The sequence below is a fragment of the Amblyomma mixtum genome, chromosome 3, assembly GCF_055824585.1.
Source record: "Amblyomma mixtum isolate Tamu chromosome 3, ASM5582458v1, whole genome shotgun sequence".
Taxonomy (NCBI): Eukaryota; Metazoa; Arthropoda; class Arachnida; order Ixodida; family Ixodidae; genus Amblyomma; species Amblyomma mixtum.
Window position 1 is genome coordinate 78,514,795 of NC_143014.1, and position 142,715 is coordinate 78,657,509.

A 142,715-nucleotide genomic window follows, 5' to 3' on the forward strand; every position below is an offset into this window, starting at 1 on the left:
AGACGCGGGTTCGATCCCGGCCGCGGCGGCCGAAATTCGATGAAGGCGAAATTCTAGAGGTCCGTGTACTGTGCGATGTCAGTGCACGTTAAAGAACCCTAGGTGGTCAAAATTTCCAGAGCCCTTCACTGATGCACTACATCGATGATTGTAGTGCATCATCATAAAGCCAACGCGACGCCGACTCTGCCCTGCTTCGTGGCGTATTTTCGTACGAAATACAACCAAAACAATGAAAATGATACGAGGCTTTCTACGCGTATCCAGTGCGATATGTTGAGCACACTGTACGCAAAATGGTAGTTATGGTTCGTACGCTAGTCCACTGGCAGCCTTTACACGCTGTGACCAAAATACATCTATCGTCTGCTAAGCTGTGCAGGTTTCAACGCTTCGTAGCGCAGCGAAAAACGAAACAAATACATAATGACCGACGCGTTAAACTAGTTCAAACGCACGTGAAGCCGATTGCCGTGCATGCACAAAAATACATCCTTCGTTGGCATATTATAACTCCGACAAAACGCGCTTACCTTTCGTTATTGTCAACTTCTGAGCTCAGGACACGTTCATAGCAGCACGCGCTGATCGTATGGTGATGATGCTGCACAATGAGCGATGTCACTGTACAAATAATTGAGTGAATAAATGATGCACGCATGTAGTACAGCGATTGCATTGCAAAACCCAGTGTGTGGGAGAAAACTGGAACCGAAAGTAGCTGGCAGACAATTTTCCCATGATTCTTTGCGTCCACTTCGGAAACGAATTTCACCCATCAGATGCCAAACTTCCTTGCGGATGACAAGAATTTCGTTGTGCTAACTATTTGTCCGTTTAACGTTCGCAGTAGTTTGAGCGATATGAGCTTTCCGACTGTGAAGCAATATTCAAGCACTTGCTCTTGTCGGCCCCTTGCAAATCGTTGCCTTGACAAGGAGGTTGAAAACGACGCACGCGCGCTGTTTGGCACGAAGGCACCAGACAATGGTAAGCTTGTCTCTCAAATGTATCAAGCTTATATTCTCCTCAATTCACTTGCATTCGAAGTAGGGTTGGTGCGTAAGCCCGCAGCAGTTTTCTGAACATTCTGCACGCGTAATCACTGAAAAATAAATTCTACTTTAGCAATTTTGTGACTGGTGTGCGCGGGAAGGGCATCGCGGGCTCTGGCGAGGTGCTGTGTCGTCCAACGTTACTAGTAACGTTGGTGTCGTCTCCCTTAATTCCTCCATCCGCGGTCCTATGCGTTCGCCTCGCGACCTCCTGGTCTTCCCCATCCAGGATGTGGCGCCCCGTCGATGTCTTAGCAGGAGGGACGGAGAGGCGCATAGAGAAGTTGTTCAGGTGCAAAATATAACAGGCACGGGGCTGCGTGTAATAGAAGCAAGCGCCGCACGCTTCCCACTTGGTTCTTTTCTTTCCAGTGCTTGTGCGGCAAGCTGGACAGACTCCAGCTCTTTTCTGCATGCGTGTTGAGCGAGCGAGCTGTTTTCAGTCAGCAGCATCTGAGTGTCAATGCGTAATTGTTGATTTTTTTATTAATTTGCGTGTACGTCTCGTCTATACCTGTAAGCAAGTTGCGTATAGTTCAATTTACTATTCTCCCTCTGTCCATCCGTTGGCGTGTGCTTTTCGAAGGGTCAGTGCATCCTTCGTGCACCGGTCGGAAGATGATAGCAGCTGCGGCGCGCACCGCCAAATACGCATCTGGAGTAGGAGAGAAGAACCGAATTTTTAGTTTAGAGCAGCCACTTAGTCTAAATACTGCGTTCCTGGACGACTGTTTTTGTTCGCCTTTATTAGAACACTGAATTTAAAATCGTGCACAGTGCAAGTTGATATCAGTTTTTTTTTACTGCTTCATCAAAAGAGGCACACCGACTGGTTTGCCGCGTCTTGTCACTCGCCAGTCGTACAGGCAAATATATGAAACATTTGGCTATTTGGTTCTGTGTGCGTATGAACGGAAAGCGTATGGTGCAGAAAGCAGGCAGGGCGTTCTTCCTTGCCCCCTAACTCATTTCTCACCCACAGCACCAGAAAGAGCCACACGACTCTGATGGATCTGGTTACGCACTGCGGACGTTTCGCAAACACTCAACGCGTAGATGACTCCAGGACTCCAGTGTGTGATCCGGAACGAGGGGAGACTTCCCCCGTCCAAAGCTACTGCGTATTTTTTTGCCTCCCACCTTGAGCACTTCTCTATGGGGCGCGCTAAACAAAGAATAATTGCCACTCTCGGACCCGCCGTGGTGGCTCAGTGGTTACGGCGCTCGGCTGCTGGCCCGAAAGACGCGGGTTCGATCCCGGCCGCGGCGGCTGAATTTCGATGGAAGCGACATTCTAGAGGCCCGTGTACTGTGCGCTGTCAGTGCACGTTAAAGTATCCCAGGTGGTCGAAATCTCCGGAGCCCTTCACTACGGCGTCCCTCGTAGCCTGAGTCGCTTTGGGACGTTAAACCCCAGTAAAATCAAATCAAAATTGTCACTCTCGGAAATGTTGCAGGGCGTTACGGTCCTCCATGGGTTGCAAACTGGTGGGCAGTATATCTAAGCTTCTCAATGGGCTGCATATATTGCTGATTTTGCAGGCCGACGTCTGCGCGGTTTTATTGACATGGGAGGCAGTAATGGAAGTGTCTGAAAACAAAGCATAAATATTAGGCTATGCAAACATGTATTTAGCTGTAGACCTCGCCCCCAATCCCAAATTCATGGTCTGGTGCAAGGAGGGGGATATGTGTTTTAGTGGTGGTGAATAGGAGAAGCAATACTGCTGTGGTGCAGAAGTTCCCACATCGTGTCAGGAAACCGAATGCCTGCAGAATACTATTGATACGCCCTGCAGCTAGCCTCATCTTCAGAAGAGGGTTTTAGCATAGCATGTAGTGTTTTTAGCACAGCAGAGACGTACTAACGTAGACAATTACTGGATCTACACATACGCAGTTGTAGGTGCCCCACTCCGGCCGTTGCGTATGTGCAGCAGACACCTGGCCGGTCCAGCACATGTCTATGCTGGTGCATTTCCGCTATACTAAAAATCTCTAATATTGAACATCAGGAGCAGCATCACTCCTTTTTGCCTTAGGCGGTCACCTTAGCCGTAGCTATGGCCTTGCATAGATTATGTGAAAAGAGCGCAACGTGTCATTCGTTGATTGTATGCTGATAGTATGATTGTATGTGCGGTGCTAATAGAGCAAAAGCAGCTCCAAGAATGAAGAAGGGAAAGGAATTCCTTCATAACTCCTTTTTGATCTCATTTTGCAGGCGGAGAGTGGTAAGTCGAACCAAAGTTTGACAATACATGCGCGAAAGAAAGCTTGTCAGTTTTACTAGGTCACTGTGATGCTCGCAAAGTCGCAAACGTTCTTGCGCAGAACGCCAGGAAGACCAGATGATAGATTTTAGTCCTCACAACTTAAATTAGCATGTACTTAATTATCAGGAAGTCATTAAACAAGCAGCTAACGTATAAAAGTAACGCGCAGTGTGTAACATGGCTCCAGGTGCTGAGGGACGACGACCCGCTTGCCGTCTGCAGGTCGCCATTCGGCCTGGCCGCCAGGAACAGAGGGTAAGCAGGCGGCGCCGCGAGGGCTGCTGTGGTCGCATCCGAATTCAGCAGCCATAAACAGCCAACGCGTGCAACAATAATGGCGAAGCTAGCGATTTGTTTCAACATAGCCTAATTCATCACAATGGCATCAGACGAACTTCCTCGCTATACGCTTCTCGATTACTTGGGAAGGGAATGGCTCAGTAAGACTGTCTCACTTCTCGGTGAACGCCACAACCGCACCGTGAGGGGTGGTATGGGAGGTATCAAGGAGGGGGTGAAAGGAGGGAGAAAAAGAGGCGCCATATTAGTCCATTCATTTCTTAGTGGCAGCCATGGAGACATATGTATACCTTGCCTTTAACGTGGAATAACTGGTCCTTCGTGCACATACCTAGCAATTCTGGACAAAAGCATTTTTCAGCGGGAAACCGTTTATGAACGCATTTTTTTTATATAATGAAAGATTTAAATATAACAATCAATATATCCGCAGACCACCCGGCGGAAGTGTTGTATTTTTTTTTCTATGAACGTTTTTGCTATCGTTAAAAGCGTTGCCCATTGGTTTTCTATGGAAGTCTCCACTGCTCAATGCGACAGATGGAAACACTCTGAAAGAAAGATGAGAAGAATGGACCGTGACCTTCAATATTTCCATAACAGTACCGTACAATTTTTCACCTTTAAAATTTTTTTTTCGAGAATGTTGGACATGGGATACACGAGTTTCAGGAACCGCTGGGCGTCAATATAAAACTTGGGAACAGGGCTTTCACCATTTTTTTTTCGACTAAATGATCCAGAGTCCCCCCCCCCCCCCCCCCTTCCTTGCAAGTAATGTGCCTCCCTCAATCCTACAGAATAGATGGGGAGGGTGGTGCATTGATCACGTTATTAATACTCGCCGCTTTCTTTTTATTTTATTGCATTTATTGCAGTAAAAAGAAGACCAAAACTAATAAGGACACATGGCGGCAGTGTTTCGTTTTTGCGCAGAAACCGTTTGCACAGCAGATGCCCACTGAATAAGCCAACTTTGAATATTACCAACTACAGTAATTTCATAGCATCAAGGTCGAGGATGATATGGTTATGAGTGCAGCATCTAATGTCCCACTATACAATGCGGGCAGCTGAGCACAAAGTGTGGCGTTGTGTTGGGGAGTGATGAAAACAAAAAAACAAACTATGACAAATTCGAACTTAGCTCAGAATAACCCAATTATAAGTACGTTATTTTACGTGCAAGAAGCAGCTACTGAATTTACCGTCTTTATATCGAAACACTGGGCCCGCATGCATGAACGCTGCTTGCACACCACTGAAAAGTTGCGACGTGTGCCGTCGTGTGAATTCTAGAGAAAACCACTGAAGAATAAAGCGATTCCGACAGATAGCCTGCATGATGAAGTAAGGAAAGTCGACAGAATGTGTTCACTTTTCCTTATGTGAAGAAAAGTTTAGTGTGAATACGGACACTCAATTAGTTCACATTTCTTTCACAGGGCGCGGTGAGTGACTTAGAGGGTTTAAAATTGTAGCAGAAATTGAGCTCCGAAAACTGCTCGTAGAACTAGAAGGCGGACAAGTTGACTGCTGTAGGTTAATAAACTGCGTGAAGAGAACAAGGACAAAAATTGGCAAGGTAAGTTGCGAAAGCAGTTGTTTTATACTGCATATGCAGCGCCTCTTGTGCGGAGAGCGCGGCGCGCCGTGGCAAGCGGCCGCCGTTACCCGACGAGCCGAGTTGGTAGCCCGTCTCTCGCTCCTGGTATGACGTCATGCTGTGACGTCACTAGGCATGGTATGACGTCAGAGGTCATTCTAAAGGTCAAAAGTGACAAGTGGCCACCGCTGCGCGAAAGGCCATTCTTGGGAGTAGTATTGCTTTTGCAATAAAAAGAGAAGTGTACACGCCGTTGTGCGTGCGTACGTGCGTGCGTGTGCGTACGCCGACACTCGGCAGGAAATCATGTAGCGGCAGCGGCACCACTTGAGAAGACTTTGGCACATCCGTCCTTCTTGATGCTCTTCACAAAAGATGACGCCTAGGGAGAACAAGTGGTTTCGCTGCTGCGGGTAATGTTGCTTCTGCTTGCTCCGTGCACCCCACCTATAGCAATGGAAATGCTTGGAAAGGTGTGAAATTAAATATTTTTCGGGCATAGATTTTTTTTTTCTCAGAAGAATGTGGAGGCCTCAGAACCACTGACTGATATACGCAAGGCTACAGTTTTAAATGGGCTGTGAAAAAAGAGGCAGTACCAAGGCTAGTTTTGCGTTTTGGGTGCATAAAGCAGTGGTCACTCTTCCGACACAGCCCGCGGTAAACGCCACATCAAAGCATTGCCGCTTTTTATCTTCTTGTGATGCGTCGTCACAAGTGAAAAAAAAAGTGTGAACGTCGCGCTCAGCTTCGCTGGTTTTTCTATAGTCTGAAAACCAATTTGCCTTGTCCTAAAGACATTTTGCACAGCGCCTCTGGTTACAGTATGCTCTTCCACCTGGTACTCAGCCTTCTGCTTGAGCAGATGTCGCCAGATCACAATGTATTAGAACCTGCATCTGTTGGGTAGTCTTTACACGATAGAGATGACGGCCTGATTACGCTAAATGGGTGCTTGTCTTTTCACTTCAGCAGGATGTCAGCAAATATATTTGAAAGAGACAGTAGATATAATGCGAGGTAATAAGGGAGCTATCGATAGTACCCTTTGTCCAGCGACAAGCTCCTACTTATCTGGCATGCCGCTCCCTCTTCTATGAAAGAGCGAGAAAGGCGCTCAGGAACGGGACATGCCTACGCCATTAGGCACAAACCTCTCTCACGTGTCCTTGACATCTTCAGAGAGACAAGCCGAACACTTTCCTTCGTGAAATATTTTGTTGATCGCAAGGTTTTACAACTGGACTTGATGTGCTCCGTGCGAACACAGTCTTTTGACTACTGTATTGGAAAAGATATTGAAAACCAATGCCAACCTTTATTTTCTTTCAAAACAGGTCGCCACGACGGGCACAGTGGTGGTAGATCTGGTAAGTCATTTGTGCAAAGCAGCAGGTATTGCAATTTAAGCGTCCTTTCTACTCCTGATGCTTCCTGTCTACTCCAAAACCAACCATTACAGATTTAGGTGGAATGTGCGATAAAAAATAAACATAATAATCAAGGCATTACTGATTCTGTTTCTCCTCTGGTCAGGCACGTAAACGGAATTTTTTTTTCTTTTTTTTTTGTGTGTGTGTGGGGGGGGGGGGGGGAGGGTACAGTTTTTTGGGGTGCTTACTGCAGTAGAAGAGATAAGAGTGCGAGCCGTCAGCTTCCAGATCTGCAAGGTTGGCTTATTAACGCATGATAAGAGCACGATTCTGGAAACCGTCACCTCGCGCTTGTTGTTTCTCTTGCACTTTTTTTTTTTGAGTTAGACAAACATCTCTTTTAAGATGTTCAGTCAGGCGGTCGAATGAATTTATCTTTTTTTTTTTCTGCCACGGTTTACGCGTTTCGAACCACACTTGTTCGTCATTTCATTTTAGCATAGTCCTTCAATGTTTTTGATTTTAGTTAGGCGCGAACAGAGTAACGAGAGCATTTCTCACGCAGGTTTCCAAGACAGGATTCCCGGCAGCATCGATTGAGGTTCACGTCGGGCCTGGAAAAGACGGGCCCTCGCCCTCGTCCGCGGCAAATAAGCCGCGACCCCCACCAGCGGCTGCCGCCAGCAGCAGTGGACAGAGGCGAAGCGATGCTCATCCGCCACTCGAGCCAGCCAGCAACATCGGCGACTTGGAACGCGCTGGATTAATAGTTTCGAACATGGTAGTGGACGCCGTGCTGGCCGAGATGCGCGCACGGCGCGCTGTCCAAGCGCAGCTGGCCGATTGCTTGCGCCTGCCTGACTTCGACACGGCCAGCGTGCACGTGGAGCGCCCACGTTTTTGGTTTTTGAACTCTCTCTTCCGTGATGGAGCCACCTTCATGTGGCACAGAAGACCGCGGGCGCCGGGAGAGCTGCCGGACGAAGTACGCCTTCGATTTCGCGTGGCCGCTCACGACGTACAAATGGTGTGTGGATTTACATATACATTGTTCCGTGGCGGTGTGACGCTGACTTTCGGCCGCTTCACAGTGGACATTGCCCTGGTTATCAGGAGTGGCCTTCCCAGCGTAAGGTGTTTGGAGGTACGTCGGTCGTCGGCGCGTGTAAGGTGTCATCGTGCGCCGAGCACACGAGACGAAGCATGCTGGCTTCGCGGTAACGTTTCACCCTGAACGCAGTTCGTTTTCCGACCCTTAACAAACAGCAGCCAAATAATGACTCCGTTGAAGGGGCTGTCTAGCCATACGGCTAGTCGTTTTGTATAGGGAACATACTGCCGTTAGAGCAGGATTTATGTTCGTAGAACTCTCTGCTTTATTGGTTTAAAGCTATAAGCACAGAGAACTAGTTCTAGAATCGTGTAACAAGTTTTTTTTTTGTGTGTGTGCGGTCTGGACGAATTGATGGAAAACGTCGCAACACCACTCATTGAGGACGGTGCATATTTGCTAGTACAAGGCCATCCCATTGCACAACTGATCATTTTGGGATGTTGGTCCAGTGGAGGCACTGGAAGTTCAATTTTCTGTGGGAAAGATGGCAGCCGCATCTCGTACTTATATATATATATATATAGCACAAAAAGATAAACGTACTTGGTTGTCAGAGGTAAAATGCTAACTTGGACCAAGATTTATAAAAAAATATAGGCGTTCTTCAGAACTGAAATCGCGTGGATGTTGTTAGGGTTTATCTAAAGTTACAGTACCATTTTTTTCGCTCGACCTACTTGAATAATTAGTCGATATAAATAAATTAACTTCTTAAATATAGCTTGAAACGTTCAGGCGTCAATAGGAAAGTTGTGGAGCTCCAGAAATATTGTCCAACCCAGGCACTTCCAACGGGATAGACTTAGCATGGCCGTTTTTATTCGGGGAAAACGAAAGCCCGCGGAGTTAAAAAAAATACCACGTGACAACGCGCTCCGTGCGCCCGAATGCGCCGCGATTACAGCGTTCTCATCCGTGCTTTGTAAAAAACATCACTCGCTTCGCACCTTTCGTGCTGCCCACGACAGGGCTTCGCGTTGCGCTTGGTTCCGAGATAAGCGCCAGTGGGTTCGGGCGGCAACTGAAAGAAAGCGCAAGATGGCGCTGAAAGTTATTGATATTGCGTTTTATTGGCACCATGCGCTGATCTGTTTGATCAACAACTTGATGCAACGTCTTTGAGTGCAGCGCCACTAAACGCTGAGTATGCACCATTTTTTGCGTTAGCCATGTTCGGTAAATATTCTACTTCATGTGTTACTTCTTTGCGAGCTGAATTTTATAGCATGCAGTAACCCAGCAGTTAGTAAATGAGGGGGTACCAGCTGCAGAAGCAGCAGCCGTCATTACCGCTTTGGCTGACGCACGTCTTTTCACGACAGCTGTTTCTAGAACATGGGTACACTCAGGTGCACTTTAAGCAAGGACGTTTGTCGGAGGCCACGCAGTTTCCAGGGCCCCACCCAGCGCGCGGGGCTTCGTGCGAGTCACGTGGCTTGGCTCATTGTGCTTGCAGATGGCCCAGAAGTAAAGCGGAGCACGCGAGCGGAGGTAGCAGCGGATGCGCATGTTAAAGCGAGGGTGCTCGTCCGGCTGACCAGTTCTGTATCTAATTGCAATTTACAGTCTCCTTATCAGCGGCCTGTGCAGCAGCGCAATTTTTCCACAGGTCCATGCTCTCTTTTACTTTTGGGGCACTGGCACGTCAGTGCGGCGTGGTGAGCAGTGGTTGCGCCTTCTCAGATTCTGCATGCTTCCCGCGAAACAAACATCCTTGCTTGCCTCAGGCTTGCTTTTAAAAGTTCCAGCAAAACAGAAAAAGCGAAACCAACTTTGCCACCGGCCGTCGCTGGGTGCCACTCTCTTGCTTTGAGGCTGAATAAGTTATCATGTTCTCATCCCCGGATTCCGTCTGTGTTCGAACGGCGGTAAGAGGGGCGTTTGATTGGGACTTTGCACAACAGCGCTGTCGTCAGCCACGGCATAGTGCTCTGCGGCCAGTCTGTTCTCGACAACGCGCCATGTGCGCGTGCTGCTGCCGCCGCCGCCTTTTGGAGGGCACAGGATAGCACATGAAGGTGGATTCAGACTACGGACCATTGGCACGCGGGACCAGCCTCCTGTGACGTTTGTGCGAGGAAGACTGTGAGCACGCCTAATCCGCTTATCGCCGCCTGCATAGGTCAAGGTCGGAGTAGGTGGCGATAGGCTGACTAGGCATGTGCGCAGTCTTTCTCAGTGCGCAGGACAGGCACGGACCTCATCACGTGCCGCCTGGTCCAAGGTCAATTGAAATAGGTCGCGAAGCCGGAGCCTGAATGCGGTCCAGAACCAAGTGCTACCGACATCAATTTAAAGGTGGAACTAAAGCGCCAAAATGAAATGAGTGGACAAACACGACTAGAAGAGGAAAATAATTAGGACATATTTTGTGTTTCAAAAGCATTCGAAAACAATTGCAGTGATTCCTTTTTAAAATGTTTTAGTTGTGTACATTTTGTTAGAAAGTATAGCGCTTGCTTTGTAAAAATTTTTATGACAGCGTTCGCTCAGAGCAGCGGCAATGGCAGCGGGCCGATGCCAAGGTTGACGGTGCTCTGACGTCATACCCTTGTCATATCTTTTGACCATTCTGCTTGCTTTTGTTTGAAACTCGATTCTGCTAGCCCTACTTTTTCCTCGTTGCTTGTTGCTCGAGTTCTTGGTGTGCATCGTTCGTGTACAGTTTCCGCTTTTCCCTTTTGCCAGCGCTTCTGTGTAGTTTCGTTCGGTTGGGTGCGGTTCTGTCGCTTTTGCCCCAAAAGGGCATCGTCTGTGGCCATGGGGCCTCCGTACGCAAAAAAGAGGTGTGCGGTTGCACCATGTGCGAGCGATAACCTGTCTGGCGGCGTCACAATTCATCGCTTCAGCGCTACACCTGCGACATTCAGCGCGACACCTGAGGCGAGGACGAAGGAAAAAGGCACAACGAGAACTGACTACCTAAAAATAGCGTTGGTGGTCGGCACTCGTCGTGTCTTCTTTCTTCGTTCTCGTGTCGGGTGTCGCGCTGAAGCGTCGCGGCATTCAGCAGTTTATTTTTCCCGCCAAGCAACACGTACACTGACGTCACAAATATGACGTTACTAAAACACGTGACTTCGACGTCGCGTTTTTGTTTTAATTATGACGTCACTTTTTAGTTGTCCACGCATTTCGAAGACGGCGCTGGCTGCGCACCACGAGCCGCCATGTTTTGAACGTATGCAGCCTACGCTACCATAGTACATCTACCTTGCCTGGTCTGCGGACCAGTGGTCTTTGTTCATCTAAGAACCTTGCCAGCTTTTCAGCCCATTCACGAGACAAAATGCTGGCTCCAATTGGGGGAGGAAGCCGATTTTGGCAAGACATGGAATGGGGAGTGCAGATAACCGGTGTTTGGCTGGCTCGGCCTCCAGAATAGATGCCGAGTTGAAGGGGCTGCTGCTAAGGGTGGCAGAGCATCGGAAGCAGTGACGAGATTAGGAAATGTGTTAGGTTGTGAGCGGCTGGCGCTAGCCTGGGGGGCAACTGCAGACTACTCCAAGACGCCTTTGTTCTGCAGTGTAGTTACCTCGGTTTACTTTGGTGATTGTACGGCGAGTGCTCCCGTGAGAAAAGAAAGTACAGTGTCTCATAATCCTTCCCATAATAGTATCTGGTAGCGTGCTACACAAGTTTACTGAAGAGCGCGTAATCGCTATTGTGGAAGCGAAATCAGTGTTTCAAGAATACTGCAAGTTTTCTGAAAGAGAATAGAAACTGCGCAGATATAAAGAAACCGCGACACAATAGTTCAGTTCAAACCTATCTGTATTCACATTCATCAGGCACTTCAATATTGTCTTGTACTGTACATTATCAAATGCATGTATACCCCTGGTCAAAAGTCTGTGAGAGAAAAGATAAAAGTAGGCGTTGGACTTTTCGATTCAAACCGAAAAAAAAAGAAACGATAAAAATGCGTCGAATTTGTTTTCAAAACTGGGTTTAAGCCGAGAAAGAGCAGTATTCTTGGCATACGTACAAGGCATGTAGCTACCTGGCTGCTGAGTACGAGTTACACTGTGTCGGTTGAAAATTTACCTTGTACGGAAATAAGGGGCAGGATGTGATGGTGCTTTTGTTGGATAAGCAGCGCAGTTGTGCTATTCGATGTATTCCTCCGCTAGCTGACACGCTTCTGCACACCGGGAAGCCGCACATCCTCGCCGCCTGCTACCTAAGTACTTTTTGTTCACTATCATCACTCGCTTAGTGGGGTTACTTGGTGAAGTAGGTTGATCAACTTCATGTGGGACACTGACACAAAACCGTGGCATGAACGTCGCGAAAAAGTACTTTTGGCTACCGCGACTACTGAGTGGCAGTGTTCCATCGCTGCCACCAACACGCAGACCACGTGATGCACTGTCCCCTCCTTCAGCCCGCTGCGACAACCAAACGATGACATACCAACGTAGTTCTTCGAAGTTAACTTCCATTTGCGATTTTGTCTGCTTGCTAACTCATTTAACATGCGTTACTTTATTTATGGCAATTCCTTCTAAAAGCACATCAACTATTACCACGTGCGCGTTAATTACTGGTAAATAAACCGTCCATGCTGACAAAAACGTCCGAGACAGACTCTACGTGACGTCTGACCACACAGAATTGTCACTCTATGAATCACCGAAAAGAGCCAGTAATTCATTCGTCGAAAATAGCACGCCCCGAAGAAAACAGACGCGCTCTGAAATAAACACCGAAAAAGATATGCCAAATTTTCAAAATAAAAGCTGAAAACTCCAACTGCTAGGTTATATCGAATATTCTTGCACAAAAATTTTCAACATTAGAAAACAGTAAGGTACTGTTATAGAAATATTGAAGGTGATGGTCCATTCTTTTGATATGAAGCTTATATGTTCCCGCTCTCATCGGGCAGTTAAGACTGCCAAAGAAAACCAATAAGGAACGCTTTTGACGGTAGCAAAAACGTTAATAGCAACAAAAAAAAAAATCAAGCCCGCTGACGGGAGATTTGCGGATATATTGATTGTTATAGTGAAATATTACAATATATGAAAAAATTGGGGTCATAAGCTATTTCTCGTTCAAAAATGCTTTTGTCCAGGATTGTTGGGTATGATAAGAGAAGATGCAATCACGCTCGTCGTCTGTGCACGCAAGGAACCAATTATACGCAGCCCTATTATGAGTGTACTGATGATACAGGCCGCCATTAAATCTCAAGCAATATGCCCTGGATGCTAATGTATTAAATTTCCTAGCCAAAGTCGCGTTCCATTGACTTATGGGAGCGGGTGTACTTACTTGCGCGGAAAAAGGTGTACACAAACGAAACATACGCACAATGCTCACGTATGCGTTTCTTGTCTGCCCTCATAAGCGTGTACTACGTATTATGTGCATCGAAGAATGAACAAACTGGCCCAGACCAAAGAAATAATTGAACTTATCTTTTGTAACTGCGTGCGTGCGTGCGTGCGTGCGTGCGTGCGTGCGTGCGTGCGTGCGTGCGTGCGTGCGTGCGTGCGTGCGTGCGTGCGTGCGTGCGTGCGTGCGTGCGTGCGTGCGTGCGTCCGTCCGTCTGTCCGTCCGTCCGTCCAGCCGGATTACACGGACGGAGAGGCAACTACAGCTGCCGTTTGTTTTTTGCAGGTGAAAGAAGTTGCAGATCCCAACATCACTGAACTCTGTGGGGTTTCCAGCCCGTTCAGGAAGTTCGTCTCGGCGGGCGTCAAGAAAGCCATCCGCCAGAAGAAGGACCTGCTAGCCAGACTCATCACGGAGAGATATAAAGAAGTGCTCCAGAACGCCATCAGCGATGTCGACCTGACCGCTGTTCTTGTCGAGGCGATGCTGGGGCCTCGAGGTTAACGAGACAGCAGCAGCCGACAGCAGAACGCGATGAAAGGAGAAGCTGTAGTAATACTTCGAGCCTCGAGGACTGCCGGCATGCTTGGGCGCAAAATACTCTTGTCAAACCTGAGGTTAGGAGATTAGTAGTTAAATTTAAGTTAAGATTCAGAATTAGATTAGGCGTTGAATAGCGCTGAGTAAAAATTCAACCCTTTATTGCGATCTTTGCAGGTCTGTTAACGGGATATTACAAGGATTGACTAGTTCGAATGCATACTCGCGCGCGGAAAATATATTACAAAATAAAATAAAATAAAGTAAGCAACTATAGTTCTTGTAACTTGTTGTCGTGTTCATCTTGGTACAGAAATCCCGGGCATATGCTTAGATGTGCTACCGAGGAAGAACGGGGAGTACTGGCTTGTCTCTGCCTCTGTGCCTTCTCGGCGCTCCTCGCAGCAATCTCGGCTGCCGTTATCTTTGTTCCTGTAAATACCTGTGAATACATTTTTCCCGCAGCAATGTGTTTATGCGCCGGAGCTGTAGGTGGTTTATGGGGTGCGCTGTATATAAGGGCTCTTGATTAGTTTAAACCATCTGGGGCACTTATAACCAGCACCGAAATATCGGTACGTGGTAATTTTTTCCCTCTTTGCGCCCGTCGCAATGCGGCCTTCGCAGCTGATCCGTTTACGAAACCTTGATTTTTCTATTTCATTTTCATGTATGCCTGCGCCGACCGCGTGTGGCCTGGGGCGCGGTGGGTGAGCCCCGTACTTGCTGCAAGCGACGCGTACCGCGACGCTAGACTACCTATTTCTTGCCTGCGCCGCATTCGTCCAGCCCCGTCGCGAAATGGTCACGTGACGTCTCGTTGGAGTCATGTCCCGGCTGCTGTCATGCGTGTGCTGCGTGTGAGCCTTTAATTAAACAGCCCCCCCCCCCCCCCCCTCCGATTTCTGTGTAAACCAGTAAGCCACAACGTGTTCTTTGTGATCAGACACGACACAAGCGCGGTTTGTGTACAGGCTTATTCATTCAGAAGTATAAAGCACAGGGTTTTGCTTCTGGGCCATTCCTGCTCTCATGAATGTCAGAGGAAGTCCCTCCGCAAGTTAGAATTTCCATGCTCGCTACACAGCTAGGATTGAGCCTCACTGTATGTATACACGGCTTGGAAGCAAACCATTTGGGCTCTTTTCTTTTGACAAAAGCTGTAGATTTTATGTCTAACTACAGTGAACTTCCGCGCACCGATGAAGTGCGATAGAGCACCTGCACGTGAGCAGTTTTTATTTCTATTTTCTGTGTGTGCATGCGTTTGAGTGAATGCACACCTTGTACAGCCTCCAGAATACTTAAAAATATCACGCGACCGTCGATCATGTGGCATTTAAGCGCCTTAGAACGACGGCGAACTGGGGTATCGCCGAGCGTTCGCACAAGCGTAAAAAGTTCTCTCCAGTAAAACGTCGTCCCGTAAGACACTGACATAAGGCGCCGACATTGACAGTCGCGCTAGGCTGCATACATGGCTGCAAACAGTAATTCTCTCCGCTATTCTTTCTTACTATCAATCATATATCTTTGTTCCCACCTGTAACCCACTGCGGCGGTGGCCTACAGAGACGCCTGTCTCACGGAAACCGCGGGCTCCAAAGCAGCCAATTTCCTCTTCCCTTCCCTCTCCACAACCAGCACTCGCAGTACCGGCCCATACACCTCACCACCGTACACTCTCGTCCTAGAAATACACGGGATCGACGATGCCATCACACACTTTACCACCCTGTTCCCCGCACCAACATACGTATAGCCTATACAGACTCGCAGACAGCTCTGGCGTTTTTCACGAAAGTGTCCTCCCCTTCCCTACCCGATCGGCCTTAGATGCCGCACTCACATCATAGAGCCCACTACCAGTGGCTCTTTGGTGGATCCCATGGTCACATGGGCATTCCCGGCAATGGGCTGGCTCCCCAGCCTGCCTGCGATATTATACACTGGGCGCCGGGGATCCCACGGACAAGTCCACCGACGGTGCACGCAGTCAGGGCTTACAAACCCACTGTCCACGAACACTATACACGCAGCAAAAAATTGGACTTAGCTGATTTACCACCGCCACACCCATCCTTATCGATCCGTGAAGCTCGCATTCTTCGCCGAATACAATTTATTCTCCTTTATACACCGGCAAACTTTATTTGTACCGGTCCACTTCCACACCTCAGTGCCCAAACTGTCCACGCACGTATGCAGATACAGAACACTGCCTACACAGTGCCACTCAGCCTTCCTGTCCCCCGCCTATCCAATCCCGCCACCCCCACCGTGGACCCACTGGCTCTCCTCCCAGGTCCTGAACCTGCAATGCGCCCTCGTCACCATGACACGGGGCCTTTAAACGCCTAACATAAGGGCTATTTTAATAAACGTGCTATACCACCACCACCACCATCCCATTACGACAGGCAGCGTGGTTGCTGGAATTTTAAACAGCTGGTACCACATCCACTCTCATTATGTTGTTGTTGAACGAGCCACCGGGAAGCTCGTTCAAAACGGCGTTCACTGTAATTTTTAACAAACGCTCAAAAAATGTTCCTTAGAGACTAACAGCTGATTTGAACCCTCTATCTCCATTCCCCTCCATTCAATATTATCGACATCGTGCAGGCTCGGCGGTAGAACATAGCGCACAAAAACGAGAACGATGCAGAGGAAGACAGAATAGGGCTAACCAAAACTTTACCAGAGGAAGCAGGCTGAATAGAGGAGGTCTTTTTGGAAAGGAGAGCGACGAACCGTCTCATTGAATTTCTTTGAGGCCTGGTTCGCCTCTTGCGCCCTTCCAAACAGACTTCCTCTGTTTCGTCTGCTACCTCAGGCATTTTTGTACTTCGCCTCAATCGAAATTCGGCCGCCGCGGCCGGGATCGAACCAGCGACCTTGGAATCAGCAGCCGAACGCCAAAGTCATAGAGCCACTGCGGCGGGTGCTGCTGTCCTCAGGGATACGGTGCCATCACCGCATGGCTAATGCAAGTCCGGCGACAGACTGCACAGCGCTGTTTCTGAGAAACTGCCGCGCGTTTGAGTGCCGCACAAGGAAATTTACGAGGTCAGAGGTGAGACGTTTTTGAATACTCATGCGAAAGAACATGGGTTTGTTCTGAAGCCAGCGACCGGGACGCAACGTCGAGGGAAATATATTACACTGTACTTCTAGCTTCTGAAGAGCAGCTTGATGAATAGAGTTGTACCGCTACAGTGTTGGCGCGCAGTTTGTGTACGTTCCGTTGGCGACCACACTGGACCGGAACCAATGGACGTCCGGAGGCGCGAACGATCCATCTTATATCAGGGCATCGCTGCTATTGTCCAGAGTACCGGGTGGCAGCTATTCGCCTAATGCGTGCAGTTGTTTGTGGAGGACACTGGCGTGCGTAATGTCGTGCTCTGTGAGGCGTGGCGAGCAGCCGACCGTGTTCACTGCTGACACCGAGCAGGTCTGAGTGAGTGGTCATTCAGGTCGCGTCGTCCATGATATATACGTGAGTTGCGTTACGGTGCTTTAATTCCTTGGGAACGGCGCCGGCAACGATTTCCGCATACTGCCGAAAATACGCGTGTTAACGAGAGATGCTGACCAGTACCTTGGCTCCTCTGGACAAGCAAATTCTCAGCAAGGCAGTGCTCAAATGTATTCTCAAATCCGAGCCTTAATCGGCTTCTTGCGCAGCTTAGGAGTATAAGCCACCGGTTGATAATCGCCATACGTAATGACCCCATTTCCCCCGCTTCGCCCACACCCAGCGTAGAAGAGCTGACCAGAGCAGTGTTGATCAGGACGACCTCCCAGCCTTTGTTTTCGTAAATCATTCTCTTCCTCACTCTCTCTTTGGCAGATGCCTACATGCTGCCAGTTGTGTTTTATTTCATGGCCCAAATGTATCCGGATGCCAAGAAACGGTGCTTTGTGAGCAACAACACTTTGTTTGCTCACAAACTTTTTTCTTTTTCTTCAGCGAAATGACTCGGGCTGCGTGCAGCGCAAGAAAGAAAGGAAAGAACGAGAGGTATGCTGCCACGCAAGGTTTTACGGTGCATTGTTGTTCAGGGCGTGTCAGATTCTCACTACGTTTCGGAGTCGGGTCGGCTGTCGCGGGGTCAACGAAAGGCCTTTCCTGCAGAGTAGCACGGAGAGCCGACCACGGACTCTGTGTATCATGCATGGTCCTTTGGGTTCGCCCTTTGCAGTAGCGCAAAACTGTGAAAATTCTGTTTTGTTGTCTACGGGACATTGGACCCTGCGAAAAGCTACAGGTCCAATATCAGAATCAGAAAAGTTTTCATAGAGATTTCACGACCAAATTTAATTTTGCCGCCTCTCTGCTTCTATACTCGCGGACAAGCTTTTTCGGCAATGCAGCTGAGGTTAGGCAGAAAAGGGAAGGAGACTGGCCTTTGTTCCCGTGCAGTGGGGAGTGGGTGGTTCGGGCTATAGGGGTGCGGAAGGGTGAAGGGGGAAGTTGGAGAGGTGGTGTAATGTTGCTAGGGCTGAGGAGCCCACTCCCCACGGCCTAGTTTCGCTGCATTGCCAAAAAAGTTGTATCCCATGACCCACTCTTCTCAGCACAGTAACAAGGCGTCGGTTTGGAGTGCACCGGCTAAAATCGGCGCCCTTCAATGAAGATCTCTTTCTGTCACGCTGTGCGTCTTGTTCGGCTTGTTGCGGCTGCGAACCTGATCTTAGGGTCCAGCGTTGGCCACCATAGGTTTTCATTAGGCTGTTTGAGAACAATTTTTTCCAAGTGCATGTGCGCCTCGTCGGGTCGGAGCACATCGCAATGTCTTGAACCTTTGGTTGTTTTATTAGTATCGGCTGAACATGACAGCACAACGCAACGCTCTACTTATTTTCCTGAGCAGATTGATACATTTTTCTTTTCTTTTTTTATGCTCTTTAAGTGATGCTGATGGAGGTTGCCTTGTCCCTTCTGTTCCCTCCTTGGCGAGATATAGTTCTGCTTTTCCTTCCTTCTTTTCCGTCTCGTTTTCTTTGCGTCTCTTTCCTTTGCAAGCTCCCTCTTCCTTCCAGGTTGGCGTGAACTGTGCCCCTTCGTGTGGAAGTTTTTTCAGTCTCTTCTTACTTTCCTGAACTATATGGGTTTCGAAATGACGACAGCGGCACTAACGACACCCATGCGCCCGCTGAGCGGTCTCAATCAAGACATCGAAATTACGAGCGATTTCATCTATGACAAGGGTTAATTCTCAATATACGCAGCACGTGCGCTTTTTCGCTCTTTCTGGTCGTGCCAGTGAATGCTTTTACGATTTCCCCATTACAAATCAACCGCCGAAACGCTTAATCAGGTGAGGCTGTTGCCTGCCGCTTCGCACGTGGCAAGCTACCTTCGGCGGTTATCGCATCGGGCCCATCAGCGAAGTTCTTGCACCCGAGTCTTTTGTGGTCGGCCGCAGCCCAAGGGCGCGTTCTTGGCGCTGAATAGAAGGCCCGACAGCTGGCTGCACACCGCTGGTTTTGTCGCGTTCTGCGCGGCCTGGGACCACCGACGGCGACGGAATAGGCGGCCGCGGCGGCTGTGTTCACAATTTTAATTCGACACCACCGGCTCTCTTCTCGTTGTGCATATGGCCAAATAGGTGCCCCACTCGAGACTCGTCTAGCGGCTTGTCTCAACTTGTATGCCGGCGACGACAGTTGTCTAAGGGAGAACCGCCTCCATACAATTATGGTAAGTCTCGACTGAAACAACTTACTAGGCCTGAGCTGCCCGGAAGAATGCGTGTTGTCTTGCCGGGTATTGATTTGTGCTGCGTTATGTGGTACGAAGGTGCAGAGAAACTATATGCGAAGCTAATTATTGTGCCGGATTAAATGAGTTATAACTGCTTCCAACAAGGAAATATTTTGGTTACCTTTGGGGTGCCCGGATTTTTACTTTATCTGCGCTGAAAATGCGCAAAAGAAAGTTTATAATCCCTTTAGTACCTTTAATCATTATACGGTTCACTCTGCTCTTGTTAGATACGGTTATGTGCGTCGCGAGGATGAAGTTTCTTGCTTAGGATTCCAGAATGTCCTCTATTCTTCTGATGCTCTCGCCGAACGACCTGTGCCGAGATGAAAGCGAGATATCGCGAACTTGACTGGAAATAGATTTCAAATGGCTGAAGGATGAGAAATTAATTCCAGAATATTTAGTATCGAGGTACTACTCGGCGTACCGCCGCTTGCGTATTTGTGGCTAGAGGCATCGGAGCTGGCCAGAGTGCTACACGCTGGGTCACTCACATGTCTCTGCAGATGCTCTAGGCACACGCGAACAAAAAGAAAAACTTACGCCTTACAAACCTGATGCATAAGAGTGGAAAAATACAGCGCGAACGGACAAAAGAAAGCCCGACGGAGCAACCATGCTCTTCACCTGTCCGTCTTTTTTGGTGCCTGTACGTTGGCTCTCCTCGCACCAGTCCGCTGGGCACTTAACGCGTTTTCTCACAAAGACACCAAACGAATACTTCATCTGTCAAGCTTATTCGAAGCTTTCCACAAGAAGCTCGCGTAACTCTGCACTGAGGCACTGCCAGCTATGCACAGCGACTGGGTGTTTCCCACGGCATAATGCCCAACTCTGCGAAAGCCACGGAGCTCAGGCAGCTCGAAAATAACGATGACCAGGCCTATACCCACCTATAGGCCACCGTGACAACCACGAGTCCACAAGCCCGCACAGATGGCAAGGGAAACAACGTATTTCAAAGCGCATTCTACAAAGAATTCTCAATTATATTCGACGGTAGAGCGTATACGGATACGCAGACATCCCAGAGACACAATAGTACTCTGACTATCGCTGATTACCCTTTCTTTTCCACAAGTAGGCGAATTTTGTGACTTCATTGACAGGATCAAAGGTACAATGAGGCTTTCTGTCTAGATATCACCCCTTCATTCTTAGCAAAATATTCCTGTCATTTCAGCGTAGGTGCCAAGAAGTGGTTCTGCTCACCTCCTTACTGTTCCGGGCAGTTCTCGCTCAAGGTAAAAGTCATTTTTTTTGTTCCTTCAGCACTTAACGTTCTTTGGTACCGCTCTTGCAAGCTGTTGTTGCTGACCTAACAACAACAGAATGCATCTTAGAAGAACTCGCTTGAATAGGCTGCACTGTTACACACGAAGACGTGCAAGCCAGACAAGCACAACAACACCGCAGAGAAGTAACTGAGTCAGACTTCACAAAGACGAGGACACGACACTGTTTACTGCCCGCGTGAGCACTATAGTCCCGGCATCCGTCGAAAACTTAACAGGAAGGCGGGAAAAAAACGCGATGCGGCTACCACAGCTGCACTGGTCCCCGAGAGAGGCTTGGGCAGGTCGGAGGGGCTCCCTACATCATGTAGCCCCTGCGCAGCCGCTGCCTCTCCTGCTGCGCCTGCAGCTTCTTGATCATCGGCGACAGGATGGGCGGCTCGTACGCGATGATAGTGTCGGCGAAGAAAGTGAGGCTGTTGATGACGCACAGCGAGGCGGCCAGCAGGCCCGGCGTGTCCGCCACCCGCGTGTTGGCCTCGGTGATGTAGGTCAGGCTGGCCACGATGTAGGCCACACTGCCCAGCACGCCGTGCACGCGGTAGAAGATGGAGTAAGGCACGTCCGTGCTGCCCATCAGCACGGCGAACAGGATGATGGTGCAAGTCACGAAGAAGCAGAACGAGATGAGCGACAAGAACAGGGCGTGCGAGTCCATCAGCACGTGGTTGGACTCGGTGTCGAAGTGCGAGTACACCAGGAAGGTGAGCGCCATCAGTCCCGACACTACCTGGAACACTTTCATGGCTCCCGAGAAGGTGTTGAGGTAGTTCAGGTGCTTCGTCATGATTGCGCCGGGCGAGTCCCACACAAGAACGAGCCGTTAGTCAGCTGCGCCCACTACCGCCGGCGCCGCGCGCTCGTTGTCTTCTCCTCGTCTTCGTCCAGAACGCAGCACCCACCGCGAGAGGCGGTGAATCGCGATGCAACTATGCATTCTCCGAGTATGCAAAAGAACCGAGGTCGACAGGGGCGTTCTGCAGTGGTTTTGGCATCCGGTAAAAAGAGTACACGAGCGGGCAGATATGCTAGTTCGACCGGTTTTTCAGGCTGGAGTGCACGATATACTTTTTCGCACACTTAATTTACGTAGAACTGCATTTTAATGCGCTTGAACCAGCCACGAAATTAAGCGTCAGTTCAGATTAATTTTTAAGTCACAAGCGCTACTCAGCCCCTCATCATGTTTTTCATGTCGCTTCGTTATGCAGAAGAAGAAGAAGAGAGCCCCGTGTATATAGTATATAGCACATCCTAGTTTTACGTTACAAACTTGCCGGCAGTAACCAAACTGTTTTAGCCTTGCCAAAAATCGATGGGTAAAAGCTTCTCTCGCTATCGTTATATAGCGCTGTCGGGCACCTGTCGAGGGAGCTGCCAGGAGGCATTAAACAGAGAGGAAGAAGTGTCAGCATGGTAAGCTTGTCGCGGCCGCGCCCCAAAGTCCAGGCCTGGCCACCTCAAACGCAGTCTGACGCAGCAGTCCGCGGCCTGAGCAGCCATGACATGGCACGTGTACTACATCCGCACGTTCACGGGCTCGCTCAAGATCTTCCAGGTGGTCGCCGCGATGACCTCAATCGTCCTGCTGTCCGCGGCCCACTACGACGTGAGCACAAACTATCTGACGCTGCGCCCGCACGCGCTGCTCATGGCCATGGTGTGCTTCAGCTTCTTTCTGACCAGCCTGGTGATCTTCATGTCGGTCGTGATGGGCAGCACGGACGTGCCGTACTCCATCTTCTACCGGGTGCACGGCGTGCTGGCCACCGTCGGCTTCGTCGTGTCCGGACTGACGTACATCAGCCAGGAGAACCACGCGGCAGCCGCCAAGACCGGACTGTTCTCCGCAGCGCTCTGCGTGCTCAACAGCCTCACCTTCTTCGCCGACACCATCATCGCGTACGAGCCGCCCATCGACTCCCCGCTCGGCGTGGAGAGCAGCAAGTGACCAGTGGATACGACCTCGTGGAATCTCCTGCGTGACTGTAGCCCCTGTGCGTCGCGGCATGTTTGGTCTTGACGAGCGCGAACAAAAATGCAGCTGTACGGTCACAAGTGAGCCATTAAACTGGCAAGTCCTGCAGCTGTAAAGATTAAGCATTCAGACTTGTTGTTTTATCATGCTGAAAGCGAAACAGTGCCGCCGAATAAGAGATTTGAGCAAAATGAAGCACGAAGAAGCACGCGTTGAGGTCCTTTTTATGCAATCTTTCGCGATATTGCCTCGTTTTTAGCATACAAAAACAACAAGCACGACTTCTGTTGTTGTCCTATGTTGGAGTGGCACATACCCACAGTGGGGGATTGGCCAGGGTGTCTTGTACAATCAAACAGTTGTGAAACATCGACTCATTTAAGGTGGTCAGGGTTGAATTTTGTGCTAAAAAATTGTGAATTATAACTAACAAAAGGAGTCTCCCTGACGCAATGCTAAAATTATGCAGCTAATCGCACACTGGTTTAGGACATATCCCCTGGCGCTTGCCCCAAAGAGCAGAACTGGAATAGAAAAAGGAAGCCCTTATCTTGCGAGGGGAATCCGCAGGTAAAACTTTTCGCCGGGAAGCAAGCCGCCTACAGGAGAGGAGAAAGTGATGCTTCCAGTACATCCCGCCGGCCTTTCTTTTTTTCTCCGTGTATGTGTGTTTGCGCGCGTGTCCGGTTGCGTTCGCAGCGCAGTCCGTTCTGTGACAGCTTCAAGTACACACCAACATGTCGTTATGAACGTAGTACATGCGATAAACAATTTATCTGGCAGCCAGAAGCAACAACGAGGTGAATCGCTGCCACAGTGCAATGCAGAACTTGACTGAAAGAAACAGAACCATATTTATAGCCGCCGCGGTGGCTCAGCGGTTATGGTGCTCGGCTGCTGTCCCGAAAGACGCGGGTTCGATCCCGGCCGCGGCGGCTAGAATTTCTTTGGAGGAGAAATTCTAGAGGCCCGTGTACTGTGCGATGTCAGTGCACGTTAAAGAACCCCAGGTGGTCGAAATTTCCGGAGCCCTCCACTACGGCGTCTCTCATAGCCTTAGTCGCTTTGGGACGTTAAACCCCATAAACCAACCAAACCACATTTATAACATTGTCGATCAGGCAGACGCTTAGGGGTTACGAGGGGAAAAAGAAACTGCTACATGTTGCATGAATAGAGCTGAAGCAGTATTGCTTGCGGTTGTTTAAGGAAAGCAAAGACCTATTTTGATGCATTTATCATAGCACAATTAGGTGTAGCTACTCTAAACCACTGCCGATAGGTGGAAAGTTTCGACGAGAGAGTTGCGGAGGGCCTCAAAAAACCAAACGTGGCGTAATTTACGTAGCAGCAGCTTTACTGCGACCGATCAGAGAGTGCGCCGAATCCAAAATGTTTGCGACAGCGAACTTTTTGGATAATGCGCACGCTCGTGGTGGCACTCGCGTGCTGGTCGTTGTACGAAATGGGAGGGGCTTTGGGCAGTTGACATGGCGCCCCCATAGCTGCGCAGCCGCAGTGACTACAACGGCCCCGGTCTTTCTCGCCTACGTGATTTCCAGCGCTTCCTTTAGAGCGTGGAAAAAAAAGTCAAAAATTAAGAAAGCTGTGTTTTCAAAAGATGAGCCAGTAGGAGAGGTCGTGGCTATGCTGAGCCAACCAGTACAAAGCGTGTCCCATCCGTGTGAACCACGAGTTTAAAAGAGTAGTGCAGGCTGTTCCAATGAAACTGATACAGCGTTGTTGTACCGTATTGTGCGTTTTTATCGTAAAGACTTTCAAAATTTTTCTTACCTCAACCGCTGGCTCCTTTGCGGTGAAACTGCACACAGAGCTTGCGTATTATGGTAACTTTTGTATCGTAGCAAGTTTTACAACGGTACTTACTTAGTTGAGCCGTGCATGATGCAAAAGCGCAATCGTGTGCGTCGAGATCGGCGTACCGAAACCCAAAACACCGAGTTTTTGCTGAAGGGCGGCAGTAGCGCCATCTGTCTTCCACAACGAAATTAAACAAGGAGAACACAGCTCAGGACTTCGCGACGTCGTCCTCCGACGCTCACGGAAGCAGACGATATAAGCTGAATTGAATAAAACCATTGCACGAAAAGAAGACGTCAAACAATATTCCTTGAATGGCAAAGCCTCGTTAAAATAGTTGATTCTGGCATTTTTTCCGCTCAGTTGGCCGAAAATGTTCGAAGCGCTTCAGTTGAAGCAGACGAAAAGGCCCCCGCGCTCCTTGCAACGCTCGCCTTGTGACGCTTTTCACTGCAGACGACAGATGGCGCTACTGCCGCCCTTCAGCAAAAAAACGGTTTTTTGGGCTTCGGTACGCCGATCTCGACGCACACCATTGCGCTTTTGCATCATGCACGGCTCAACTAAGTAAGTACCGTTGTAAAACTAGCTACGATACAAAAGTTACCATAATACGCAAGCGTTGTGTGCAGTTTCAACGCGAACGAACCAGCGGTTGAGGTAAGAAAAATTTTGAAAGTCTTTACAATAAAAACGCACAATACGGTATAGTCACGTAAATCACATAGACGTACTTCTCTAAATAATTAGTTTGGTTTGATTTCGTTTATGGTGTTTAACGTCCTAAAGCGACTCACGATATATGAGAGACGCCATAGTGGAGGGCTACTGATAATTTCGGCCACCTGGGGTTCTTTACCGCGCGACGGTATCGCACAGTACACGGGCCTCTATAGCGTTTCGCCTCCATCGAAATGCGACCATCTCGGCCCGGATCGAACCCGCGTTTTTCGGGTCGGAAGCCGAGCACTGCGCCACCGCTGCGGCTAAATAATTAGTTGCAATCAAATAATTATTTCTGAACCGCTGCAGCAAGGCAATGAGTTTTAATCGCAAAGTTGTAGAACGAAACTAAAGAAGTCCAAAGAAAAAGAAGTCAAGCCTAGTAACCAGGTATAGCTTCAACCCTTAGCTTACGTAGCTGGGCTCAGCAAAGCTGAGCCAAGGGCTGTCCTTTATTGGCGCAGTTCCTGAAAGCATCGCGTTATTGTAAACATTCCTCCCACGCTCTAAAAGAAAGCGCGCGAAACCCTACACGAGATTTATGAACGACTATTAAAACAGCGGTGCTGAAAGGTGCGGGATATTCAAAGTGCCCGCGTTTGCTTCAGGCGCGAAACACACTTTATGAATTGTGGTACGTGGGGTTTGACGTGGCTACGAAGGACGCCGTAGTGGAGGGCTCCGGATTAATTTAGACCACCTGGGGTTCTTTAACGTGCGCTGACATCGCCCAGCTAACACACGGGCGTTTTTGTATTTCGCCTCTATCGAAGTACAGCCGCTGTGACCGGTATCGAGCCCGCGACCTTGGGATCGGCAGCCGAACTACAAAGCCGTTGAGTCACCGCGGCGGATCGGATAACTCTTTCTTAATAAAAGCTAATGCTACGAAAATTACAGCACTTGCAACTTGTTTTGACCTCTACAACTTAATATTTTTTGAAAAATTAATTGTCAAGAATTAAAAAAAAGCTCAGAATGATTAAGGTACTCTGTAATGCTTTATTACAGCGCAGTTCTTATGGGCCATTTCTGCGCTTGAATGGTAATGTGTTTTTTTTTTATTCTAAATGAAATAATAAAGACATTTTATTCAGATATATTTTCCCTTCTATTTATTCGAGATTTTTATTACCACCGATCACGAATTCTGGGGACCATTCAGAAGCGTCGGAGAAATTACGAGGGTGATGACGCCATAAGGTCGAGAAGCAATCAGAACCGTTGTATGTGTCACGTGACCTGCTATACCTAGCTCCACTCATCCGGCATTGCGAATAACAGCTGCGCTGTCAAAGTAATCCTGGTTGCCTTAGGCGCCGGCCACAATCTGCACTGAGGCTGCCGTGGTGGCTCAGCGGTTCTCTCGGCTGCTGACCAGAAAGAAGTGGGTTCGATTCCGGCCGCGGTGGTCGAATTTCGATGGAGGCGAAATTTTAGAGGCCCGTGTACTGTGCGATGTCAGTGCACGTTAAAGAACCCCAGGTGGTCGAAATTTCCGGAGCCGTTCACTACGGCATCCCTCATAGCCTTAGCCGCTTTGGGACGTTAAACCCCCATAAAACCAAACCAACAATCTGCACTGAATAAGCTATAAACCAAATAGTACTTTGGCCAGCCTTTTTTTTTTTAATCAAATCAAAGAAATATCTGGACAGTAGTAACCAGACAGCGAATGCATAAGGGTCTCCTTGGTAAATAGGAAGACCGCAAGAATTGCAGCCGCTCAGCGCAAGGCAGCAGTTGAGGTTATATTGGAGTCATGTTCCCGCTCACTGTTTGCTGTTTACTTTCCATAGGTAAAATCCACCGGCCAGTCTTGCAACAATTATTCGCCCTCTCGGTATTTGCCACATTAGTAACATCTAAGCAGAAGACACTAATTAAAGCTACGCTGGCCCCCACGCAACAAGTGGCCACAAACAACCAGGTCTGCCGCATCTGCATAATGCGCGTCAATATCCGATGCTCCGATGGAGCGAAATTAAGGTGCCGATCGCATGGCCGCGTCGTGTGTGCCCAGATGACGTGGCCCTCGCCAACGAGTACGCCGACCGCGTGCTGGCCTCGGTGCGCAACGACCGCGAGCTGGTGGCCGCCATAGACCCGCTGAAAGTGCCGGACTTTGGCGAGAATAGCTTCCAGATCACGGGCGGCCAGGTGCTCGGCCTGTCCGCCTTCTACCGCAGTGGCAACAGCAGCGTGCAGCTGTCGCAGGACACGGCCATCGTGACCACGCCGGCTGCCGTCAACGACGTCTTCTTTACGGGGCGCCACCGCGCGTCGCGCTTCGGCCTCACCATCACCGGGGACATTGAGGCCACGGTGAACCGAGTGCACACGCTCATCGTCTACCGGGCGCCCATCAAGGGGGGAGAGGCTCGCCTCGAGTACTTCCAGGCCAGTACATGCATATCCCTTGCAGAAATGTTTAGTCATTTGAGTCGCCCAATAGATGTTCGCTAGGAGATCGGCCCCCAAGATTGTGTTCAGCGATTCGTCCGTGCACAGCTGCTACGCGCGGCTGATAGCGATACTTTTCCACCAGATTTCGCGGAGCACCAGCGCTCCTTACCTGTAGTCGCAGCTGATTGTATACTCGCTCCCGCTAAATTTCTGCGTTCATGAATCTATAAAGACGCAAAGCCGAGTATTCCTTCGCGTGCATGCCTACAGCTGCATGTCTATACAACCTTAGAGCGCTTATTCCGTTTCTCGTTTTCAGGAATCAGTTTGAAATGGCAACTTTTCCGGGCCTTTTCGAAACAGGAAACGCAGTAAGACAAAAATGACTGAAGTGCGCCAGTGCATGATAGCCACATTTTCTAGAGCAATAAACGAGCGTGATTAGCATGCCGAGCTGTAGGTGCGATGCAACTGGATATTTTTGTTGTTATTTTCAGTATAATCAAGTTAAAGAACGTTCGCTACGCTGAATGTGTCTAAAGCGAACGAGGCACCAAGTAATGAATGACAAAAACTTCTCATTCCAGAAAACGACCCTTTAAACTTGTTGAAATGCGTACGTTAGTATATGGCTGAGTGCAAGAGGGCGACAGCTAGAACAAGGACCAAAGAGCTTAGATCTGTTATGCCGTCACCTCCTCTATCCACATGCAGGTGGACAGAATGGACGGTATGAAGGTTACGCGCATCACTGGCGTGTCGTCTGCCTTCAACTGGCTGCTCAGAATCGTGGCCAATCGCGTGGTGCGCCATTTCCAGGGCCGCATCGAGGCTGCCCTGCAGGACGAGGTCTCCAAGTTCATCTCAACGCAGGTATACTACCCGCCTCGTTTTCTGCTCCAGAAGCTGCTACATCACGAGACGTTGCAATCACATATTCAGTACTATTCTGCAGTCTATCTCGTAGTTGATAACACGCGTAACCATGAAATGTCATCGACTCGGTCTTGGCCAGGTCCCTTGATTGGGTTTCTACACTCTATCCATGGAGACTGTATAAGTGAAAACATGAGACCAGTGCATAAGCGCAGAGGTCGTTGCTCGCGACATGAAGAAAAGTAGGAGCCCTGACTCCAGCACTCGCCAGTGTATCGAAGGATTCACAGCAAGCAGCTGTACGTGCTCTATTCAGTTGGGGATAGCCTCCGATCCTTCCGGCAGCTGGCAATCATTGGTGGTGCCGTCTGTCATCTTATACTTGCCGTCCTAATGTTCGAGACGTCTAGTAAAGACGGCAGCGAACGCAGCGGCAGCTGAAGCAGGATTCAAGCTGGATGCGCTCAAACACGCTGTGAACGCCGAAAACACAGCGGCGATAAACACGAGGCTGCCACGCAGCGTCGTGTTTATCGCCGCTGTGTTTTCGGCGTTCACAGCGTGTTTGAGCGCATCCACCTTGAATCTGCACAACGAGTAGCGCAACTTGTGTCGCGGCGACAGCAGCATTACACTTAAGAGAGTTTTGCCGCCGCGGTGGCTCAGCGGTTATGGTGCTCGGCTGCTGACCCGAAAGACGCGGGTTCGATCCCGGCCGCGGCGGCTAGAATTTCTTTGGAGGAGAAATTCTAGAGGCCCGTGTACTGTGCGATGTCAGTGCACGTTAAAGAACCCCAGGTGGTCGAAATTTCCGGAGCCCTCCACTACGGCGTCTCTCATAGCCTTAGTCGCTTTGCGACGTTAAACCCCATAAACCAAACCAAACTTAAGAGAGTTTTAGCGAAGTGCATACCACCTACGCCACTGTTAGCGCGGCAGCCAGTGCGCATGCGCAGACGGCCCCGAGGCACCAGCTGCGCCTGGAGTTGGCTTGCACATGGCATGTAGGGGCCATCTGCGCATGGGCATTTGCGGCTGGCGACCATGGCAAGTGGTGACGGAAGACGGCATACATACGCCACGCTATAACTCTCTGCTGATAGAAAGTTTTATCATCGTGCAGACGTAATATCGTGGAGACAAAGCAGATTAACATATGCCTGCTGCGCACGCGCAGTGGCAAGAGCGCGGCTCCCCTGGCTCTACCTCCTGCAACTCTGCGCGATCAGCAGGCGTATGTTAATCCGGTACACATCTACGCTAATACGTCTACGCCGTGCTAAAACTCTTCATTAGCGGCTTAGTTGACGCTCCCGTCCGTCTTACAGTGTGCTGGCGATGGACGGCTTTCCCAATTTGAAGAGCGTCAAATTGAAGCAATTCGTTTCGTTCAAATTGAAATAACACACGAAAGGGCACAAAGTGCAAACTTCGCCTCCGCTGCCCGCGTTCAGGCAGTTGTTGTCTTGGCTATCAGCCATGTTTACTTATTTTGCCTGCACAACACTGCGTATAAAAGGGGTAGCTAGGGAGCTTTAAAATGAACGAATGTATGAATGAATTATATAAGCGTTTATTGGGAAAAAAAAGCTGGCTCGTTGACAGAGTGGTATAATGGAAATCAGTGGGGGTAAAGCGCGAAAAGAAAACACGTATCCCGTCTCCATGAAGGAAAGGCGTACTTACCAAGAAAAGATAAACTTCCTCGGCGCCTGGCAAACAGACATGTTGAATTAAGAAATGTAATGGTTATACAATATTTATTAACAATACAAAATTTTTTCTCATAAACCAAACAACAAACACTGGCTTACTTAACCAAACAACAGACACTGGCTTACGGGCAAGTTAAAAAAAAACTGGAGACAGCAACTTGACAAGTCCTAAAACCCGTTTCATGGCAGCAGCAGAGCAAATTAACACGGAAAACTATCACTAGTGCGGGCGGAAAAACTACAGAACATACTGCTGTGGAAATGAAAAGAGGGAGATGTTTAGCTCGAGGGGATTACTGGCAGGCACTGTGCATATACAGCTACCGAAACTGCGAAAGATTTATGAATGTCTGAAAAGAAAAATTAAGTTCTCAACGCAGGTGCTTGTGGAGGGGCAAGAGTTGTAGTGAGGGAAGTCAAAAAGTGGATGAAAGTATTGTAACGATAGCAAGTAAATTGGGCAGCATTCTTCTGAAATGGTTCTCCTTTATCACAACCAGACCTTTTGTGCGCCTTTATACGGTGAATAAAAACTATTATTTGGCGAACGATCGGTAAACGCTGCTGTTCCGGCTATTGTGGTCGTTTATCGAGATTTTTTTCACGGCGGCCGCTGCACAGCCGAACACCAGGAGCGTGCTCCGCACTAGGGAGCCAGCGCGAGCACGGAATTTTTAGCTAGACAGCGCGGAAAGCACTAACGACCGCCATGCGCTGCAGCAAGCCATGGGAGGACCGCTTATAGGCGCTCAAAGTGGGGCTCACCTGCAGGCGCATTTTGGACGGCTAGCTCTGACTGACAGCGCAATAAGCACCGTATACAGGCCGAGGAACCACATCGCGCTCGCAAACTCTTTTCACCAGACAACGAAGGGCCAGGAATTCGCCGCTTTGGATGCTTTTAGCCGAACATCGCCTACTCCCGTGGAACGAACCAACCATACAGTTCAAATGTTTGTCGACATTTGCGACTCCCGTATACCACGAAGAGGAAAGTACAGCAGGTACGTCGCATGAGGAGCCAGCAGTCGCGCAAGCCTTAGAGAAGTTGGAGAGATCACCCTGGACGCCCTTCTCAGGCGTATTGTGGCAGTGTACATGTCACGTGTGCTGGATTGTGTGTTAGTGGACATGAACATTACGTCTTGCACATTGCTTAAGCAGCTCGTTGATAATGACATCTCTCTCTCTTTTTCTGTCATTCCCTTTCCCCAGTGTGGAATAACACGCCAGACAAGCTCCTACGGCCGACATCTCCACCTTTCCTGCCATTGGAGCTTTCCCTCTATCTCTCTCTATCACCTTCTTGAAACTGCAGTCATTGAAAAAACGCTTTGTACTGCTGCAGATAATTCGACATCTTACGTGAAGACATGCAAACGCCTGTAAAAAAGCGGTCAGACTGCCGCTCTGGCTCAGTGGCCGGGGCTTTCTGTCGCTGGGCACAAGGTAGCGGCATCTTTATCTCCTTTCGCTCCCTCCTCCATCATTCCTCATGGATCGGTTGAGGTGTCCACTGAGGGTGAGACAGTTACTGCGCCTTTTCTTTCTTAATGAAACATTGCGCTTGCGTTTTTGCTGTCGTAAATGGCTATGGTACTAAGGTTTCCGAATGCAGCTGAAGGTGCGATGGCTAGATAGTAAATTGTGGTGCATAACGTCCCGAAGCGGTACATGTGCGATGAGGGACGCCCTAGTGGAGGGCTCCGGATAATTTATTTAGACCACCTAGCGTTCTTTAACGTGCACTGACATCGCACAGTACACGGACCTCTAGCATTTTGCCTCAATCGAAATGCGACCGCCTAGGCCGGGATCTAACCCGCACCTTTCGGGTCAGCAGCCGAGCACCATAACCACTGAGCCACCGCGGCAGGTTGGCAGGATAAGGAACCTTTTTATTGGTGCAGGTGGCGTTTAGATGGTATATAGGCACCAAAGATCCAGTTGCATGCCGGGGACAGATTACGACTGTGCCCGATAACGCGAGTTCCTGGCAGATTTCATTAACGAGACACATGCACCTTTCCGGTGAAACGCTGAAACCTTGCTTCTGGGGATATGAAGAAGTGATCGATGCTGCCCGCTGAAGTCTTGCACGCATCTGGAGACGCGTCACAGAGGAGGCCTAAATGCAGATGTCATCGGCGTACATAGATATCTGGACGGTGTTGGGGAGGTTCTCAGGGAGGGCGAAGAAAGTCAGATTAAACAATGTAGGGCTAAGAACACCGCCCTGGGGCACGCCACGGTAGGTGTAATGCGCAGGCGTCGGGCTATCTTCACACTGGATAAAAAATTATCTTTTGGACAGATAGCTCTGTATCCACGCAAACATCCGACCACCGATGCCCACAGTTTCCAGCGCATCAAGGATGGCCTCATGGGCCACGTTGTCGTAGGCACCTTTCACATCAAGAAAGAGTGCCACTGAAAAACGTTTTAATCGCTTCTGTTGTTGAACCATGGATACGAGACCAACGACGTTGTCAATAGAAGAGCGACCCCGCCTGAAGCCGGCCATAGCGTCGGGGCATATTTTGTAGTGTTCGAGATACCACTCAAGGCGCGACAAAATCATTCTCTCCATGGCCTTTCCCACGCAACTGGCCAAAGCTATTGGGCTATGCGATGAGAGCTCGAGTGGAGATTTCCCTGGTTTTAGTAGGGGCACCAGTCGACTCGATTTCCATTCAGAAGAGCGTGTTGTCGGGCTAGTTCGTGAGGAAAAGCACCGTCGAGCCAAGAGTCGTTGTAACGTTTGAGGAGCTCTTCTCGCGCGTCGTGGCCAAGGTGGGACAGCGCAGCATACGTGATTTCATCTCGCCCTAGTGAAGACGAACGCCGACATCCTGCAAGAGCAGCGTCGAGTTCCTCGCGAGAAAAAATGATATCCATAGCTGATTCCCGTGAGGCAGGAGGAACACGCCGGGAACTCGAAGCAGTCGTTACACCCGCAATTTTCCTCATGCTACCTCAGACTGCTGTCGATCTTGATAGACAGCCAACGCATAGAATGGTTGTCTTTGCTGTGGAAACATACGGAGGCCCCGCAAGTACGCCATATGAGGGACATGGGCTTGCGGGGATCCAAGTGCTGACAGAAGGACTTCCAGCGCAAAAAGTTCATAGCATGTATATATCTGTCGCCTAAGGCAGGCTAAGGGACCTAAAACACTGTTCATTGTTAGAGGCACTGGGGAGAGCTTTTCCATGCAATGTTCATAGAACGCACGCTTGCCAGGATACGCAGGGTATTCCACAGTTTCGACCGAGCCGCAGTTGTCGCAAAGCGGACTATTCATTTGTCCGAAATAGCATCCCAGGCCGTTTGTAAATGAGAGCGTTCAGGCGAAGTCGGTGGTAAAGTGTTTCCAGATGGCGAGGAGTTCTGGGTGGGAGTCTTGATCTGAGATGTGGGTCTAGTGAGCAAAGAAATTGGTAGTGATGTGTCTGCAAGCTCCAGAGCCGATACGTTTCTTCGGAAGCAAATCTTTTGACCATGTGGGACGCATCAGATTTCGTGAATAAAGTCCAAATGTATCTCCGATCTTGGCGGCCTTTACGGACCGCTTCATCTGCTTTTTCATTGGCCAGAATGCCACAGTGTACTGGTATCCACTGAAATGTTAGACGGAACAGACGCTCGTGCCGTCGTGTGTTCCTTCTTTGTTCCGTCTTGTTACGCGCTGTTTTACGATCATGACTGTTTCACGATCATATGGCATAGTTAATAACATGTGGGCTCTGCATACACAGCTTTAACTGCGCATAAAACATGTTTACAGTAATACACTTTCACCTATTAGTGCATGGTCAACTGTCAGCTTTTCTGCATTTCCACCACTTAAGCATGGAGCATAATTTGTCTCAGTAATTCTGTGGCAAAGGACACGTTGCAACAAAGTAGCAGGTTTTCGGGCAATAGGTGAAAGTGGTTGGTTGGTTTGGTTTACGGGGTTTACCGTACTAAAGCGACTCAGGCTATGAGGGACGTCGTAGTGAAGGGCTCCGGAAATTTCGGATACCTGCGGTTCTTTAACGTGCACTGACATCGCACATTACACGGGCCTCTAGAATTTCGTCTCCATCGAAATTTGACCACCGCGACCGGGATCGAACCCGCGTCTTTCGGGCCAGCAGCCGAGTGCCGTAACCACTGAGCCACCGCGACGGGGCAAAAAGACGATGAAATAGCTGAATATAACTATTACGCTCCAGTCACCTTTTAACATGTGAGTGAAAAAGTGAAAGAAGAGATGATGCCCTCAGGCTTAATTGTGTTCAGGACGAATCAGACACGTGCACCAAAAAGTAAGACAATGCCTAGCATCCACTCCATCGACAGAGGAATCCGCGCGTGCTGCAGCCTGGAGCCAGTACATTTTACAGACCGTGGGCAACTTGCCGTAGTCTTTCAGTCGTCCCAAGGTAATTCGATCCTTTTCGAAGGGAGAGATTAGCCTGCCTGATGAAATGCCCTTCTCTCCCGGCCATTGACAACCACCTACTATATCTATGGGAGGCCAGAAGAAGTCTCACACGGCGGTGGAAAAGGCAAAAACATAACCGCAAGCTCAAGATCGCGACATTAAGCTTGCAAGCAGAAGAGTATGCACGATCCCTGGCCAAAAACAACTGGTTGGCCAAATGCGACTCCATGAAAGGCAACCTTAGCACCAATGCGGCGTGGAGTCTTCTTAGATGTTTGATAGAGCCCTCCAAGTCTCGCGGGGATCAGCAACGTAATCTCAACTACTTTATCTCAACAGAGCCCTACACGGCTTCGCGGGCACGGACCAGCAGCTAGTTGCAGCCCTCGTGAGCAAGTACCTCTGTACAGTGAAAGACAACGAGCCAGTACGATATTATGAGGGTATGGACAATCCGGACCTGGACAGAGAGTTCGAAGTCGAGGAAATACAGGCGGCGCTTATGGCCATGAGGCGGGGCACGGCGCCAGAGAATGACAGGGTGACGGTGGGATTGCTTGTCAATCTCAATCAGCAAGCGCTTGAACATCTCACGCAGTACATCAACGAATGCTGGAAAAGTGGACAGTTACCCAGGACATGGAAGACGGCTGATGTCAGCTTTATTCCCAAGCCTGGAAAGGAGGTGAACATCAATAACCTCAGGCCCATCTCGCTTTCGTCGTGCGCCGGGAAACTGATGGAGAAGGCGGTACACATGCGACTTTCGACGTATATAGAAGACCACAATATTATACCTCACATAATGTTTGGGTTTAGGGCACACTTGTCAACCCAGGAAGTGTTACTGCAGCTGAAGATGGAGGTTATCGATCCCCCGCGCAAACAAAACAGTAGGGCCATACTGGCATTAGATCTGAAGGGGGCTTTCGACAACGTGAAGCATTCCAAGATTCTGGACAATCTACAGGGTACTCACTGCGGAAAGCGTACCTTTAATTACATCAAGGCTTTCTTGCAAGATAGGCAAGCGCACATCAGGATTGGCGACACGAGGTCCGAGGCGATACTCATGGGTACCAGGGGGACGCCTCAGGGAGCAGTCTTTTCTCCACTGCTCTTCAATGTTGCCCTCACGCACCTGCCGGAACAACTTAATGCCATAAGGGGAATCCGCCACACCCTATACGCGGATGACATAACCATATGGACAACTGAGGGAAACATGGGACAGATGGAGGAGGCCCTCCAGGAGGCTGCCAGTACGGTTCAAAAGTATGCAGAAGAATGCGGACTGCGCTGTTCCCCGGACAAGTCGGAGCTCCTCGTCCTGCGAGGGAAGGGGGATACTGCATCGCTGGAAATCTCGGTCCATGATACACCTATTCCTGAGGTGGAAACAATACGGATTTTGGGGCTGCTCATTAATAACAAGGGTGTGAACGCAGCAGCGATCACCAAGCTCCGAACGGTGTGCGAACAAGCCATCCGTATGATATCTCGGATCACAAGCAAGAAAAACGGCATGCAAGAACAGGATACCCTTAGACTAATACAGGCCTTTGTCATCTGCAGGATAGTGTACGTGGGCCCGTACCTTCGTTTGAGGAAGACTGATCTAAACCACCTGGACGTTATCATTCGAATGGCTTATAAGAAGGCACTCGGCCTACCCATGAAAGCATCTACGGAGCGTCTACTAAAACTAGGGGTACACAACACGGCTGATGAATTGATTAGCGCCCATCTTACAAGCCAGGTAATGCGACTGGCCACAACTACGACCGGCCGCAGGGTCTTAGAAGATTTAAACATCAGCTTTCCGCAGCAAGTGGCTGGGAGACAAGATATACCTAAAGAGTGGAAGAGCAAATTCCTTACGCTTCCGCTTCCCAAAAACATGCACCCGGAGCATCATCATGCTAGACGAGTGGCGAGGAGCAAGAAGATGAACGAGTGCTATTCAACAGAAGAAGGAGCCTTCGTGGACGCTGTGGGTCCTGTACAAGGAATATCAACAATCTCAGTGGTGCACCAAATGCAAGTAGTGGACGGGCTTTCAGTTCGTAACGGGGATACACAAGCTATGGAGGAAGTAGCGATAGCCCTAGCCGCAACGCACTCCGCATCTAAATACATAGTTACAGATTGCCAGGCGGCTTATAGAAACTATATGCGTGGCAGAATCACGCCGCTAGCCTGCAAAATTCTTAGTCAATGTAGGACTTCAGCTGAACGGAAGGAATTAATATGGGTACCAGGTCACCAGGGAGTTGAAGGAAACGAGCGCGCACACGCTTCGGCCCGAGCTTTTCTTCCCCGGCATCCTTCTACGTCCTCCCTTCCTGATTCAGGCTCCCCCTCTCCGCAAACGACATATTCAGAAATATTGAAACATTTGCGCCTTGAAAGGCAGACACTCCCGAGGCCCGCTAAGGGTCTCAGTAAATCAGAGGAATGTCACCTTCGCAGGCTACAAACTATGTCTTTCAATAACCTAGCTACGCTTCACGCCATTGAGCCCGAGTCCTTTTCGGCACAGTGCAAATTTTGTGGCCAGAAGGCAAACTTGTACCATATGGTATGGGCTTGTCAGAAAAATGATAGCATTGACATCATAAATCAGCCAACGCGGGAGGGCTGGGAGGCAGCCCTGTCCAGCTCGGACCTCGAGGAACAACGAGCCCTCGTCGCCAGAGCACGGGCAGCGACTTTCACCAACGGCGTCCCGGACTAGGGACCCGATCAGCCTTCCCTTCAACTAAGGCATTGTGGCTTTAATAAACGTTTTCATCAACATCGTCAGAAGCATGACCCGAATAATTAGTGATTTTATTCTAATGATCACATTCGCAGGTTGCGTTAATGATCACAAGGTGCGTTATGCCCTCGTTATACCCCGAGTTAGCCTGTTTGTGCAGAGGATGAAAAAAATAAAATATAATCGAATAAATAGAGCTGTTACACTATGCTCGCCCTTGTCACACATTTGAGACCACCAAGGTGATTTGTGCACAGTCGCGTACACATCCGTATAAAATTAGTAACAAGTTAAAAAACTCTTCTTTAGACCTCCAGAGACTATTTACGAGGAAAAGTTTTTGTTTTTTTCAAGGAAATGGCGAATGGTGCCTGAAAGGGTTAGAAGTCCCGCCATTTCCTTGGGACCTCAGAGCGCTTAGTTCCCTAATCCGAAGTTGTTTATTCACCCTTAGCGAAGGTGACCTTGACAGGGACAGTGACACGCGCTGTGCAACTTTCTTTTGCATTTTCCAACAAATAATCTCTCGTTCTTTCACAGTAAAAAATCTGGCTATTTCTACAAGAGTGTGCAGCGATCATGAGCTTGTTTTTCCAGTTTCTGCAGCCTGCTTATCGTTGGGTGTCTTTCCCATCCTCGTTTTATCCGCCTCAACAAGCTCCAAGTCTTAACAGCTAAACGAAAAGACTGGGTGCCAATGGGAGCGCTGTCTCTCAGAACCTTGCGTGCAAAGCGTCGTTGCAGCATGAAATGGCCATCGCAGATGCTTCGAGTCGTGGCGTCTCCATACATGAAGGAACAATTGTCCTCCAGCCTTTCACCTGTCATTTGGCTGTGACAACGTGTTGCGTCCCACCCTGATATATTACACACCGCAAACAACAGGGGCATTGCAATTTTATGCTTTCTTTGTGCATGTAGCGTTCGTCTGAAATGATGTACTACTGCTACGTCCGCCGCTTAAGAACGTGGGTGGCGCTGGTGAACACTCTCAAGGTTAACATGTGGTTGTTTTTTCTTCTGCTTTTCTAATCAATTAGCTTTAAGCGATAACATATTCAGTAATATTATAAACTGATCAACGCCACAAAATAAATAAATTAATTAAAAAATCCCCTGTGCCCCTTGGTTTCTGTGGCTGTTGGCTTCTCTCACTGCTATGAAGAGTTTTGCACGAAGTATACTTCGGTGAACACCGTAGCACTGCAGCTGTGCTGGTTACTGGCGCTCACGGCTACGTGCGTGTCTGAGAGGGGGGAAAACAACATCCATCATGAACTTCAATTCACGTGCCCAAGAACGATATGTGCGTGCACTTTTCGCAGATATCTCCTTCAGGCGACGCTGCATCACTCTAGGCAGCCGTTATTCCTGATAGCATCCTGATAGTAACAAGGCTTTAATTGTCGAATGGTACCTCCTCTCACGCCTTCTTCCCTCTCGTTCACAGGTGGACAAAAGCCGGTTTCCGGCGCTCTCCGGCAATGGCAGTAGGTTTTCTGGCGAAACCTTCGCCTATCCCGGTGCACCCTTCTGAAAGCGGAACTCGTCGAGACGTCTACGCCTGGACGCAACAAACGAATGCCGTTACAATGATAATAATAATAAAAAAAAAAAACAACGCCACCGTTTCAGTTCTTGAAGTGCACCCGGTCATTCCACTGATGCGGAATCATTCACGCAGGCTGAAGGTCTTCCTTGTTACGCCCTTTGGCCAAGGCGGTATGACGGGCCTGTGTGCATCATTTTATTTCCGTGCTTTTGGCGTGTGTGGAGTTTCAAGCACGCTGTACGTTTCCAGCGGAGGCTATGCCAGCCTCGAGCTTACTGCCGTCGGCCGAAGATTATACTTATGCAGTGACGCTCGTAGGTAAGAGATAATTTTTTATAGGTGGGCACCCGGAGGTGCACAGTTTTGCTGCAGTATAGTCCTCTTATCAGTATTGTCATATACTGCTGAAACTGAAACGGCGATTCAGCGTCTCCTTACCAGTACCACCCTAACGCTTGCCCCTCTGTGCTAGGATTTTACAAGACGACCAAAATGGCCGACTATGCACAACACGCCAAGTGCCTAGCTGCCACACATGAATACCCGATATGGAGCTACCCAAACTACGACGCAGCCAGAGACAGGGCACTCAGTACCTCTCCTGGGAACATTAGACAGTGCTCTAACACAGCCTATTTCCCCAAGTCACAACCAAGCCGCGGCGGTGGTTCAGCGTTATGGCACTCGGCTTTTGACCTGAAAGTCGCGGGTTCAACTTCGGCTGTGGGAGTCGTACTTCGATGGAGGCGAAATGCTAGAGTCGTGTGCTGTGCGACGTCAGAGCAAGTTAAGAACCACAGGCGGTCAAAATTACCCGGAGCCCCCCACTACGGCGCCCCTCATAGCCCGAGTCGCTTTGGGACCTAGAGTCCATAAAACCAAACGGTACCTTCACTGCCTGCGCAGATCCTTATTCCAGTTCTCCAGAGCAGATGATGGCCCAGAAGGCATGCCCTTTCTAGAGTACCTGCCTCGAGCCATGACAACTGCGGTACTTGCAACTTCATCCCCAATGCCCGTATGATGCAGATGTAGCCTTTTTTTTTCTTTCAGATGGGAAGGAGGAGAGAGGGATGGCAGGGAGAAAGGCATTTAACAACATTCTTCTGACAATCTGCCATGTCGACCTCAGTTTACACTTTTCTTGTAGAACAGCCCAATGTCATGAATATTGTAATCTATCTTGTTTCAGTTTACCCTTTGTGGAACCGACAGTGCTGAGTGATTCTTGTAGTCATGGAGACCTCAGTTATCCCAAAGACATATGTATATATAATCGTAATGAAGACGTTTTGGCGCCCCTCTAATGGTCTCTCTCTTCATGCCACATCTGACGTGGCACTACGTCCAGCTCAGCCGTATTTTTTTCTCTGTGGTTGTCTGTGGGTGCGGTAGGAGACGTATTGGAGAGAGCTCAGTTCAAATGGATTGATTGCTGATGTATGTTCCACAACTTGTTACACGAAGTTTCCTTGTCGGCGCATTTTGCACGATCAGTAGTGATAGTAAACTGCACTTCGGCAATTCTGTACAGTTAAAATTACTCAGTATTTAGCATTGCAAACTCGAAACAACGAGCTCTTCTCCCCACACAGAGGCATGGCTACCAGTAGGGACTTGTGAACCTGGTCGCAATAAAAAAAAAGACTAATGCTAATCAATTTCAAATGAACAGATGTTGACTGAATGAGCAAAGACCTAAGCAGCTATCTGAGCACCAGCTTCAAAAATGAATGCCTATTCTATTTCTCTTGTTCAGCCTATGGAGCAGTGTCCACTTTGCCTGACAAAGTTACAAACGAATCACGAGCATTACACAAGAAAAGCAAGTACTACCACTCACACTTAGGCAAAACAGTGTCCTTTGTCTGTGCATATCCAACTTCAACAATGCAATTAAAAAATTCAACATATTCATGCGCTGCTTCTTGCCTAAACAATTGTTTGGGATCTATAAATCTTTTCCAAGCATCCGACTTGTCCGCTCTACAAATCTATTCCAAAGCAGTGCCTCAGAGCATGCCTCTCACAAAGAAAGGAGCGAACGTTTTGAACAATCTTCTAGCTAGCATGATGCATCAACACTGAAATATGTTGAGTAGGTAGGATTCATTATGAAGCATGGTACTGCACCATGCAGGCCAAGTAAGTGATGCAATTGGTGAGCCAGACCTTAGCATAAGCAGACCATTTGTTTAGGAGCTTTAAATAACTATGATTATGCAGCTCAGAGTATGTCTGCAAAAGATCACAAAATAAGGGCAACATGCAAAGTTACTGTCAGAAAATTAAGAAAGCAAGCACTTAAATACAAGGTACTTGTTATAGCTCAGCCTCAGGAGCTGTCACCATATCCCAGGAAGACATGCTTTGTGCATGTGCTTTTTCAATCATTCAATGCAGCACTGGCACTAGGTATGAGTCTATTGTTGCCAATGGTTCGAAGTTATTTCCAATTGTCATTGCAAAAGTCTCCGTCTGTGATCCTTGTGGAAAATAAGTCTTGTCCACAAATAGCAGCGACTCCTCACATGACAGGAAAAAGGGTGGTCTGGTTCCTGGAAGGTGGTCTGTTGCCCCCAAAAGAAGCTTCTATGGACAATTGTACAAGGAGGCCTACAAACACACTTTTGCTGGCAGTGGACAGGATGTAACCACAAGAGTGTGTTTGCATACAGTCTTATGCACACATCGCGTTTTAGCATCTCTCCAGTATTTACATTTGGATGATAAGTTGATTGAGTTTTTGAGTTCTACACAAGTAGAAAAATGAGCCTTTGCAGTTTCTTCACTTACCACCTACTGTTGGTAAGGCTACTTGTATCTATCTTCTGAATCAAATTATTCAAGAAGCAGTGTATCCAACACACAAAAGTTCTTGACCTTTTCCCTTAAGTTTGCACACAATGCAATGCAAGAGCAAAAATTTTGGCTGGTCATAACAATACATTTGAACACAAGCCGTTGGCATCTGTTCTAGAAAAAGACGGTGTTGCTTTCAGGATACCATTTATTGTCACTAATATACTCGTTGTGTCTTTGCAGATTTTCTCGGGCATAAAGCAGCTCAAGAAATTGCATTTCAAAAGACTGAGCTACAGCTTTAGGTCCTCAGCAGATTACTTTAAAAGGCACATCAATCAACAAGGGTGCCATTTCAAGTGGCACAAGTAATTAGATTTTGCACTGTATGAAGCAATGCTATGCAAGAAAATTCAAAAGCTGTTAGTGAAAAATAACTGCACCGCCTAGATGTGGCTTCAATGCAAAAGGAAGATCAAGCTTCAGGCAAGCCATGATGCGCACCAAAGGCTGCAGCACATTTCAGTAGCACTCGCACAAGTAGCACTGCACTACAAAAGCACCATGCAGAGGAATGTTCACAGTAACAGCTTCATGACTTCACCCTACAAAGTGGGTACACAGCTAGACCTTGCTTGAACACTGTCACATCACCTATGTATGATACATCTTCTTTTCCAACCACTGACTCAAGAAACTGCAAGCTGTAAGCTAGATCTTCACTGCTTGTCTCTTCAGTGCTGTTCTGGTCATGGGAACGCTTAGGATGCCTCCATGGGTGGATGTTGTGCATGCGCTCAATGCATAGTTGGAAGGAAAGTGCTTTGCTTTCAGATGGTGTATTCTGGATGTCACCAGTGCTTGATGATGAAGAATGAGGCAGTTGACACCCAAAAGGCTTTGACTCTGCAATTGCTGCTTCTCCGTAACCCACAATCTGAATTGAGAGTTTTCGTCGATGAGGCTCTCCAGAGTGATTCAATGGGAGGAACAGTTTACACCAGTCTTTGAATTCCTCAAGGGTCAATGTTTTCAGAAAGTCAATTTCTCGCTGCAGACGATCAAAGAGGTAATCGAAAGCAACTATCTCTCCCCAGTGCCTGTCAGCTTCTTCCTGAAGATACAGGTCGGAACAGCTCTTCTGTTTTATTAGTGACGAAACTTGTGTGGCAAACTCCTCCTGGGTGAGCTCGGAAATTTTTTTAGCAAACATAGAAAGAAACAGCTCAATCTGTTCATCAACATATGAGCAGGTAAACTTTTCTGCAGAACAACACACTCCGACGGTAAACCCAACAATACCATTAGTGTTCCGATTTGAACAGCTGACATCATATCCTAGTTGTGACTTGGTTCTCAAGATGTCAAAGCATGGCTCCTCCATGAAGTCAATCATCAGCTCTGCAAGTGTATGCTGCTTAACACTTCCGGGACCGAGCTGATAATAGTTCACAATCATTGAGTTGTGGTCTTCAATGTTAAATGATGCAACTCTGCAATAATAATTTCCAAGTGGAATTTGCATCACTCTAGAATCTGGTATCATGCAAGGTGGAAGAGGTGTGCAACACAGCTTCCCAACAGCAAGCTCAGCCAAAGCGATAGCTTCAGATGCAGTAAGGTTTCCATGAACAAGGCCTTCAAGAAAGAGCCACTTCCTGAACTGCTCCACAAAACGCAGCAGAGTAGAGACAGTTGCGTCCTTGATAACCATTCGCTTCTCTATGTTTGACCAGTGACACTGCTGAAGAATAGAGAATCGAGTGTCTGTGCAAAGGTGTGCTGGCTTCATAAACAAATTGTAGTACCGTTTGTGCAGATGCTTTTTGATGTTATCAAACAGCTCTTGTTTCACTTCAAAATGAGCTAGATGGTGCAAAATAACATAGAAGAGTACTGGCAACTTCTCATTGAAGCCCAGAACCTTTATAATGAGCCCATTCTCATTAACTGATATAGTGAAGTCCAGGGCTGCGCACACAGCTGCGTTGGTTTCTTCACTCATGTTTTGGAGCAATATGTCGCACAGGAGGTCCATAAGGACAGCATTTTCAGCAGAGACATACATAACTGGAGATATGAGCTGAAAGTACACGCAGGCTTTCGGCACATTAAACTTAGTGTCCTTCTTGTACCACAGGCGATATCGCTGATCCTCATGCAGTTTGATCGGCAAATCTGATTGGTGCTCATTCTCCTCCTTGAGAGAGAAGTCAGAGGCAATATACTTGTTTCGCTGAGGTACCTCGAAGTATGGGTCAGGCACAATGTTGGACCAAGCTGAAAACCACTCCTGTGGAACCTCTTGTGTGCAGTATGGAGTCTCAAGGTATGGTTCTTTCAGAGAGCAGATGCCTTGCTTTTGGTAACGACAAGAGATGATCATGATGTTAGCTCTGCGGGGAATGAGTTCATCCAGGCACTTTTGAATCAACACAGGGTCATACTCAAAAAGGCATGTTTCACCAGATAGATAATGCTGTGGTGGATAAAGCTGCATGTTTGCACACAGGCGTTCAACATAGTCCAATGGACTTTCCTCTTCACACCAGCGAAAGTTGTTATCAGCCACTGTTTGTATTTCGTCAAAGATACTCTTAACAGGCCCTACTTGCCTAGCCATGGCTACAAAAGAAAAAACAGCAGTAAGCACTTCTTCAACATTTTTCAGGCCTTCTTCAGTCAGGGAGATTGTTATGTTAAATAAGGAGCAAGTCGTGTTGTGATGAAATCCAGATCCTTCATTTCCAGCAACAAGGCCAAGGGCCCACGATCTCTCCCGTAGGTAGGCCAATATGCTACCAACACCTTCATGTCCTACAACATAAGAAATATATTCTAACGGCTTTGTTTTGTACTCGTGAAGCAAGGATGGCAAAGCCCAAGTGATAGACACATTGTTGACTTTCTTCACTGGCTGCACTTTATACAGTTTGGTGAACTCTTCCATTGGAAATGGCTCGGAAATGGGAAAGCTTGTAAGTTCCACTGAAGGTGTCCGCGTTGGCATTGCAGAAAATATCTCCTTGACCATATGCTCGAGATCATCCAACGAATGCCTTGATTGGACAGCGAGGGTCATTTGTGAAGGGCGGTAGTATTTCTCAAAAAATGTACGTAGCGCCGCATGAACATCTGTGCCATCCTTTTCTGGTACGTTTTTCAGAGAATTTGTGTTGCCCCACATAAATTTTTTCATGGGGTGTCCTTCACAGGCAATGCTACCAAGTAACTGCTGGAGACGACAAGTATCGGAAGGAAGCACCAGCTGAAATTCATTGTCAATGGCTTCCAGCTCCCTTTCCATGCTTTCCTTTCTTAATAATGGGGACACAAAAAAATTGGCAAATATGTCCAATGCTCGATGCAGATGTTTCTGGTGCACTTCCATCTTGTAGACTGTCCTTTCACATTCTGTGTAAGCATTGTCACTGCCTCCATGTTTGTTAAGAAAGGCATCAAAGTAATTCTCTCGTGGGTACTTGGTGCTGCCCATAAAGACCATATGCTCAAGAAAGTGTGCCAGCCCTTGTAGCTGATCGGGTTCATGGAAGCTTCCCACACCAACACACAGAGCAGCAGCTGCCATTTTTTCTTTCCTCGCATTACTCTGCTGCTTATTATCAGCCCGAGAATGGTGTCCAGACTGAGCATCACTTTCGGCTTCACTTTCACTGCCCTGACAACTTACGTCGTCATCACTCATACTCTCGTCGGAAGTATCGTCTGAAAACGGGCACTCCGACGACTGCGGCCGGCTTGATGACCCAGAGCAAAGCTCAGCGTTCCTTTCTGGCGGTTGGTCATGGGCACTTTTGGCTTGCGGAGGGTCCTCGTGTTTGGTGGCATTCAGGTAGTTTGCTATCGAAGATGCAATGCTAATCTTAGGAAGGGCGGCCACTTGTGCGGCCTCAAAACAATTTTCTGGCAGCTCTTCTGCGACGGTCACGCAGTCATGGCTCATCTTCTTTGAGCTCGCTGGCGATGACGAGGTTGAAGAATGTCTAGACGAAGAGCAAGACATTGGAGAATGTGGACGCGTTTTGTGGTCTGAAACCAGCAGTGCGGTGAGGCCATTTTCCAGAGTAATCACCCGGTACTGTCTGATATCGTTAGGCGACTTGATAATGTCTTCCATTGTAACACCCCTTTCGATGGATTCCGCAAGGCTCTTCGATGAGCAGTTGCGTCTGCTTGAAATCTCTTTCAACAAAGAAAATTTACAATGTCCATGTCCGTGCTGAAGAACTAAAGCTATAGGGCTGGTAAGAGTCTTATGAAGCGTTCCTAAACGGCACAAAGCTGCCACGGTGCACTCGACAACGTAGAACCAGTTCCGCACCTGATCGTGAGGGCCAGCAGTCCATCAATCCGTCCTCATTCATGCGATCGCGACGATGAGCACAGTTCACGCACTCATAAAATGTGACTTTTCATATCGAACAGCTGTACTATTTTTTAGCAAACACACGCGGCATCGTAACAAGGACCGAACACCGGCTCTGGACTGACGTTGGCCATTGGCTTTAGCTGGCTCCTGCCCAAAGCTATTGTTGACTGTGGCTTTGATTGGTGCAGCAGCTTCGTCCTGCCACGTGACCTAGCAGCCTGCGCGCTGGATTTGAACATCGCTCTGAGAAGTCAGCGAGGCGCGCACTCGATCGAGACTTCTAGCGCTGCTTTTAGGTCGAAATGCGATTTCGTAGCAGTTCACACTGATTATTTCTAGTGACGTAAATGTAGATCCTCAAGTCTGTGACTCGTTCAAACTCAGTTGTCTGTGTTACGCCACACCAGCAGGAATATCCGCATTGCTGCCAACTAAACCAGCATTGCTTCTACATTCTTTTTTCGTGTTCGTCGTACGGATCCGATCACCGTGTTTTGAGACCATCCAGTCAGTGTTTTTGCTGAAGGTACGTCGGACGGAGCCGGTACATTTTTTTTTTTCTCGAGTACGCCGTGCGGATCTTACCGGCATGTTTTTCGAAGTATGGCCATTTGATAAGCGGATAAATATATACCCTGAAGAAGAGCGGTCTTCCGATCGAAACGTCGAGTCGAATAAACATGTTTCCTTTAACGAAGCGTATACTTCGCTATATACTCTTGTAAGCAGTCAAGTACTTCATGCTTTCGCAACACACACACACACACACACACACACACACACACACACACACACACACACACACACACACACACACACACACACACACACACACACACACACACACACACACACACACACACACACACACACACACACACGCACGCACGCACACGCACGCACGCACACACACACACACACACACACACACACACACACATATATAGATATACAGGGTGTTTTACCTAAGACTTTCTGCAATTTTTAAAAATAAGCTATTTGAATTAGATGCGCGCTTTTTCTGGCATAGCATTGTCAGTGGTGTAGTACATCATAATACAGCTAAGACGTGCTAACTAGCAGGCTTGTTAACCAATATTTAATAGTTAACTTTTAAACTATTACCGTTGGGCTCCTTAATTATTGAGAGGCATGCAGCCCACCGTAAGTAATGTCCATATCCGTTTTTAGAATTTCGAGAACGCCATTATCCTCGGCGCTGTGGCCCAACAAATTTCGCCTACATCGCGCCAAAATACATGCGGTTTGAGAAGCTTGCAGGCAAAGCAACCTCTCCAGTGAACCAAACTCGTCGAAATAGCCAAAATTTGTTGGCCCACTGCAGAGCCGAGGATAATCACGTTCTCGAAATTCTAAAAACGGATATGGACATTACTTACGGTGGGCTGCATGCCTCTCAATAATTAAGGAGCCCAACGGTAATAGTTAAAAAGTTAACTATTAAATATTGGTTAACAAGCTTGCTAGTTAGCGCGTCTTACCTGGATTATGATGTACTACACCACTGGCAATGCTATGCCAGAAAAAGCGCGCATCTAATTCAAATAGCTTATTTTTTAAAAATTGCAGAAAGTCTTAGGTGAAACACCCTGTATATATATATATATATATATAAACGTAATTCGGTTGACACACGGTCGAAAAAACAACAACTTTATTCTAACGTTTCGACCAGGGTCTGGCCTTCGTCAGAGTGATGGGGTACAGGCAAAAGACACAGTTTATAAGGGAATGTACGCGGGGAGGGAACATTTTGATTGGCGCATCGCAGCGGCAAACACCTCAGTATGAATCGCCAGTGAATGATAAATGTAGTAAAGAAAGCACAGTCAAAAATTACTAAATCATCGTGGAGTATAACTGCAATCACATTGTGAAAAAAATGTAAATAATACAAAAATGTTTTGGTCGTAGCTGAAATGCACAAGAAAAGGCGAACAGCAACAACAACAAAATAATAAAAGATCATCAGACACGAGGACACGGGTGAATACCACTTTTGATTAAACAACGCCTTTTGTGAAAGGGTATGGTACTAAGATGCGGTGCTATTTCAGAGATAAGCCATTTACTAAAAAAGAAAAAAGCGGCGCTAACAGTAAAAAGAGGACGAAAATGATCAGTGTAGATGAAACACGGCATGATACTATGAAGTGTTGCGGTTATGATGATAGACAAGTCAGCTTCCCAACATTTTCATTGAGACCGCAAGAAACAGTATTAAATTTGTGTATAAAAAATGATTCACGAACTTCGCGTTCATGATGGGTCTTGAAGCCTGATTCCAGTAAAGTTACTTGAATTTTTTCGAAAGGGTGCTTAGTGTTGTTCACATGTTTAGAGATAGGAAGGCTAGGCACTGTCTTGCAATGAGCTTTGTGATTATTGAAACGATATCGGAATGGTGTTTCTGTTTGGCCAATATACTGAATTTTGCAGACTGAGCATTCGAGCATGTAGATTACGTTGCTGGTATCACATGAGTAGTTTCCCCGAATTTTCACTTTGAAGTTCGATGCAGTGCTGGAAGCCGTTATTGATGTCATCATCTGTGAGCAGACTTTGCAACGTGATTTATTACATGGATGACAGCCGATCGACATACTTGTGCTTGTTTTAGACGAAGTGAGAATGTCACTGAGGTTTTTGCCACGGCGATAGACGACCCGGGGAGCTTGTTGAAAAATGTGTTTGAGTCGATCACTTTGCATGAGAATGACATGGTGTTTTTTCAAAATGCCCGCGACGTTTGGAACCGATGCTGAGTGGGTTAGTACCAGGTTGATATGCGAGTGATGGGATGGTTGGTGCTTTGCTTTGAGGAGTGCCTCACGGTCAAGAAGGCCTGCGCGTTCTACAGCGTCGTTTATTAATTGCGCAGGATATTTTCGTTTAGTCAGGGCGTTTCGGAGGTCAGTACAGTTTCTTTCGAAGTCGCGCTCGTCAGAACATATCCGTTTAAAGCGGACGGCTTGTCCATATGGAATGCTAGTCTTCCAGTGTTTAAGGTGGCTGCTTTCGAAATGTAAGTACTGTGGTCTGTCACTGGGTTTCCGGTATAAATCTGTGCTAAGTTTGCCATTCTTTATTGAAACTGTTACATCTAGAAAACTAATTGTGGTTGCCGAGTAAGAATGAGAGAAAGTAATGGCCTCATGCGCGTTATTAAAACTAGAGATGAATGATAGAAGTTCAGCTTCACCATGCTCCCAGATAAGAAAAATGTCGTCAATGAATCTTTTGTAGTAGAAGGGTTTAAATGGGTGCGTAGCAAGAAACTTGTCTTCTAATACACCCATAAATATGTTGGCGTAGTTGGGACCAATCCGTGTGCCCATCGATGTCCCGTTTATCTGGACATAATGTCTATTATCAAATTCGAAGTTGTTAAGTTCGAGTATTAATTTCAAAAGTATGGCTAGCGTGGGACCATCCACGTTAGAATCAAAGTCTTGCTTCTCAAAAGCCTCCACAGCTGACCGGATGCCGTCTAAATGGGGAATGTTAGTATAAAGCGACGCAACATCAAGGGTTACAAGCAAAGCACCATGGGGGATGCTGATGTCGGCTATCTCGGCTAAGAAGTGTGTTGTGTCCTTTATGAAGGACTGAAATGTTGCAGGAATTTTGTTGATAAGGGTGTCAACGTAGCTTGACAGTCTTTCAGTCACGGTTCCTATTCCGGAAATGATCGGTCGGCCTGGGTTGTTGGGTTTGTGAATTTGTTGGGTTTGTGAAAATTCACAAACCCAACAACCCAGGCCGACCGATCATTTCCGGAATAGGAACCGTGACTGAAAGACTGTCAAGCTACGTTGACACCCTTATCAACAAAATTCCTGCAACATTTCAGTCCTTCATAAAGGACAGAACACACTTCTTAGCCGAGATAGCCGACATCAGCATCCCCCATGGTGCTTTGCTTGTAACCCTTGATGTTGCGTCGCTTTATACTAACATTCCCCATTTAGACGGCATCCGGTCAGCTGTGGAGGCTTTTGAGAAGCAAGACTTTGATTCTAACGTGGATGGTCCCACGCTAGCCATACTTTTGAAATTAATACTCGAACTTAACAACTTCGAATTTGATAATAGACATTATGTCCAGATAAACGGGACATCGATGGGCACACGGATTGGTCCCAACTACGCCAACATATTTATGGGTGTATTAGAAGACAAGTTTCTTGCTACGCACCCATTTAAACCCTTCTACTACAAAAGATTCATTGACGACATTTTTCTTATCTGGGAGCATGGTGAAGCTGAACTTCTATCATTCATCTCTAGTTTTAATAACGCGCATGAGGCCATTACTTTCTCTCATTCTTACTCGGCAACCACAATTAGTTTTCTAGATGTAACAGTTTCAATAAAGAATGGCAAACTTAGCACAGATTTATACCGGAAACCCAGTGACAGACCACAGTACTTACATTTCGAAAGCAGCCACCTTAAACACTGGAAGACTAGCATTCCATATGGACAAGCCGTCCGCTTTAAACGGATATGTTCTGACGAGCGCGACTTCGAAAGAAACTGTACTGACCTCCGAAACGCCCTGACTAAACGAAAATATCCTGCGCAATTAATAAACGACGCTGTAGAACGCGCAGGCCTTCTTGACCGTGAGGCACTCCTCAAAGCAAAGCACCAACCATCCCATCACTCGCATATCAACCTGGTACTAACCCACTCAGCATCGGTTCCAAACGTCGCGGGCATTTTGAAAAAACACCATGTCATTCTCATGCAAAGTGATCGACTCAAACACATTTTTCAACAAGCTCCCCGGGTCGTCTATCGCCGTGGCAAAAACCTCAGTGACATTCTCACTTCGTCTAAAACAAGCACAAGTATGTCGATCGGCTGTCATCCATGTAATAAATCACGTTGCAAAGTCTGCTCACAGATGATGACATCAATAACGGCTTCCAGCACTGCATCGAACTTCAAAGTGAAAATTCGGGGAAACTACTCATGTGATACCAGCAACGTAATCTACATGCTCGAATGCTCAGTCTGCAAAATTCAGTATATTGGCCAAACAGAAACACCATTCCGATATCGTTTCAATAATCACAAAGCTCATTGCAAGACAGTGCCTAGCCTTCCTATCTCTAAACATGTGAACAACACTAAGCACCCTTTCGAAAAAATTCAAGTAACTTTACTGGAATCAGGCTTCAAGACCCATCATGAACGCGAAGTTCGTGAATCATTTTTTATACACAAATTTAATACTGTTTCTTGCGGTCTCAATGAAAATGTTGGGAAGCTGACTTGTCTATCATCATAACCGCAACACTTCATAGTATCATGCCGTGTTTCATCTACACTGATCATTTTCGTCCTCTTTTTACTGTTAGCGCCGCTTTTTTCTTTTTTAGTAAATGGCTTATCTCTGAAATAGCACCGCATCTTAGTACCATACCCTTTCACAAAAGGCGTTGTTTAATCAAAAGTGGTATTCACCCGTGTCCTCGTGTCTGATGATTTTTTATTATTTTGTTGTTGTTGCTGTTCGCCTTTTCTTGTGCATTTCAGCTACGACCAAAACATTTTTGTATTATTTACATTTTTTTCACAATGTGATTGCAGTTATACTCCACGATGATTTAGTAATTTTTGACTGTGCTTTCTTTACTACATTTATCATTCACTGGCGATTCATACTGAGGTGTTTGCCGCTGCGATGCGCCAATCAAAATGTTCCCTCCCCGCGTACATTCCCTTATAAACTGTGTCTTTTGCCTGTACCCCATCACTCTGACGAAGGCCAGACCCTGGTCGAAACGTTAGAATAAAGTTGTTGTTTTTTCGACCGTGTGTCAACCGAATTACGTTTATGTTCTACCGGATCCATCCGATCTTCACCCCCTTCTTATATATATATATATATATATATATATATATATATATATATATATATATATATCCGGTTACAATGTTTGTCACTTTTTTGGTTGCAGTGCGAACCGCAGAATTACTCCTGCTGTTTCCATGCCAAAATACGAGCTTTCCTGCCGTGTGCCGAAGTCCGCTTCATAAACGTTGAGCCTTTTTTGCGGCGAGCCGTGTTCTCCAGTGAACGCTAACTTAGGCGACAAGACAAAGCTGCGGGCTGGGCGCTTGCCTCGTCTTTCCCACACTACCCAAACAAATATATTTACCCGGAAGCGGATCGCTCGCGCCCCTGGTTTTCCAGCCGCTCTCCGTGCATGGCGATATGGAGCTAGCCTTCCTTTGCAGGCCCTTTCGTAGCCGCTGTACCAGCGTAGGCATCAAATAGATTCGACATGCCTTTTACCATGGTTGCGAGATATAATCTAAGAATTTAAGTGATGTGCCTGTTTGCTCTTCCTGCCGGTAAAGAGAAGCTAGCGTAATAATTAATTTCTGATGGACTGTTCTGCACGGTGAGATGCGTGTTGTGCCGGGCGCAGTAATTAAGCGTTCGCTGCCCGATCGAGCGAAGCGACAGTTTACGGGACTGTTTACTAAATGAGCGAATGCGCGTGTCTCTGCTAGGTCGTGTCGCCTGCCGCTGTCGCTTATATGTGACCTGGAGAGTGACAGCGGTGCTCGCTGCACGCAGCTGAGCATAAAAAAATGGCTGAGGCTTAGCTAAGGTTAAGCCTAGTCAGATGCGAAGCATATTGATGGCTAGGCTTGGTAAAGTTCCTCGCTTTGTTCTTCAGTTGTTGTAGAACGTTGTCGCCGAGCCGCATATTGAGCACGCCGCTTAGCCAGACGTTCATCCCGCTCTTCATCGGTCTCTGTGGCACGCTGAAGCTTTCGCTTCTCGTTCAAATCAGCCCTGCTTCTAGGCGGCATCCCAACACCTGGCCGCCTCGTAAGTGCCCGGAGAGCGAGGCAAGCTCAGCTTTATACCGCTGCTGTAGCGTCACGTGGTAAGCTGCAGCGCCACGCGGTCAGCTGCAGCGCCTCTGATGTGGAGCCTCCACCGCCGCGGCCGACCGCGCGAGCCGGCAGCCATCTCTCCTCTGCTGTGACGTCATGTTGTCACGTGGTCAGCCGCCGCGCCTCTGATGTGGAGCCTCCACCGCCGCGGCCGACTGCGCGAGCCGGCAGCCCATCTCTCCTCTGCTGTGACGTCATGTTGTCACGTGGTGTCACGTGGTCACGCTAAAGGTCAATGGTAGCTCCACCGCCGCGCTCGACGGGCTGTAGTGTAGCTCTAGTTATGATTCGCATAAAACACCGATCTGTGCCATTTGTGGAAGCGTGGAGATGTAAGAACGGGCGAATTTCTCTTTGGAGCCTCCTGGAAAGTCACGAAAACTGAGCTCTATGTACGCGTAGCAAGCAGCACGACGGGCATACGCGTTGGACGTGACTTTAGCCACGGGCCTACAGCGACGTCCCCCGTACCTTAATAAGAATCGACTGGGAACGTCGGACGTATCTTTGTCGACACTTCCCATAATAAAAGCTAATATGGTTCTATCCGGAACGATAGCAGCAGGTCAACTTCAGCATGGCATATTTTGAGTGGACACCGCGATTGTATGTGATGTCCACTGGGATCGGTTGGGATTTGCCAGATTAAACTGCCTACAATTTCAGTTCGTACCCAGTCAAAAGCCTGCAGGGTCTCCCAGACTACGATTGCAGGTGTAGGCTTCTGCTGTAATATTTCTGTGCGAGATTTGTCTTAGCTGGGATTAGTCTTGATTTTATAGGGATCTGCCAACGTGAAAATGACAAAAAAAAAACGTGGCTGAAAAATAAAATAAAGACCAGCTGTAGTTGCAACTACAGCTGAAAATAGAAAATTTAGTGCACAGAATTCACCTTGCAGGTGATTGATGTAGCTCTTGCTAATGATCACTTTATGAGACTGAAACACCCGCGTGAAACCCAGCGATGTACTATTTTCTTACTTTTTGTGTGTGAGCTACACAGCCAAACTGGTCTAAATTAATCCGAAGCCCAGACCTTCACGACGTGTCTACGAAGTTGAATGGCACAGTTCGTTTAAGAGAAGCAAAAAAGTGAGGAACACTTATCATACCTTTAAAATTGTTTTTCTCGCAGTAACATACCGAGTTTTAATTCCTATACAAATTTTAAATTCATTTAGGTATTTGAGATATGCATGCGCACTGCTTTTATCTACTGCAACCCACGCGCGCTTCAATTTGTATCTCAAGCACTACAAATAATTGAGAGTGTAGCAAGTTGGTGTGTCCGACATAACTTCACCAGCGAAAGTACGAGAAAACTAGAAGAAGAACACAGGACAACGCTGGACTAACAACTGAGATTTAATCGACAGACGGACCTAGGTCACCAAAACACGCATGAGTATCAGACGCGCTAAAAAAAACGACACAGATGCGGCGTGTTACCGAATAATGAATACATGTTCAAGTTCCGGCAAACAACAAAAGAAAACTCTTTTGCTTATCAACCTTACACGCGCACACTTCTGCTCGGGAAATTAAATTCCTTGTTCGTGAGTAACAGAGACCGTGCACTGACGCACGTGTCACTGCCTTGCAGCCTGGTAGGCCCCCTGAATTTTCCTCTCCGCCCTGTTTTTTTCCTTTTCCAATGACTGAGATGCTGTTAAAAGCCGGAACACAGTTTTCACAATTCCTGCAGTGACGTGGGAGATTACTTTGATCAGACACATATTTTCCAGGGAATTGTTATGTTCGCGTGCCCGACCATTTACACATCTGCCAGTTTGGCCCGTGTACACCATACCAATCAATCAATCAATCAATCAATCAATCAATCAATCAATCAATCAATCAATCAATCAATCAATCAATCAATCAATCAATCAATCAATCAATCAATCAATTTGCGCCAATCAAGGTGATGCTGGGTGCACAATCAAAAAGCCAACGAAGTTGTTGGCTTGACAGGGACCACGCTCCCGGTTACACTTTTGCCGGCAGAAGCAAAAGCGAAAAACCGGCAGTAGGAGCAAACGCAATTTCGCAAGCTTTGCAATGATTTTCTATATACGAAAAAAGAAAAAAAAAACACAAGAGCAGAGTCATATTTACAGATGCAAATTATGGGTGAAAATATATACACAATAGCATTATTCATCAACTAATACAGTGGCATACATTAGCATACAATAGCACAAAAGATACAGCAGCATGCATTAGTTTACAATAGTACAAAATATAGTAGCATACATTACTCTACAGTCGTACAAAACAAAAATTAGGAAAGAAAAAAAGTTTAAACAGCACTACTTGGGAGAGACGACTGCAGCACATTGGCGGAAGCATATCGGATAAACTGCAATTTCCAATATCAAGGGCTTAGTGTGTCAATGTGAATATTTGCAGCGCCTAGTTTATTAAGTAGCACAGGTAACTGGTGTCGTAATCTCTGATGTCCATAGTTTCACCTGCTGAAGGGGACCTTCCAGTATAGCATGTAACGGAACTGCTATGGTTTTATGTTTTGCGTTAGTTGTGCCATTTCCTCCAGAAGTCTAAAGTTGACGGACTGGGATGATGTTAAAGTAGCTCGAATAAACTTGCTGCGGGTGAGTCGTACGGGGCTGTTGGTTATGTATTGCGCACTGTCTTTTTGTGAAGGACCTGTAATTGATTTGAAAGAAGCCAACAGCCACAGAAACCAAGGGGCACAGGGAATTTTTTTTAATTGAATTATTTATTTTGTGGTGTTGATCTGTAATTGATTTGTGTTTTTAACGCTGTAGTTCCCCATACAAGCAGAACATAATTTAAATGACTAGAAAAGAAAGAGAGTTGTAAATTAAGAGCACTATTTTCTGAGGAAGCATGCTTCGGAATTTGCTTATTACACCACAAGCTTTAGAAAGTTTTTGCATCAGTGTGCGTACGTGCTCATTTCATGACATGTGTTCGTTAAGAGATGATCACGCTAGCGTTTTCATATGTGTTGTCGTCACTCTGTCTCCGTCCCTGTCCTCGTGGTGCCACAACAATATGTTTTAATTCATATCAGGCCTGGACACATGGAAGTCTGTCGACAACTGTAATTCTCGTTCGAAACACCACTGGCTTTTTTTTTTTTTGGTGTTGTAGCTAAAAAAAAACTGCCTTTACTCCATTCATATAGAAATGCGGTTCTGCCAATCCGGGCGAGTTCTTGTGCCCAGAACGCTACACTGCGGGCCTCGGGTAGTGATAGAAAGAAAATTCGGCAATGTTTTATTCTACGCGATATCCTAAATAGCTTATTCTAAGATGGTTACACGTCAGCCGCATCGTTCGAGTTTCGCAAGAAAAGTTGCGCGGTTTAGTCTGTCAAATGCTTTAGATAAAGTAAGTAACCTGCTTTCAAAATTATTTCATATTATTTATTTTAATTGAAGAAGTGCTTGAGTAGTGGACCTTCCAGATCGAAACCCGCGTTGTGCATTAGACAGAATTGAATATTTCTCACAAAACATGGTTATTCTAGAAAATATTACCTTTTCGGCTTATCTTGTAAGCAACAGGGGTATCTTGTAAACGACACGAGTTGAACAAGCAACGAACTTGTTGGCATGCTTCACAGGGCTGCCCTCGGACATCTTCCCCTCGCTGGCCTTCGCGATTCTTGAACATAAACCAGACATCTTGCAAGGTAAATTGGTAAACTGATTTTTGAGAAAAGGAAATGGCGCAGTATCTGTCTCACATATCTCGGTGGACACTTGAACCGCGCCGTAAGGAAAGGGAGGAAGGTGAGAATGAAAGAAGAAGAGAGAAAGAGGTGCCGTAGTGGAGGTCTCCGGAATAATAATTTCGACCACCTGGGGATCTTTCACGTGCACTGACATCGCACAGCACACGGGCGCCTTTTGCGTTTCGTCTCCATCGAAACGCGGCCGCCGCGGTCGGGTTCGAACCCGGGTACTCCGGCTCGGTAGACGAGCGCCCACTGAGCCACCGCGGCGGGTCTTGCAAGGTGCAGAAAAGATTGCCGTCATGCCGTGCCATTATGCCACTTCTTCAGGTTATGCGAGATACTGTGAAGATAGGGCACTACTTCAACCTTCTTCCTCTAACATTTCCCAAATCTCGCCAATTTTCTGCAGCATCGACTCGCCAACTGAGGAGCAGCGCTCCGCGCGACATCAGCGCGCTTTGGAGCCAGTTCCCAGCGGCGCTTTTCTAAGTTGACTAGCCCGAACCAACACTACGCAACACTGTAAGTACACTATCTAGAATTTAATTTACTTCATCGTGTCATCTTCGTTTTAAAATAAAAATTCACAAAGAAAAATTAGGTGTTATTAAAGTTTTGCATTACATAACTCTGGAACCGAAAGTCCTAAGCCAGCGTAAGGGACATGGAGATCATCGCTTCCCACGCTTCCGACGCGTGCACGCAACTTTTACGCAAGCAGCAGAAGCGCAAAAGTTTCAGTTTTCTGTTTTCAGTTGCGCGTTCCAGTGTCGTGTGGAGTCCTGCAGACGGTACAGTCAGTACAGTCTTATGGATAGATTGACCCGCGCTCGAAACCTTTCTGATTGTTAAGAGTCACGACGCTCTTACAGCGCACGCTGTCAAAGTCCGCCATCAGTGGCGTGTTTACTTTCGGAAATGTCGCAAGGAATGGACCAAATCATTGCTGCAGATAACGTTTCGTCTCAGGTAAGAGATTCTCACCTGCGCAAAATCAAGTGCTGTAACTGTCAGCTGTGCTTTGGAAACTGCGCGAAAGAACCGATGCGTAATAATGTCGGTTGAAATAAAGTTCTGATTTCTGTGATTTTCACGTGTACATGTTTCAGGCTGACGAAATAGAGGCACTGAGCGCAATATACCAAGATGATTGGAAGGTTGAAGATGCTGCGAAACGGGTCTACAAGATAGAATTGTGCAGCGAAGACAACGGTGACAAGCTGAGCTTCCAGGTATTTATATAATTATATAGTTTCCAGGTAGCCGAGTTTCCATAATATTTTTTCTTCATGGTTGTTTTAAATGCCAGGTTACGTTACCACCAGAGTATCCTTCAGAAGCACCACCGTTCTACGAAATAAGGTAAGCGCATGGAAGTTTACTGCAGTAAAATTACATGCGTGTTACGTTGATATAGCTGCATGGTAGTACATGCTGTTCAAAACTCAGCTGGCAACGCCGTTACGAACAGTTTAATGTAGGCGCCGTGTACTGTCGTGTCATTTTTACCTGTACTTGTGCTTTTTCAGCGCGCCGTGGATGAGCCAAGAGAGAAAGGCAAGGCTGTTGGCTGCCTTGGATGACCATTTTTAGTATGTTGCCATTTAGAGTACTGTTTTGCAATCGTATTAGTGTGCATGTGTACATAAGTGCTGCAACATGCAAAATTCGCTGTGCTGTTTACACTGGGGAGTGAGTGAGCGTCTCACAACTGCTGTGCTGGGGTAGTTGCATGCTTCAGGCTTCTCTTTTATGGAGTGTGGTGCCTTGAAAATATATTTGTACAGTTTGAATCTGGTGAAACTCATTTTGTGCTTTCTTCTCTTTCTGTGTGTGTCCTGTTTACCCCTGTATGTGTGCTTTGGTGGCATTCGGGAAGCCCCCGGTCACAATTTGAGCGTCTAGTGTTTCCTCATCTTCTTCACAGCAATCACATTGGTGAAAATATCATCTACGACTGGATCGAGATTGCTCGCCAAGAAGTGCGTGAAGGTCTTGTTGAGAGGAGATCATCGTATGCCAGTGATGATGAAACACCGGAAATGGTAGAATCATTAGATCTGCTGACGATGGAGCCAGACATTCCATCTCCTGGTACGGTTTAAACTTTTGTTTCTGTAGAGTAAACCAGCAGCACTGGGTTTAGCTCTCCAGCATAGGGAGAGCCCACTTTTATGAACTTGCAGTAATTACTAGCGCATTTTTAGTGGCGCCATTAGCATCCTCCTTTGTTGAAACATTCTGGTAATTTGCTGAAGTATGTGCTTGCTTTGAAGGTGGCTTGATTTTTCAAGTGCCAGTGCATTCCACTATGCAGTGCAGCCACCTCATAACTCGTTTAACAACTGCAGACAAAATAGAGGACACTACTTTAATGGCGCAAATTTACATGTGCATCTCGCCGTATTATGATGCAGCTAGGATTTGAAGCGAGTTGAATTTTTGGTGGCATCTTCCAAGCCCATGCATTAGTTGTATGTAGTAAGCCAGATATTAAAAAAAATTGATTTGAAAATGCAGTTGGTGATTTAGGACTTACAGATTCTTGGCAGTAACATTTTCAGTCATAAGATGCATTCAAATTTCCAAATTGTGAAGGGCATGGAACCAGCTGTGATTTGCAACCAAGGAGCATCTCTACAGTATACCAATGTTCACCCTTGTAGATGGGTCACTTTCTGGAATTGTCTGTTCGGAATGAGAGTTGTCGGTCGTGACATTACCAGCAACAAGAAGCCAGACATAAAACTACCTCCACATGACTTCTGAGATGCCAGTAATTGATTTAGCGGTTTTACAACTCTCGCCACAAGGCTGGAAAATTGAGCAGCATGTGACCATCCTGCGCCTGACACTTATAGACCAAAATGGTCACAAAACCTTCGTGGCTCGCAGGTGTGAATGTGCCAACGTACTTTGTCACATTGACTGTGTTACTGACAACAGCTTTAGAGTATTGGGGTCTTAAGGAAGCACTTCTGCTTGTGCTGTTCATTTGCTGCTTTGAGGCCATTCAAATTGCACTGTTTGAATTCAAACACTTAGATATGAAACTGCATTACCATTTACAGAAAGACCTTGCAATTCTTGTCAGCTACTTCACTGTCAGCCTCACTGCTATGTCTTGAAACTATGCTAGGCCTGAGGTAGACTGGCATAGAACTCAAAACTGTGAATCTATGCTCATGAAAGAAGCAAGGAAACTCAGTAGTGGTAATATGGCAAGTCTGGCAGTTGTCGGAACCAGTATGGCAATGGCTGTCTGCTGTGCTATGTTTATATGAGACTAAGAAATTTTCAGGTTATGTGCTTGCATCGTCATAAGTAGCGACTAGTGGCATATGTCAGATAACTTTTCTTGGGTCTTGAATCAAAAACGACATGCTATGCTTAAAGCTAAAGCATGAAGCTAGAAAAGAAAGCACTTTGTGTCCGTACTTTGTTAATAAATTCCTTGTACTGCTGGAAGGGACATTCTCATTGAGGTGTGAGAGATCTTGTTACAGAGACACTTCATTAGGTAACAAACTTTCTGCAACAGGCATCTCGAGTTCTACTGTTTACACATATCGGGTAATGCATTTAAGCGACTAAAACCTTTTATCATGAACCATGTGCTAATACATAACCGCAGATAGATAAATTTCTCAAGGTTTGCTTTCATTGCTTTATTTCAGCCATAGATTTCAGAGGGAGCTTGAATATCTTTCACGGTGACATACTGGAGGATCGTAGAAGTGTATTTCAGGCTCACCTTGCTGAGGTCCATGCAGTGAGAGAGGTGCGTAATATGCTAGTGCATAATATTTGGTAATTTTGCATGCTACTCTAAAAGTGAGCTTGGCATTACTGCAAATTAAGTGAGTGGTCTTTCATGCATTACATTTTCTGTAGGGACACTATGCCCTTGTTTTTGCAGTAAACTCAACATGCAGCTTGGCATGCAAACTGCACATGATTATTGTAGATTTGGCTGCATTTTCAGACATGGCGCAGTGCATTTGTGCGACTGAGCCTCCTGCTAGCAAAATTGTAAGTTGAAAAGACAAGAAGAGCTAGCTTGCATGCAAGTTGGTCTAAGCATGGGCTGACTTCTGTTTTACTTCTCTTCTGTAATTAGTGTGGGGATCAAGCTTGATCTGCACTTATGTGGTCATGGTAGATTCAAGGCCTGTCTATTTTTCTACCGGCTCCAGTGTTTTAGTTACTGAGTAAGCTTTTTGTAGGCTTTCTGTTATTTCTGTGCGAAGTGGAATATTTTATGTATAGCATATACTGCAGCCATTTGAAGTTGTTTTGACCTGTTGTTCTTGGTAATTGACCCGAAAGATGTGGGTTCAATCCTGGCCGGGGCGGTCATGTTTCAATGGAGGCAAAATGCTAGAGGCCTGTCTACTGTGTGATGTCAGTGCATGTTAAAGAACCCCAGGTGGTGTAAATTTCTGGAGCCCTTCACTACGACGTCCCTCATAGCCCGAGTTGCTCTGGGACGTTAAACCCCCCATAAACCAAACCGATCTGATTGCACAGGTATATTCAGTTGGGCTTCTTCAACCGTGTTTCTAATAAATCTAAATTAAGCACATGTTGTAGCTTGAAAGTGAGGCTGGGTCATTGCTGGCCCGATTTTTGCTATGTAATTCCATCCGAAAGTGATCCAGAAATAGCTGTCATATGACAGTTTTTCCCATCAATAAGTTAGAAAGACAATTGCTCGGTTGCTATTTCTTACAAGTAGGTAGATTGACCTGGTGGCTTAACTTAATTTTATTTCAAATATTGCCATGTAAAAAGCAAATCTTTCACTTAAGGGGGAAGCCTGGTCTTGAAAAAAAAAATTTTTATTAATGATGCCACAGTTAAGAAATCTTCAGAGAATATGTATTTTTGTGTGCTGATTCTAAATATGTCATTTAATTTCATGTAAAACACTTCCTTGGGCACTTATGTAATTTTTATGCATGTATTTTGTGAAGAGCTTTGAAAAAAATTCTTGCAGGAAACTTGCTGAAATGTATGCCGCGTTGGGTTCTCTTGACACCGAGGAATGCAATAAGGGTAGAATTGTCTTCCTGGCTATCGTAGAACTTGAATAATATGGTACTGAAGGTGCCACTTCAGAAACAGGAATACACAATTTTCTTCTCATTTCTGAGGCGACAACTTCAAAACCCTATAACTTAAGTTCTATGATAGGCAGGAAGACAATTTTACCCTTATTGCATTCGTTGGCATCAAGAGAACCCAATAGCATACATTTCAGCGAGTTTCCCACAAGAAATTTTCTTCAAAGCTCTTTGCAAAATAGTTGCATAAAACTTGCATAAGTGCTCAAGCAATTGTTTTGCATGAAATTAAATGACATGTCTAGAATTGGTGCACAAAAATACATGTTCCCTGAAAATTTTATAACTATGACCAGATTAACAAAATTTTCTTTTGAAGGACAGGCGCCCGCCTTAAGGTTCACAAATTTGTATATCTTTTTCAGAAAAATACATTCTCTGTAGTGTCAGTGTGAAAACTTTCATTACTGTTTTCTTAATGTGTCAGGTTTTTGTCAGGTTTTCTGACCACCAAGAATGCCCTTGGTGGTCAGAAAAATCCAAAGTAAATGGCACAGAGAACGTTAACAATTCACCTAATCATAAGGCAAAATTCAAAGGGATATTATAAAGGAATTTTTTCATCTAGTCTAGAGGAAGTTCTAGTCCGTGGTCTTTGTGCGCAAATATCAAGAAGCCAACATGTGTAAGAGTCGGTAATTGTAGGTGGATCAAAAGTGGTGACCCTTTGCTTCTAACAACAAAAAACACACTAAGCAAGTAATTCAAGTGAAGGTGGCTCAAAGCCACACCAAGTTCTGGTGTTCTGAGCATTGCATGCAGTGACATTGAACTTCAAAGGAGACTGTTGTATGTTGCACAGAGCTTTCCAGAAAGGTAGTGCTAATCTGAGAAAGACTGACACATGCCTGGGTAAAACTACAATGTGGTCAGTACTCATGGAGTAAAACTCACTTGTAAGATTGCATTTGAAGCAAAGCAAGTGCATGCCTTAGGCACTCTTCCTGGTGTAAAATGCACTGTGCGAAAAGCCATGTTTGTATTAGAGCCCTTCAAATAGGGAAGAATATGGATATAGTTCTGCACTAACTTTTAAGTAAGGAAATCCAGAAATGCTGATGACAGAGTAGACAGTACTGTTTTCTTTTACACCAAGTTTGTGTTGATGTAAATCCAGAAAGCAATTTCTTTCATTTAAAAATACCTTTTTCAAACTTAGCGCATGGTTAGCTGTGGTGGCAAGCACATGACAGCGATTTAGGTTCTTGCTCAGACAACCAAGGGCAGTTTTTGGTCCTCAAAAACCAGATTTTTGGGGAAAATGGATATTTATATTTTACATCAACTCTACTGGGTATATTAAAACAATTTCAAAACATAGCTGTCTTGTGTGCCTGTCGGGCAGTATAATTTGTGTGCTTGAAGTTTTCGACACTGTATGGAAAAAAAAAATTAAAATTTTTAATATTTAGTCCTGATCGTTATGTAACACGACTGCTTTTCATATGGCAGCATTTGAAATAAAATGTAGTTGAACAGCTGAATCAGCCTATTTTCTTGCAAGAAATGCCATTAGAATGATTCTATCATGCATTTTTTGGGGGGAAAAACAGCGCATGACAGGCCTTGTACTGGCTGTCATGAAAAGTGAAAAGCCTTCGAAATAACCAGTAAGTTTTGAATGGCAAAAACAAACCAGGAAACTCCATTTTGCAGCACTGCCAAAAACAATTTTTTCATGTTAAATACTTCATGTTCTAGAAAAAAACACTGGATTACTTGGCGTGAAATGACCCTGCTGCTTTTCATATCGCATTACTGGTCTGCAAACCTCCTTTTTTGTGACAATGCGCCTGTTAAACTTTTCATAGGTTGAACAAGTCCTGAATCAATTGAAGACAAACAAAAAAATAGCAGAAGCCACCCACAACATTTGGGCTTATCGGTATGTAGACCTGTCTTTTCCTGCATTCTTGAAGACTTCTGTTGATGCTAATCATTTGCCCAATCTCCTTTCCTAGAATTATGCAAACAGAGCCCCGCACTGTTTTGTGCAAAGACAGTGAAGATGATGGAGAGACGTATGCAGGAAATCGCCTCCTTCATTTGTTGGACGTAAGTTCTGTTCTTGTGCTTTGCATCTGAAACAAGTATTCTGGTGTACAGCAAGTGGATTGTGGTTATGCAGATGCATGGCCTTCGGTACACGTTGCATTGTGGTAAAGGTATTGTGGTAAAGGTATTGTGGTAAAGGTAAAGGTATTGTGGTATATGTGCTTAATTTAACTATTGTCAAAAACACACACACGCACCTTATGCTGACGGTGCAGTAGTTTTCCAGCTGTCCGTCACACAGTACCACATGCACTTAAAGTCATAGACTTACATTACCTCACTCAATACTATCATTTGAGAGCAATTTCTGCTATGTCAAACGTTGATGGCAGCATATTCTTTATTTTGGTTCAGCTACACACTTTTAAGAATCTGCTTAAGTATGCTCTACTGCAAGGGTTTCTCTGACCGTTCACAAACGCAACCCTTGAGTTTCTTGAAATGGTTTTCAGTTCCCCAAGCATTAAACCGTTACACTCACGCATACTCACTTTATTTTGGGACTAACCATAGTGTAGTTGCTTATAACAAGTTGTTTCGCTCCAAAGCCAGTCATTATTAATTTAATTCGGCCATTTCTTGTGGGGGCTGTGCATATGCGTGTTTTTTCTTTTTTTTTTTGCATGCGTGTTGGGTGGGAAGGAGTGGAAGCTGAGACATGCAGGTTTCCTCAGAATTTGGCAGCCGTCGAGATTCTTCGCAGCTGAAGAGATTGAGGGCCTTTGCTCTAGTGCCACGCTTGAGTGGTTGCATCCCAGCGGCTCTTGGTGTGCTCCAGGCCTCACTTACAGCATTTTGCGTGTACAAACATTATTTTGGAATGGGATGCATGCTTATGGTAGCAGATGTGACATATCAAACATTGAATTCTGTTCTGTTTGGCGGGCCTGTGACATAGACCCGTCATTGCATCCCTGTCTGTTAAGACTCCCTTAGTGCCCCCCCCCCCCCCCCCCTTCTAAAACTGTTGCTTGTGCTCCACACCAACAGATTCTCGACGTGAAAAATGTTCTCATAATTGTCACTCGTTGGTATGGAGGCATTCATCTGGGCCCAGATCGCTTCAAGCACATCAACAAAGTGGCCAGAGATCTCCTTGAACAGCGTGGTTACATCAAAAAGGAAGTGCTGACGCCAGATTCCAAATCCAAGGCAAAGCAGAAGAAACCAAAGGGCAAGAAAACCTGAGAAGCATTTTTGAATCCATGCTTTCCCGAGTGAAAACTAGTGCCAAGCGTTACCACTGCCACGCTCTGCTGTTGAAAACAGACGCTACTTCGGAGAGATTGTCTTTTAAGATTGTCTTTTAAGATCCTTAATTGGTTCAATGTGTGCACCTTTGAAATTGCTGCAGTTCATCTAGGCCTTTTATTTTCTGGAGATTGAAGTCCCAAACTGAGCTACCTAGTCTTTCAGTAAAAATTTTCAGAGAAAGCGCCAATAATATTTATGTATGGATAATGAGCATCCTTAAACAGAATGTATGGGTTCAAGCAAATTAATATTTGAGCCCTCGTTAGGCACTTTTTGCAACATTAATGGCTTATGCAATTGTAAAACACTGACATGCAAGTAAGATGGGCACTTGTGCACAATGTCAATTTTGTGGCTTTCATGCCTGTAAGGCAGAGGCAGGAAATTGTTCACTGTGTGTACCAGTCACCACTGCAAGCGCAGTATCCTGCAACTCGGAATTGGTTGTGTGCATTTTCAACACATAGTGCATGGTAAAACGTTTCAACTGTCAGCTTTTCTGCTATTCTGCACCTTAGACATGCAGTATAATTTTTCTCGGTAATTCTGTGGCAAAAACATGTTGCAACAAATTAGTAGGTTGTCGGGCAATAGGTGAAAGTGGTTGGTTGGTTTGGTTTACGGGGTTTAATGTCCCAAAGTGACTCGGGCTATGAGGGATGCCATAGTGAAGGGGTCCGGAAATTTCGGCCACCTGAGGTTCTTTAAAGGTGCACTGAAGAGGAATCTGAACTTGTCTTTTTTGCCGCGGGAACTCAATCTACAGGTTCCAAGCATTCTTAGAAACTTTGAATTATTGCTCTGTGCGGCCGATTTTCATAATTTAAATCGGATTAAATGTCCTGGCTCCCGCCTTTTTTTGAACTCGCCGCAGATGGTAGGAGGAGTCAACTAATGCATGGAGTGCCTTTCAGGCAGTCGCATGACGGCTTTGCTTTCGCTTTTATTTTGTTTTTGTTTGTTTGTTTCCATGAATAAATAGACCCAGTCGCAGACTACGTAGCCGCAAATTAGGCCCTCGGAAATAACGCGTGGACTCTTAGCTTTCGCTGGTTGCTACGTATCACTCCGCCGATGGCGGAGCGGCCAGCCACCACAGGACTGGGTGAGAGGTTAGTTGACTTCTTCTACTGTCTGCAGCGAGTTCAAAAAAAGGCAGGAGCCGGTATGTTTCATTTGATTTAAATTATGGAAATCGGACGCACTGGACAATAATTCGAAGTTTCTAAGAAAGCTCGGAACGTGTAGATCGAGTTCCCGCGGTAAAAAGATGAGTTCAGATTCCTCTTCAGTGCACCTTTAATGTGCACTGACATCGCACAGTACACGGGCCTCTAGAATCTCGTGTACTGTACGATGTCAGTGCACATTAAAAAACACCAGGTGGCCAAAATTTCCGGAGCCCTTCACTACGGCGCCCCTCATAGCCTGAGTCACTTTGGGACATTAAACCCCATAAACCAAACCAACCAACCACTTTCACCTCTTGCCCGACAACCTGCTACTTTGTTGCAACGTGTCCTTTGCCACAGAATTACCGAGAAAAATTATGCTCCATGCTTAAGGGGTGGAAATGCAGAAAAGCTGACAGTTGACCATGCACTAATAGGTGAAAGTTATTACTGTAAACATGTTTTATGTGCATTAAACCTGCATATGCAGAGCCCACATGTTATTAAATATGCCATATAGGGAACAAAAAAAAAAAGATGTCTGAAGCTCGCTCTAGTATTGAAAAAGGCATCCAAGATGTTCCATAACCAAACGAACTTGGGGATGGCTAAACCTCTCAAACATGTTTTGCCCGTGGAGGAATCTACTTTGTGATGGAAGTTTGGATGCTTGTCCACATGCGATTTTTCATTTTTCATCACTGAAATGTGTAGATTCTGCAGCCTCGCGACTAAAGGCGCACTAAAGAGGAATTTAACTCGTCTTTTTACCGCGAGAGCTTGATCTACACGTTCCGAGCATTCTCAGAATCTTTGAATTATTTTCCTGTGCGGCCAATTTCCCTAATTTAAAACGGATTAAACGTCCCGGCTCCCGCCTTTTTTGAACTCACCGCTGACTGTAGGAGGAGTCAACCAAGCATTCAGCCAGTCCCGTGGAGCGATACGTAGCGATCGGTGAAAGCAAAGAGTCCACGCATATTTTTATTTCCATGGGCCTAATTTGCAGCTATGTAGTCTGTGACTGAATCTATTTATTCACAGAAACGTAAAAAACAACATAAAAGCGAAAGCGAAGACTCCATGCGACTGCTTGACAGGCACTCCACGCATTTGTCGACTCCTCCTGCCGTCAGCAGTGAGTTCAAGAAAGAGCGGGAGCTGAGACGTTTCATCCGATTTAAATTAGGGAAATCGGCCGCACAGGACAATAATTCGAAGTTTCTGAGAATGCTCGGGGAGCGTAGATCAAGTTCCCACGGTAAAAAAGACAAGTTCAGATTCCTCTTTAGTGCACCTTTAAGCAGAAAGTGATTGTACTTGCCAGCAATAGATGTGGCTTGTGTGATGGTTGTCGCTGGCTGCACCAAATTGGTGTTATGGCATGGTTTTTGAGGCACTCAGCTGCAGCACCTAACTCTGTGGGGATGGTAGAAAGAACTATAGAGAACATTGTGCCACAGCTGCCCTGTTACTTTACTGATTGAATTTGCAGGATTAATTGTAAACAGTGTGCATAAAATGCAGTAGGAAGTTGCTTTCTCTTTGATGCGATGAGGAATGTTAAACTGTTTTTTTCCTCTCTCACTTCTGGAGCAGGTTTTCTATAAAAGTAAACTAATGCCAGCAAGCCTGTGATGTCAAATTTTGTAACAATTTTATATTATGCAATATGCTATGAAAGTTCGAACCTTTTGTATTCCTTTGATACTGACTTCATGTACACTGCAATTCAAGGGAATATTACCTTCCTCATGCAACAGCCTAGCTCAAATGGTTTTTATATGGATTTACATATAGGTTTGGACGTATTCAGAAAAATGCAGATAACATTTTGCATTTTTTTGCAAGCTTGTACCTTTATCCCACCCATGCTGCTGCCAGTGTTAATAGATTTCTAGAGCAAGAGTACCTGCAGGGCTCTCCTCTTTAGTGAAATTTGACTACCCAAATGGGAAGGTAGCCTATGCTAATTTTAGGGGTCGTATTTTCCAACGTCTCGTTTTCTTCTCATTTATCGCTGTGTCATCGATCGTAGCTTCTCAGTGATGTAGGCTGCGGCAGACGACACCAGAAGAGAGGAGAATGAAATTAAACAGTGCAAAATACGGCCCCTAGTGTCATTGCGGTCAGACGTTGCTACTGTCTTGTACAGTGGACTACATAAAACAGCACTGTTCTCTTTAATCGTATGCTGTCAACAGCTTGACACAACTCTTATATTAGTCGTGGTGTAGCTAGCTTACCTGGGCCACTTGCAGGTACAGGGTCAGTCGAAAGTTCCAAGGCCACAAGGTCTGCTTTCAAGTGCTATAGTCGGGTAGTTACGACACTCCCGAAGCCGAAAATCTCTCTAGAGGATTGGAGAAGTATCATTGATACCTTTGCGGCTATCATAGGCGGCAGGATATGCCGCTGAAAAGCAGACCCTGTGGCCTGGAAGCTTCCGACCACCCCTGTACATCTACTTCGGTGCACTTTGTGGTAGCTCTTTTCAAGCCAATCATTAGTAGGCAGCATATCTACTCTCCTGTTGGCGTTTGTTTGTGATCTGAAGTTTAGACGCTGAAGTCATTGCTCATGCTCATGTCATGCTTGTCAAGCTGTCTGTGATCTGAAGTTTAGAGGCTATAGTCATTGCTCATGCTCATTGTTCATGTCATGCTTGCCAAGTCCTGTGAAGTGGTGCTTATATTTTGATGTGTTGAGTGCATCTTTAAACTTGTCCTCTGGTCATATGTTGTGCACTCAGTGTGATTCTTTGCATTACTTTACTTCACTGGTGGCCATTTAGTTGTGCATTTAGCTGTCCAAGCAGCACTCAGTGTGATTCTTTGCATTACTGTACTTCACTGGTGGCCATTTAGTTGTGCATATAGCTGTCCAAGCAGCACTCAAGTGTGATTCTTTGCATTACTGTACTTCACTGGTGGCCATTTAGTTGTGCATTAAGCTGTCCATGCAGCACTCAGTGCAATTCTTTGCATTACTGTACTTCACTGGTGGCCATTTAGTTGTGCATTAAGCTGTCCAAGCAGCACTCAGTGTGATTCTTTGCATTACTGTACTTCACTGGTGGCCATTTAGTTGTGCATATAGCTGTCCAAGCAGCACTCAGTGTGATTCTTTGCATTACTGTACTTCACTGGTGGCCATTTAGTTGTGCATTAAGCTGTCCAAGTCATGGTGAAGACATCTGAAAGGCCTTTGACTGTTTCAAGTGTGATAGCAGCAGAGATTGATGGACTGAACCACTGGCTTTAAAAAAGTATTTATTGTAGACAATCATCGAAAAAAAAAAAAAAGTGGGCTGCATACATTCCCAGCTGCATTTATTCCTAGCAGAAGAAAGAATGCTGATTAAAAAATGTAAATACAATATTGACGAAAATATTTTTCTGGATTCTGGTTGGGTGCTCGTGTAAATATGAACCAAAACCTATTAGCCGAACATGTAAATATGAACAGAAACCAACTAGTCAAATAGTAAGTGCTTTTAAATCATGTAAACAGGTTTGGCAAATGTGAATTTTGTTAGCAGTGCCCTCTCATTGTTTGATAAAAGTGAATAGTACTTGTGCTTAAGGGACACTGCTTAAATTTGATTTCTACAAAACAGACAAAACAATAAAGGCATCAAAAATGATCCCTTAGTGTGCTCATTTCACACACTAATTAATTTGCTCAATACCATCACCCTGTGCAGGTTCTAGATGCCTTTACACTGAATGTCTCAGCCTGTGCGTATAAAAACCTATCTGCACAGGTTAAAAATTATAAAAGCAAAAGACTTTATATGGTATTACCTCATGAACATTGATCTGTGCATTTGCATGAGAATAACTGTTTCCTCACTATAAAAAAATACTTGGTTCTGCCTTGCACAGCTAGCTTAAAATTAGCACATTCATGAAAATAGTTAGTTACATGTTGAAAAACTCTCAGCACAGCTCCCTTGTATGTCAAACTGCTGCTAATGCATTGTTGCCGCAAAATGAAATATCTATACCAAAATAGACCTGCCGACATCAGCTGCAGTACAGCTTAAAAACAAAAATGCTGACGTGACCAATGCTGGCCCATGAAAAATCAAGCTGGTGAATGGTTTGGCTTTTCTTTGCAAATGCCTTCATGATGTATCTGACCAAGACACATCAGTGATTTCCAGCCTGTGGTCCAAAGTGCAAATCCATGGCCCTTAAGCTAAACGGCAGCACCAATAATGGGTGTCTGCACAGTTGACGGCTGGCCTTAATTTTTCAATACAAGCTACTCCCATCAAGGCAGCTCCTAGTACTCCAGTGGAACACACAAAAAAGGAGCTTGCAAGCACGCAATATCTTTAAGTGTACAGTGATAGAGCTCTATATGTGGCAAATCTGAATCACAGTTGCCTTTCCCTCACTACAGCAGCAGATTTTTTGAAAAACAAGCCCTTAGTACACTTACAACTTGCACCTTAAAGCTTCCTTCCTGTGTGAACAAAAACTTCACAGCACATTGTCCATAACTGCACCTGCTCTTGCACTACTCTTCACGTACTGTGTCCTTGTGCGTAGATGCCAAAAGGCTTACAAGGCAAGAGCTTTGGGCAGTGTTGTCCCACAGGGCCCATCAAAATGAAACCTGGAGGGAAAAGAAAAAAACGAAGTTAAAAGGCAGGAAGCTGTCTTGCCACACTCATCACATTATTTAATGGAGGTACTACAACCAAAAGACTGAACAAATGATACCAGTTTTCCACTTTTCACATTGAGACTTCGTCAGTGTCATTTATGGGCGCCTGCCAAATTGGAAATAAACATAAAAAAAATTAACATCTATTATATGTTAAAAGTAAAAAGTTTGCAGCACAGGACACGGGAAATTGAAAGTATAAGACCTGACAGAAAATCTGTTATGTAAATACAAACAAAACAGTAGGTTGGCATATATCCTTTGTCAGTATACTTCCAAACTAGACGGGTAATGGTGCTTATAATAATCACCTCACTGTAGCTGTAGCGGTATGGCCTCTAACTCCGTTTCATGATAGCAGGCACCGCTGCCAAAGCTAGCGTGCCTGTTCGCACAGGCTAAAAGTCCGTGCCCAAAAAGTAGTTCGCCATACAACCAAAGTGAACACAAGCACGTTTCGTTGGGACAAACCTTACGTGCCGTGGCTGGCACCTCCTGGACTTAGTTTTACCTCTTGCCACAATTTCATCCTGCGACTCATCCGAGACTTCAAGAAGCAGGAATTACATGTGGCGATACGATACGCGGTTGGTAGGGCGAATCACTCTTACTCAATCCGCGCCCAAAAATTAGTTCACCCTCTGTGAAAAGTGCCTCACAGCTTCGACCGTGATTTTCATTGTTACCACTTCATTTTATACTGCTCTTTGTTTTCGTACAAATACTGAAGTCATATGATTTCGTGACCGCACTACTTCTGCAACCTCTGCAGCGCTGCCTGCTATGTATGAAATGGAGTATAGAAATGTGCATAGTGTACTGTCTCCACATTCCTCTCTATGGGGAGGAGTGTCAGCGCCACGAATGCATGCGTAAGTGGCACTGCAAGAAATCTGTGTGGTCGCAGCCCGATAGGCAGCTTCAGTACATTGTACGAATGCTATGGACATGGCAGGAGCTCTGTATACCATGTTTGCTTGATGTCATTTCTTCCAGCTGCTTTTAAGTGGAGTCCCCTTAAACTCATGCACTGCACTTTCTCTGATCGTGATGCCTGCATCGTGTGTGAAAACCAGGAGAGCACAACAAAATGAGTTTTGCGCCTGGATGCCAGAGTGACTACTCTTCATGCACAGTATTCTCCTTCAGGCCTCTAGAGGTATGGAAAGGCTGCAACGATGGGTCCGAAATATAAAATGTGACAGGGCACTGGATTGAGTCTTTTTAGAGGAATGGGTAAGAACACAGCAACCAGTAAGTGACATGGTATGAACAGACAGGTCAAGGCAGTGATAACCATGTGTATGTAAATAGGCAGCAACCAAGGGGAGCATGTATGCCACAAAGGCGATGAAACTATGAATACTGAAACAACCTGATCTGCAGTTACCAGGACAGATGCGACGTTTACCATAAAAGTGCAAGTGATTAAGCTCTCGTATAACATACCTGTTATATGTAAAAGCTTTGCACATTTTAGCAGATGGCACACTGACTTGTAACTACTTATGTTAGCCACAAATCAATCCGGCTCATTCTGAAAGAATAGTTACCTTAGTTATGTCTGAAAACATCAGAGCAGTAAAACGATTTTTTTTGGTAACCTGATGAAGCATTTACTGCCTGCAGTTACAGGCATAAACACGCAGTTATAATTCAGCACCCTGCACTGTCTGTTCTCACTGTGCCCTTCCTCTGTCTGTAGTTCCTTTAAAAGGCATGCAACAACAAACTCAACTCTGCACCCTCTTAAATAAAGCCAACTATGGACATTGTGAAAGACACACTGAACAACTGTTTCACTGAACGGTCCTTTAAAGTGATTGAAATCTTATGTCGTGTCCGAGCTAACCAGGGACGACACTGTGCTGACAGCAGTTTCAAGTGCTCTAAGTATACCCTAGAGCCTCTGCCTGAGATCAGACACCACCATCTCCAAAAGAAACAGCACAGCTCAGCTGGGATAAGACATGATGTTGGGCTAGTCGGTCCATGGTTAGGGCAAAACAGAACTGCGCGAAGACGACGGGACAAAAGAAGGCATGAATACACACACACAAAGCGCAGCTGGGATGGTTGTGCTTGCACCTCGAGGGGAATAGCAGTGAGCACTAAAAATAAAACTAAAACTAGCCCGACAACACGCTCTTCTGAACTGAAACTTTTACAGAGCTTTAGGTATTTTCATACCAGATGAAAGTTCATTTTGGTACAAACATCCAATTAGCATTTGCTTTCTGCTGCCCCAGAAATGGTGATGAGCCTGGGTGTCGTGCTGGATTTTAGCAGGTATAGTGCAAAACCTTTTCTGTGAGAAAGCTTACTTCAGAAGTGTTCACTCCCCACATCTGCTTTCATGAAAGAAGTCACCTTCACATGGGACAGATTTCTTAAGAAGACTGGAGGGGACAGAAGTTCACTGTTCATAATGGCCAGCTTAACTATTAGTGCAGTACCGATCAGTGTACCAAGTGTAATAGCTTGACGCACCCAAAATTTTCTGTACCCGGAGTAGATTCAAGGTTGAATTCTGCAACAGGAACACCTCGTGCAGCAACTTCAGGAGCAAACATTGCTGCAGGGTATACTACAGATGAAGTCCCAATCTGAAATGGCATCGGTGTTGACAAAATATAATTATATCCCTTTTCCTTAAAACTAATGCCACTGAATCACTGATTTGTACTATTGCATGCACATTTTGAACCCAAGTGGAAACTTGAAAAAAGAAAAAAAAAAAAGAAAACTCCAAATAAGCAAAATAACAGGCACATAACAGATTCATTTTGCAAAGCCAAATAAGCCAGCACTTGCACCATGTTGCTAAACCAGCAACTACGTTTGGAATTGATCTGCGGAAACTGTGCGTGCTAAGAGATTGCCGTATTTACTCATGTAATGAACCCACTTTTTTCTGTAAAAGTTATCAATTTGGGCGAGGGCTTGTTAAGCGGAGGGAAAAAATTGCCTAGATCTTTTTTTTTTTTGGGGGGGGGGGGGGGGGGGGGGGGGAGTCTAAATTTCATATACATCTGCCTGTCTGTCTGTCTGTCCGTGTGTCGGTCATCATCAAAAATTGCCTGGCGCTTAACTAAGGTTAAGCCTGGATATCTCGAAGTGAAAAGCTGCTGTGATCCACGATAAAAACACGCTTGCGGCAAACATCAAACGATAACGCATATCGCGCAGCAGCGTGCGCCTGTTCTATGGGCAAGCGCGCCTTATACACCCCTCCTTTCAAATGCGCACTGCGCACGGCTGCTGTGAAAGGTCAAACGGCGGCGAGGAGGAGCAGCGGCGGCGCACGCGAAGCGCGGTGTTGGCTAGCGTAGTGAAGCTTTTCGCTTCAAAAACATGCGGTCTGCCACTTTGATGCCACCAGTGTTTAGCATCGTTCACTTCAAAAGGTGTTTGCTGTATTATGGTGCAATCTGCCGATTTTGTGATGGTTGACAGCGTCGTCCAATTGCAGTGAGATAAAGCATACATACTGAACACCGGTGCTGAAGGTCGGGCACACACTTTTTATGAGAGGTAAAAAAAACTTGCAGGAGGTTACGAGTGTGTAATGCGAATGCTTAAGTGTTAGTTGTGATGAGAGAGGTTTGCTCCCGATCTGGAGCTTGCCAGAGCTTGGGGATCCGAAGGTCCTGCTTCTTCCATAGCATTTTAGTGTATGGGATGTTTTATAGCGGTTTCATTTAAACCACTACACTCTTCCCCAGCACTACAGCACTCGCGGGCTTTCTAAGCATACACTGCTGCAACCGGGCATGCAGCAGTGTGCCGAGCAAGCCACCACAGCATCTTGGTGCGCTGCCAAGGTCTGTGTTGCCGAACGGGGCTTGAAACGGAGGAATGCACTATGAAAAGAAAAGCAAATGCTTAAAAAAAGGCAGTGAATTCTCAACGACAGAAGTGGGGGGGTGGGTTCATTATACGAGGGCCATTATATGAGGGTCCATTACGTGGGTCAATATGGTATAGTCAGTCACCATGGGAATACATACTGGTATTCAGCAACACTTTTGAACATTGGTCACACACAAAATTTAAAAGCACAATAAGGACAACTCTAGCCAACATTTGCTCTTAGTAAAAATCAATTCTATGGCTTTCTCTGGGTATGCTGATGTTTTTCCGGCAGCAAAAAGACGTATTTATTGCTGAGAAAATTACATTTAAGAGTTTTCTGATGTCTACACCGAAAAAGAATCTGTGGTTACCGTCTAGAGATGAATGGCAGTGTAGGCTAGCCTGAGGGATGTGTGTCCCAAAAAACTGCATCAATGCACAGTTTGCTTCCAGAATTGGCTGCTGATAGAGACACCCGTATTTTGTTTTTCGGCCTTCTCTTGATTACAAAAACTCTTGTCTTATGTGAAAGCAGTGTCTGTCATTAGAATGTTGTATACTTATCAATACATACCAACTTCAATGTGTCCTCAGTGTCCCTTTAAGATTACACCCTGGTCTACAGGAGGGCACTGCCCTTGTCACACTTTTTAGCGCGACAGCGTCTTAGCGGACATTTGGTACAGCAATGATAACATCGCTACACAATTCCTCATTGGTCAACACCTTCCCCTTGAGTTGAGAGCCAGCCGCGCTACCCCTCGACCATGAAGGAGCTTAGGTTGTGGGGACGCACTCGTTCGTCCCCTGTGGTTCGTTTCCCGCAATGCACTCCAACTGTAGTTAGCTCCCCTGAAACGCACTCTTCTCAGTTCGGTTACTTTAACTAACAGGAAAGAGCACTCGCGTCGCAGCGACACCAGCGCCACGGATGGCGTTTTGCTGCGCGCTCGCGGGGAGCGATGGGCTCTCTTCTCCTTGGTACCGGGAAAGGACGCGGACGCTTCGCGTTCCGCTCCGCTCTTCGCCAGCGGCGACCTCGTGTGGAAACATGTTCCCCTCAGCTCGTCCCGTCCGGCCTCGGAGTTTTTCCCCGGCCCTAGCGTGGGCGAACATTCGCTCGTAACCGTGCTGGTGAGTCGGACATCCTCGATTCCTCAGTGTATTTTGTTGTTAGCTGGCGTTATTGTTGTTATAGCAATAAATGCCTTGTTTGTGTCAGCCAGTGTGTCGTTCCTTTGTTCCCGCAGAGCAAGGCCCGCCGTGGTCGGCGAGCGCTCAGTAGCGCTCGCGACCACGGGGTGGGGTCCGCGTGGCTTTGAACTCTGTCAGCCGCAGTTAAGCGGGGAGAACGGATTTATCTCCCCCATTTAAAACCCCACAGGGTTGAGAGCGATAAAAAGAGGGCCTTGTGTGAGCAGCCCGTACAACAAAGTACGCTACACAGTGGGCAACATCATCTAGCTAATTAAGATAACCAATTAGTGTCACTACTTCTTGTTGCTAATTAACAAAGCCTATGTGTAAGAGCCTACATGCCCATATATGCGAAATTGGTCAGCCTCTACTTCGCATTCACAGGTTGCGGGGAGTCCTCGTACCACTCCCGACATAGCTGTGCAGCGGTTAAGCAATGTGCCACTGCTCTGGCAGGTGGCTGTTTCAAGCACAACCATTGGTGGGGCTTGGGAGAACCAGGTTGCTCTTCCCGAGCAACCTGTCACAACCAATGATTAATTTAACTCTCGCCTGCCATGGTGGGCAGATTGTAATGACGTCGCAAGGTCACTTAACCTTGGTGGCAGGAGGGCCACCTTCTGTTCTTGACACGCCAATGCCGACAATGCCGGGTTTTCCACTGAACAGGATCCTTAACGCTATCGCATAAATAAATAAAGGAATGCCTGATTAGGTGAACAGTTCCTTGGTGCAAGCTGAAATTTTTAGGTTGTTTACGAACATTTTAGTATGTCTAAAACATTTTATGTCTTGTACAAAAACTTGTGCCAATAAGCAAATACTTTTGCAGGAAAAATTAACCCAAAAATACCCAAAATATTAAATTTCTTGTTTCATATTACACTACCTTTGTTTCTTACATGAAGGTATCGAAGTTCAAGAACACCATCCATGACAACTTCAAATGAGTACAAAGCAGTTGCTAGAGTTCCAATGGCACAGGGGCCATGTACAACATGCAGAGGTTGTGGGTTTAGTTACCACTGATGGTACATTTTCCACCAATTTTCTTTGGATTTACTGACTACCCAAAAAATAAAACTATCTGCCCACTACAATTTCCCTGTGCTATCCTCGACTTGAAATGCCATTTTTTTTTACCTGTAGAATAGTCAAGCTAACACAAATTCTCACCTGATGGCATGAACAAGTTTATGGAAGGCAACTTGGTTAAAAAAATAAAAAATTACCGGATGCCGGTAAGTGCCGCACCTGTGTAGGTGCTATATAGGCGCCTAGGTGCTAAATATATTACCACACTGTACAGGACAATGAAGTAGTTTCCCCAGACTACAGCTTGAATATTGAGCTGTAAAATTCTGCTTTCGGGTAAGAGGCACAACCAGCCAAAATTGCGAAAAAATATGCGACCCCTACCCGCACATGTATGGTATTTATTTCAATGCGAGGCACATTGCATGAGATATAGTGATGCATTGTGTAATTTGCATGATCACAATTAAAATATGTATATCTACTGCACGATGCATAAAAAGGCTACAACGAAATCAAATTTTTTCACTAATTACTGCCTACCATTAACTTTTGATGTGGGCGTGCATCATAAGTGTTGACACTATTCAGCAAAATGTTACGTTCCTGGCCACAAGTTGTAATATTTGTTGTACTACTATCATTAGAGCACTTGTCACACTTTGTATATTCTGGAACCCTTTATTTCCATCTTCTGTTCAAAATTAATGCCATTTTCAATGCAGTAGTCACAGCAATGCTTTTCCCAGCTTATAAAATTGATAAAATTGGTACAGTACAACTATTGCTGATAGCAATTGTTAAGCCCAGGTAAGGGTGAAAAGAAACTTTTCCCTGCGTGCATCGAAAAAGTTAAAAGAAGCATGCAGTAGTTTTACCAAACAGATGCTAGCTGTACTACTGCACAGCTTACAGCCCTAATAACCATGCTGTGACATCATCAACATGCCACAGGTTGTGTGCATGTGCTGTATAATCAGGCTGGAATGAAATGCATATGCCGTTTTTTCTACTTTGCAATGAGCAGACAAGGGTACGGAAATGACGTGCTAATTATGACATACAAATGAAGAAAGACAACAGTAACTGGAACCAATGAAAGCATAGGAGAATGTTTCTTTTTCTTAGAACTTGTGATGTTGATCAATGGGAAATTCATAGCATGCTTACTTAATGGCTGAGAAATATATGATTAGTACAAGAAAAAACCACCACATGCCACTGGTGGGATCCGAACCCACAACCTCCGAATTTTGCATCTGGTGCTCTACCAACTGAGCTACAGGGGTGGCTGTCCAATCTTTTATTTTCGGGGGTATTTATGTAGCGTGTACTCTAACTCTGAAGTTTTCACGAGTGCCACCCTCATCCATAGCACCAGCCATAGTACGTCCTGTATTACCTGTCACGTAGAACATGATCGAACGGTGAGGGCAGAAGCTGCATGAGAACCCTTTTATGCTACCTATGGCATCAAGACTGCCAGAACAGAGGCCCTCGTTAAACTAATGTTGAGCTAATGAACAAACAAGGGAAGAAGAGGAAATTGGAGACTCGTTATGACGTACCTAACTGCAATTCCTTCACAACTGGTTTATGAATATGTACTTTGATAGACCCTTCATGCTCCAGAAACATAAATCAGGCTAGTTATACACTGCAGCTGAAAGTACACTGGCAAAATATTTTGTTTTGTTCACAGGCGTTCACATTTCATTCCGGCCTAACCGTACATGCAACTGATCCATAAGAATACTAATATTGCATGAACTTGAGTGAAAGATGTGCACAATAGTTCCTTGAAAGTAATATACAACATCTTTCTCTTTATAGCTCTGAGCTGTTTTGTCATTCCAATGCAACTAAGCCAAGGCTTTATCCTGGCCCATGAGATCATGAGTAAGGCCATAGAAATGGACGAATACAGAGCCTTTAAGATGCTGCAGAAAGGTCTCACTGGAAGAAAGCTTATTAAACTTTCTTTATTTTGTGAGTGTTTTCTCACCACCACATGAAGCGTAAAGGAAGGAAAAAAAATGCAACTGCTGAGAGCAGATGCTGGCAATTACTCACCACTAGGCAGAGATCGCACTTCTCAAGCTCAGCATTCGCTTTGGCAAGGACATCTGGCTCTAGTGACTCTCCAAACCAAACCACATGTGGCCTCAGCAGGCCAGTGCACTTTGTGCATCTGTTTGAAAATGCAAGCAAGCATGCTGTAACAACTTGTAGTAATCTGCAGAAAAATCTTGCACTTCAATTCTCAGTCCTCATATGCCATAATCACTAAAAAAATATATAAAGAAGTGCTGGAAACTATATTTTTGTTAGCAACAGCTGAAACTGAAAGTGGAGTCATTAAAATCAGACATGAACCGAAGTAAGGAACCACTGCTGTCAAATAACAAGAGTTGGTGTTGCCTTTATTTCTAATTCTGCTTCCTGAGCAGTGGAAATGGCAAAAAAAAAAAAATGCAAAAAATACATGCACTCAACAACCCACCTTGGAAGTTCACCAACTGGTATAGCAGCTTCTGGTGCCTCGGGATCAGGAGCTCTGCATGAACAACATAAACAAAAATATATTGTAAATTATGGGGTTTAATAACCCAAAGCGACACATGGCCTATGAGAGATGCAGTGGAGGGCTCTGGATCAACTGGACCACATGGAATTCTTTAACATGCGCTGACACTGTACAGCACATAGGCGGTTTTGTATTTTGCCTCCACTGAAATATGACCGCCATCGCCGGGATCAAACTCGTGACCTTGGAATCAGCAGCCGAATACCAAAGCCCCAGAGCCACCACGGCAGGTTGAACAACACAAATAATATGTAAACAAACAAAGCCAAAGCACTAATGCAGTTGGAAATGAAAAGGGGGTTTATGTAGCACAATTTACAATCTTTTGTTAAGTTCATGAAATGACTTTAAACTCTCCTTTACAAATATGATTCTCCGTTCTACAATAGTAGCCAGACATTCCTTTGTGGGTGTCCTGGTGCAGCGGAAAGAGGACACACAGGTGCAACCATCACAATTTTAGAGGTTTGGTTTGGTTTATGGGGTTTAACGTCCCAAAGCGACTAAGGCTATGAGAGACGCCGTAGTGGAGGGCTCCGGAAATTTCGACCACCTGGGGTTCTTTAACGTGCACTGACATCGCACAGTACACGGGCCTCTAGAATTTCTCCTCCAAAGAAATTCTAGCCGTGGTTTGATAGAATAGAACAGATTTTGGTTAGACAGCAACAAAGTGCAGATACTATAGCGCCATTCTGGCTGGCTCTGAGTTGGGAGATAAAATATTTTTATTCTAAGTTAAGCCACGGTAAATAAAAGGTATGGAATGGTGTGTGGGGCTTAACATGCCAAAGCTGCAATACGCATGAGCAATGAAAGATTGCGTAGAGGAAGGGTCTAGATTTATTTCAACAACCTAGTATTCTTCAATGTGCACTGCCACCACACAGCACTCAGGTGATTTTGCACTGAAAGCGGCTACCGTGGCCAGGATTTGATCCTGTGACCTTCGGCTCAGCAGCCAAACGCCATAGCCAGTGAGTCACTGCGGTGGGTCTAAATAAATAGATGAACTATAATTGCACATTAAATAAACAACAGAAGCCCATTATAACAAGTGCCCATCAACTTAAATTTGCTATTATGAAGTAACAAAATTTATCAATTTTTTGTCTTGTAGTTTAAATGACAAAACTTTAGCTATGAATTTTGTTCACACAACCTATGATTTTTATTGTAGCAGAGTTTAGCTGTGCACAAGTAAGCTAAACTGGGCTAGTCGGAGCAATTGCATCTTCGAAAAACGTAGCGCGAAAAACAAGACACAGGTAAGGTGTAGACAGGACACGAGCGCTGTGCAGAAAGAAGCTATTCTAGTCTGAATAGAAGTTGGCTGCTCCAAGCAGTGGCATAGGATGAAAATTTGTCCAAGGATGGAGGGAGGTATTGCGCTATGCACGCATGCAGAGAAAAAAAAAGAAAGCCAACCAGGTTTTCAGAATTATAAGCCTCAGCTTTGATTTGCTACTCTGTCCTTCCCATTTTTGCTCGTACATTTGCAGCTATTCTAGCCGACTGGTGAGCCTAATGGGCATCATGCCGAGTAGCCATTCAGGAACACCATAATGTGAACTTTGTTTCAAAGGGCTAGACATAAATAGCAGTGCTCCCCTGCCTCCAAGGTGTCATTATACAAGCCACAGTGAAGTACATTCCATGAGGTCTAATACTAGAAGGGCCAAGGACAGTAACAGCTGAAATATTTTCTTTTTGTTCAGTGGCAATTATCTTAGCGTCCAATGAACATGTTGTACAATGTAAAACCGCTATTTCAGCTATAAGGTCAAACACTCCAAATGCCTTTCTTCAGTACACTTGGCACAAGATGAAATAATAAGACCAAACAGTGTCAGTACAGGGTATAACTCGGCAGGCATTGGCATGTATGCTTTATCCTTGTTCCTGTACAATACCCTCCTCTTGTAGCAATCAGATGCAAATGTAAATCCACTGCATTACACAGTGTGCACCTATGCTCTTCAAAGGAAAAAAATTACATAATAATAAAAAAAAAACTGCGTTGAATAGATGCAAAGTTTTTCCACGCTTCCAGTACTGTTACCGAGTTGGCAGTTGCAACAATTGTGACGACAAAATTTATAGCAATACAAATTCCATGGCAAGTAGATGGCTTACCCTTTGCCGGCAAGAGCGGGGGTGATGGGGTTGTCCCTGTTGACCGCTACGTGCCCACACTTGGTGCATCTAGTTTTGAAAAGTGTCCCTGAGGTGAACAAAAAAATCTTCAGGCACAGTCACAACCCTTCCTATCAGTAATACTAAATGCAAAAAAGCTGTGCTACGTAAATTATTCTGTTGATTTTGTACCATTATATTAATTTTCATTTTGGCAGAACAACCTGGATGTGCTTTCCGCATTAATTTTGTCTCAAGTGAAAAGTGACAAATATGAAAATACAGATCAGTAACCACCGCATTAATCATTGTTATTTCTTCAACCTGCTATATTAAAACTCAAAAATGTTTTTAGCTGTCTTAAGGAAAAAAAAGTACAAAGCAAGAAAACATTGTGCATGACAACATACTCCAGTTTAAGCATGGCCATTAGCAATTTCTTGAAGAGCACCATTTACAATGCCTTATTAAATGAAAGGCAAACACACACACCCAGAGGGGAAAAAAAAACATATATAGAAGTGCACTGAATAGCTGCCCTGGAATCCCAGCACCAGAGAAAAAACATGAACAGCACAGCATAAAAGTTTGCAGTCAGCAATAAATATTTTATTTTAAAAGCATACCATGAAGCTCCAACAAGTTCTTTGTTCCAGCTGCCCTGTGCAATTCGTCAATGTTTTGTGTGATCACAACAAATGTTCGTCCCTCTTTTTCGAAGTGGCTCTCTGCTTCTGCTAAAGCCTTGTGTGCCTTTAAAAAAATAAAGTGTAGAACTCATCACAATGCTTACCAGAATAAAAGCACTGTATCAATGAGTTACACTTTTCACAATAAAACTAGTGTGGTGTCTACATCTTGACCTACACGACACTAAAGAATGTCTTCATAAAATGGCTGCATTCCTTATCCTCACTCAGTTTTCATTTGCTCAGATGTGCTTTTTATTAGATTTTCATTTCACTGTAACGCACTGCCAACTTGAATGGCTATGGCCTCTTTTCAAACTGCCTCCATAACCATGGAATAAACTAGAATAAACGACGATGTATTTAAATGAACCAGCCACACACGACATTCATTTGGCTCAACGACTGCGAACTGTAACTACAGCTGCCATTAATGCTAACTTTTGAAAACACAAGCCAGCCCAATATACAAATTGCCCTTGAAATCCAGTGTCCCACTGCCCACCTGTTATCGGAAGCGACACTACCATCAAGTGTTGCTTTTCACCATAAAGTCCAGCTTTGGCATATATACTACAGCAAGCAGATATCATAGAGAAATTTAGCCCTGCAATGCCCGGAATACCACCCATTGTACAGAGTAAAAAAACTTGATTGGCGATTACGGTACTCCGCAAAGTGAATTTGAGTGCAGCTTGATTTTGCAGTATACTGGGGCAGAAAACACGGACGATGCTTAAGGTATACGCTTAAGAGTACAATGCGAAGCATAGCCGACTAGTCGCACAAGGCCTCTAAACTACCGCACTGAACAAACACTCCTCAGTGGTGCAGTGCAATCCTTGCCAGGTTGTGGCGTCCTCTCCTGCATTTGCTGTTCCTTGTGAGAACACGTAGTAACGTGCTTGTCTCACTGCTTCAAGCAGGAACGCTCAAGCCACAAAGGACAAGTCGTCATTTTGAGTGGGCCACGAGGCATGTGGCTCGCAACATTCAGAGTAGAGCCTGCCCGTGCACATGGTAAATGGCGTGAAACACAGTGGCTTAATTATAAGATGATTTTAGGTCTTTCTTGCTGCTCACCACAAATTTTTACATGGAGAAAAAACAAATGATGAATGGGCACCATCAAAACTTGGGAGAAACTTGTCTGTTCCAACTAAACAGACAAGTTTCTGCCCACAATAAGCCCTCAACGCACAACTTTCATCAGAAATATGTAGGCCACTTTGCGAATGGCCTGAGCTGTCATACAGGCCATGCTTTATGGCTTCTGCAGAGCTACCAGTAAAATGAAGCCTTAGATTGTAAGGGAAACCTGCCCTATAATCTTGCTGCAAACTACACGACAGCGAGGCTACATGATAGTGAGGCTAGAGCTGGTATAACATAACAATTCCATTCCATTTCGTATTTCCCACCATTCGTTATTGGCTGAAGCAATGCCACGTCCCTGCTATCACTGGGCTTGAGCCAATAACAGAACAAATGCAGGACATGGCGGCACTTCAGCCCATTATGAATGGCAGGAAGCACGAAAAGGAATGGAATAACACTGGCTTCAGCACTGTTATAATATCCCAGCCCAGGAAAAATGCTTGAGCCAATGCTGACATTGCCTGGGTATGTTTGATAAAAGGTGTACCACATGCACATGCAGATGACCAACCATGTGTGCAGTGGCTGGTTGGCCATGCACGCAAACATACACCAGCTTTCTTAACAAGTAGAATAGCATGCAAAGCAAAAACTACTTTGCGTGTAGGTTATGTTTGTGCGCAGTTTAATGCGCAGGTGAAACTATCAAGCCCCAAATAATCTTCCGATTGTTTCACGATGATGAGTATCAGCAAAACCATACATTTGATTTTCATCTGGTGTTCCCTTACAGACACCAGCAGCGCTTTTTCACACATGCCTAGTTCACCTGATACACAACTGCAACAGTATGCAACCACAGGCTACCTACAACCTATGCAACCTGCACCATCCTGAACTCACTACATGCTACCAGTGTTCAAAATTACTCAATAAACGCTGTCAGATCTCTGTACAATGAACGTTAGATTTTTCCTTGTGGCAGTGTCACTCGGAAACAGATGTCACAACTGGAGTAGGAAACGGCTCCCACAGTGCAAAAGTTGGAGAGAAAGAAACTGCCCTCGAAAGAAATTTCTTGCTTTTTGAGCACAGTACACAAAACAGTGCCTATTGTCTGCACTGAGAAAAAGCTCTGGTTTCTAGACATACATGCTCCGTGAAGAATCTATTAATATGAATGTTACAATTTAGGCAGCCAATTTCCATTTAAAGACTCAATAGACTAAGGAAACCATATGTGGGAGCCTCATGCCACAACTCTCTTCAGTACAACAAGGAAGTGCACCCACAGGCCGTCAAACAAGGTGTCAGCCCTTGAGCTCTACACAAGTGTATGCAAGCTGCCTCATCATAAAGGAATTGTGACCACTGCAAGCATGCCTGTCAGAGAATACAAGCAACAGTTTACAGAAAGGAAAAGCTTTCACTCACCGCGTTTGGTTTCTTATGCAAAACTAAATCTCGTCTGTAATGGTAGAACTCCCACACCAAGGATGGATTCGCCAAGAATGCAGTTGGTGTAGCAAGGTCCTTTTGAAAGAGAAAAAAAAGAAGCATATCAGTCGATTTGGCGACATCGACATAGAGCGTCCGGAGAATAGCAGTATTTACAAAACACTAGTACTTCCAGAAGTAAAGAACAGCATTGGTGGATTAGTGACAGCGATCCACTGCTGTGATGCGAGTCCCTCCACCGTACGTCAGGAGATGAAACCGTCGAAAACAAGCAGCATAAGCCAGCGCGACGCATTCATCGCGGCAATTAAAAGAAAGGGCACTACGCTACAAGTGCCCATGACATGACAAACCGTACGAACGAGTGGAGCTCACTTGTGCGTTGTACTTGCGCCAAAGGCCTGCAGCACCACGGAATGTAGGCACGCCACTCTCGGCACTGATGCCGGCTCCCGTGAGTGCCACTACGTGACGAGCCGATTTGAACACTTCGCGAAATGCTGCCATGTCTGAACTGGGCTGTTTCCGTGCCTTCGCCATGGTGTTTGGTCGAGACAACAGCGCGCTAGTGACGCTTAGAGCCCGTCTAAGCATCACACGTGACGCCATCCTGTTTGGAAAGAAGAAGATGTGCCGGTAAACACCAACAGTTTACAACTGGAAGATTTTGCACAGCCGCTCCCGGGGCCCTACTCCACTCAAGCCCTACGCCGTCAGTCGAGCAGTAACCGAAAGACAACCGTGTTAAAACTTCCGTGACAGATTGCACTTAAAACGTCAAGCAAATCTATGACGAAGGTTAGCTTAAAGGAGCACAAATTACCAGCGCAGATTACTCTAGTACAAGCTGTAATTTATGAACTACATTTTTATTTTCAAGTCTGCATACTACTCCAGATTAATATAGCACAATATATCTGCATGATAAGCATACCGTGATAGTAGGAATGCTGCGGGCTCAGCTATCGAGAGAGAAACTTCTAAACACAAACTGCTACTCAAAGTCACCTCCAAGCATTAGCGAATGCACGAAGATAGGGACGATAATCCCAGTACACGCCTTACCAAGAAGAGCACAAGCGGTTGTACGCGGTGCGATGAAAAAACAAACATCGCAATACACTACAGCCGTCTCCATAGATGGCAGCACATGTCCAGGTCGCTCGGTCTTTCCTGAACGCAAAGCGGTCTGCTGCTGACGTCTGGAATTGTGCCGCGATGCACGTTCATCTTGAGGAAACTTCTCGTTCAGTGCACACTGCGTGATGTTGCAGTTTTACACAGTTAATGACCAGTAATGCCATATGGTCAATACAGCCCTCAAGAGCAGAGAGACCTCTTGTTGACAAAGCACGGGTAGGTGCTCTGACGAGGCAGCAAATTCGCATCTAGTTTATTTATAAAATTCAGCATTTACATCTGGGAATTATCAAATTCCATCCCTCTTGCTTCGCAGCTCTTTTGTTTCCGTTCATTACTAAGGCTATCCGAAAACAGCACTTATTTGGGTGTGAATATTTCCATACTAGGTGTATAACAGCAGCGGAACGGGCAGTAGTGGGCGAGGTCAATGTTTTCGCTCGGCGCCTCTTCCTTCCTTCTTTCACTCCCTTCTTCATCCCTTCCCACATGGCGTGGTCGGGGTGTCCACAGAGAAGTGCAGCAATCACTGCGCCATTTCCATTCCTCAAAATAAGTGGCCCGCCGCAGTTCCCGCCACCGCAGCGCGCTGCGGCTGAAGATAAAATAAATAAATTTGCGCGCAACGACGCGAAGTTTCGCGTGTTGTGTCCAAGCAACCTTGTCCAAGCGGCTTTTTTTTTCGAAATATCTTCAGTTACAGTGCCTCTTCAGTGCTCCTGTTAGGGTCCCTACTCCTGTTGTCCGGCGTACATGCCCAGGTAGCACCGAACATTATAGAATAGTGTTATAAGAATGTTATGCAAGTTGCAGTAATGTTACATCTTGCATTGCAACTTTACATAAACAGCAAAAATGAACATATTAAGGCGAAAGCCTTCAATGTCTCATCGTTGTAAGCAGCAGTTGTCGACAGAAATGTCACGCTTTTCAGTTGGTCGAAATGGTCGTGACGTCACAGTGCGCCAATTTCAAACGGGGCAATTGTACTTTGGCTAGTAACCAGGCAACCAATTGAAGGGATCATATAGTGATGCTCCAAGTAAGTGGGACTGAGCTTAGTTAACTGCTTAATTACCCAATTAGCCTAATTAACTTTTCTGGTCAGGCCATATAAATAAACAAAATCGAGGAGGAAATTGGTCGAGCTCGGGAATCGAACCCCGGTCTTCGGAGTGCGAGACGAGCATGCTATCCACTCCGCCATGCCAGCTCGATGATTTGGAATGAACAAAGGCGCGTCTAGTGAATACGGTGTCTTCGCTCACTGCCATCCTCCTCCCTTCCCTTCCAGCGAGGTTTAGGTGTCCACCGAGATATAAGAGACAGATACATTTCATTTCCTCAAAAACCAATTTACCGACGAGTGAGGCGTAGAACCGAATCAGCGATGGCGTTCTATGGACTCCCTGGCAGTGTTGATAGACGCTGTCGCATTCTACTCTTAAAGGCGAAGCTTAACATCTTAACCACACATCAGTGACCGCACTTTAGGTCAAAAAAGTGCACCCCCTCCCCCTGAATTTTGACGGGTGTCCACCGAGATATGCGAGACAGTTACTGCGTAATTTCCTTTCCTCAAATACAATTTTCATTTTCTTCATTACGGGCCATCTTTGTCTTTCTTCTTTCACTCCCACTTCCTCCCTTCCTCTACGGTGCGGTTCAGGTGTCCACCGAGATGACAGAGAATTACTGCGCCATTTCCTTTCCTCAAAAAGCGTTGCCTTCAAACGGCAAGGCATCGCGCCGAACGGGTGGTGGCGTTCCGTGGACTCCCTGGCAGCGCTACAACACGCTGTCGCGTTCCACTCCTAAAGGCGAAGCTTAAGCGTAATTAATTAGCATTTAATTAGTATTCAGGCATTAATAAGTAATTAAACATTAATCAGTGATTTGTCATCACTTAGTATTTAGTACCAATTACATGTGACGCCACCAGTGCCACAGAAGCAGTCAAAGTGGTGCGGAAAACGCTTTCGCCTCTACGCACTTTAGACAGTCAAAGTGCCCCCTGAATTTTTACGTTATAAGTTATATAGGAAACGTTGCTTTCACGTTGTAAACAATCATTGTTTTAATACAGTCTTCTAAATTTTATTATGATGCTAGAGTCGTAACTATAAACCAGCATTGCAAATATATTTCAAGCAGAGATTTCCAGAACTTTTCCCACTGTTCTTAGAATAAAGATGTTTTACTTTGCAACCACATCGCCATACATTGCATGCACAACCCCTTTATTTTATCAGAAGCTTGGTTATTACCCATTCGCCACTATCACTCATGGGACATTCCGCAGTCGTGGGTATATAAGCTCGACTCCATGATATCCGTTCGGAGCTGATTGAATACGAGTTAGGTGAATTGGTTTTTGAGGAAAGGAAATGGCGCAGTATCTGTCCCACATATACCGGCGGACACCTGAACCACGCCGTAAGGGAAGGGAGGAAGGTAGGAGTGAAAGAAGAAAGAGAGAAAAAGGTGCCGTAGTGGAGGTCTCCGGAATAATTTCGACCACCTGGGGGTCTTTAACGTGCACTGACATCGCACAGCACACGGGCGTCTCTTGCGTTTCGCCTCCATCGAAACGCGGCCGCCGCGGTCGGGTTCGAACCCGGGTACCCTGGCTCGGTTGTTTACATGTTTCATGAATTCGGGGAAGGTTATTCTAACATTTATATGTGAGATTACAAAAACGTTACAAAAAATGTACACTTAAATAACATTTGTCCGCAATAAATAAATAACATTTGTCCGCAATAAAATGTAACATTATCGCAATGTTTCGGCGCTACCTGGGCGGCTGCTCATGAGGCATTATTTTTGAACACACCTCTGGGCAAGATCCATTCGTGAGGCAACGTATGGTGCAGCATTTCTAGTTGATAGAGGGCATTTCACGTAACTTCAACAGCGGCGCGCTGGAGCTATGCGATCATATTGTTTCCCATCGTGTGGTGCTCCTCAGAATATTTTTAAAAATTCCTCTTAATTAGTTAGTTAGGTAATAATATTTATGAAAAAAATTAATATTCATTTAGGGTCACGTGCGTTTCGTTAAAGGGAGGGTGAAATGATTTCTTGACAACTCGAGGTTATTCAAGAATTCGAATCTCTGAAGCTTCTTGGTAATGCGTGCAAAGTAGTTTCGCGCTGGCATTTAAAATGGCGACGCAATCACCGATTAAAACCACGACGATTTTCAGGCTTCTCCTCACTGCGTTGAAGAAGTGCGGGGAAACTCGTGGTGACGTCATAACTGTCTACATTTCAGATGTCCATTGCCTTCGGCTACATGCTGCCATGCGTCTTCCGAGCCTGCCAAACAATGCTTCATGAGCTTCACCTCAGACGGCATTCTTTCTCATTCTTGAAACAACCGCTTCTTCGCTGGAAACTTAGCACCACCGTACGCGACGTCATCACTGGGGTCTCTGCCTGTCGTTGAGCACTGCAGAGAAGCCTGAACACCAATGTCCCTTTAGTCGGCGATTACATCACCATTTCAAATCGTAGCGCAAAAAGATTTCGCATGCTTTACCTGCAAGTTTCAAGCAATCGGCTCGGCTAAAATCATCGAATTCTAAAAACTCTTCAGCTGCCCTTTAAGACATAGGGGGGTTACGAAACAATATTTTTTTTTAATTGGTTTTGTGGAAAGGAAATGGCGCAGTATCTGTCTCACATCTCGGTACACACATGAACCGCGCGGTAAGGAACAAAGGAGGGAGTGAGAGGAAAAAGGAAGAGCTGCCGCAGTGGAGGGCTCCGGAATTTTGGAAACAACCGATCCAGTTTTTGCAACAACGTTATCTCATACGTGGTCCTTTTTTCCAGCATTTAAACAAAGCTCAAAATATGAGGAAAAAAAGACGCCATGCGCTCTTGAGGTGCGGTGGCGCGGCGCGACTCCTCTCCCCTCCGCCTCGCGTTTCAAGCAGCCAATCACCACTTACTCTATTCTAATGGCTTGCTTTGACGTCGAGTTCGTTCGGTACCCCATGAATTCGTGCAAGCGACGTCATTTTTTTCTATTTCAATCTTGTAAAACATCCACATAACGAACGTGCCCAACGACTTATTCAGCTAAACATCACGTCAAATGCACACATTTACATATTTCCGAAACAACAAACAGAAAAACCAGCGCGTGCCGTTTTATTTCAAGAGAGAACTTTTTCTTCAAGAGGGCACTTGTAAGCTGTGACGAAATAAACAGAGCAAGCGGTTTTGGACAGGTGAATGTTCAGATCTGGACCATAAAAATGAAGGGGCCACACGAACCACGAGGAATGTAAACATTGAGAGTGTGGAAGCAGCAACTGTCGCAGTACGCGCACGATCGAATATAGCTAAAAAGACGTGAAGTGGCAAATGTCCCAAAGACTATAATGGAGTTGAAATGCAGGCTATTTTGCATACCTCCAGTATAGCGGAGCCAAAGGAGAAAACGTGAGAACAGGTAGAAGTACCTTCCTGAGTCCTAGCTGGGTTCTTGTTTCTTTGGCTGGTTACACCAACTATTTAAAGCTTTGAACATGTACAGGACAACTGCACTTACAGACGCAGGAATGACTAAGAGCAAACGAATGGTGAACCAAAATAAACAATTTAAGGCCATGCATATGATCACGCGCTCAGGGATATGCATAAGAATTACAAGTCATGAAAGTGAAGACGAGCCACAAAAGTAGGCGGGCACAACATGCAGGTATAAGTATAAAAAAAAATTAAAGTTTAGGGTTTGTTAGTTTTTAACGCCCCAAAGTGACTCAGGCTACGAGGGACGCCGTAGTGAAGGGCTTCGGAAATTTCTACCACCTGGGGTTGTTTAACGCGCACTGACATCGCACAGTACACGGACATTTAGAATTTCGCCTCCATCGCAATTCGACCGCCGCGGCCGGGATCGAGCCCGCGCCTTTCGGGTTAGCAGCTGAGCGCCATAACCACTGAGCCATCGCGCCGGCTTGTCAAAATTCTTTTTACACCACAAGCTGTTTGTAGGAGATATGACGGTGCCGCTACTCTAGTCGGCGCGAATGCAAGCGCTATAGCGATGGCAGCGTGACTGTCGCATGCCCGCACAGCGGAGAAATTGTCAACGGCGAGAAGACCGTGACGTAGCTGACGTGTGAGCTCGCGATGTGAATAGACGGCAAAATCGTGGAGTGCGCAATCGCGAAGCCGACGCTGCCGACACCTTTCAAGCGCGAGAGAGAATTAGGCGAAAAATGGCGGTGCCATTCAAGTGGTTCAAGCACTTGAACGCAGGGCTTAAAGTTAGGGGACCTCTGATGGCCTCAGACCCCCCATCAGTACTGAAAAGGGACCTGAGTCTTTCCCCGAGCTAGATTGTAGGACTGCATGAATCCGAAGCAGGCAACCATTTTTTATTCTTCTTGTCAGTGGTGGTTGGAACATTCCTTGTCTGTCACTTTGAAAATTTCACAGCGAGTTTTAGACCAAAGCACGTTTTCTGAAACCCGAGACGGAGAAAAATAAGAAGTCGGCAGCACTACATACAAAGGCTGAAAGAAAAGAAACGGTAGGGTGAAATTTTAACGTACCAGTTAAACCGAGTAGGACGTGCGAAAACTTTTGCGCACGGATGGAAGTTGATACGCGCAGTGCACAGCGGGAGAGTAGACGTTTTTAGCATACCGGAGACGTACAGCCGGCCAAATCCTTAACTGGAGTGATTTTTGCATTCATAATTGCACCTTATAAAAGGCATCTCTCGGCTAGACTGCTGGCATATTCGTGCTGTAATTTGAAGCAAGTGGTGGTATTTGGTGGTCCATTTTTTTTTTTTTCATATTACGCTTAAAGGGACTATGCAACGAATTAAAAGTCGCTTGTAAATGATTTCAGTGCTTAGAAAAGATGCTAAGAAGCATTCACACCAAGTGCAAGTCTTCGGAACTGAGCCGGCAATTTATTATGAATTTTTAAAAACCATTTCTTTTAAAATTCGCGGGCCGATTGGTGTTTTCGTAGTGACCAATTTTGAAACTAAAATGGGGAAAATAGACGTCACTAGTCCTGTGACGTCGGCAGGCCACCACACGCTGTCATTCGCTGGAGCCACGGCAGCCACGACGTCACGGGCACGCTTCCGGTAGCCGTGAAAAGCGTCTGTTGGTGCCGCCGCGCGACCCGCTCGGGCAAGCGCGAGCCAGGGCATTGCCTTCGCGCATATGGTTTCAGTTTACCTCTGCAGCCTCTTTTTGTCGGGAATTCGGCAGCCACTCGCAGTGCCTTTGTCGCCGTGACAAGCAAAGAAATCCTACGCGCGCCGCAATCCAGGAAGGCGAAGAGAGACCGGAGAGACGCTGCCGACGCTGCTGTTGGAGCGCTTGGTGCGACAACCGGTAGTCGCAAACCGAACGTCAGCGAATGACGTATTCATGGGCGGGGCCCAGTCCCAGAGCTATTTTCTTTATTTTTTTCTGGTGCCCCACGTGAACGAGTTGAGGGGGGAGAGGAGGAGCATAATTTTTAATCAACTTCCTTGTTATTGATGCTAGCTCAAAAATTCTTGCGCGTAGGTGACGAGTGATGGAATGCCTATCTCTCGTCTGCTTAACGTAACCTCAATTAATTTATTGCATAGTCCCTTTAAGTAGAGTAATTGCGTGATTAAATCAAAATTATTAGTAATTTTATCGTGTGCGGCTACGAAGAGCCAAAACAAGGGGGTCACGAAGGAATGGTTCTGCTGGAGCAATCGCGCTTACTCTGGGTAAACGACTTGCCTAGCATGGGAGGAGAGGTGGCTCACCCAGAGGAGGAAGCGAGATGAACCAGAACCATTGCTGCAAGTGCCGCTTGTTTTGGCTCTTTGTAGCTGCAGACGATGCTCATTTCTAATAATTTTGATCCAATCAGGCAAGCGCTCTATTCAAGAATAATATGAAAAAAAAAAATGGACCTCCAATTTCCACGACACGCGTCAGATTGCAGCATGAATATGCCAGTGGTTTTGCCGAGAGGCGCCTTTTACAAGCACCCCGCCGCGGTGGCTCAGTGGTTACGGCACTCGGCTGACCCGAAAGACACGGGTTCGATCCCGGCCGCGGCGGCTGAATTTCGATGAAGGCGAAATTCCAGAGGCCCGTGTATTGTGCAATGTCAGTGCTCGTTAAAGAACCCCGGGTGGTCGAAATTTCCGGAGCCCTTCACTACGGCGTCCCTCATAGCCAGAGTCGCTTTGGGACGTTAAACCCCAATAAACCAAACCTTTTACAAGTTGCAATGAGGAATGCAAAAATCACGCCGGTTAAATATTTGCCGGGTGTACTAGCGGAGACGTATACTGGTCTACCGGACGCCTCCTGCGCATGTGCAGTGGCATTAGAGAGAATTAGCATACCGGACGCGTACTAGCGGAGACATATACCGGTTTTACGTACGGGAGCTACTCATGCGCAACAGTCTTACGTAAAACCGGCAAACGTTTCCGCTAGTACGGCTCCGGTATGCTAAATCTTTCTGATGCCATTGCGCATGCGCAAGAGGGGTCCGGTAGACCGATATACATCTCCGCTAATGCTAAAAGCCCCTAGTGTGTTGCAGCTTAACACGAGGAGTGATCGGCTGCGGCGATAGCATAGTGTTCCCGTGACCAGCGCAGCTGTTCAGTTCGCGCTGCCACGAGTTCGAAACCTAGTCGCGGCAATATTTAGTTCATTCCTGCAGGTCGTCCAAGGTCAACCTCAAGGTCATGCAAGTCACAAAATCATAGGTGTTGTTTGACCGTGTTCTTTCGCATTAAAAGGGAAACCCGCGCACTCACACCACGAATCAGTCCAGAGCTGGCCACTGAGCTCCAAGGCTACACACACAGCAACAACGGGCACACTGGCAGAGAGTGGGGATCTCTTGTTTCAGGTCTTTGTCATAAACTGAGCAAACAACCACCTTCAGAAATGATCTCGCCCTTTTCCAAAGGATGTGTAACACAGGTCGCCAGGAACTTTCACTCTGTCCCTCTTTATTTCCCTCTCCACCTGTACTCGAATCACTAGAGACCCCCCTTCGATGGAGTCAGTGTTTAAGCACTGCTTGGACGTCAATTCAAGGCCGAGCGTTTTGCTTTTAGTATCGGCCAGCGACTGACCTCGAAATTTCATTTGTAGCTGCGCGCTTAAACGCCACGTGCATTCGTTTAACATCGCAGTGATATGAAACGACTAATCAGCGCTCAAGTTCGCTATATTTTTAATGCGGTATTTATTTTTCATGTTGCGGATTCTCGCAGAGTCGTAATTAAAACAGCCAGTTTTTTTTTTTTTCCACAGAGTAGCCCATTTTAACAGTACTCGCTGTTAGGCCTTGTTTGGCAAAGCGAACAAATTTCGTTCGTTACATCTCACCTCGCAGCAGGTACGCGGAAAAGCTTTGGCGTATGTCACTGGGACCGCATCCACAACTTCGGTTACCCCACACTGAATGAAGTTCATAAAGCAGGCGACATCAGCCTGTCATCAACATAGCAGATCACTGGCAATGGTGGGCATCTTACTCTGCCTTCTTCTCAATCTTTCCTTCCTCTATGCTTCTTTCCTGATGTACAGTTGGAAGCGCTAAGAAGCTAGCACCGCAGCGCAGTTGCCGCTGTCTGTTACGAAGCTCTTACGGAGAGGAGGAGGCGAATAACGGGAAAGGCGAGAAAGGCATAGAGAAAGCTCGTCAAAGTTGCATGTTGCGTCACTTCGTTTCACAACTGGACGATGGGATCGAAGTCAAGATGACTGTGAGCACCAACAAGAACGCGTGTGGCGCACCATGCGCTGGCGGTGAGAGGAGGCTATGTGACTGCCAGCAATACATGGTCTTGTCGCTACCGTAAATCAAGTGCGAGTACTGCGGACACTGCCCGGGCACACACACGAAGATAAAAGAGATTGGCGAGAGTCTTCACATTGCTTTTTATAGTTTATGGCTTATAGGGTTTAACATCCCAAAACGACTCAGACTATGAAGGATGCCGTAGTGAAGAGCTCCGGATAAGTTCTAGAATAGGGGCCCCAAGTTCTTGGGGGTGTAAGCGATCGTACGACGCAATTCCACATCGGCGCCTATACTCCCGTCCAGACGGCCGCAGTCATCTCCTCGACTCAGGTGGCGCTCACGTGAATCTGGCTCGGTGCGCTGGTCGGTCCGGAGTGCATACCGCATCGCCTGCCTATCCTCTTTCATCTGTTCCCGGCGCCGTCAAGGCGCCGTTTGTGTTTGCGATGGTTTTTTTTTGTGTTTTTTTTGCGAGTGCGGCGCGCGTCGACTCATCAGCGTCGGCGGCAGAAAGCGCAGCGAGAGGGTGTGGTGCGCGAGCGATCTGAGCGGGCGTGCGTAAGACAGTGCGAACCCTATTGAAGTGCGCGAACTTGAATTGTAACTGCAATATGTCCGTTGTTCATTCTCACTAATTTGTGTGTGCGTCGAGTGTCCTTACTCGCTTCCCCTTCCTTTTTTCGGTCATCTCTAACAGGGGCAACCAGGAAATAGCGAGCCCCCACGATACGGACGCGTGCACGGGGTTTTTTTAGGGGTTTTCTCTACGCAGCGAGGTTTGGGTTCGTTCATTGCAGCTCTATTGTTGCAATGAAGAGAAATAATAAAAAAAATAAAACTGAGAATTTTTTGTTTCATATATGTGGTTACTTTTCTGCAACACTAAATTCGCATAAAATAATCGAAACAAACGCTACAAAGAAGAAATGCTTTTGGCATGTTGTTTGATTACTTGTTTTGGGTTGTTTGGATTGTTTTTCGACGTGCAGCGCTATCTCGAGCCGAACACGCAACGGTAACTCTCGCAAATGTAATTATTAGAGGCCGGATTTTTAGGCACTAAAAAGCACGTTTTATGCGCCATAAATAGGCGGCTGAAATTGCATTTTAGGCACTGAAGGGAGAAAAATAGGCACTATAAACTTTATCAAAAGTGCACACAGTTCCGAACTTCAGCGCGCAATATCTGCCGTAAAATAAAACAAAAACACAGCAGGAATGATTTGGAACCTTAAGCAAGGTGCGAACATTAGAAGCTGTTTTTTTTAAAGGCTGTCGCGCAGCTTTTCGTACAGTACACATGCTTCAGCAGAGCAAAAGGGACGGTTACCAACCCTTTTAAAACACTTTGGTATACCTCGAAACAAACAATTCGCTTGTCGTGTACAAAAGTAGAAACAATGAACACCTTAACAGGAGGCCATGTATTTAGAAATTGATAGAAACATTGTCAATTCAAAGCATCTGACAAATGAGTTCAGTATTCGCTCACACAGGATTTGAACTTATTTATTGCAGGCATACACGATGCTTCAACATTAATAAATATGTTGTAATTTGTGTAAACAGAGTATTATAGTTTGTGGCTTCACGTGTCTGGAGCCACGCGACTATCAAATGGTGCTTGCCATTAGAAGGGTCTGGAAACCATAAATACGAGATGCTAGAAAATGTTACACACAGTGCTGCTTGATGCGGAATATGCGGAAAAGAATAATAGTTCTGCACGGGCTTACGTACATCCACAAGGATCCATGGTAAAATAAACATAATCCATCTAGAAACCACTGTTAAAGCTATGGAAGCAGTAGCAGACAAGCACCATCTCCAGGTTGATGGACTCAAATTTATGCCTCTTATCAGTAAGAACAAGCTTGTATGCTGAAAAGGAACGCTCAACATCAACGGAAGTTACAGGAGCGTGCTTGTACTTAGGAACATTTGATGGTTTTACACTGTTCGGTATCATAGAATGTTCACCGGTAACTACTCCTGAAATTTGTTTGAGGACTGAGAACCCCTCGTTTTTGTCCACGACGGACTGCAACTTTGCGCGGATTTTCTCGGCAACTTCTCCGTGACGAAGAGCAGCGATTCGTTGCTGCACATTCTCAATTAGTCCAATGTTGGTAGTGAGCATTACACCCCCCCCATTCCATTTTTTTATAGTGCTCGCAAGAAAAGTGAAGTTAGCGCACAAGTACGCGAGGTCTCCTTGGAGGTTTTCCTGAGAGAGGGCAGCTTGAGCCCTCCTGACTAGAGCACTCTCATCACCTGAGAAGCTGTTTATGACGGTCTTCAGGTAAGAAAGGTGGTAGTTGTAGTATTCAACGGCTTCCAGCCACGTTCCCCAACGTGTGATGACAGGCTCCGGCGGGACAGACACTTCAAGCAACTGCTCTTTAAACGCGCACACACGAGAACACGCTTTCAAAAACACACCCTTGACTGAAGCAATAAGTTCATTAACGCCCTTGAAGTGCTTTCTGAGTTCTTCACAAATACGGTGCAGCCCATGCGCTAGGCAGGTGACATGGACCATGTGCGGGTAGAACGGCTTCAGCAGAATGCGGCCTTGTACTTATAGGTTGCTGCATCCGTGTAAAGAAGCAAAACTTTGCTGTCTTCCACACCATTTGGGTAGAGCACTTTTAAGGATTGGTTAACAAAGTAGGCTATAGTTTCCCCATTGGTCCTCTCCAAAGGCTTAGAGCATACAAGGAATGGCCTTGTCACCTCATCGGATTCAAGCTTTCCTGCTAGGAAGTGACCAATAAACCGTCCCTTCACATCCGTTGTTTCATCTACGGAGATCAAAATGCAGGGGTCGTCGATCTCATCTCGCATCTTTCCAAAGGTTTCTTCATACAGAGGTCTGAGGTAGTTTTTTTGCAGTGTAGATTCAGATGGCACGTTCATATCCACACGATACTTTTTTTTCGCAAGGAATCTGCGAGAAAAACACTAAGACATACTAATAACTAGGGCGTGAAGAGCTGAGCCTTTGAGCTATAATATGTACGAGGGCAATACGCAAATTTCATAAAAACATGGACAATCTACTTGAATTAGCGGCACGCGGTAAAATAAACATGGTGAGGAGCTGCAGCGGAACGCTTCACAAATTTCGGATGATTCCAATAAATGATTCCATAAAACACATCTGTCACACGTGCTCACCTTCTTTCCGCATGGTTGGCAGAAGACAGTTTCACCATCTGCAGTGTAGCATGGGGAATCAGTAGTCCATTGAGGAATCAATGCGCTCTTTGAGGTTTTTCCTTTCGGCATGGCTGAGAAGCCCGGTGCAGATCCCTTACCACTTGAAAATGACGACTAACGAGGCGTGATGCGTCAACTCGTGATGTGCCAGCGCCGCTTCTGGTGCTTTTGTTAGCAGTACGTTTACAGGCACATTGCGCCATCTGGCGAAGAGCAAAGAAACCATTTCGATTTCAGGATCGAGGGAATATGGTGCGGGACCGACGCCGGAAGAGTGGCCTCCATGCAAGCATTAAATAAATATTGTTTGAGTCATTTAATCTATGGTTTGGGTGCACGAATGCGTTTTCGTATGCACGCACGACTGCCAGCTGTCTAACGTGGCCTGCTCCAACAAGATTACCGCCGAATGCCATTTGATGAAGGTGGCATGCGGCTGGGGCACAAGGAACGAAAATGAGGCAGGTCACCCAGGTGGAACTTTTAGTCAGTTAAGCTGTTTCCAGCAGGTTTATGGAACATTTTACAGTCGGTTTCAATTGGAACCAACTGGGAATTACTTGGACGAACCTATAACTTACTCCGTATACTTTCCGAAATGTGATGCCATCTGGTCAACTACCACTTTAACAGCCAAAGTCATCAACAAGCCGCCACGATAAAATGGCAGAAAATAGAAAAAAGGCTGCTTCGATATTTTCGGCTGACGTGGTTGGTATTGTGTACACAGCCGGCGTAGGTGCAGTGTTCATCACAGCCAACTGACGAGGTCACCTAATGTTGCCACGTGTGTGTTCTACTCAAAACCGAAATGGATTCGAAAGGAAACAGAATCTGAAAGCAAAACCACAGCGTATTTCAGGCCCCTCTTCTGTAAAATAAGGCATCTTTAGGCGCCGACTTCGGAAATAGGCATTTATAGGCACTGACACCCAAAATAGTCATTTATGGGAACTGTAAAGAGTATTAAACATATTGTCAACAAATTCATGCTCATATGTAAAAATATTGCGCCTACGAAGCGTTGAAAAAAATAGGCATTTGCCTAAAATACGGTCTCTAGTAATTATTTTCAGTTCTCTTTACGTCCGCGCGAATATGAAATACTGCATACATAAGAGAGCAGTGCGTTAACGGAATGCCAGTTCTTTGTGACCCATTTTTGGAAGAAAATCACTAACCTCTTTGTAGTGGAGATCAGTGGTTTGAACCTCCCACGCTTTCTGACGTCAAACGACGCGTACTCGCTAAGCGTAGCAGCTGACGTTGCTTTTTACCTCATGGTTACTTATACAGTTGCAGCACGCTGGTTCGTACGTAGAGGGGTGAAATTGAGCAACTTGTACGAGCACTCTGTGTCGAGCCTCTGATATTTCTCCTGCGTACGTTTATTTTGCAGCCAAGTGCGACTTGCTGAACAAACATTACGGACGAGACAGCGAGGTCAGCAAATGGATAGGCGGACGCATGTGCAAGACTCCGTTCTTCCGTATAAGATGCTGTCTGTCCCCACACGTGGTACCTGTGTGTTGTTTTAATTGAACATAACGCTACGGAAGCAACACGGCTTCTTTTGCAAGTAGTTTCACGATAGGCTGCTTGATAGAACCCGGATTGAAGTTGGAGGGAGAGTCAGGGAAAGGTTGCTGATCTGGATGAAGCGGGGGGGCTGTTTTACGTTTGAAGCAAGAAATGCTTTTAGCTCCCACTCTCAACAGATTATTTCGTCCAAACATGCCGCAGAGCACGAAGCCATGCTGAAAAAAAAAAAAAAAACGTTTATTCTTTGTGCGTCTTATTTCTGAAGTGCAAAATACGATCGACTGAGGCGGGTACGGGAAATCGGGCTCGTCATGGAGCCGTCGACGGCACCTTCCAGGGGCCGAAGGCGAAATCCCAAATCACCAGAGAAGCCCGAATATGTGCGAATCCGCTCTCCCGCAGACGAGGGTATGTGTAGTGGTGGGGAGCGGAAAGAACCTGCAGTCGTGTGTGCCATATGAGTGCCGCTAATCGATTTATATATTAAAGACTTCTTCCTTATTTTTCTTTTTGTAGATGGCACATGCTGGCAGGTGAAGTACAAGTGACAGCTTCTCACATCTACACTTGCCGTGCCGCAACGTTTTTTTTTTTTTTTTTTTTTGCTGGCAGCCAGAACGAAGTTATCCCAGTCTCCTGTGGTGGGCTGCAGCGTGAAATAATTATTTGCCTACTAGCTGATATATTACATTAACAACTTAGACTATATATCCGTTTGCTTTTTCGCACATTCTTTTTCTGGTGCTGCTTGGTGAAAATTGTCCCTATAGCAGCCTTTCTTCTGGGTGCCTGAAAAAGTTCCTCGCGGTTTTAAAGATTTTGTAAGGCAGTGCAGCCTGCCGCGAAGGTTTGTTACCAGTCGCATATACAGAGTCAAAGTGAGGTTCCTTCTCACTTTCCTCTGTAGTTTTCAAGCAGTGTGGTTTAATAAAAAAAAAATTGTGCGTCAAAACGTTTGTTTCTTTTTTACAGAACGGTGGCATATAAGCCTGGACAGCTGAACTTTGAGCCGTACATTTTACTGCTGTGTGGTACATCAAGCTTGTACTTGGACTGATCTAAAAGTGATTTGTCAAAACTTTTTCAACCGTACGTTATGAAAATGCATTTAATGAGACCGTATGCTCAATCTGGTGGCCATTTTTCATTATTTATTCAGTGATTTCGATTGCAAAAGTCACTCGCTGGCATTTTTAATAATTGCATTAGTAATAAAGCTTGTTGTTGGTATAGTTTGTGCATAATTTAGGCACAATCTGTAAAAAAGACAAGCGTTTGCTAGCGGTTAGTATGTAATTTTAAGTGTTTAGCTTTGTCTAACTAGTCGTTCCTTTTCGCAAAGAGTTTACCCAGTGTTCGGCATGTTTAAATCCGCGCATCGCTTAACCGCTGCACCACTGCGCCAGGAGGGGCATGAGGACTCCCAGCGATCTGAGAATGTACAATAAAGAATTAAACAATGACAAATTCCGCATTTATGGCCATTAGCTGCCACAGAATCAACCGTAACAAAAAATGCCAATGGATTCAAACGACCCTCGAAGGATGGCCTAAGTGTTTTTTTTTTTTTCGCTTCCCTAAGTTGAGGGTCGACCTGCAGGACGCACTAAACAATATGCGAGTAAATACGGCACAGTGTGCTCCTTTCTCCGCGTAATATTCGATTTTAACGCGAGGGGTTACTTTTCACTTCTGCTTTTAGCAAAAAAAAAATAAAAAATAAAAATCTCCCGTTGCGTTCAAGTAAACAGAGTATCTTTCGTGTGTTTGTTTTTTTTTTATTTCCGCTATTCTGCTTTAAACTGGCCTTCTTGTTTTCCGCGTGACTTTTCAGCGATAATTTTTCGAAAATCTTTTGCGCCTCCTTCGTTTCACTGCCTGCTGGCCAAGCCCAAGGAGGAATAACAGCTAATCATTTTCAGCGCAGATACCCTGAAGCTCGCTACCCGAGTTTTTCTTCTCCGCGCTGCGCAATTTGTATGCAAGTGGCGCTGAGGTTTATTTGTTCTACAGCTTAACGCTGAAACGAAACAACCAAGCCAGGAACACGAAGCCACGTTTCAGCCGCACTTGGGAGTGAGGTTTAGAGCGTAGAGCTGTTTCCTCGCATGTTCGGCAGCAGAAACCAGCACAACGGAACACAGCACATGCTGCTTTCGCCTACTCTTCTCAGTGTATCGTGACATTCAGATCAATTACAGGATGCGTGGTGCGACCTACGGAAGAAAGTATGCATAGACGTAGCCATATTATTGCTTGCGTGAATAGAAGGTGTCACGTAGATTTGCTGAAATCCTAGACAAGTCCCTTTTTCAAACGCAGGGGCAATCAAAACACCGCAAAAATCTGCAGAGCTTTGTTATATCTTCGTACATGTTACTCCTATGGTAGTTAACGGTGGTTCTTGAGAGCCTAAGGTCAGTTACCATCTACGAGGATAGTTAAACCTTTTTTTTTTTTTTTTGCAAGAATGTTCACACACGACCGGGATGGGGCAATTGGCGCTCGGTGAGCATATACCTCGAGAGTCTCAGGAATGAACTGCTTGCTCTCCTATGTGCATAAGAAACACCTTTGCACCGCTTGCCGCAAGTCGTTTGGTTGCAGCGTGCGAAATGCAAAATTACTCTTGGCTGTCTATTTCATGCCAACATGGGGCACATGTGCTCTTCTGCCGAGTGCCGAAGTCTGCTTCGTGAACTTGGAGGCCTGTTTCCTTGCGGCGAGCCGCTGTCCTCCAGTTGAGAGCACGGCGCATTGCTGCTCTAAATACACGTGTGGCTTGTGGCGATGGCTGAGCAGGGGTCCTTCGGCTCGCGATAAGCTTGAACCCAGCGGGAAATTTCAACTCCATGTAAGCGAAACTTTGGTCGAAAGACCAAGCTGCGAGCTGGGCACTTCCTTCGTCTTCCCCCCCAAAACGGCGCTGCTTGCCGGATGTGTCTCGCACACGCTTCCTGCTTTCCGGCTGCTCCCCCGTGCATTGCGGTGGGGCACGTCTTAATCTCGGCAGGTGCGTCGGCCTGGTCATCGCCGCTTTGTCACCCTAGTAACTGCAGGCCTCAAATAAATTCGACATACTGCAGCTTTTCCCGTGGCTGTGAGGCAAAATCCAAAAAAATTAAAGATGAACATTCTATTTGCCGGTAAAGAAGAGCTAGCATGACATTTCTTGCGTATTACGGACAAGTGCTCTGCAGGCAGGTATGTTGTGCCGGGGACGGGCCCTCGATCCTCACCAAGTATGCAGCTGTGCTTCGCAGGTCCGTGCAGAATTTCCGCCGGCACACATGCCGGTGAGAAGTGGCTTAAATTACGAGCAGAACGAGGTGACAGATTACGAGACTGTTCATTAAGATAGAGTGCGAAGGCACCGAGCGAAAACACACCTCCGCTGGCGCATATACGCCGCGTCGCACCGCCGCTCGCATGCAACTTTGTGCGAGTGTGCTTGCCGCGCACTGCCGGGCGTGAAGACGGCAGTCTGTGCCGTTTCTAGGAGCGCTGGGAGTGAGAGAGAGAGAAACTCTTTAATGAAATACAGAGAATTTAGCCGGCGTTTAAAAATCGCTGGCATGCTACTCTGCGTAGGGAGGGGAATTTGGGAGATAAAGACAGAAGGAGAGCAGTGTGGAAGAGGTAAAAAAAAAACGAAGATAAATGCGACCATGAAATTGGTACTAAGGATGCAACGGCGAGTATTGATGTAACCTATGGAATGATGGAGTGCATAGTCCGACAAATGGGCTGACGAAGTTCACTGCATGAAGAATGCATGAAGGTAACGTGCAAGTGAATTTAAAGCTTATCGACATGTCCAATGTCTTTTAAATATGTAAATAGAAAGTTAATTGCAAGTCTCTGTTGCCTAAGGCAGGCTAAGGGACCTAAAACTTTGTCCATTGTTAGGGGCACTGGGCAGAGCTTCTGCATGCAATGTTCATAGTACGCACGCTCGTTAGCATACGCAGGGCACTCAAGCAGGATATGTTCCACAGTTTCTATCGAGGCACAGTTGTCACAATGCGGACTGTTAATTTGTCCAAAACGGTATCGCAAGCCGTTTGTACATGCAGCATTCAGACGAAGTCGGTGATAAAGTGTTTCCAGATGGCGAGGAATTCTGGGTGAGAGTCTTGATCTAAGATGTGGGTCGACTGAGTGAAGAAATTGGTACTGATGTGTCGGCAAACTCCAAAGCCGATACGTTTCTTCGGAAGCAAATCTTTTAGCTATTTGGGACGCATCAGATTTCGTGAAAAAAGTTCGAATGTATCTCCGATGTTGATGGCCCTTACGGGCCGCTTCATCTGCTTTTTCATTAGTCAGAATGCCACAGTGTGCAGGTACCCACTGAAATATTGTCATGTGTGTTATTTTCCACTTAACGTCATCTTCAACGAGCGGGGAGCCGATCGCCGGTAAAGAGGAAGAGGCTCGGTGGAAAATCGCTCGTGAGCCCGGCCGCGACCGCTTGGACTGTACCTGGCGCCTGCCTGCTCTCCTGTGGTCTCCAGTGTCCCCACGACCCGCGTCGTTTGAACGACCCGTGACATTCTGGTGGAGGCGCTGTCTTATGCGACGCCATCCCCTACCTCCCGCTTCGCAGAGTCCCATTCCCAGCCCGGGCCGCCGCCCCTCCGCTGAGGAGGCCGAGATACGTGCCAGCAGGCGAATTCAAGGACTCGGCCCCGAATTCGGCCTCTTGCCGCACCTTACAACAAGGTCCGTTCCGGCAGTGCACATGGCTCGGTCTACCGTGAGCCAAGGCCAGCAGACGGATTCTTCGCCCGTGCCTGCCGTGGTTTACGTCCCTGTCGCTCCTCGTCCAGCTCTCCCGTTCCGTGGTGAAGCCTCCGAAGACATCGACGATTGGCTTCAGCACTATGAACGCGTGGCCCGCTACAACGGCTGGTCTGCGGACCATTGCCTGCAAAACTTGTACTTTTGCCTTGAGGGCACTGCCCGTCACTGGTTTGAGAACCACGAGCACACCCTTACGTCGTGGGATACTTGCAAGGCACAACTGCGACTCACTTTTGCTAACCAGCATCGCCGCCAACGCGCAGAGGACCTCCTGCAAACCAGGTTCCAGGGACCCGATGAAACCGTCACAAGCTTCGTCGAAGACGTGTTGCGCCTTAGTGCCCGAGCCGATCCCCGCGCCACGGAGGATAAGAAGGTGCGCATTCTTATGCGAGGAGTGAAGTCAGACATTTTCGGCGGTCTCATTCGGGACCCTCCCACAACCGTGGCCGGCTTTATATCCGAGGCGACTAACATCGAGCGCGCCCTGGCAGCCAGAGCAGATCATTATCGTCGGCTTGCTGGAGTTTCTACCGCTTCCAGTCTTTGCGCTGACCACCCGGGTGGCTTACCCGTCGACGCCATGAACCTACGCGAGGTCATCCGCGCAGTTGTTAGGGAGGAACTCCAGAAGTGTCTGCCACCCACCGCTTCCTCCTCTTCGTCCCCCTTCACGGAGGTCGTCCGAGAAGAAGTGCAACGTGCACTTTCTCCTCGCTGCACCGTCACCCCTCCTCCGGCACAGCCCGCCGTGACGTACGCCTCCGTCGTCCGTCGCTCGTCGCCGCCACCGCTCGACCACCCGTCCCCCCCTCTGCAGCCATTGTCACCTCCTGCGCCTATGTCATCCACTCGTCTCCCACAGCGTGGACCAAGCAAGGCCGACGCGTGGAGGACCCCCAATGACCGTCCGCTATGCTTCCACTGCGGGGAAGCCGGTCACGTCTATCGCCGCTGCCCTTATCGGGAGCTCGGTCTTCGCGGATTCCGACGAGATGCGCCCCGCCCCCGGTACGGCGAACAGCCTCGGGAAATTGAGGAATTTCTGCGCCATTCCCCGCCACCTGAGCGGCCTTCTCGTCGTGCGTTTCGCTCGCCGCCGCCGCGCCGCTTCGATTCCCCTCTGCGCGACCGTCGCGGAAGCCTTTCTCCTCGTCGGGAAAACTAAGCCCGGCGACGCCTGGAGGTGGCGTTGCCGACCGAGAATCTGTAAAAGAGCCTCCACGTACGACGTCCCGCTCCCCCTCACCGACCGACGACCTTTCCGCCGATCCTATAGCCGCCTCTGATCGCCCAGTGTACAATAATCTTGACGTCCTTATCGACGGCCACGCCACGACCGCCCTCGTCGACACCGGCGCCGACTACTCCGTTGTGAGTGGGGAGCTGACCCGCCGCCTTCGCAAGGTACTAACGCAGTGGGATGGCCCACAAATCCGAACCGCCGGAGGCCACCTCGTCACCCCGGTAGGCCGCTGCACTTCTCGCGTTGAGATTAACGGTCTCACGTGCCCCGTTACCTTCGTCGTCTTGCAGCGCTGCTCGAGAGATATTATTCTCGGTATGGATTTTCTGACCGAGTTCGGCGCTGTTATCGACCTCGCTGACTGCCGCCTCACCCTTCAACGACCTTGCCTTGACCCGCCGAGCTCCGAGCCGACGTTCTCCGAGGCGCGCATCTTAGCGGACCACGTGACTTTGCCGCCTGACTCGAGCGTGTTTCTGCTGGTCGAGTCCGCACCGGTTGCCTCTGGCGAAGTTCTTCTTGAGGGTAGTGTGCAGCTGCTTCTTGACAGGGGTGTTGGTGTTGCTAGAGGTGTCACGCGTCTTCACTCTGGTTGCACCCAAGTCCTCGTCACGAACTTTCGCAGCGCTCCGCAGCACCTCACCAAGGGCACAGTAATCGGCCTTATCGAGCGCCTCAGCGCCCCTGTCGACGCTGCGACCCTGTCTGCGGCTCCTTCCTGTCCGCCCTCTCCCCAACACTCGGTGCCGCCTTTAGGTGTCAGCATTGCACCGCAGCTCTCTGCTCAGGAGAGAGACGAGCTCGTCGCTCTGCTGGGTGAGTTCCACGACTGCTTTTCTACGTCACCTGGGGTTCGCCAGACGCCAATAGCCAAGCACAGAATAATTACCGACGACGCTGTCCATCCTGTTCGTCAGTCACCTTACCGAGTTTCGTTGAAAGAACGTGAAACCATACAACATCAAGTGCGCGAAATGTTGGCTGATGACATTATCCAACCATCTCACAGCCCGTGGGCTGCTCCGGTGGTGCTAGTGAAGAAAAAAGACGGCACCCTTCGCTTCTGTGTTGACTACCGGCGCCTCAACAGAGTCACGAAGAAGGACGTATATCCACTTCCACGCATCGATGACGCTCTTGATCGCCTGCGCCATGCCCGTTACTTTTCGTCCATCGACCTTAAGAGCGGGTATTGGCAAATAGAAGTGGATGAGCGCGACAGAGAGAAAACTGCTTTCGTCACTCCAGATGGACTTTATGAGTTCAAGGTGATGCCCTTCGGACTCTGTACAGCTCCAGCGACCTTCCAGCGCGTTATGGACACCGTGCTCACCGGCCTCAAATGGCAAACATGCCTTGTCTACCTTGATGACGTCGTAATTTTTTCAAGCACGTTTCATGAACATCTGGTTCGCCTAAAAGCCGTCCTTCAAGCTATCAGAAACGCCGGCCTCACCCTGAAGCCTACGAAGTGCCAGTTTGGCTATGACGAACTGAAGTTTCTCGGTCACGTCGTCAGTCACGAGGGCGTCCGTCCTGATCCAGATAAAACAGTGGCCGTCGCTTCCTTCCCGACGCCGTCAGACAAGAACGCCGTGCGGAGATTCCTGGGCCTCTGCGCTTACTACAGACGCTTTGTTCCCAACTTTTCAGATATCGCCGCGCCGCTTACTCGCCTCACGAAAGAGTCCGTCCACTTCCAGTGGTCTGATGAAGAGCAGATTGCATTTGACCATCTGAAACGGCGCCTGCAGGCTTCCCCTGTACTAGGCCATTTTGATCAGGACGCCGCGACTGAGGTCCACACTGACGCTAGTAACACGGGTCTCGGGGCCGTCTTGATCCAGCATCAGAATGGCGCCGAGCGTGTCATCGCATACGCCAGTCGTGTTTTATCGAAGGCAGAAATCAATTACTCGACAACCGAAAAAGAATGCCTCGCAGTAATTTGGGCGATCACAAAGTTCCGACCCTATCTGTACGGACGCCCATTCCAGGTGGTCACAGACCATCACTCCCTGTGTTGGTTGACCAATCTAAGGGACCCTGCAGGCCGACTTGCGCGGTGGGCTCTCAGACTGCAAGAATTCGACGTTACGATCGTCTACAAATCTGGTCGCCGACACACTGATGCTGACTGCCTGTCCCGCGCTCCCGTCGAATCTGCGCCTACTGATACGGACGACTTTGACATCTTCCTGGGTACTCTAGGTCCTGTAGATATGGCTGCGCGGCAGCGACTCGACCCCGACCTTCGCGCCGTGATCTCACATTTGGAGGGTCAAGGAGGCGTAGTTCCACGTCCTTTTGTGCGCGTACTGCCTCATTTATGCCTCCGAGACAACATTCTTTATAAGAAGAACTTTGCCGAGAGCCCGAGGTCATGGCTTTTGGTTGTGCCCACTAATCTACGCGACGAAATTATGGAAGCGTGTCATGATGACCCCTCCTCAGGACATTTGGGGTTCAGTCGAACGCTCGCGCGAATACGGTCGAAGTATTATTGGCCACAACTTGACAAGACAGTTCGCCATTACACAAGAACCTGCCGCGAGTGTCAACGGCGCAAGACCCCACCCATGAAGCCTGCGGGACTCCTTCACCCCATCACGCCACCGCTCAGTCCGTTCCAGCAAATTGGTATGGACCTACTCGGACCTTTTCCTCAGTCGCGATCGGGGAACCGCTGGATCGCAGTTGCGACGGACTACCTTACGAGGTATGCCGAATCACGTGCTCTGCCGTCATCAACGGCTTCGGATGTGGCAAAGTTTTTCGTCGAGTCCGTTGTTCTTCGGCACGGTGCCCCAGAGGTCCTTATCACTGATCGTGGTGCCGCGTTTGTGTCCGAACTTCTTTCCCAGATACTGAGCTTAAGCCATACCGCTCACCGCAAAACTACCGCATACCACCCGCAAACAAACGGGCTGACCGAGCGCCTTAACAAGACCTTGGCTGACATGCTCTCAATGTATGTAGACATCGAGCACCGAACCTGGGACGAAGTGTTACCTTACGTCACTTTTGCGTATAACACCGCAGTTCAAGAAACTACCGGATTTTCACCATTTCGCCTGGTGCACGGCAGGGAAGTCACTACCATGCTCGACGCTATGCTGCCCCACCAGCCTGACGTCTACACTCACGCCGATGCTCAACTCGTCGCCCAACATGCGGAAGAAGCCCGACAGCTGGCCCGCCTCCGCATCCAAGCCCGCCAGCAAGTCGATGCTCGGCAATACAACCAAGGCCATCGGGATCTTCAATTCAATCCTGGTGATCGCGTGTGGGTGTGGACTCCAATTCGACGCCGTGGCCTTAGCGAAAAGCTGCTCAAAAGATACTTTGGCCCGTACGAAGTGATTCGCCGTATAGGCGAGTTAAATTACGAAGTGTTGCCGATAGTAACGCGTGCGTCCCGCCGCCCGCCTGCCTCCGAGGTTGTTCACGTCGCACGCCTCAAACCGTACTGTGACCGCTCGGAGCACGTGGCCTAACTCTTCGCGCCTTACGCGTTTTTCAGCGCTAATTTTGCTTCTCTGCGCATCGGGACGATGCGCCTTTCGGGAGGAGAGCAATGTCATGTGTGTTATTTTCCACTTAACGTCATCTTCAACGAGCGGGGAGCCGATCGCCGGTAAAGAGGAAGAGGCTCGGTGGAAAATCGCTCGTGAGCCCGGCCGCGACCGCTTGGACTGTACCTGGCGCCTGCCTGCTCTCCTGTGGTCTCCAGTGTCCCCACGACCCGCGTCGTTTGAACGACCCGTGACAATATTATGCACTGGCCTGCGGCAATAGCTAAATGACGTAGATACCCGATGTCCAGGGAAACTGGCTGGCGATTCGTTTTCGTCAGCAGGTTGGCCAGGATCTGCAGAGATGCTTTTGAATCGGTGAAGATAACCCAACGGCCGGCGGTTCGGCGCAGGATGTAAGAAACAGCTTCCTTAGTGCCGTGAAGCTCAGCTGTCGTAGAGGATGTCCGCCGCTGCAGCCGGTAAGAAAGGGCATGGCCTGTTGAGGGCACATAAAGGCCACAAGAAGAGGTTTCTTTGGTAGTTGAACCATCAGTGAAGATATGGGTGTGTTGCGTATATTCATCGGTTAAGTAGGCGAGAGTAGCTTGCAGAAGCGCTGCCTGTGGCATACGGCTCTTTGCATTCACACCTGGAACAAACTTTTTCACCTTTAGAGGAGAGAGTGTCCATGGAGGAAAGGCCAGAGGTAGTAGTTTCTGTGGCTGATTAATAGTAGGGAGGGGCAGGAGCTGCACTGCCTGGCCAAAGCTAGAGTTGCTGTGAGTTAGGTGGACATGGTGTAGGAAGTGCTTCTTCCCTTGCAGGACATGGCGGAGATGGGTACGCATAGTTTCCTGGGCGGCAATCACCTCGAGGGGGAGACATCCTGCCTCCGCTACTGTTCCCGATGAAGAGGAACCCTTTGGGAGGCCAAGGCATATTCATTCGCGAAGATCCGCGATCACGCTGGGAGTGTCTCACTACGTGATCGCGGATCTTCGCGAATGTCAATGGATTTACGCAAAAGCGTCGCGTGGCGAGCGGACCAGCTAGATATATTTCGTCGTCGCCTCATCGATTGAGAATGATATGCAAGAATTGATATATGAGAGTGGGCGAACTTCTCTTTGCAGCTCCTCAAAAGTCGCGAACGTGGCGCGTAACTTGCAAACGCTTCGCGGAGAAGAGCGCGCAGAAAACAGCACTAGCATCGTGACGTGCATAAGTTGGACGTGACTTTAGGCATGGGTCGACAGCGACGTCCCCTTACCTTTATAACGAGAATGAACTGGGTCCGTCGGAAGTATCTTAAGACACATCATATTCCTATTTTGAAGCACTGGGAATATGAAGCACCATCCGAGTGCTGCACTTGTTTCGTTTCAATTTATATTTCTCTCCCGCGCGCTCTCTCGTTTCCCTTTTCTGTTTTGCAACGTCGCGTTGGTCGTGGCCGAAACAAGCCCATGACCCTTACGAAAATTGTCTATAGACTTTCTAATCGCTTTTTATAGACTCCATTACCTTTCTATAGTTATTATTTCGTAGTCAATAGTATATAGATTGTTTATAAACAAAAGTTCACTAAAATTAGATGGCCATAAATCTATAGACTCTCTAAAAGGTCTCCATAAGATTTGTGTTCTCTATTTACACTTCTTTATAGTAGATGTCGACAGAAAGTCTACAGACTTTATTGAAAACATAGATTGTCTATAGACTGTAGAATTTATGTTGTCTATAGACTAGTCTTATATTTGTCTATCAAAAATTTAAAGAATTTATTGACAACAGTCTATGGACTGCCTATACACTGTGTAAAGAAATTTTTGTAAGGGGACGCCACTAAATTGCATAAACGCGTACCACGCCCATGTCGCAATGGCGGACCAGCCCTTACGCTGACGAATGACGCAGCACGACGACACGTCTGACACGCCTCACGAGATTTGTCGACACTAACCCAGTCTCGGAAAATAAAATGGGTGGCGTTGAGCGGCGCACTGGCACAGCGTTCTCGTGTAACTCAGGCAGACCGGATACGGCGTCAGGAGAGTGGCTAGCGGTGGTGCCGCTACCAGATCAACCGGGTCGGTGATTGGCCGTTTGCGTCCCCATTTGTGATCGCTTTCGTCACAACTGATGTCACGGCCAGATGGCGGACCGTTGGAAAATACAGCTCCGGGTGCCCAGAAACCCATGCCTGCAACAGCGTGCTAGCAACGATAGATGCTGATCGTGACGAGCTTCTGCATGAAATATTTGCTTGGTAAATAGTACCCAGGAGACAGGGCCTCCCGACTTCAGAAAAGTAATGAACCCTAGTTGTCAAATTTCTAGCAAGTGCTGTTTCATCCCTGTGGCCTGGGAACTTTTGACCAAGACTGTGCGTGCAGAGGTACTGCGCCGGATTCGACCTGCCGGCTGACCGTGGTGGCCCTGATAACGCCGGTGGAATCATCGCCTGTCAAGGGACCCGAGCCTAGCCGGAGGTCTTCGTCAGACACAAAGGAGAAGTAATCATGAACAGTGACAAAATCGAGACCCCCCCCCCCCCCCCCTTCCGCAAGCTAGCCCCCTTCTGGTGGACAACGAGCTTTACTTTGGAATTTAAGACTCTGACGACGCAGCGCCTCAGAAATAAAAAGGCGGTGCAATTAAAGTCAGTGCCCTGAAAGATCCTGTCCCACCAAAGTACGCCGCCATGGAAGCCGGAACGAAGACTACAGCTAAGTCGCCTTCACAAAACGCAGTCTTATCGCAGCCAGCTAGGAGCCGTTCGGCGTAGAGGACGGTGGAGCTGCTGGGTAGCAAGGCCAATGGGCTCCCAGCGAATCAAGTGGACAGGAGGAGCGTTCGCCGGAAGGCACCCCGACCAAAAGAAACAAAAGGAACGAGGCCCGGTGCTTGTGCTATGGTCGATCAAGCAGCGAAGTCCGGTGAATATGGCCCCTGCTGTATATATGCGCGTGGGTCTTGGTGGGAATTCGCCTTCAGTGAAGATCATGGTCAGGTTAAACCGGGCCCTTTACGCAAGCCTTGTGGAAACACGTGAGTTTCGAGCCGGAGACGCCCAATACGCTGGTTGATATACATGTGGCTTGAAACATGCGCAGGAAAGCTGGAGACAGTAAGGGCACGCGACCAAGAACCACGGTGTAAGCACGCAGCCCGTGCGCCAAATAAGCAACGTACCAGATGTTCTTTCCTAAGAAGCGTCTGTCCGATCGTTTCTTGGTGGTGGTGTTTGTGAGGCCACCGCAGCCGCTGTTCGAGCATCTGCCTCGCACGCGGGAGGTGCGAGTTCGATCCCCACGGGTGTCGACCGGTTTTCCAATGGGTACAAGCTTTCCCCCGGCCTGGTGCTCGTTTCTAGGGCGAAATGCTTGCGAAAAGGGTTCTGGATGGTCGTTGCTTGAACCAGTCCGACTGATACGCGTGCCAGGCTGGGTTCATCAAAACATGAAAGAGGGCGTATGTTACTTTTCTGTGGACAGAAACGCTAATTTCGAAAGTTGTAGGATCATCTCCCCAAAAACGCTCGCTGTATTTGCACTACCTTATTTCGTTCTTTGTTTAAGGAAGGATTATAGCCGGCCTTTGGTTTTTGGTTGGTTGGTCTGGAAAGGCATTTGGCATTGGTTAGCGTACGACCTCGACAGTTCAGACGTACCCCTGGGCACATGCACGGCCTCTTGTTGTTTCATAATGTCGTGCCATATCGCTGAGCCCGGCGTCAGTGTAAAGGCTCCTACGTCAATTTTATCGAGTAATGAAAACCGCAGTGACGACATTGCAAAATTCGTACTGATTCCATCTGGGGTGTTTATACTTGTGTAATGCAAGTGTCTGCTTCGTCAAAAATATGACAGCAGAGGTCCTTGTCATCATCATCATCAGCCTGACTACGCCTACTGCAGGGCAAAGGCCTCTCCCATGCCTCTCCAATTTACCCTGTCCTTTGCCAGTTGCGGCCACCATCCCCACAAACTTCTTAATCCCATACGCACACCTAACTTTCTGCCGCCCCCTGCTACACTTGCCGTCTCTTGGAATCCACTCTGTTACCCTTAAGGACCAGCGGTTGTCTTGTCTTCGCATTACATGCCCTGCCCAAACCCATTTCTTCCTCTTGATTTCGACTAGGATGCCACTAACCCGTGTTTGTTCCCTCAACTCCTCCGCCCACTTCCGATCTCTTAACCTTACACCTATAATTTTTCTTTCCATAGCTCGCTGTGTTGTCCTTAACTTAAGCTGCGCTGCGTTGTCCTTAACTTACAAGGAAGTGCAATTTACTGCCGCCTATGGTAGGGCGCAAACAGCCTGTATAGAGCCATGTAGCACGTTTCACCTCTCATGTACAGGGCGTTTCACGTAACTTGAGCCAAGGATTTAAAAGAAGCGGTAAACCGCAGTGCGCTGAAACCAAAGATACATTGTTTGCTATCATGTGGCGCTCCTCAGAATATTTTTTTATTGCGCTTAATTAGTTCATTAACTAAGATTAATTATGCAAATTTTCACATATCAGTTTTAGTGCCAAGACCGTTATGTTAGGTTGTAGAGCAGCTTTATAAAAAACCGATCCAGTTTATTGTAGCATCGTATCTCTTACGGGGTCCTTTTTTCCGGCATCTAAAGAAAGCCCGCGAAATATGAAAAATTACCACGTGACTACGCTCAACGGCGTTTCGAGCAAACGGAGCACTGTCAAGCCGCTGCTAAGAGCGGCGGCCGTTCACTTCGCCACGGTCAGCGGGCACGCTCCGTTTACTCGAAATGCCGTTGAGAGCGCTGCAATTTGGTAGCGCACGAGCGTAGCCACGCGGTATTTTTTCATATTTCGTGGGCTTTCTTTAGATGCCGGAAAAAAGGACCCACTAGGGGATACGATGCTGCAATAAACTGGATCGGTTGTTTATAAACTTGCTCTACAACCTAACGTAACGGTCTTGGCACTAAAATCAATATTTGAAAATTTGCATCATTCATTTTAGTTAGTTAACTAATTAAGCGGAATAAAAAATATTCTGAGGAGCGCCACATGATGGCGAACAATGTATCGTTGGTTTCAGCGGGCTGCGATTTACCGCTTTTTTTAAATCATTGGTTCAAGTTACGTGAAACACCCTGTAGAGAGCCGCAAGTGTTTTGAGCAGGAATACTTTAAATGGTTCAGCCAAAACACAATGTCCAAGTGATGTCAGAAATATCTCATAGTATTCAGTCCTGCGTCACGCTTGCGAGGGACATGCTGCGGATGTGCTATTTTGGGACGCCCCGCAGTGAAGATTCGTAGGATATCCTCTTGTACTTTGTTTGGGCGCTGTGTAAGAGCAGTTGCAGCGGCGTTTTCTGTTGTCTCGCATTTCCCTTTGGGAAAGAGAAAAATGCTTGCTCCCTCATTTCACAACATAGATACAAACACAGTTATGACCATCAGTACACACAGCTGTAGTTGAGCGTAAAGCGGCAAATGGCCTAATGGTCATGCGCGGATCACTTTCGTACTCCTTACTATTCAATACTTACAATTCAAGAAACGTTGCGTGTGGTCTACGTTCCGTTGCCCTGTATACTGTAAGACCCAGAACAAATCATGGCAAACAAACAACAGATTATCAAATTATAACATTGTGTAATGCCTACCAGTCTCTTATTCAGATTGCTTTAGAAAGTTATAGTGTGTCTGTATTTAAGAAAAAAAAAACTGAAGATTCTTTTTCCCCCGGTTAACTTTCGCTACCTCTGTATACTTAGTTTTTTGAGTGTTTGTTTGTCTTCCTTTTTCTTACCTGTATGTGCATATTATGAAATATTTTGTTTATTGTTAATTGGTATTTATTATTGTATGTCATTAACTATTTTCTATTGTGATTATGTTGCTCATTGTTTTTTTTCTCTTTTGTCCATTCGGCCACCATTTTCATGATGTGTTAAGCGGGGTGTAGGCCTTGTCAGGAGGCATGCTTGGTCATCCTCCCTTAGCCTCACCTCGAGGGCATATTGTACATAATATGGCCAAATAAACATACTACTACTACTCCCCTGGGACATCTGATCGCCCATCTCAGGTAGCTGCGGGATATGCCACGGACACATTTTGCGCTGGTGAAGTGTACGATTTAAAGGATGTCTTAAGTAGTACGGACATGAGTGGTATGACAATGCGAAGGCTTGTAGAGAAAAAGAGTGAAAACTCGCCTGCCGAAAACTGTTCACGTAGTTGCTGTGCTGCGGAGGCTATACTGAGTCAATCAAACGTCAAGGTTCGTGCTTTGTCACGATGGCGTGCACTTTTCTAGCACATATATCAAACACGTTTCCAAAACCAGATGCTTCTTTCTATCATCTCTTTTCTCTCACTAGCCGTTGGTGTATATGAGAGTGCCTGCGCGCGAGTGACCCCATTCAACGTAGCATCCATCCCAGCGGCCCTCTTGTTCGTGCCTTTCTTGTGCTAACGTGCTGGGCTGCCCGCGTTAGCGCCATTTTGCCGGTGCTGCCGTCATTTCTCCGCGCGCTATAGGAGAACGGGTGGGAGCCGCTCGTGAAAGACGCACATTAACGTGCCAGCCCTGTGGCGAGTAGCGAGATCCAAATGCTTCGCCGTCCGTCTCGGAAACATCTTTAGCGTACATATAAAACTCGCTCCTTACAAGGCCGCTGGCTACAGCAAGCCCAAAAAGAGAAGCTAAATTCCCCCTTGCGCCACGGATCACTCCTTAGTGGAGGATGATTAATGAACGAGAAAGGGTGGTTCCGTTACCCGGTTGACAGGCGTATACAGTCTTGCGCCGCATAATAACGCGCTTCCACATGCCGCTCTTCTGCACGAGCCATTGAATGCAGCGAGAAATCACGATCGCTAGATGGGGGCGTAGATTTTGGGCTGCAGGCATAAGGGTGATGAATGAAGCTAATGGCTCCCTCAGCTTGCCGTAGTGTGCGCACTGAAGCGACCAGGCCGTATACCGAATCGTGGTCGAACGTATACAGTTCTGGTATTCGTGCTCTGGAACTACCATGCCCTGGTTTGCTTTCATTAGCTGAGATATCGTTGGGATACTTTACAAAAGATCCCGGGCTTCTCGTTCTCTTTCGGGGCGGAGAAGTGACAGCGACCGCAGCCCGCGAGAGAGCGCCCGCACGCGTCACGTGACCCCAGCCGGCGCGTTCTCGGGCGCCCCAACTGCCCCGACCACGTGTCTCTGGAACTGCCGGCCGCATTCAATTCGGCATTTAAACTGCGGCGTCGGATATGAAAGGAATAAGGTTATAGTCAGGAGGAAAAAAAAAAAGATAGCAAGTCTTCGCACCGCTGAAGCCTATATACTGTACTTTTGCAGATGTGCGCCAAATTGTTCTTCAAATTGTGCGAAGTTTCACTAAACGCTGCGCTTCGCGTGAACAGACGCTTTTAGCGTACCGGAGTCGTAGTAGCGGAGATACACCCATGCCGGTTTACCGAACGCCGGCTGCGCACGCGGAGTGGCTTCTCATGGACCATCCATGCCACTGCGCATGCGCAGGTGGGGGGGTGAGCCGATGGTGGCGCCGTTGAACACTCTCAAGGTCAGGTTACACGCAACATAAAAACCACCGGAAGTAGAAGCTCAGTTGGCAGAGCACCGGACGCAAAATTCGCAGGTCGTGGGTTGGGATCCCACCGGCGGCATGCGGTTGTTTTTTGTTCTAATTTCTAATCAGTTATCTTTAAGGGATAAATAACCGCATTGTTAATTTCCCAGTGGTCAACAACACAAATAAAAAATATGAAAACATTCCCCTGTGCTCCTTAATTAGTTACGCTGACTGTTGACTTCGCTCATGTGCATGCCATAATGAGCCTCTCATTTCCCTTCCCCTGTCTTCACTTTCACAGAAGCAGTTTGTGATTGATGTTGCGGTTAGGCGGTCTCATTCTAAGGACGCGGCGGGGCACGGAAGGCTTCGCTCTTTTTTTCAAAGATCCCGAATGCCTCGCCATTTCGTATACTATTCACCACTGTCTAGGGAAGACGTATACGCTTCCACCATGAAAGAAATGCATTGCATGTATATCTTGGATACGAGCTGTATAGCCAAAATGTGGTCTTTGCAATTGAATAGAAGCCTTTCAGCACCGCAGTATTGTCCTCATTTCGGACTGATTACGTTCCATTGTTATGTTAAGGCACATGGAAACCAGCTCCTGGCTGATTATTATAACCGCACTAGTCGCACTACACCGACCAGAGCCAAATGCATTGCAAGTCAGTGAAATCCAAAGGAGTCAGCCCCATTAATACAGCAGGGACTTTATACTAATGGTAATAATTACTGCTATTGTCGCTACATTGATGGCAGTGTTGCGCCAAAAAAGGCTCGTTTAAACCGGCCTTGACCAGTTACCGCCGCCATTTCAGCACCAAAGCACGCGCAGCCAACATCAAAGTATCGTCTTTGCCAAAAGTAACCAGGTAGCGGGATTTGCTTCTTAGCCGTATATGGGGCCCTTACGGCACCGCTAAAGACCGGAAGGTGTCGAAAGGTGAGGGCAAGGGTTCTGCTTACCTTACGCACAGTTAGAGCTTACGGGGTGCCGTATGTGCCTCCACAATATGGCTAAGAAAAAAACTGCGTTGTCTGGTCACTTTCGGCAAAGGCGACACATGCACTGCCCATTAAAACGCATAGCACCTCCTCCGTCACACTTCATTTCGCCGAATTCGTTTTTGCGCGCGTGCGGCAAAAGCGGGATTTGCTATCTTTTGGTGCTGCCTACTTCTCCGCTGCCTTTTAAAGTGTCCCTGTGGCTGCCCGGCGGCACTGTACCGCGATTGACCACGTGCGATTGGCCACCGACTGGAGCTGCGACAGATCACGTGGAGCTTGGGTTGTAAATGAAAATAACGACCAGATGCCTTTGTATTTCTGTAAAAGGTGGTGTCCAGTCACCAAGGCTGAGCACCAGGCCACTTGATCGAGTCCCGGCTGCTGCGGCAACACCTCGACGGAGCCGAGATTTCGATGCACGCCCCCCCCCCCCCCCCCCCCCCCCCCCCCCATGGTCGAAATTTATCCGGATCCCTCCCTTACGAAGCCCCTCACAGGTCACGTGCGGCCTCGGAACGGTGAACCGCACATATTCTAACGAAACTCGAAGAACGCGTCGCATCGCTTGCTGCAGTGAATCAAAGAGAAATCATCGTTATCGTAATTTTCGAGAAGCCAGGATCAAAAGAAGGAAAACAGCGCATAGATACGAAACGATACAGCAACAACACATACAGAGCTCTCTCTGTGTGTCGTCTCTTTCATGTCCTGTCCCTATACGCGCTGTTTTCTGCAATGCTTTCTATTCACATATTAGACCAACTTCAGACCGTTATCAAAAGAAAGAGACGTACTTGAACGAATAAGCGAACAACATACTTCTTTTTTTTTCTTTTTTGTTTCACGGTATTTATTAAGATCTTCCCTGAGCTCCTTGCAAAAAAAAAAGAAGCAAAAGTGCAAGCGGTACAGAAGAGAGAGACCCGAGTGGACGAATTCCTGCATATCGTTAGCGCACAGAAATTGAGATCACGCGCACCGAATTGGTTTCCCCGAGTTCGGGCGGCCTTTGTTTGTGCTTACCATATATATAGCGCTGCCGCTAATCTCGTTCTCACTGTCGCGGCGCCTCCACGTCGAGTGGCGCCCCCTGGCTGACAGCGGCCGCGGCGCGGGTAAACACGGCGTCCGGCAGCGGGCGGGCCGCAGGGACGAATCAAAGTTGGGGCCGGTCATTAAAGTTCAAAGTGGCGCGGCCGGGCCGAATAGAGACGCATTGATCGATTAACGGCGCACTAAAGAGGAGACAGGCTGCGTCAGTGTGGCCATCCCTCGGCGGCATGCATATGAAGTTGTACGCGCGCTCTGCGGATGCGTGCGACCCCGGCCATCCATTTTTGGCATGACTAGAAATGAGGCATTTGCAGGATCCGCGGCGCGCTGGGGGCTCAGCGTGCGTGCGCGGGCCGGCTCTCCCCTCTCGGGCCAAATTGATGGAGCCTTCCGCCGTAGCCGCCGCCGCCGCCACAAATGAACGCATCTGACAGTGACGCATCGCTGCCGCCGCGCCGGACGTCTGAATGACCAATGGCCCGGCCGCCTGATACTTATCGCGGCAAAAAAACAAACGCCGCCGAGGTGTCGCGTGCGCTGCCGCGGACACGTGTACGGCCGGTGTCGGACAGCGGCGCAGCGATCCTTAGGCTTCTGCGCGGGCCGACGGCGCCGACAGCGGCCGCTGCGATGCTATCTGCGCAGAGCCGCCGCGCACTGGCGGCCGATGTCGCATCGCCCTGGGTGGGATGCTCTTGCTACTGCTCACTCGGCGCGTGTACACTGCCGAATCTGTTTTCTGTGCCCACAGAACACATTCGCACCTGTGACCTCACCATATATCGGGTTGTGGCGGCGAACACCCGTTGCACTGTAACACTGCTCGCAGGTATCCCGATGAAAGAGCGGCGGTAGAGGCGACAGGGACCTTAGACACTACAGGGATCCCTGTTGGCACCGTCGCATCGATAGAATTCTAGCCCCAGCGCGAGTCTTGGGTGAGAAAAATAGAAAACCCAAGAAAAGACAGCCAGTAAAACTGCCGCGAGACCGGAATGTAAGTTTCCCCGCATCTCTTGTCGGCTATCGGTGTCAGTCCCTGGACTCTAGCGTCCAAGGTTTGAATCTCGGCCCCTGAGCCCCATATCTATGAAGGCAAAATGCAAAAGCGTGCTCTGTGTTGTCGAAATACCCCAGGTGGTCGAAATTTCTCTACTATTGCTTCCCTTACAGTTCACGTCCAGCTTCGGGACGTTAACCCCAAATACCTCTTTACTTATATACGGTTCAGCTGGTCGTGAATAGACCGATTTCCCTACGTTCACTGCGCATGTGCACATTGCAGCTTGTGCGGCAACCTGTAGTGTTCGTGGGCGATACTCCCCGGACTGCCATATGAGGTCAAGTGACTGTCTTAATGACCATCGCGTAAAAATTTGGCCCCTGAAACACAGCGCGGAATAATATGGATCCACTTATAAGCAATCGTTAAGAGGATATGCGTTAGTATTAGAGCGTAGTCTTTGATTTGATCACGCTGTGACACGTCCTCTCTCGACCGAGAGCAGCTTGCGACTGCCGTTCGCGTCACCACACTGTCGTTATTATACTTTTCCCGCAAAAATGCGGTCTAGTTCGCATTTTTCCGCCATCTTAAATTTTTGGGTCGTAAATTTCGGAGGTGGGCTAACTTGGGTCCCATTTAGGAATCAGGGAATTTCCTGACATTTGGCGGGAGGTTTTTATGAGACTACAGCTCTTATGATACCGCATTAACACTCGGAGTACAAAGAAAGAAAAGCGACACATATACAGTAGTTCGAAAAGGATAAAAGCCAACTCTAGCAATTATGTTCACTCGCTCTCCTACGGGTGCTGGTCGCCCGCATGGATCATATGCCGTATTTTTTAGGCAGAATCGAAGCTGGCAGTTCAGCATTACGCATATGCGCTCAATAGATGGCTGCACTATGCGTTTGAAAGACGGCTCAACACAAAGCGCGAAATCTCGAGTGTCGCGGTCACTGTTTGTGACGTAACACCTGGAAAAATGAGGTAACACTTCTGGAAATGGGAGAAATTAGTGATCTTTCTTCCTTTAAACTTCTTGGGCGCCGGCTATGTCACTTGATGTATCAAATAAATAACGTGTTACTACCAGAATCAATGTTTCAGCTAGAGGGTTGAAATTCGGACACTCTTCTCTGTGTGTGAAAGCTGAGATGGGAGGCCCGAGGAGGCGTATCTGCATAAATGAAAACAACGAGAAGCAAATTAATTATGTAATTAAAACTGTGTAGTATCCTGCTCATAGCGCGTTACTTAGCGAAGGCTGTCGCCGTGCCGCTGGCTGTCTTTTGCTAATGCCTATGGCCAACTGTAAAGCGCAAGACCTAAAGACTTTGTGTCAACTTTGGTTAGCACAACGTTTACAACGGGAGCACGATCACACGCCTGGCGCTGGTCACGTGATTTGCAGATGACTATCACGTGACCGGTCACGTCTACGCGTAAACCATCAAATACGCCGGCCGGGGAAGGGTCCGTGTAATAGCTTTCGCTATAAGAGCAGAAAGACAGGACCATCCTCCGGCTTCGCTTTATTTTTATTTGCATGTATCTGGGCCAGATTCGAACGCGAGCACTCCTGTGCGTTATTCCTCGATGATGTACCGCGACATCGCTGGGCAACTGCATATCATGAATATCATGGTGAATACACGCTTCGGAGGACATTTGACGACGGAACATTAATCAGGGTAATTGCAAAAAAGCAATAGATTGTCTTGATAGGTAGTGTTTGTCATTTATTCAGACCTGCTAGTACACGTTGGGAGCTACGCAGGCTGATGCAGTATTATTACTATTTGAAAAAACTGCAGGAGCGGGAGCGCCCGCAAGTGCGCAGTTTTTTGGTGCGTACCAAACAGGCAGACCAGAAAAGCTGATATTTCTTTCTAATGTTTTCCTTTTATGCCCTTATTTGATCAGATAGGATTTGTTCGCGGATCTCTTTGCGGCAGCTATCGAACGCATGTGCGACAGGTCCCCTTCGACGGCGCACGCGGTTTCAATGAAGGCTGCATTCGAATCGCTGCGCGGCTAATCGCAACAATGAAGAAACAAAGGCGGGTTATGCGCGGATACTCAGTACTGAAGAAGCTACAGTTGCGACAAGAATCTGCGGGCGCCCGCGCACGCGCGGCCACGAGTACACACAGCTCCGCGGAAAGCGTTTTCATCTTTGGCGACATGTCTGCAACGCGAGGCAATCGCGACGGCCATCGGTAGTCATGCTCGAGTTAGCTTTTGCCGCTCGGTGAAACGGTCGCGAAAAATACGCGCGCCCGATCCATTTCTGCCGTAATCGTAGTTTGGGACGCGCTCCTCCTTTCTGCGTATGACCGCATACAGCGATGAGCACAGGTCGCAGTCGACCTCCAAACCCGGTGAAAGAAAAAAAGGAAAACCTGAGGTTGGCTGGTGCGGGCTTCGCGATGCAAGTAACAGAACTCGCTTGTTTGCACTGTTGAGCATACATTAAAGTTCCAGGAGAGCCTCCTTCGCCGTGGCCTTTCTTGCAATCGCGAGCGGCCATCAAGAGTAAAGCGGGCTGCCATCGCCGCCTCGCAAACCCGTATGGGGGTTGCCATCCAAATCAAATAGGGCACTGTCGGCGAGCTTATGCGGGCAACAATGGAGACGCGGCTTCGTTGTTCCGTGACGACGATGTCATCGTATCTCTAATCCCATTATAAAAAGAAATTGTAACTGACGGCTGGGGTTACCTGAGCAGCGCGTGTGGGGAAGAAGCTACTGGGAGCCCGACTAAAGTGCAGGGATTCGAGCCTTGCCGGATCGCTTACGTGGCGTAGACGCCGACGGCAGAGTTGCCGGTATCCTCGCTGCCTGTCGACCCGTATCACACGAAAGCAATATGGGGCGCTACGACAACGTACACGTGACAATTTCTACTGTGCAGGTAAGACGCAATACACTAGGTGCATCTTCCTCTGCAGCTGCAACGCGGGAGAGCCTGACAGCGTAACGCCCAAGCGGGCATGTCACAAATACTTTCTGACAAACTCAATTTCTTTCCTTCTTTTTTTTTTTCTGGAGGGGGGGGGGGGGGAGAGGAAAACCAACAGGTAGTTGCTCATTTCTGTTTAAAGGCGAAATAGTTGGATAGCCGCCTAGAGGCCGATTGGCAGGAAGTGCTCAGGACGAGGAGAAACTCCAGGCCAGTCTTTCGCGCAGTATCACACCGTTATTTTGCATATTTAGGGTCTCTGTTCTGAACAAGGGTTTACGGCAGCCGAATTGCGTCGCGTAATTAAGAAGGAAAGTCACTATTTTTAATTTCCCTATTCACTTCGATTTGAAACAACTCAAGATGGAGATCCTAGCTGCCCCTGGCGGCAGGTCGCAGGCGTACACTTAATAGCAGTTCTGGCAATGTGTCCGGTCTTTCTTACCAGAAATGTTTCGTCTGGTCACGTGCGCTTACACTAGTTACACTGTAACAAAAATTTTGTGCAGTTATTAGAGCAAGACAAAAGCGTCTCGATCATCATTGACAGGTTTCGCACAATGCGCTGTGCTACTACAAAGGCGTTTTCCGACATGCGTGACAGTTGCAGTGCGTTATGAAAAACATTTATTCCGATTCAATGCGCAACATGCGTGAGTAAAAAGAAAACTAAAAAGTGCCAGATGCTTCCTTAATTCAGGAATCACCGTAACTCGACCTTCGAAATAAATAAGCGGACTAAAAAGCCCGTGTAACTTGTAACAAAAAATAAGAATAAGAAGAGGAATTTTTGTTCTCGATAAAAAAAAAAAAATCCGCAGAGGTACTTAAGACTGTTGACATGTGGAAATGGGAAAGAATTACTGTCCATGTGTGCATTGTTTACGCGTAATGTTTGTACATGCCTTAAAGTTCTTTTCTACGAGTTTGGGTTTAACACAAACACGCGCGTGTTACGCCACCCGGAGCGTTGTACAACGAACTGTTGCATCTCAATATTCATACGAAAGTCTCGAAGGGCATACAGTTGTAGATGGATATGTCTTCGGTTCGAATCCCTGTAGAAGCTAGCCTCTACTTGACTGCAAATCGTTTGACACCAATAACTTCGAGTTATTGATCAATTCGCTCTCGCCCTACCATAAGCTTGCCGTCCCGGTTAGTTCAGTTGGTAGAGCGACTGCTCCGGTGAGGCGGTGGTCCCGGGTTCGAACCCCGGACCAGGACTAATTTTTCATTAACTACGAAGTTTCTGAGAAAGCTGTATAGCTTTCATCTGTAGCCGTATGGCTGCGCTCGGGTGGATGTCAATGAGTAATTACTCCCTCATTACAAATGTACTCCACCTTGGGAGATTCCCCTAAACATTTGACCAAGAGCAAGGAAGGTTGCTACAATTTGCATTATGTCCTTGTCTGTTTATTTTTGGATCACATTATGTGCTACGGGGAACAAAAGCAGGGCACTTTGTGCTTAAAGTCGGGCAGGTATTTACCACGCTTAGCTTTTCTGCCTGACTCAGTGCATACATTTACAGGTAGACTATGCTGTAAGTAAAAATTAGGGGCGGTTAATTGGATTGATGCGATGGAAATGCGATAACTTTCTTCTTTTACTCCCCAATATATTCCAAATCTAATTATATTCCGATTCCGAGTCCGTTGTCTTTTACTGCCCAATCTATTCTAATTCCGACTACGCAACTACACAAAAGAGCCGCCGCGGTGGCTCAGTGGCTATGGTGCTCGGCTGCTGACCCAAAAGACGCGGGTTCGATCCCGGTCGCGGCGGCTAGAATTTCTTTGGAGGAGAAATTCTGGAGGCCCGTGCACTGTGCGATGTCAGTGCACGTTAAAGAACCCCAGGAGGTCGAAATTTCCGGAGCCCTTCACTACGGCGTCTCTCATAGCCTTAGTCGCTTTGGGACGTTAAACCCCACGAAACCAAACCAACTACACAAAATGCGTCAAAATTATAGTTCACTGCGAGTCCTCATACTACTACCGGCGGAGTGGCGCAGCAGTTAGGCAATGCGCCACCGCAACGGATGTTGCGAATAAGTCACCGCTGGGCCTTGTGAGACCAAGGCTGTTCTCCCATCGGAATGCGAGAAGGAACAGCTCCCGCAAGCATAATTTCTGCGCAGATGGTTCATCGGAAGTCTGTCCTTTCGGACGTAGGCCTGCTGCTGTCCGAGTCATTTTCTTAGTAATTTTCAGTTTTAACGCTATAGCGTTAGAGACCCCGTTACGCAGAAAATCTCTCGTCGGCGTTGTGGGCGAGAAGTCACGAGCATGACTCCGGCAGGTGGCGCCCAGAGAGCAACCTAGGAGGCAGCTGATGGGCCACCTGGGTCACGTGACCTTGTGTATCGTCATCACAGCCTGCCCACCGGATAGTGAGCTGACTGCCCACCGTGGAAGGTGGCAGTTAAATTAATGACTGGTCGCTCGGGAAGAGTAACCCGGGCTGCATAAGGCCCACAGCTGGGAGCACCTGCCATCGCAGGGCAGTGGCACTTTGCTTAACCACTGCTCCACTACGACAGGAGGCGTATGAGGACTCCTAGGGATCTGGAAACGTAAAGTGGGGAATGACCTCCCACTAGAGCTATCGCAACATCCCCTTGAGGCAGAGCTCAAGTGTCCCCTCTATTTTTGCTGAGTCATTCTTCATCTGGCGTCTCTCTCCTCACCCCTACAAGTGAAGAAGGGGAGTTGGGAACGGTTGGCAGGTGGGGAGACGCAAAACCCCTCCTAAACACCAGATGCTATGACTGGCAGGAGGAGGCTTCACACAGACGCCGATGCCGCCTGTTTTCGCCTTCACGACCCTCCTAATGCTATTCCACTGAAACACGTGAGAGGAGACTAACTACAACACTTAATCAACGCGACCAAGAGCGGGTAGACTGCCGGCGGATGGTGCCCGCTCGCAGTTATTCTCTAAGAGTGTAATATATCCGTGCCATTTCATGGCACGGATATATGAATCCGTGCACGGATACATGGCACGGATACATGAATCCGTGCCATTTCATGGCACGGATTCATGTGAATTTCATGTGCCACACGCGCACATGAAATGACAATAAATGATTAGGGCCTTAAGCTTGTTAATATTATTTTCAGAGTTGGTGATACACGTCCACATTTAATGTCATTATGCGGAAGCCGCGACGACGATAACGCCTGCAAGGCAGCCGGAAATTTCACCGGGGCATAAACAGTGCTAATGAGCACATTTCTGCAAAGTCATTCAAATGTAATATAAAAATTACTTTTGCAGAAAATGCCGCTGTTGTTGCTTGACAAGTCGAAAAAGTAGCCATTAACTCGCGTGTCGGCCCACAAGTATCTGTCAGAAGTGCTGGTAAAAATGGCGCCCCTGTCATTAAAAATGCAGTAGAGATGCTTTATCTCACTGCAAGTTATGAATAAACCACTTTCTACTGGATAGGAAGTTGTTACTAACAAAGCTGTATGCTGTTCTTCGTGTGGACTGGGAACGAGAGTATACGGATTGCTCGCGCGAATTAGTTGTCGCGAACTCAGCAGGTCGCGATTGGCAGTAAGGCTACACGCCGTGGCACTGCGCGAATGCCATTAAAAGTTTAAAGGCATTCAATTTGTCCGTGTGGCACAAGTATAATGCTTAATTTTTGATGGAGCAACGGTTATTGTTGGGACTGAACCCAACAATAACAGTACTTTGCGTACGTCACAGTAACTACGCCAACTCGAATTGGGATGACTGAGGTTGCGTAGTTGTTCATGCTTCGAACTGGGCAGAGCCAGGCGTTCGACTGAAAGCGGGGATCCCCTAAATGCCGGAAGTCAGCTCGCTCACGCGATGCAGCAAGCGCCTTGCACGCGGCACTTTCAATGCAGAGTTGTCTGTTTTTTTCTTTTCTTTCTCTTTTGCGTCCCTGGTGGCTTTGACTGTAGGGCTGCACAGCCGACCTTTCGGTCATCATTCAAAATCGAAGCACCTGAGGTGGCTCCTCGAACACACCAAAGAGGAGAAGCTGTTCGCACCGCGCTGGGGTGTCGGTGCTAAGGCTTGTAATACATATACAGCAGAGGTCCGTAGTTGCCCTTTTGTTGTTTTGTCAATTTTTCTTATCTGGAGCTTATCGCCGCTGTTCACTTCTCGGAGATAAACCAGTTAGCCCGCAGGTAAAATGTCTCAGAGCAGCCAGCTTGTATAATATGTTTCTTCAATTTTCATCCGCTGTAGCGGAGTGGGAACGCGGGAACGCTGGGTGGAAATAGTATACTGTGGCTTTGCTTCTCTTGCCTTTCGCTGTCAGTGATGACGTCTTCGCTTTCCTGAATTCCTTTCGCCTTGCAACGACTGCCTCTCGACCGGCACCTGCCCATTTCTTGCAGTTTCCCCCTTTCGTGATGAACTACGAGAAGAACGGAATGACCCGCATCTACGGATTGTCAGGCTCTGTCATAGACAATGTTACAGCCTCTTTGAATATCAGGTGGGTCTGTCTCCATTCTGCACCACGCAGACGAAGAATTACGCCATCTGAGCAGATATGACCTCAACAAACAGTATGTATACAGAGTGGATGGCGGTCGCCGTTCTCTTTGCACAGGTGGACCGCTTGCCAGGGTCATGCGTGGGTGTCCTGGGCTTGCGGTCCACCAGATGCAGGGAGTGTACCGTTAGCATTACAGGCCTTTTGGCTGAGCAGCACAACACGAACAGGAGTATTATGTCGGCCGGATGGGGACTCCAGACAAATTCACCCAATTACTGCACATCCCTGACCTGTTACTAACGCTGTCCTGCAATCATCGTCACATGCTGTAAAGAATTTCGGACTCTCTCGTGAGCACTTTGCGCGCGGCCGAAGCTGCCTGTAGGTCACAAGCAAGCAAAACTCTTGATTAGGCTAGTTGGTTCATGCTTGAAGATGTAAAGAAAACGGAGCGACGAACGAGGACAAAGGTAATTGTTTGTGTCGTTTGTGTTCTACTTTTGTCCTCAATCGTCGCGCTGTTTTCCTTAAATCTTCAACTAGGTCATACGCTGCCGGTGCTTCGAAGCTGTGGAAAACGACTATCGTGATTCACAGTTCTACAGTAGGATACAACTTAAGCCTGCAGTAACCGCCGCCTAAACAAGGCATCGTGCAGGACGTGGAGGTCCTAGGAAAGGTGAATTGTAGCGACCACAGGATGGTAACGTCTCGAATTAGCCTAGACTTGAAGAAGGAACGGAAGAAACTAGACAGGAGCCCATCAACCAGTTAGAGGCTAGAGGAGTTCAGGATATCGCTGCAAAACAGATATTGGGCTCTAACTGAGGAAAACGATCTTAATGTTCAATCAATAAACGATAATCTCACGGCTACCATTACGGAGTGCGCAGTAGAAGTAGGCGGTGGGGTGGTCCGACGGGATACCGGCAAGCTCTCTCAGGTGGCAAAAGATATGCTTAAGAAACGCCAAAGCATGAAAGCGTCTAACCCTACGGACAGAATAGAAATGGCAGAGCTATGGAAGTTAATAAATAAGCACAAGGTAGCAGACATAAGGAAGTTTATTATGTAGAAAGTCGAACATGCTCTAAAGAACGTAGATATAGAAAAGCAGGGAAGAGTAAACTAGGGATGTGTAAAAACCAGGTGTTTGCGTTGACCCAAAGAGGGCAATGTCATTAGCAATATAGATAACATAGTTAAAGTAGCCGAAGAGTTCTGCACAAATCTGTACAATAGCCAATGTAATCAGAACGTTAATGAGAGAGGCAGTAGCGCACAGCAATAGACCGTATTCACAGTAGCATGCAGGCGTTACAGAATCAGGGTGTTAGATGAGCCTTAGGTATACGAACACTGGAATATATATACTATAACGGCTGCACAGCCACCATAGTCCTCCATAAAATCAGGTTACGTGCTGTCCACACGCTGTGTCGGGTTGCCGTTTTCCAGCCGTGGCGCTTGCGTTGAGCAGGGTACCAAGAAGATGGCTGTCGATTACTGCTTACGTCAGCGCGTTTTGGCAGAAGTGTATAGTGAGCCTGCAACTTTCAGCTACAACTGCGTGATGCCGGAAGACATGGAATGGGGATCCAGGAGACCTGACGGAACGTACCGAGGCATGCTGAGGGACGCGATTTTAAATGCAAGTAGCGGCAACTATCCACATGCAAAACCAGCAACGCGTTTACACAGGCTAAGGCAATCACCATTTCTCTTTTTTTTTTTTTTCAGAGGGCAAACATCGGATTCGGTCCATTCAGTATGGACGATTTCTTCTTCGGAAATGATCTTCTTGTCTCTGATATCTTCCAGTACCCAGAAATTGGAATCACAAGCGGAGTTCAGGATGTTACCTTGGGGAGTCTCGGTATTCTCAGTGCATTTGACCTGAATGTGAGTGGCATGTCAACCGCACAGTTGATGTAGGCTCTCCGTTCGCGACTATACCGTAACAGTACTTAGTCTTGAAACATTTGTGTCCAAGGAGGAATATTTCCTCAACCTATAGCAAGAGGGTGACTTTTGAGCATTTGTTTTCACGCTATCGCGTTAAAGGCCCGGATCTCCAAAAAATACGGCGTCGATGTTGTCGGCATCAGCGTTGTGAGTGAAAAATCACGGTCATGGCTCTGGCAGGTGGTACCCGGAGAGCAATCTAGGAGGCAGGTGGGGGACCTTGCAGCGTCATCACAACCTGCCCACCGAATGGTGAGCAAACTGCCCACCGTGGCAGGTGGCAGTTAAATTCATGATTGGTCGCTCGGGAAGAGCAACCCGGGCCGCACAAGGCCCACCGCCGGGAGCACTTGCCATCGCAGGGCTGTGACGCATCGCTTAACAGCTGCACCACTACTCCAGGAGGGGCATGAGTACTCCCAGGGATCAGGGATCTATGAATGTAAAGCAGAGAATGACCAATTGTGCATATAAGAGAATTAACTCATAACTACCGCGTCATACCATTAAGGGGGAGCTTTAGTGTGCCCTCCAATTTTGTTGTCCGGGATCATTTTTTCAGACATGGATTTGCCTCTTAATCTCAATGGTTGTGCTCAGCCTACTCATTCCGGCGTTGAAGCACTTCTCTGATAACGCTGAAGGCAAACCTGAAAGGAAAAGGCGGTCGGTTTTTAACATCTTCTGGGACTTGACCAGCAGCCTCTTGGGACAAGGTAGGCGACTTGTTTCTTAATCGAGAAATGTTGGGATGCGCGTATCCTCTGACAGAACTGCCGAGCGCAACCAATGGTCCTCGGCAGCTCAGGCTCTCCTGTTTGACTGTCACTCTTAGGCGGGGTACAGCTGCACGCAAATGAAGTGGCCACGCCCGCATTTAGCCAATAAAGGACAAAACGGCTTCTTGCTAATGAGTCAATAAAACAATGAATCAGCCCCATCGATTAGTCCATCAATCAATTCTTTCCAATTAACCCCGGAACGGCGCAGGCACTGCCGCCTTTGACGGCCCCCGGACGCCTCGGCACGTGTCCGGGGCGTGGCTGTTGGCCAGCCTGGTGATCAGCACGTACTTCACCAGTCTCATCGTGGCCACCCTGACGTTGCACACGTCCTTCGACAGAATCGACACGCCCGAGGACCTCGCCAAGAACCCGCACCTGATACCCATTGTGCCCGTCGGCACGCAGGTCGCCACCCTCCTGCAGGTGAAGCGCCCTCCACTCCTTTCTTCGCCTCGGATAATTGTTTGACCATTTTGTCGATCCGTGCGCAGCATTGCTTCGAAGCCTACGAGCCTACCGGGTGTGTCAGATTATTCAATGCAGATTTTTCTTTGAGAAACCGTGAAAGGTACTTCCGTCCAGTCTCTGCAGGTTTACTGTACCGTAAGGCGGTCATATTACTTGAGTGTTAGAGTGCAGGAAATGGACGTTTAATTGAGAAAACTTCACTAAACAACTTTCTAGTTTTCGATTTTAGGGTTCATCAGTACACTGCTAAGTATTGGCTGCGATCGGGTGGATGTCGATGAGTAATTACTCCCTTATTACAAATCTACTCCACCTTGGGGGATTCCCCCAAACATTTGACCAACACATTTCCCACTTCGAGTTATTGATCAATTTGCTCTCGCCCTACGATCAGCTTGCCGACCCGGTTAGCTCAATTGGTAGAGCGACTGCTCCGGTGCAGCGGTGGTCCCGGGTTCGAACCCCGGACCAGGACGAATTTTTGTTTAACCACGAAGTTTCTGAGAAAGCTGTATAGCTTTCCTTTGTAGCCGTATGGCTGCACTCGGGTGGATGTCAATGAGTAATTACTCCCTTATTACAAATCTACTCCACCTTGGGCGATTCCCCTAAACATTTGACCAACTGCTAAGTTGAAGGCCATCTAAATGGAAGGTGAGCCCAGTTATAGCAATTTCAGAATCCGCGTCGTGGTTCACGATATCCATCATGATAAAAAAAAATATCTTGAAACCTCTTCACGTTGGCTTTCTCATGTTGCGGATTGATAAAATGGCGTTGCTTGAATCAAATACAGATGCCGTTTACGTTTTTATGACGTAGAAGATGTTGACGTGATGTCCGTGGCGATACCACTCGCTGGGACGCCATTTTAGCAATGTGTAATGAGGCAAAGCCAACTTACTGTTCATAATAAAAACAACAAAAACTATGCTGCTGTCACGTGACACTGCACCACGAATTCTTTAGGCCGCCTGCAAGCGCGACGGCGGCGGTGTAGGCCATCGTTTCGCAATATTATTTAGAGCGGAAAAGTGGCGCTGCGATAGGTTATCCACCACGGAGAAGAGCGCAGAAATGCCGGCAAGTTGAGGCTTCGTAAGCGGCTTGACTATTGTTGGGCGTTAAACGGAGATTCAGCCGTAACAATACAGCACTTCTCGAGAAAAATCTCGAAAAAATTATGAGAAAGTTTCCATACCAGACTAACACCAAACTTTCACTTGCGTTAAATTCACTGAATAAGTGAAAAACGCAGTTTTAAAATATTTTAATCAGTGCACAAAGGACGGCATTGCGGCGCGGCTACCGATCCCAAGGCAGAATCCACGTTTTCTACTGAACACTAGCCAAGCCAGGAACGAAAACTCATCTTCCCGGCATTCCCACAGTGGCTGAAGTAGTATACGCGGCGGCGCCACTTTTCCCTCTAGGCAATATTGAGAAACTATGTGACGTAGGCGGAGTCGGCAGGAGCCGTCTTCTTGTCGTCTGCTTGCGCTTTGCAAGCTAGTCCGGTTGCCTTTATTGTAGATTGAGGGATGTAACCTTACAAAATAGATCAATATTTCGGAGCTGAAACGGGATTTCACCGAAATTTTCATGGTCATGTTCAGAATAAGTTGTAAATGAAAATACTACCGAATGTAATCTGGCATTGGTCAGATGTTTAAAGGAATCCCTCAAGGTGGAGTATATTTGTAACAAGGGAGTAATTACACATTGGCATCCACCCAAGCGCGAAATTTTTTTTTTTTAACCACGAAGTTTCTGCGGAAGCTGTACAGCTTTCCTTCGTAGCCGTATGGCCGCGCTTAGGTGGATACCAATGAGTAATTACTCCCTTACTACAAATCTACTCCACTTTGGGGGATTCCCCTAAATATCTGACCAACACTGTTCCCACTTCGAGTTATTGATCAATTCACTCTCGCCCTTAAATATGCTAGCTGTCCTGGCTAGCTGACTTGGTAGAGCGACTGCTCCAGTCAAGCGATGATCCCAGGTTCGAACCCACCCCTGACCAGGATTAATTTTTCACCAACTACGAAGTTTATGTAGAAGCTGTACAACTTTCTTTTGTAGCCGTATGGCTGCACTTGGGTGGATGCCAACGAGTAATTACTTCCTTATTAGTAATCTGGCATTGCAGTATTTGCTGTCATCTTCATGTATTTTAAATCTTGGTTCCTTAATAACGAAGCATCCTCAGCTCTATCAAGAGCTCAGCGTTCAAAACTGTTATATCGGAGTTCCACATCTGTGCATCACACTACAGTCTACTGCAGCCCACCGCGGGAAACACATCGAAAAAAAGCCATGAGAATTAGGCTTAAGCGGGGGCTTTACTGAGAGATGTGTCACTCTTAGAAAAAAAGAAAGAAAATTCTCTAGCTTAATCGCTGACTTGTTCGGGCTCCAATTTTGCACAGATGAGGCAATTGGCGTTAAGTTTCGTTTTATACTACGGTTGGGCAGGGTACTTGCCTGAATGGGTGATAATTATTCGAAAGTCCGGATCGTATACGATGATACCGGACCAAAAAAGCAGTTTCACAAAATCTGTACTGTCAGCCACAGCTCTTGTCGGCGACAGGATGGCAAAAGCAGACGAATGTGAAACACGAAAGGAAGAAAGCTCCGCAAACTTTCAGGGGTGAGAGATTGCGTTGCCTATACAGCCGTTGTACTGTTCTCGTACGGCTGCCGCAGGGAGCAAAGATGGCAGATTTGCGCCATGGTTCACGCGAGTCTTCTTACCCGCAACTCAGCTCAAAGTTATGCGGAAAAGCCGCTCCTCGTGCGGCAGGAGTCACGGTCAGGGTGTCAGGGCATCACCGTCGGTGTTCGGTAGTTCGCTTGCTTTTTCACAGCAAACAAACTACGATGGATCAGAGACAACATGTTTTCCTTGTACTGTTTAAATTCACAGCCGCTGATGCAAAAGTCCAGCAGCATTCTTTCGAACGGTAACAGTAAGCCGGTAACTCGATTGTGAGAGAACTCGTCAGGAAATCTTCGGTGATTTTCCCAGCGTTTTGCTCCATCATTCATGGCAGACAGACGACGGTTCTTCGAAACTAGCCATTGCATATCATAAGATATATAATCCTGTTACAGTACACTATAAATAGAATAATGGCTCATTGAAATGAAACACGAAATCAGCGGTGCCGACGGTGCGCCTTGAACATATTGCCGCGAATGTTCGTGTTTGTTTGTTCATTCTTCAAAGCTGCCGGCACACCGCTTTATCGCTTTGTTTGTGATGCAAGACGTGCCTAGATTTATCTCAATTGATCGCATCCAGGCGGAGCCGATTCTACGTTGTGCCAGACTGTTCTATTAACCTTCCAAGCTTTATCTCGAAAGTTCGCTATCAGCTTAAAAAAAAGCATGGCAGAGAGCGGCCGGCATTCTGTTCGACGACCGCCGAGCACGCTTGTTGCTACGCCGCCGCCGAGTGATTCAGTTCTTTGCGGGCGCAAGTCAGCCCAAATAAAGAGTTTCGTTTGGAAGCCATTCGCGCTGTTTTCTAGTTCGCCGGACTGCAGTCACCACTACGTGGCAATATTGTAGCCTAATTAGATTCGTGCGGTCGGGCTAGTTTAAGCCCTTTAAAAAAATAGTATTCCAAATTGTACGCGCTAAGTATTCTAGAAACCATAGAGAAATTAACTTAGCTCATTAATCACCGTATTATCAATTTCAGTAATGTACCGAAGTATCGAAGATACAGCACGAGTGTCTGTATCGAAAATCAATTCCCTAAATGTATCTTGTATAAGTATCGAACATACAATTTTTCAGGGTATCGGGCATAAGTGTCGAAGATAATTTTTTAAAGTTTCGTGCCCAGGCCTGGCTGTGATAAGCTTGGAATCGTCACTTTGTTCGAACGACACATTTGGCTCTGCACAGATATGTAGCAGGTTCTATCCGCGGCAGGATCAATTTTTATGGAAATCACGAGGTTTTATTTCATAGATGATCAAGTGCATCGACAGATAGTGACCAAGGTCGATTTACATAAGTCGCGAAGGTAGAGCTCGAAGAATGCTCTCTAGAACGAGGCGCCAGTGACGTCAGTTGGGGCTGTGGAACTGAAGCTCGAAAATGAATTGCGTGCATGCCTTGGGTGGGTGCCAATAAGCAATTATTGCCTTATTATAAATCTACTCCACTTTGGGGAATTCCGCTAAAACATTTCACCGACACTATTTACTCTTCGCCGCCGCGGTGGCTCAGTGGCTATGGTGGTCGGCTGCTGACCCAAAAGACGCGGGTTCGATCCCGGCCGCGGCGGCTGGAATTTCTTTGGAGGAGAAATTCTAGAGGCCCGTGTACTGTGCGATGTCAGTGCACGTTAAAGAACCCCAGGTGGTCGAAATTTCCTGAGCCCTCCACTACGGCGTCTCTCATAGCCTTAGTCGCTTTGGGACGTTAAACCCCATAAAACCAACCATAAAACCAAACTATTTACTCTTTGAGATACCGATCATTTTGCAGCACGGTTTATTTACAATTCATATAACCGCACATCTATCACTGCACTTCTTAATCAAAGTGGTTTGCTTCCAGTCTCTCACAGAAATCGCATCTGTCGTCTAAAATTTTTATTTCAGTTAATCAAAGGTCAGTACAATATTGACACATCCAATATTATATCGTTCTCCTCAGGGTACAACACAAGACAACGCCATGATTTTACAGTAACACCATTAAACGCACGAATTAACACCTTTAAGTACTCCTTTTTCCCCAGAATGATTACAGACTGGAATAATCTAACTAATGATGCAGTAACCCAAACTTCACTAAAAAGGTTTGAAAGCCACCTTTAACTTTTTTATAATGTCCTACCGCTACATTTCTTTGTTTCGTTTGTACCTTTTGAAATTGTGTTCTTGATCTTAAATTGTTGATCAATTGTTCTTGTATTGTTTGCTTGTTCCTGAGGTCGTTTTTGTTGTTTCCAGAATTTATGTATTGTGTGCCCACCCTGCGAAGGTCTTGTAAAAGATCGCAGTATCAATAAATAAATAAAAAATGCTAGCCGTCGCAGTTAGCCCAGCTGGTCGACTTCTCTGGTGAAGCGATGGTACCGTGTTGGAACCCTGGACTAGTACTAATTTTTCTTTAACTACGAAGTTTCTGCGGAAGCTGTGTAGCTTTCCTTTGTAGCCGCATGGCTGCGCTTGGGTGGATGCCAATGAGTAATTGTGGAGCTCATCCAACTGAGCAGCTGCCGCTCACTAGGGCACGGTCAGCGCGAACTTTTCGTTCGTTCAACACACGGTTTGGAGCGCTGCAATATGGTAGCGCATGAGCGCAGCCTCGTGGTTTTGTGCATATTTCTCCGGCCTTTTTTAAATGCCGGGAAAAACAGCCACGCAGGAAGGTACTGGGAGGTACGCTGTCACAAAAAACTGGATCGGTTGATTCGGAACCCCCTCTACAACGCATTTGGCCGTAAAGTGAATATAAAAGTGTTGCATGTTTCGTCTTAGGTAATTAACAAATTAAGCGGAATATAAAAGAAACATACTGTGAGGAGCGCCAAATGGAGGCATACAATATGTCGTTGGTTTCACACAGACGGGGTGTCGCGCATTCTTTCAATTTTTGGTTCAAGTTACGTGAAGCACCCTGTATACAGTCACCGTAACATGACCGCAAGCAAGCGCTGAGCCATCATTGTGGCTGCTTCAAAACGGGCTGCATCGCCCGCGTAGGCGAAGTGAAAGCATGCGGAGCTCTCCCACGATCGCCCGCAGCTGTAATCGCTCGTGCATGCCGCAGCTGACTCAACGGGGGTGACGACCGTCCTTTGCTCGCAGTATTCCAAGACCGGAGTGTACCGCCAGATATACGACATGGTGGAACGGCACAACAGCTTCACAGGGGTCCCTTTAAATCTCAATATGGCGGAAGCCGAGGCCATCGTGCGGAACAAGGCAGTGCTACTAGTCGGCAAAGAATCCGCCAAGTACGAGCTGAGGCGCTTCTGCCCGATTCTGCGGGGGCGCTTCTACATGAGCCAGGGGGCCCTGTTTGTCTGGAAGAGCGTTTGGGTCGCGAACAAGGACTTCTCTTTGGAGCTCTTCCATGATTTGAACAAAAGGTGAGCACTCGTAAAGTGTCGCTAAAGCGGAGCTTTTCATCCGCAGCTATGATGCATGGTGTGCACACGGACCGCCGTGGACTGCACGCGGTCCGCAAACTGTTTCCTGCATGGCGGAGCGCGGTTCTACTCAGAGCGCGATTCTACTCAGAGCGCGCCGCCGCGGTGGCTCAGTGGTTATGGTGCTCGGCTGCTGACCCAAAAGACGCGGGTTCGATCCCGACTGCGGCGGCTAGAATTTCTTTCGAGGAGAAATTCTAGAGGCCCGTGTACTGTGCGATGTCAATGCACGTTAAAGAACCCCAGGTGGTCGAAATTTCCGGAGCCCTTCACAACGGCGTCTCTCATAGCCTGAGTCGCTTTGGGACGTTAAACCCCATAAACCAAACCATCTACTCAGAGCAAAAGGTGCATCAGCGATTTGGTCACAACACCTTGGCATGCGAGGAAAGCATTCGCCACCGCTCGACTGTCAACTGAAACACAGAGAGCTAAATACATTCTGGTTTCCGTTTATCTTGGAGATAGCCGATTTTCATTTTGGATATAGACACGGACACGCTTGTCGAGTGCAGCATTGTCAAGAATACATGTGCTGACAAGAACTGCAGTTGTGGTATCCGCGAGTGCTATAGAGGTTTGGAGGTTATAGGGTTTTACAAAGTAGCACAGAAGAAGGCGCCGTGAAGAAGGCGCAGTGTCAAAAAACACTGCACACACTTTCAAAATACTACTGAAAATTTAGTCAGTGCGTTTTTTTTTTTTTTTACCAAATATGTCTACTCAAACTTTTTACTGTCAGTGAAGCAATACATTAGGAGTCACGGAGCTCTCTGTGCTGAAATGAGGTTTGAGCATGCGCTGAAAGTCGTGATCTATATGTACACGAAGCCAACTTTAAAGCAAATCGGTCAGTGTCTCTGACAGGAACGAACAAAGCGACATAAGGGTCTTAACCGTTTCTGCCGCACTCGGAGACGTCGCCATTTGTTTGATGAAGTGGGAGGATAAATATATGATCTGAAGGATTACAGAGACCGTGGGATTTCTTGTGATTAACGCTGTAGTAACGCTCTTTCTCTTGCCCCGTCCTTTTGCGCAGTTCGCAGTTTGTCCCGTGTGGTGCTCTTTCTCTTGTCCCGTCCTTTTGTGCGGTTATTTTTTGTTCTCATAATATTCTTGTAGGTCGAGAAGTGCGTTGCCGCAGTGCGACAAGGGCAAAAACACCACAGAAACCGTTTCACGCAGCCTCCTGCCTACAAATGAATGTGAGCGCTCCTGAGAATCCCCGTGGCGCACTTCCTACAGAAGTATACAGAGCTGAGAGGAACGATAGAAACCACTTCCGCAATTTTTTTTTCGTGCGTTTCCAGTGGCGGCTACCCTCTGAAGACGCAAGGTGCGTTGTCTTTCGCTAGACGTGCCTCTTGAGTTACACAAGGTTCTTTTGGACGGCGAAATTTTACGCTGCCTGTCGTGCATTAAACGATTTTCCTTCGAAAAAACTTTGAACGCCGTCCGGCGTCTGGCCGGGTGGCTGGCAGTCAAAAAATAGCTGCCGTTGTCGATCTGGCATAGCAGGATAGACTCATAGGCTCGCTGGAAGGCCAGGCGCTTGCCGGAAGCGGAGGGCGTCGGCGCGGAACAGCTACTACAGCTGCCGACTTCCGTACGCCTCTTTTGACTCGCCTCATAGAGTTTGTTCTTATTATTAACTAGAGGGAAAGCTGGCGGCGCTGCACTTCATCCACCAAGGACGCTCTAGGCATGCCGGGAAGGCGCGGCTTTGGATTGACGTCTGCTGGCTTCTGTCTTGTTGAATGTTGTGCGGATTGGATTTTAGGTTGTTCGGTTTCGTTTTGTGGGGGTGTAGTTATCCAACTGCGCAAGCAGTTCATTTTAGATCCGAAGCATCCGAAGGCGCTTCAATCTAATCCAGCTGAGCACAGTGTAAATACACAGTGCAAATATTTTTTGGGGGAAAATTTATATTCCTGCAGTCGTAGCTACGTTTTAGGGACAGCACTAGCCAAGCCAAGTAAAAAAAAAACCTTGTGTTCCCGGCATACCCCCTGTGGATGACGTGCTCTTTAATGAACTCGCATTGACGGGGGCTCCAGCTTTCCTCGGTAATGTTTAGAAACTCTATGGACTCACCTAGCTGGCCGAAGTGATCATGGTGGCGAAAGCGGTGCAGCTTTAAAGTAGCGTATGCACGTTTCGGCGGGGCGTTACGATGGATGTCGCATCCGCGCTCTTAGTTCATCGTAGACAAACGTAGACGTGACAGTAACGCCATTTATAGTAGCGCCATCTGATTTTTATAAAGAGAACCGCTTTGGCAACAAGCAGACGTCTCTCGTTAGGGGAAGTAACTGCTGAAGCGTCAAATGAAATAAGAAAAAGAGAGAAGTTATCGTCAATCTGTTTTGTTATAGGCTAGGTAAGACAAAGCGAAAGCCCTACGACCCATTTACAGTTAGCGGCTGTCCCAAAAAATGCAGCAGGACGACGAATTCAGTCCGAAGTGAAGGTCTCGCTTCAGAGCAGCATTTGATCTCGTAACCTTGCTGCAGAGCGCGTCGCCATATTGGCAACGTCCATTTTTCGTCGAATGTGGTTTTCGTCGTATATGTGGTGCAGCCCGGCGAAGGTGAGCCGGCGTGCCGTCGCGCCTGCGCTTGCCACACAAAGTTTGTCGAGCAAGCTCGTCGGGTGGGTCTGCGGACTACATCTTTCCGCTAAATGATGCGAGTGCAGAAACGCATTTTACGTAGATCCCAGAGCTTCCTTAATGGAACAAAAATCTGTATTTATTAAAAAGAAACGAAGACGCGGCGCGCGCTAACCCACTGCGCAGGATGAAGTGGTGGCTAGAGGCCGGCGTGCCGGAGGTGCCGTCGTACTTCCTGGAGCCGCCAGGAGGCGCGTGCTTCGCTGGAAGCCAGCGGGCGAGCATCTACCAATTCGACAACCTGCGCTTCGAGGACCTGACCGGGCTCTTCTTCACGCACCTGGCCCTGTCGGCCATAGCGCTGGCCGTCTTCGCGCTCGAGCTCTGCCTGGGCCGCTGGAACTGCTGCGCAAAGGGGCTCGTTCGCCCGTAGCCGGAGGAACTCTCCGACCAACGAAGCCAGCGCGGAGTGTTAACTCAGACGCGCTCTGTTCGTTTTGGCTGAAACCCCTAAATGAGTGGCTAGCGTACCTACTAGGGCAAACTTTGGATGAGCGGAACTTCTTTGCATCAGGTTTTACTGCGACAGCTGTTGGTGGCTCACTCGAGGCGTGAGCGTCTGCGCCGAGCATTAGCGTAACACACCACATTATTTATACACGATTTCTGATTTGTCCTCAGAAGCATCACGAACTCTTCGATGCCTCGGATTGGGTCATAGAAGTCTTCGTGACGTAATCACCAAGGGTATATAAGACGACATTGACAGTCCCTCCCCCCATTCTACTCGTTGGTGATTTCAACGTCTATCACACACAGCAGCTGAGCTGTAACAGCAGGTTACCTAGTATCGTAATGTTCCTGTGAGTTTCTTTTCTTCTTTTTCAAGACGTACAAGTCCGTTGACGCAAAAAAGGAAATATTAGGAATTTTGCGTTTTAATGATTCGAGCTTCTGTGTCAATCGATGAGGGACAGGCGCAAATTATTATTCAGTGGAAAAGGTCCTTTACGTCCCGTTGCCTTGCTAGAAACTACGATTTTTCAGCATAGGATTGCCCTGTCCTAGTGGCACTGTAGTGTATACTCAGCACCAGCATGCTCCTCTCTTCTCTTCCTTTTCTCGTCCTATTATGGACGATTAACTACCAGCACTATAGACGGAAAGCTAAGGCGCTTAGTTGCGCTAGTCGTTAATACATGGCTCAGGCATAATAACTAGCGCAAAAAGACAGCGGATCGAAGAGAGGCAGATGGGACACACGCAACGTCCTGTCTGCGCTTTATGGGCCTTAAAACGGACAGATAGCATCGCGCACTACGTGTTCCACTTCACCGCCCTGTTTTGTCGAAAAACTCACGTCACGCGCGTATGTCTGGAGTGAAAATGATTGAAAAGGGGACTCGTAATGTTAATTAAAGGTCGCCGCATGTCTCAAACGACTTCACGTTATAAAGCAATTGATTTATACGTAAAGGAAATTTTTCGTAATCTTTATTCGGGATTCAAACCTACGACTCTTGGGACGCCAGTCAGGCACGCTAATTTGGCTGAGGTACAATGGGGGATAATGTGTGCGTGGTGTTGGCTTAATTTAAAGCTTAGTAGTGTGGTAAATAGTGGAGTGAACTAGAGAGGTGCTAAATAGTGAGATACTAATTAGCGTAATATTACGTGCATAAACTGCAGTGTGGAAGCGTTCAAAGACAATAATGTGGAAATTTTTATGATAACTGTGACAAATTTGTGAATGTGAACAAAGAACAGCGACCGTATGTGAAGAGAAACCGCTGAAGGGAGCCATTAACGCTCTCGCGTCATACCCTTAGAGGCGGAGTTTACGTGTCCCCTTAATTTTTCTTTCTCTCTCGCTCTCTCTCTCTTTTTTTTTGTCTGTGAAAACCGTGCAGGAAACTGCACAAATATAGAACCAACCAACTGCGAGGTACTGGTCCGTGGAGAGCGTTCCACCTAAACTAACACTGCCTGCAGTCTAGGTGCCGTTGCTGAAGCTCAAGCGCGAAAACACCTTGACATGCGGGTAGGGCATGCATGCCAATGATGCATTTGTGACCGCATTGTATTATATGCTTCAATCCCCGCAGCCTGTTTTCAGGTCACCATTACCTAGGTATCACGGTGTGGGCATGAGATTAAATAGACAAGACATAGTGAGGGGTGAGATGAATGAAGTAAAGGAAAACTAAGAACAAACGCTAATTTAATGAAGAATGGGATGCTTTGGTTCGATATTAAACACGAATGCATTCGCAGAATCAGAGAGAAAGGTGATTCTGCTGGCTTCCACGCTTGTAAACGGTGTCGTATGCGAGGAATACTAGCCCCGTTGTGACTGTGATTTAAGCCAGGGACAGTTGCAGCGCTATGAGGTTGCTAAATGGAAGCTGAAATTTGGTTTGCGTTTGAATTCGTGAGAGAATCGCTTTCTACCGACATGGAAGAAAGAGAAACGACGCCATTCAAGGAAGCGTGTAATGTCAGGTTCAGAGAGAAGAGCGACTGGGGGTAATGAGGTAGTAACGGTAGGCACCGGTAGTCTCCAACTCTTATGCCCAGGAGAGAGGAGAATTAGATTATTTAGAGGTGAACTTATTTAGAGTGAAGGCGATATATCAGTATGACTAAAAAAGAAAGTCGAAGAACTCGGGAACTTATTTGGAAAAATTTAAATGAATGTCAATTTTTTAAGCGTGTGTGGTAGAATAAAAAGAAATTATAGGTAATGGTGCGCTTAAAAACGCTAATGACGAAAGTACGAGAGCAACGATAACAGCTACTGTATACGTGCGCATACGGCGCGTTTTTTCTCAAATGACTGCCCGATGTACTCTAAGATTTCAAATCCTGGGGATAAGATCGCACTGAATTCAGCCTTAAAAAGTGCCAGTGATTTAAAGAACGGACTGCTGGGCGAGTTGATTTTGCATGATGGACGCAAAGCAGCGGCAACGGCACACGGCCTATAGGAAGAGAGCAGAGGGAAGAGAAGAAACGGACACAACGCAGCGCTGAACTAACAACTGGCATTTATTTGGCGGGCTGCGCATACAAATACGCGCAAGGCAACCAAAAAATGACAAACACCGCAATGAGCACACTCATGCATCACCGCTCTGCTCTGTCCGTTTCTTATCT

The 142,715-nt window shown here is 47.1% G+C and overlaps 7 protein-coding genes across 13 annotated transcripts; 5 read left to right on the forward strand and 2 right to left on the reverse strand.

The window, feature by feature from the left end:
- Positions 1-771: 771 nt before the first annotated feature.
- Positions 772-13,865, forward strand: LOC149350712 (uncharacterized). 3 transcript variants are annotated; one of them, XM_089576917.1, is made up of 5 exons: positions 772-990; positions 3,519-3,586; positions 6,575-6,607; positions 7,176-7,754; positions 13,353-13,865. In XM_089576917.1, the coding sequence occupies exons 1-5, from the start codon at positions 783-785 to the stop codon at positions 13,569-13,571; spliced, it is 1,107 nt and encodes a 368-aa protein (XP_089433043.1). In that variant the 5' UTR covers positions 772-782; the 3' UTR covers positions 13,572-13,865. The 3 variants fall into 3 exon arrangements, with proteins under 3 accessions (XP_089433043.1, XP_089433044.1, XP_089433045.1); XM_089576918.1 differs by having other exon boundaries at positions 7,176-7,637; XM_089576919.1 differs by lacking the exon at positions 3,519-3,586.
- A 5,366-nt stretch (positions 13,866-19,231) lies between these two features.
- On the forward strand, positions 19,232-39,001 carry LOC149350713 (uncharacterized). The gene is made up of 5 exons (XM_089576920.1): positions 19,232-19,317; positions 20,567-20,627; positions 27,224-27,600; positions 28,321-28,479; positions 38,842-39,001. Exons 1-5 carry the CDS (start codon positions 19,315-19,317, stop codon positions 38,926-38,928), a joined length of 687 nt encoding a protein of 228 aa, XP_089433046.1. The 5' UTR covers positions 19,232-19,314; the 3' UTR covers positions 38,929-39,001.
- Positions 39,002-41,935: 2,934 nt separating this feature from the next.
- Positions 41,936-46,281, reverse strand: Nrd1 (Nardilysin). The gene has a single exon (XM_089579827.1). It carries the CDS (start codon positions 45,881-45,883, stop codon positions 42,338-42,340), a length of 3,546 nt encoding a protein of 1,181 aa, XP_089435953.1. The 5' UTR covers positions 45,884-46,281; the 3' UTR covers positions 41,936-42,337.
- Positions 46,282-57,495: 11,214 nt separating this feature from the next.
- Positions 57,496-65,808, forward strand: LOC149350715 (protein IMPACT-B-like). Its single transcript, XM_089579828.1, has 9 exons — positions 57,496-57,781; positions 57,922-58,044; positions 58,122-58,174; positions 58,342-58,404; positions 58,740-58,906; positions 60,490-60,593; positions 63,750-63,823; positions 63,900-63,993; positions 64,984-65,808. The coding sequence occupies exons 1-9, from the start codon at positions 57,731-57,733 to the stop codon at positions 65,179-65,181; spliced, it is 927 nt and encodes a 308-aa protein (XP_089435954.1). The 5' UTR covers positions 57,496-57,730; the 3' UTR covers positions 65,182-65,808.
- Positions 65,809-69,674: 3,866 nt separating this feature from the next.
- Positions 69,675-98,455, reverse strand: Sirt4 (NAD-dependent protein deacylase sirtuin-4). 5 transcript variants are annotated; one of them, XR_016290416.1, is made up of 9 exons: positions 85,527-85,761; positions 85,128-85,226; positions 82,533-82,659; positions 81,907-81,994; positions 79,687-79,740; positions 79,257-79,374; positions 73,587-73,702; positions 69,892-71,045; positions 69,675-69,858 (listed from the first exon to the last, which is right to left on the reverse strand). XR_016290416.1 is itself a non-coding variant. In XM_089579830.1 (9 exons), the coding sequence occupies exons 1-9, from the start codon at positions 98,306-98,308 to the stop codon at positions 70,991-70,993; spliced, it is 930 nt and encodes a 309-aa protein (XP_089435956.1). In that variant the 5' UTR covers positions 98,309-98,453; the 3' UTR covers positions 69,675-70,990. The 5 variants fall into 5 exon arrangements, 4 of the variants coding, with proteins under 4 accessions (XP_089435956.1, XP_089435958.1, XP_089435957.1 ...); XM_089579830.1 differs by adding an exon at positions 98,271-98,453 and having other exon boundaries at positions 69,675-71,045; XM_089579832.1 differs by adding an exon at positions 86,217-86,360 and having other exon boundaries at positions 69,675-71,045.
- Positions 98,456-104,222: 5,767 nt separating this feature from the next.
- Positions 104,223-105,841, forward strand: LOC149350717 (uncharacterized). The gene has a single exon (XM_089579829.1). The coding sequence runs from the start codon at positions 104,431-104,433 to the stop codon at positions 105,826-105,828; it is 1,398 nt and encodes a 465-aa protein (XP_089435955.1). The 5' UTR covers positions 104,223-104,430; the 3' UTR covers positions 105,829-105,841.
- A 17,114-nt stretch (positions 105,842-122,955) lies between these two features.
- Positions 122,956-139,992, forward strand: LOC149350718 (glutamate receptor ionotropic, delta-2-like). Its single transcript, XM_089575559.1, has 8 exons — positions 122,956-123,000; positions 127,440-127,540; positions 129,104-129,194; positions 129,284-129,445; positions 130,071-130,224; positions 130,499-130,716; positions 136,602-136,885; positions 139,746-139,992. The coding sequence occupies exons 1-8, from the start codon at positions 122,956-122,958 to the stop codon at positions 139,990-139,992; spliced, it is 1,302 nt and encodes a 433-aa protein (XP_089431685.1).
- The last annotated feature ends 2,723 nt before the right edge of the window (positions 139,993-142,715 follow it).

Coding starts and splice junctions, on each gene's coding strand:
- LOC149350718 (XM_089575559.1), top strand. CDS start 122,956: ATGGGGCGCTACGACAACGTACACGTGACAATTTCTACTGTGCAG. Junction 129,446..130,070: donor TCAGTGCATTTGACCTGAAT/GTGAGTGGCATG, acceptor TCATTTTTTCAG/ACATGGATTTGCCTCTTAAT. Junction 130,717..136,601: donor AGGTCGCCACCCTCCTGCAG/GTGAAGCGCCCT, acceptor CTTTGCTCGCAG/TATTCCAAGACCGGAGTGTA.
- LOC149350715 (XM_089579828.1), top strand. CDS start 57,731: ATGTCGCAAGGAATGGACCAAATCATTGCTGCAGATAACGTTTCGTCT. Junction 58,045..58,121: donor GTGACAAGCTGAGCTTCCAG/GTATTTATATAA, acceptor TTTAAATGCCAG/GTTACGTTACCACCAGAGTA. Junction 58,175..58,341: donor CCACCGTTCTACGAAATAAG/GTAAGCGCATGG, acceptor GTGCTTTTTCAG/CGCGCCGTGGATGAGCCAAG.
- LOC149350717 (XM_089579829.1), top strand. CDS start 104,431: ATGCGACGCCATCCCCTACCTCCCGCTTCGCAGAGTCCCATTCCCAGC.
- LOC149350713 (XM_089576920.1), top strand. Junction 27,601..28,320: donor CTCGCCTCGAGTACTTCCAG/GCCAGTACATGC, acceptor ATCCACATGCAG/GTGGACAGAATGGACGGTAT. Junction 28,480..38,841: donor CCAAGTTCATCTCAACGCAG/GTATACTACCCG, acceptor TCTCGTTCACAG/GTGGACAAAAGCCGGTTTCC.
- Sirt4 (XM_089579830.1), bottom strand. CDS start 98,308: ATGGTGAAACTGTCTTCTGCCAACCATGCGGAAAGAAG. Junction 73,703..79,256: donor AGTGCGATCTCTGCCTAGTG/GTGAGTAATTGC, acceptor ATGCCATTTCAG/ATTGGGACTTCATCTGTAGT. Junction 71,046..73,586: donor CCGGGTACAGAAAATTTTGG/GTGCGTCAAGCT, acceptor TTTTCCCTCCAG/GTTTCATTTTGATGGGCCCT.
- LOC149350712 (XM_089576917.1), top strand. CDS start 783: ATGCCAAACTTCCTTGCGGATGACAAGAATTTCGTTGTGCTAACTATT. Junction 6,608..7,175: donor GCACAGTGGTGGTAGATCTG/GTAAGTCATTTG, acceptor TTTCTCACGCAG/GTTTCCAAGACAGGATTCCC. Junction 7,755..13,352: donor CCAGCGTAAGGTGTTTGGAG/GTACGTCGGTCG, acceptor TGTTTTTTGCAG/GTGAAAGAAGTTGCAGATCC.
- Nrd1 (XM_089579827.1), bottom strand. CDS start 45,883: ATGGAAGACATTATCAAGTCGCCTAACGATATCAGACAGTACCGGGTG.